At 35.7% G+C, this 144,179-nt stretch overlaps 1 protein-coding gene across 3 annotated transcripts; it reads left to right on the plus strand.

Moving 5' to 3' along the window:
• The first annotated feature begins 1,645 nt into the window (after positions 1-1,645).
• Positions 1,646-93,707, plus strand: CEP128 (centrosomal protein 128). Of its 3 annotated transcripts, none has more exons than XM_083863238.1 (25): positions 1,646-1,678; positions 2,892-2,931; positions 4,378-4,535; positions 5,887-5,973; positions 7,386-7,512; positions 8,432-8,553; positions 11,286-11,377; positions 12,108-12,180; positions 18,965-19,081; positions 26,103-26,189; positions 27,649-27,723; positions 28,943-29,075; positions 30,890-31,050; positions 35,352-35,702; positions 39,191-39,841; positions 43,652-43,816; positions 46,647-46,820; positions 48,369-48,428; positions 49,898-50,090; positions 67,683-67,732; positions 70,432-70,455; positions 80,354-80,431; positions 82,190-82,303; positions 85,945-86,053; positions 90,137-93,707. In XM_083863238.1, the coding sequence occupies exons 3-25, from the start codon at positions 4,392-4,394 to the stop codon at positions 90,241-90,243; spliced, it is 3,294 nt and encodes a 1,097-aa protein (XP_083719364.1). In that variant the 5' UTR covers positions 1,646-1,678; positions 2,892-2,931; positions 4,378-4,391; the 3' UTR covers positions 90,244-93,707. The 3 variants fall into 3 exon arrangements, with proteins under 3 accessions (XP_083719364.1, XP_083719363.1, XP_083719365.1); XM_083863237.1 differs by having other exon boundaries at positions 1,661-1,733; XM_083863239.1 differs by lacking the exon at positions 5,887-5,973 and having other exon boundaries at positions 1,661-1,733.
• Positions 93,708-144,179: the final 50,472 nt, after the last annotated feature.

Raw genomic sequence — 144,179 nt, forward strand, 5'->3', positions numbered from 1 at the left:
TGTAGCTGGGTGCAGACAGCCCTTTGAAGCACTGGAAGCGTCTGCTTCGTCTGCTACAATCTAGCAAGTGCTCTTTGCCAACCAGCTACTTTCTCAGTCGGTGCATGCACGGTTATCCTGCCTGGTCTTTACATACCAGCGGCTGTGCCTCCTAAGTTGGCTTCAGCACTGGAATCAGGTTCCACTGGAACATTGTGTTAGCAGCAAGTCAGATGTGCTTGCATGCAGCAAAGGTATAAACACACTTCTCATATGTTCCAGTCACATCCAGGACATGGTACATACCCCTTCATCCTATCTGTGATGGCTTGAGACACTACTAGGGCAGGAAAAGAAATCTGCTGAAAGATTAATTCTGTGGAGTCTGTGGAGTAATAAGTCCACTGCCAGGTGCAAAACTGAGAGAAAAACCCTCAGAGAATTCAGAGCCTGTCTCCCAGAGATCACCTTAAGCAGAAGACTGAGCAGAAGCCCTGATTCTCACCCTGCATTTAGACCTGCAAATACAACCTGACTCTGGCACAGTTTGCAAAGGAAAGGCCAGGACAATGCACAGGTATTGAAGCTAGGGAAGACTTATTTCTTTACTACTTGTTCACTAATGCTTCAGCTCACCCTGAAAGAAACGATATCCTTACATTCCTGTACTGTGTCTCACCTGCCTTCAGCTCAGATGAGGTTAGTGCCTCCTAAGCACGACCACAAAGGCACAGGAGCCAGAGCCATGGCCTGGACTGCTGGTGAATACTGCCAGTGCGGGAGACCTGACTTATACCTGAAGTGTGCTGTAACCATATGACATTCAATGCCTGCTGCATTGTCCTGCAGGACAGGAATGAAGGTAGGCACTGTGGATCGCCAGCCATGCCCTATTACTGTGCTCAAATGCCAATGGTCACTGCCTGGAGGGGACTCCAGAGGCAATGGACATAATATGTATTTTAAAACCCCAGCTCACTGCATTTATCTTTGGCTGGTGTGCTCACCTATAGGTGATCAAATATTCCGGTGTGTCTGTTGGCCTATTGTAAGCCCTGCCCAAGTTTCAGAGGCCCAGCAGACATTTCCTGTAATCAGTCAACACTCTTTATCCCTTTTCTCTCTTCAAGGCCAGTCAGATTTGGTCGTCTTTACTGCACACAAGGGTAACAACATTTGGGAGCAGGGAGATGCGTGGCTTAAGGAAACAAGAAAAAGCCAAGAAACAGGAAGGGAGATGCCTCCTGGTAAACAACAGCTGCTCTGTAGCTCACACGCCTTTTCCCAGCGTATCGTCTGCTAGGACTCGCCGGCTTTACCAGGGCAACAGCTTTTGTTTCTGCTCTTCGGAATCGTTTTGCTGACATGTTTGTAAACACCAATGTGTATTTTGTACAAATTTAGCGTTTCACAGAACAGCTTTCTCAAACACCAGGTCACTTGCGGCACCTCCCATCTCTGCCACCACCGCTCCCCGCAGGCCCAGCAGCCTCCCAGCAAGGCGGGGCCTGCCCGTCCCTCACCGCGCTGCCGCCGCAAAGCCTCTCGGGAGTTGAAGTCCCGCGCACGGCATTTTCCATGGCTGGCCCGTGGCTTGTGGACTCCCTGTCCCAGGGAGCGCTGCGGGGTGCCCGGTGCCCGGCCCGCGGCCCCGGCAGCTGGCGGCAGGGCGGCTAGTTCAAGTTGCCATAGCGGCGAGGTGAGGCGGCGGGAGGTGCCCGGGCCGGGGCGGCCTCGCCTCGGAGCGCTGTGCGGTGAGGGCCGCGGGCAGGGCGATGTGCGGGGGGCGGCCAGGGCGGTGTGCGGGGGCGGCTGTCCGGCGTGGGGCGCAGCGGGAGGGCGGGCGCGGCTGGAGCGGCGCGGGAGGCGCGGGGCGCGGCGGCCGCGGGGTCCCTGGGACGGTCCGGCGGCGTGCCCGGCGCCCTTCTGTGCTCCGCGGGCCTCTCTGGGCCAGAGAACAGGAGACTCAGAGCTGGAGCCGGGGTTAGTGGAGTTCCTGCGTGCCCTCCGGGAGGAGGGTTTCCAGAGGGCATTGCTTGCTTATGAACGGTGTAAAGGAGCTGTTTTGTGTGCCGTGCTGCTGAAGTGTGCTGGGAGCACGGTGTGACAAATTGGTAATAAAATGTGGTACTGATCCCTGAAGGCACAATGGTGAAAAATTGAAAAATCACCATATGCGATCACCTTCCTGTCTTTTTCCGGGCTTAAATACAAGCACTGAAAGAAAGGGCCTTGGGCCTTTCAGGTTCCTTTCTGGAATAACTGTATAAAAATTATATATATATTTTAAAAAAATAAATATATATATATTTTTTTTTTTTGGTCGTGCTTAGTCTTAGCTATAAGGCTTTAACCATTCCTTTAACACGAAGTTAGTTACCTAGTGATAGATTAGTTTGTATGGAGCTGAACAAATAAAACACTTGAGGAATAATCAAGTTGTGTACACTGACTTTATCTTTTGTTTACTTGAGCTGAAGAACTTGACGTTGTGATGGTCAGCTCTGCTTCTTACCTGGCAGATTTCTTAAAAAGAGTTCTCAGTGAAGTTGAAATGCTCTGCTTCCTGCAGGAAAGGAAAATACTGAGTATTGATGCTTCTCATCAGTTCAATAAAGCTTATGATCTGTTTGGATAGAACTAAAAAACAGTAAGAGCCAAACGAATCTTACTGTCAAGTAGGTCATATGGTCATGTGCTGAAATTAGTGTAGCTTTTTGGAAAAAGTGATAGCTCTCTGTTTGTTTCAGCTGATAGGCAAATGTGCATATGGGACATTTCTACAAATTTCTACTTCTTTGTGATTTTTATTTTTTTTAGTCTAAAATGAAACTTGCACAGTTCCTTTAAAAATGAGGATGTTGGTTTATGTGAAACAACTTCACCTTAAAAGTACTTGTGGTTCCTTTTAGGTTGCTCATGAGAACAAAGAGGAATGCTTAAGCATAAATAGTAAGTTTTCTTCAGATGAAATGTCCTCCTTACCCTGTGCTTTTTTTATGTTTACCTTGATTACTGACCTTTCTTCTGTGCTTTTCCTAGTATATAGCTAATGAGCCTATTTTTGGACAGCTGAAAATAAACCCATTAATTGTTCCTGCTCTAAACCTTTATTTCCCATTTTTTCTCCAGTCTTTGCTTTTCAGTAGTTGGGAATCTTATGGCTGGGTCTACTTGTTTGTTGGGTTTTGTTGAGTTTTTTTACCAGATTACAGTAAAACCAATATTATTCCATGTTATTATTTCTGCCAGTGTTTTATTTATTTTATTTTTCTTTGTCTTTGAAAATATCCCCTAATTCCTGTTTCCTAGTGTTTAGTGTTTATTCTTTTTCAGTCTCATTAAGACTTCATTGCAGCTGATGAGAGTGAGGAACTGGAATAGCAAACTCTGATACTGTTAGTAAAAATGTGCTTTAGTGAGGTAAGAAGAGGAAAGATGATGTAAATTCACCAGTTCAGAAAATATAAGGAATACTGATGTACTCGAGCACAGACTGAGCACGTTGATTTGGTCTTCTTTAATGTTTGAAAGGTTTTTGTCCAAGTTTGAGGGACACAAATTTGCAACCTTTTAAAAATTAAATATAAGGACCTGGAAAAACATCAAATTGCCTCCTTATAAAATCTAATATAAGATTTGAATCCATCCATGGTTTTTTTTTTTTTGGAATCTTTAGCTCTCATGACTAGAAGAATGACATCCTTACTGTGACTTTTTTTATTGTTGACTACAGGGGTTCAGGAGTTTGCTAGTCTATTTCTTCTTTCATCTAGTCATTCCATGACCTTAAAAGCAAACTGCTGCAGTGTGTAATAGTTTAAGAAAAAAATTCAATCTAACCTACTTTTGCAGGATTGTTATTTTAATCAGTTAGTATGTGACTTTACTATACTAGGCACAGCTGTCTTAGTTTTTAAAAATTTCACCCATCTGATGATTGTTGACTTATTTTCCCTCTATCTTGCCGTCCTTGAGATTAACAATCGCCATTCTGAAGACAGCTTAGTGAGTAGTGTGAGGTAAAGGAGAATTGTTCTGCAGACCAGGATGATTGATAAAACATTGATGCCTCCACTCTGTTGTTTTGGAAGGAGAATTTGCTTTGGGCCACAATTTTATCATGGGTACTGAACAGCAAGAGTGCATATTTTGATTTAATTTGCTCCTAAGAGGCTCTGCCTCCTGCATCTTGACCCTGCTTCATAGTGTGAACAAAGGTAATAATTGAGGAGCAGTTGGAAGATCTGCATCAAAAGAACATCCTGCTGACCCAAACCAGAATGGCTAATGTAAACGTAATCTGAGTTTATGTAGTTGCTTTGGGAATATTGTGTAAGACTGTTCAGTTACAAACAGGATTTAACAGATGTTACTTTTTCTGTCTGTCCTGCCCAGGCTTCAAGGTACTGATGGCAGATTCCTCCAGCGATTCAGACAACTTTCTTACCAGTCGAAGTGGAAGGCGGCCTTTGAGAGCATCCCACAACAGAGCTCAGAACTATGGTGCTGAGGAAGTTACAGAGAAGATCCATACTTTAGCAAGCACTTTGCAGGTTGTATACAAAACACAGTTTTAAACTATTTATAGAGCTTGCATTTCTGTAACACAGGGTCAAATTTTCATTTCTAAAATTGTGGAGTGTACTGTACAGAAAACATTGCTTTCTGTGCAAACCAAAAATGGTTTTGGGAAATTGATCATACTGCTTTCGAGCTGAAAGTGTGTGGCTCGTGACACGTTTATACAGCTGCTGTTTCAGGCAGTAATAGAGTGTTGTTAAAAACAACCATGTGTTGGATAATACTATTTTTAAAGTTAGCAAACTGAATAAGGCCAAATCAGCTTTGTTAGATTCTCACAAGAGACATTAAATTTTCTAGCAGAAGGTTTCAGCCTTGTCTTGGTTGTCTTTGTACTGTGTAAAATTTCCAAATTTCTGATAAATATGTAAGCAGTCAATTCCTTCAGGATAGAGCTTACATTTCAAATATTTTCTAGATGTGAAAAAGCACTGTGAGAGGCATTATTTCTAAACTTCTAAGAGATATGTACCTGAGCAAGAAAAAGTGGAGGGTGCAGAGGGAATATCTGATTTTGTTTTGTGAGTGAGAGCAGAGATTTAGCCATCCTGACAACATTAGTGTTTGACAATTTATTCCCATTCTTCTCTAACTGACAGTTCTGAATACCTAGAGTGGGTGGGTGTATGTTTTATTACTTATTGTTTGGCCAACAATATTTTTGTCCTTTTAATATATGAGAAGAGAAAAATCAATATAGAGTGGTAAATTTAAACTTAAAAACTTTGTCTGTGGAAAATAAACCAATTAAAAAAAAAAGATAAAAAGTTAATAAGAATACAGACTGACTATTTTTTAAAAGGGATTCTTTGGTATTCTCTAGCTACTCTTCTGAAATTCTGATTTTAAACTAATTGCTTTTTGTGGGCTGCTTTTCAGCAGATCTTCCATCTGATCCAGGTGTTTCTCTGGTCAGAGAATATTCATGCAGTGACCTTACCTAGTGTGTTCACCTTCAAAAGCTTGTTTTTTCTCCAGTAACTATTCTGTTCCACAAGCAGGTAATGTTAAGGTCTTCGGATTAAAAAGGTTTTTGTGGCTGAAACTTGAAAAAACTTTTTACTTGAAGCTGAGGCCTTAATATTGTTCTAAAATTATAGCATTTGGTTTTGTTTTTTTTTCTTTTTCTTCATTTTCTTCCTTTAGCCATGCTGTACCCCTTTAGGTTCTGGTTACTTGAATAGGACTTTGAATGCTAAGTGCTTTAGAAAGCACTTGTGTTTTCAATTTAATCTTAGAAATCAATAAAAAAATAGAAAATAGTAATGTTTGGTTAGAGGAGATTTCTGTTCTGACTTTTTTCCTAAAACTTTTCTTATTTAGGATACCAACAGAAATCTAAGACATGTTGACCATTTGCTAGGACAATACAGAGAATACAACAAGGAGCAAACCAAAGCAATAACAACTGTGAGCAACTTTCACTTTATCTTAACTTCTTAGGTCTTTTCCATTAGTTGAATTCATAACTTGGTATTAATGGACAGAGTATCTAAGGAGTTAAGTAGCTGTAAACAGAAACTTTTAATATTTATTTGAGCAAATTAAATCATAATACAGTAATATGTAATATAATAAATACAGTAATATGTAATATCATATACAGTTACATAATGAAATTCTGACAGGCTTTGTAGGCTCATTAGATTTCTGGTTTATAAGCACCCAGTAGATTGTGTTATAGTACTATGCCAAGTACAAGATGTGTAGCTGAGAGTATTAGGGAGCACGTTTCTTTTGCATGAAGAAGTGATAAGACAAAAGCTGAATTATAGCAGGGAATGGGATTGTGATTATACTGGTGTAGCTTTTTTTCCTTGTCATTCTGCAACAGTTTCTGGACGTGTTGTCCAGCTTGCTTTAAATTGCAGAAAGGATGAAAATTCCAAAAATGAAACTTCTACAAGTTTAAAAACAGGTGTCTTAAAGAAAGTGAAACAAATTAGCACTGGTAGGGCAAGAGAGGTTTACAATTTGGCAGCAGGTGCTGCCTTGAAACAGATACATGTGAAATGTAGGAACATTTTACATGTGAAGGTAGAGAGAGCAAAGAAGCAAATGTGTAGAAAAGAAGGCTGTTTTCTTCAGAGAGAGATCCAACCCAGTGTATAATTCTGCAGGAGTAAAGCATCAATTTGACCATTGTTTACAAGCTTCTCTTAGAAAAAAGAGAACCTTTAGAAACTGGTGTTCTGTGGATTGTTAAATAAATGTATGACAAAGCAAGTGGTTAAGAACCAAAGTTAAAAAATGCAATTGTAAAAAAAAAGATGTGATTTTGAAAAATTAAGAATTAATTTTTGAATATGGCTAATTCTGTACTCTTAAATTGGGAATGGCTTCCTTTTCCTCCAAGTGAAACTCCTAAAAACGGAGATTTCTATAAAGCTGCTTAGGGAAATTTCATAGCCATATGTATAATTGATTCCAAGTAGGGCTGGTGGAAAAATTCCAGTAAAAAAATCATTTCTTTGAAGTTATTTTCTGGATTTTGCAGGACTGTTAATGAGCATTGCTGGCAAATAGGTCTTATTTTGGTTGTAGGAGACAAACTTCTGTGTTTTCATGGTGATATACCATGTGGTGCACCAGTGTTTTAAGAAACTTGATATTTGAAGCTGCCAATGTTGGAAGCGTGTTTTGGTATAATTACAGGAATGTGATATATGAGATATTCAAGAAAAGCTGTTATTAATTCATAGCTGTACTTGGCTTAAAAATAGCTTTTATTCTCTTAATGACTTTTAAAGAAATAATATTTTCCATGCTTTTAAAAAAACAAGTGTGTATTCATATTTCAGTAAATTGTAACTTTTCTGCAGTTAAAAGAAACACTGGAGCAATCTATAGGTCAATTAAGGAGCCAGCGACTAACACGAAACTCTGGAATGAGAAGTGCATCTCTCTCAAGCTTATATCCCAGTGACCTGGATGGAGAAGGAACATCAGGTAAAATATTTAAAGGGCTTGAGTATGCTTGAATTATGTCATATAGGTGTCTTATGCAAAGAGGAAATTAAGAAAAATGTATAGAGATAGTCTTAAGAAAAGTCATCATTGATTACTTCAAAGAAACTGAGTTTAGAAATTTGGAGGACTTGCATTAAGTTATGCAATTGTTTATGTGGTAAATTTTTCCAGCTTTCTCTTTCTGTTAGTATTTTCTGCTGATATCCCAAGAGATCTAAATGAAACATTGATTCTTTCAGCTGAGAAAATTAATTTGCCACTGCATGAGTTGTATGTGCATATAAGTTAAAGCTAAATCCAAAAGATATTGCAGCTTCTGAATCTTGCTTCGCAGCAAAAAGAGAATTAAAATTTTAAATGCATGGGATTATGGATGTTTGGAAACGGTGGAAAAGAAAAACCAGAAATTATTTATCACTCAAAAGAGTAGGTTTTTTTCCTCATTTGTCTCAGAAAATTAATTTTATTTTGGGAAAAGGTATGCTTGGGAGGAGTATTATTTTGAGAGGTAGTATTTAATATATTTTAGTAGAAAGCTCTAAAATTTTCATTCTTATGTAAAAGCTGTGAAATATAATAGTTTGAAGCTCTGATATATTCACGTGGAGGAAAAAGTGGTTGGTTGGGCAAACAAAATTTGAGGAAAAACTACCTCTTGGAGAAACAATTCCTCTTTCTGGAATACTTGTATGTCATTGGTAAGAAATGTTTAAATTGAAGAAGAATGCTGAGAAGAGCTAAAAGAGTCATATGCATGTTATGTAATTCAGTAGTTGTTTTGTCTGTGATGTGACCTAGAAGGATATTGTCAAGATGAAATATGCATTTTTCATGAAGCAAAATGCAAAGTTTTCCATACAAAATCTTGTCTTCCTACTTATTTTTTTATCTCCTGCAGGCAACCGCCACTTCCTGCCCACTTCTCCTCTCAGGGATTATGGAGACTCACAGGGCAATAGACATCGGAGGTCTCGATCTGCAAATGTTCAATTTGTCCGTGAGGCTGATAATGTGGACCAGGTACAGAGCACTGATGGGAGTTGCTGTTCCAAACAGGCAATATGTGGTCACCAGACTCTTTGCTTTTACATTAAATGAGGTGATTATGAAGGTGCAGCTAAGGATGTTTCAACTATGATTTGTGCTTTCGATGATACCTGTTTTTTTCATTAGGCCTTTCTTCATTAGGCTTTTTTCATTACAAGAGGTGACTATAGAGGAAAAGATGCAGATGGTAGTGATATTGAAAGTAAAATATGAAAATAATTCCCCTACTTTTTAGGCCGTCTAATAACAACAACAACAACAAAAAAATCTCTGAATAGCCTGTTATTCTGGAGAAGACTGAGAGGGGATCTCAGTAATGTGTATTAATGTCTCTAACAGCGGTGTCAAGAGGATACTGTCAGACTGTTCAGTGGTGCCCAGTGACAGGGCAGGGATCAATGGCCATAAACTAAAACACAAGAAGTTCCAACTCGGTGTGAGGAAAAACTTTACAATGAGTGTGGCAGAGCACTGGCACAAGCTGCCCAGGGAGGTTATGGAGTCTCCTTGTCTGGAGACATCAGAACCCACCTGGACAAGTTCCTGTGTCACCTTTTCTAGGTGACCCTGCCTTGGCAGGGGGCTTGGATGGGATGATCTCCAGAGGTCCCTTCCAGCCAATTAACATTTACCTTCGTGCTGAAGTTCAGTTAGGCTGTGAAGGGGATTATTCTGCTTTAGTTAATGGCATGGTGTCTTAGTGCTTTTGCTTTTACTGCAGTGTAGCTTGGATTGATTTTGAAACAGGTAGTTCCTCATCTTAGTTCTTGGTCTGACCTGTGAGTGGGATAATTTGAGCCTGTATTTCAGGCAGATGATGGGAGGAGGAGAGGATGTATGTGCCAGAGATAATTTTCATACCCCTTAACTTGTATCTGCTTGCAGTCTTCAGAAAAAAGAAATTAATTACCTTAATGGATAAGATTATAGTGCTTCTGTTATCCTAGAGGTAGAGATGACATTTCACTACTTGCTTTTGCTTTTTCAGACAGGGTTGCTAGACTTGCTTGAGTGAATCTATGTAGCCTAATACTAAAGAAGCTGATTATAAGGTATTCATATAGACTTTTTAAAATCAGTCTCAGCTTCCATATAATTTTAAACAATTACAACAAGTTTTCTCAGTTGACTTTTTGGGAAATATAGAAATTCTAGACTTTTATTTAACCCTGTTTCATTGTCTTTTCAATCTAGTTCTCCCCTCATTTCTTCCTCCCCCAAGGAAAGTGTGGAAATTAATCCTTGGAAGGAAATAATGTTACATGGAAATCTTTGATCCCAACCATCCAAAATCCTTAGGACTATTTTAGATTATTTCTAGATATTCTATAAATATCTTAGCAATTTTATTCAAGGGAGTTCCTGCAATGCATATAAAGTTCTTTATATTAAGTGGGTAAATAGCTTTTTTTTCCAGTTTTGATGATAACTGCTGGTTTATTCCTTATTCTTGCTTTTCAGTGAGGGAATATGGCTTTTTTCTTTTCATTAACTATTTTGTGAGAAGAGTATAGTGCTTTGAGGAATGGTGAAGCCATTGATCATGATTATAGGTAGAAGTTAGACCAGAGATAAAGCAGTACTGCTTAACTAAAGTTGTGGGTTTTTCTTTTTATTGTAACCACTGTCTCTTTATTCCCATCTTGACTTTTTCTAGATGAAGTAGTTTTTCAGCCAAATGGTCTTTTAACACATTTAAATACCTCTCCTTCCTTTGCACATACATTTTGAAAATATGATGTGTTATTTCAAAGTCTCTCAGGTCAGGTTGAAATTTCTGGTTAATCACACAGGGGAGGTAGTAGTGCCTGTGTCTGAATGTTGAGGGGAGTCAGCTTGGTTGTGGAAGATCCAGGTTTAAATCTAGGGCACAGAACAAAGGAATATTATAAGTTAGGGGTTTTTCATAACGATAATCCTGGCCATGGAATTGTTGACAGCAATAGGTTGCATTAGGATGGATTAACTGTCACTTTCTATATCATGAAGAGTGAATGACCTATTCATTTTTTCATTTGCTCCCTAAAACTTTGATGATAAATCAGGAGCCTGCTGAATGGGGAACATGGGAGGTTTTACAGAGGAAAGTAGACGTGTGGTTTTGTTTATTGGTTTTGGATCTGGAAAAAGAGTGTGTAAAGTCCTGGGCAAGGTAAAATACCTATTCTTGGTAGTTCCTGAATACATTATACTGTTCTGCTTGTTTTGTTTCAAGTTCCTATGTAATCTATTTATAGTAATATATATAGCTGGGCAGAACTTTGTTTTACCAATACTAGTATCTATTAACATGAGATATGTCTCTCCTGAACATTACTTGTTCATATGTTTCAATTTGCTTTGCATTAGGTTAAGGAGGTGGTATAGTGTCTAAGCTCTAGTGTTTATAGTGTCACCATAGTGTCTAACCACAGAAAAAGAACATAGTTAGGGGACTTGGTTTAGCAAATAAAGTACTGAAAGTTAAACTAGCATGAGCAAGTATTGTGAAGGGTGGATTGAAATGGAAGTGCACAAGCCTTATCCAGTCATCCAGGCTCAACTACAGTTCATGGAGGGGTTTTTTTTGTTTGTTTGTTTGTTTGTTTGTTATTTTTATCTGCTTTATTTTTAAAAGTGTGTATATGTGTAGATATGTATTTTTTGAATATCACAGAAAAAAGGGTTCCTAAGCCTTGGCTTAATTTGTGTACTTTTATTTACAGCTGCATTCTTTCCACCAGTCTCTTCGAGATCTCAGCAGTGAACAGGTTCGCCTGGGAGATGACATCAGTCGTGAGCTTTCAAGAAGAAATCGGTATAAACAGAATATAACTTCATGTGAAGAACAGTGTGGAAAAAAATTCTTAAACTCTTTAATTTCAAAAATAATTTTAGGGAGAATGAGGGATTGTGCAACATGTAGATGAAAGCAGGATTATGAACTGCCTGTTTTCTGTCATCCTCTGCAGTATTTGTCATTGTAAATAACACCTACCCATTCCAGTTTTTATAATATACGGGGCTTTCCTCAACTTTTTAAAATATGTGCACAAAATGACAAGGACTAGGGAATTTATTTTATTACAGCTTTGCTTCTAGTTTGTTCTTGTTACTGAGAAGGAGTCCCTTCAGGGCAAGTTCTCCTGCAGGCCATAATGTATATGCTTTCTCAACCTGTGGTGCTTTGTTCAATGGCAATAATACAAATTAGACTGTTAATTCCTAGTAGGAAACTACTGTTCAAAAGGACTCTGTAGATGTGTCCATAATTTTGTACTTGTTGACCTGATAGTTAGCTGATACTTAGATGCTCTGTTTCTTCACTTGAGGAATGGGAATGCTTTTTATCATGAATTTTCCACTTGAGGCTTGTTTCTAATTATGCTATAAATTACTATTAATAGGCTATAATGTATTATGAATAGGCTGTAGAACAAATTGAAGTAGCAAAATATTCTGGGTGGTTGTTGCTGCTTAAAATTATCGTGGGTGTTACTTAGCTTTTGTACTGTAGAATATTTTCTTACTTATATTTTTATATAAAGGACTGATGCTGAATTAAGAAAGACTCTAGAAGAATTGTCTGAAAAGCTCAACGAGTCCCAAAGACAAGAAACAGTGAGTGTGACTAACATTAAAAGAATTATTTATATCTATTATTCTAAGCAAGATGTGGGCTTCTAGTTTAACTGTGTGTTGGTAATTGGTATCACATATTGATATGTATATCTGAACATATTCTTATTTGGGCTACTATAGGTTGTTGAAATGTTACCCTTCGATAATGACATCAGCAAGACAAGTTTTATTCTTCAGGTGCTTGTTTAAAGTACAAATGTTTTACAGGTGTGTATATTGTGAATTTTTCAGAAATTCACAGCTATTTCAAAATTCACAGCCTTGGAGGAAGCTGCTTCTTAACTCTGAACATTGGTTTGAGTGCTATTATAATTGCTAAAGGTACCTTTGGAAAGATACAAGCTTTCTCATGATATGATGATAAATACTATTGTTTCTTCTTCCTCTCTCCATCCCTCTCTCCCTCTCTCCCTGTCCTTGTCAATCCATGTCATCTGTATTGCAAAATAGGAGTCTCTTTGGGCTGCACTCTTCTCTGAAGGCTTCATGACAAAATGTAACAAAGGAGGCAGGACAGCCATGAAAGTCTTTTCTTTTTTGTCTCCTGTATGTGCTGAGAGCAGACTGACTGCAGTCTGTGTTACTTAAATCTGAAAGAGATCTGCTAGAGATTGAAGTCAAACAGCCTATTGCTGTAGGAACAAGAGAAGTTGAGAATCACCCCAGTGTTTAGTAGGTGAGAATCCTGTAGGTAGTTCTTGACACATAAGGCTGGAGTGTATGCTTTATGTAAGGACTTACTGTGATATTAGTAGCAAAGGTGACTTTTCAGAGCAAGTATTATATGTGCATATTTTCCCATAGGTGATTCATCTTGCTCTGAAATCGCATGAATTGGTGCTGAATGGTCTGTCAAGGGCTGTAGTGATGTGTTTGTCACTGAGAACATTATTGTTGGCATGGACCACTTGTTGGTACCAGCAGACATAATAAATGTACTTGTGTAAATTCCTGATTGTAGATTAAGTTGGACAGTGATTCAAGAGACACTATGTGTACCACTTATGTTCTTGATATGATAGAGTTCATCAGGGAAAGAAGACTTGCCTTGTCAAACTTTGTAGAAAAATATGTTGGAGTTGTCTTTGTTAGAATGTTAATTTTGATTTCTCCTAGTAGCCTGGTAGGATAAAGTAAGTTTATCTGATAAAGAATTCTTGATAGTTGCAAAATTCTGTGTTTTTCTTGTTGCAGACTTCATTATACTTATTTCTTTTTCTCTTTCATGAACCAGGAAATTAGCAAACTCAGTTTTAACCAAGGTGGTTCTCAAGAAAAGAACTGCTACAGCGGGCTACATTACAGCTGTTCAGTGCCTTTGCATGGGAGAAACAAACCATTCTGAGTCCTCTGGAACAGAGGGATCCACTGGCTGTTCATTAATGAAAGAAATAACTAGCTCTTTGACCTCCTACATAGGGTTTCAAGATGTGAAATTGGAGGTTACAAATTTTGACCTGAGAGAAGCAAAAAATGAGAGAGGTGAAGTATAACAAGGAAGTCTTCTGTAGTTTGTTAATGGTAAGGGGCAATATCAGAAGAGTAAATGTCTTAGCTGGGAGGGAACATTATCATGCAATAAAGCTATGAAAACTGAAATATTTACTGATATTCTTTTAGTGAAGACACAAATGCTGCAGTAAGCTGCAGTGAGATGCTTTTTATACGTAGGACTAGTAAGAATTCACCTGGAATATTCTACTCATCGCTGATTATTGACTTTATGAAGAACATCAGCCAGATGGAAAGAAGACTGGAAAGAGAAGAGGGAAAAATAAAAAAGGCCACTAATTCAAAGACTTTCTTGAAAAGATAAAAGAATTGCTGGGGTTCAGTTTGCAGAAGAAACAGGTCATTAGGAAAGATCTAGCCATGTACGATGACAGGCCAAAAAGTGGAAGTTTAGTGTACAATATTAGAATGGAAAGTCATCTAATGATAATTCTGTACAATAGAAGTTTCATCACCTGTGAGTTAGGAGCTTCTTGGTCTGAAAGTGATCTGTCTGCTTTCTGTACTGAGTAATAATCCCTCTGTGGATTTCTTTTTTTGGAACTTGTCCAGTCTTTGTGTTTTGATCTTGTCACATAGCAAGGGGTTCTCCAAATAGATTATATATTGTGAGAGGAGCTGCCACATTTTTGGTGATCTGGTTTTTTGGGTTTTTTTTTGTTATTTTGTATATGTGTGTTTCAGTTGATGTGTTTTGGGTTGTTTGTAATGGTTTTTTTTGGTTAGTTGTTGTGGAGTGTTTATTTGTTTGGTTTTTAAATCAAACTACTTTTTCATTCCTAATTTTAGCCTGGGAGGTTGTTCGGTTTCTTCAGAGGCTTTTCAGAGTGTTACTTTTTGGGCCAAAAAAATCTGACATAATGCACCTGTTGTGTCCAACCAATTCCCCACCACTTAAAAAGCCTGGTGGTAGCAACATTGTGCACTGCTGCTTTACCAGTGCTCTGCTATCCCAGGTGGGGATCCCTTGCCCTTGTTCAAAGTCTAGTGATCTCCTATTACCTGATGAGGCTGGCAGAATCAGTGAGATGAGGTAAATGCAAAAGAGAGGAATTTAGTATGGATCTTAAGAGTAAAAATAACACTCATGGTATGCATAGCAAAGTGTGAGGTTAGACTGCATGTAGAAACCAGGGTCTGTTATCATAGATATTTGACATCCTTTAGTATGTGTATGCATTTAGGAATTCTTCTAATAAGATAACTTAATTCAGAATTGATTGTCATTGGTGAAAATGAGTTGGGTAAGAGGAAATATGTTTTTTCTCAAAACTTCCTTAAGCAAAGTTGTGCAGGAACTTTTGTCTTTAGTGCCTTTATGACTTCTCTTGGGAGTGTTTATCACCTTGAGCATTGCCATCCTTGTATTTATATTCTGCTGTATGATTCTTGGCAATAAATTGTCAACTTGAAATCTTGATAATTTCACACAGGGTGAGCTCATGGTAGAAACATTGTTTTCAGTTCAGTATCCTAAGTCTTTATTTTTTTAGAGATGTATATCTAAATTCTTACAGTTTGGTATATTCAGGGCTGTTTGAAAATTGCCTCTATGTGGATGTGTGATGATAAAGATCTAAGTCACTACAGTTCTTCTGAGTCACTAGTTCAGAATTTATTTTTATTAGGGTTTATGATTCTTAGAGCCTTTTTGATGCTGAATTTGAATACTTTAAGATTCACACAACACAATCAAAGCACCCTATTTACCTGTAAAGAGAGCTTTTCTATCCCAGTTTAAAAAACAGATGACATTGAAGGTGGTGACTCACACATAGTTGGATGCCAGGCACTCTCCGTGGCCTTGTACTTGACAATCTATGTGCAGTTTTGCTAAAAAGCCTTTCTGGTTCTACAACTCTCTATATCAAAATCTCTTTCTTAGCTAGACATTTTGTGAGATTCCTTTGTTCTTTTAAAGGGTTTAGATGTTCGGTAGATAGGCATATAAGCAATTGAAAGAATATTTACTCACTTTATGGTTATATAAAATAGCCCTCTTGGATATTTTATTGCAATTGCTTGGATAGAAACACATCCCAAATAGCATCTTTATACATAAAAAGCAACTTCTTTGGAGCACAGTTTAGTTAAGTAGATGCTTAATTGAGATAGTGCTGTTATAAAATTATGATAGACTGTCTCTGGAAAAAGGCAGCAATGTCAAGTTAAATGGAGTCTTACATGGAGTTACTGTGGTTATGATATCTCAGAGGGGCAGGATGATTGTCAGATAATGCACTGTCCCTCAGAAGATCAGGTATAAGGATTTTTGGTACTGCACAGGTGATTTGTAAAAGGTATAGCACATATTATCATTTGCCATGAGGGAAGAATTCAACAATATTTAAAGTTTTGTCTCTGAAAAAAGCTTGCTTTTTTTGTGCTTTTAATACTTCTGTTTCAAGTGTGCATTGATAATAAAATGGGTCGTAAGAAGAACAGCAGCAAAAATCTGTTGAAAGAGATTTCTATTAGCAGGACTTTTGCATTAGAAATAACAGTGGAAAGCTGAAAAACAGGACAGAAATTCAATAAGTAGGGTGGTGTTTTTCGTACAGTAAGCATCCAGCATCTTCCACAAGATTATATTTAGCTGCCTGACTTAAATGTCACCCTAGTTTTAAAAAGGACATTCTGTTCTTTGTGTTTAATTGCAGGAGAAGGGAGGAACTTTTTGATAGCTTAATCTGTTTTCATAGATTGTGCAGCTACCTGAAAGCTGTATATGGAGACACAGCTCTAGTGTCATCATTATTATTCCGATAGTCTATGTTGCTAAAAATGCATGCTTGAAATCACATTCTAATATGTTCTGAATGCAGTAATTTAGTGCTAGTATTTCATGTCATTGCATAGAGCCTCCATATGCTTTTTACTGTCCTTTGCTGAACCACTTGTCTACACTAAGATTTTTGATAACATTCAGAGGTCAGGATACATACTTTCATGGTAAAAATGTTGTCCTGAGTCAGGTCATTTGGGACAAAGGAAGACAAGTATGTTTTTAAGTTTACTCTGCATGTACTAATTAATAAAATAACACTTAACTGTTTCTATTTTTTTATTATTCCCTGTTGTTGTATGCCACAGGCTCTGTGACAGTCTGAGGAAGGTCAGAGAGGCTACAGAAACAGGGAACATAATTCTTGTGGGAGATTAAAGCCTTCCTGAAGTGGCAAGGTGTTACTAATAATGTAGCAATGTACAAAGTATGGGAAACAAATAGGTGTTATAAGTAGCATCAAAATGTTTGGTGGTTTGTGTTAGTTGTGGGGTTTTTTTGTTTGTTAGAGAGGATTATGTCTGCAACTGAAATTTCCATGACAAAATATTATGGTATATAATCCATCTTTTGTAGTACCTTGTTAGAAATAATACAACAATTGTGTTCTGGAGTGAATTGAAAGAAGTCAGAGATAAGGCAAATCACCTCATAAAGTTACTTTCTTACTTGTTCTCAGCTAGTGATAATTTGTAATGAAATCTAAACTCCTTAGGAATCTAAAGCCTGTCTAGTGCTGCCTCCTGTCATGTTATCTGCTCTGCATGCTAGACCCATGACAGTGAAGAAGTTACTGAACTCTCCTTTGGATGTCATCTTTGGGGAGGATGTGACTTTTGAATCTTATGTCAAGTCAAAATTATATGTTTTCTTTCTTAATAGCTTTAGTGCTATTAAGAAAGTGCTTTGTTGAAAAAGGTACATGAGAGTGCTGAGAAAGCTTCTGTCTTCAGAAACACATAGTCAAAACTTTAAAAAAATGTTTAAACATTACTGTTTCATTTCTTTAGGTTAGATATGTAAGGGGAAAAGGATGACAGCTTATTTCCTGGCTTACAGCAAAGGTAGAACAAGTTTAATGACAGTGTTATTTTCTGTTCTTACTACATAGTGTCATTATTTCTATTAGCCAGAGTATTTTATGAATTCTGAGAAGTAAGGCTAAACAGTACTTGTCAAAACAAATATCACAATGTGACCTTCATCTTTTATACATTAGTTTTTAGTAAGTAATTATTCTGATTATGGTTGCAGAGCTTTCATAACTTACTTCATGAAAGCTTATGGTTTGAATGCAGTATCGGGCATCTCCTGATCCTTTTAGGAAAAATACAATGTTCCAGACTGTAAGTTGGCTGTTCATCTAGTGCACAAACAAGAAGTGTTTGCCGAAAGATGTATTCTGTTGTAAAGAAAAACAGTGTTTTGTTCATTAAACCTTGTGAAGTCCGGGAAGTAAATGTAGCCTTAATTGTATTTCTGTTGCTACGTAAGTTGTGTTGCTCATGATAAAATTTTCTATCCATGCATATGCCTGGTGCTAATAGAAGTGTGTTCAACAGAGAAAGATGAGAACTTACCTCCACATAGATCAAAAGCTAATAGTCAAATGATATTTTATTTTTTATCTCCTTTTATCTCCATCTTTCTCTTTTTATCTAAATATCATTTGGTAATGGATATATTACTTTCTAGTGGCTGCTTAAAATTAGTTTTAAAGTATGAGGAAATGATATAAATATTTTTCTTGCTAATCTTTAACAAAATAAATATAATTTGCTGCCTCAAGAGGGTGCTGTCTGCTAGCAGCTTGAATTGCAAAAGTGAAGTAATTCTGGTATTCTAGTCTGATTGAGCCTTTATGTTTATAATCCAAGTTGCTTTAATAAACACCTGTTGTTGTTTGTATTAGTTTGTACCTGGATTCACAAAATATTGGGGAAAAGGCTTACAACACTGTAATTATTTTGTGTTGTTACAGTCATTCTCATGTTCTTAGTTATTGTTTACTACTTTTTACTCACAGATTTTGGATCATGAAAGAGGCAAACATTGATCTGTTTTGCAAGCTGGAGATGTGAAAGAAATGTCCCCCCAGACATTAATCAGGCTTGTGACAGAAAAGCTAAGACTTTGTATTGCAGTTTCACATTAGGCTGCTCTAACCTTGATAATGAGATACTTAACGCTTGAGTAGAACCACCACTGTAGAGAAAAATATGCATACACTTAAAGGAGAATACTGCCAGCAAGATAACAGTTTGGTTCCCTGCTTGAATACTTCTGGAGTACTCACTGCTATAACTAGTTATTTTCTCTACCATTCTCAATCTGCTTTAATAAAATACAAATTATGTTCTCTTTTTTTTTTCGTCCCATACTCTGTTTACATTTTTGCCATTGATATTTTCACATGTGTTAAAAGGCACACTAATTTCCTACAGCATGGGTTTTTCCCTTTTGAAGGTATCAGAACGGGTAGAGAGAAGGCTTCAGGAGATAGAAGAAGAAATGCGTGCTGAGAGACAGCTCGTAGAAAGGCGCCAGGACCAGCTGGGACAAATGTCTCTTCAGTTACAGGAGGTATGCAAATGAAAGCTTCCCTTGTATTTAGGGTTTAGTTAGGAATGTATTGCATTTGTGAGTCTGTACCTGTCAAACTGGCAAAAGTGCTCATATCTTTGGCACATTTTTTTAACTCTTAGTCTAGCTCACGTTGTTTTGATGACCAGATAATACCAAGCACAGTCTCAGTCCTTCATTATATGGTCTTGACTATATTTAGATCTTTTTGGTAACTGCCACAAATCTCCTAAGAACCTATCCCTATGCCCTTCCTGAAAACCCAAGCAAACAAAAGCAAGTCATTACCTAGGTTTTTTCAACTAACATGTTTTATTTTCTAAAATGTAAACTTTGCTTGCTCATGCAAATGAATACTTTAATTTATTTCAACAAACAATCAAAAGCACTGTAGTCCCAGACAACTTTTCATTGCATTTCAGTTTTATTGAACAATACCTGATGAAATATAAAATACTGTTTAGGAGAAAAATAGAAATGTTTAGAATATAAATTAAAATTGGAGACAGCTATTAGCTTTTTTTCTGCTTGTTTTAGAAAATGTATGAAAAATACTTATTTCTTTTTGATTTTCTCCTGCTTGGAAAACCTGAGTCCTAATGTAGTGTGACTTTTTATTTCACTCCACTTAAGATACAATTTGCAATGTTATCTCTGTCTGTGCAATAGTACACTATAATTGAGAAGAAGTATGCAATTCCTTGGTTTACACTTTTAGTGTTTGCAACAGCTTTTGGGAAGATGTTATACTGTGCAGTGATACTGAGGAACCTTGCTCATGATGCTGTGTATTTCATGTAAAGCTAAAGCTGTTCAAAGACATAATATTTTAGAAGATGAGATGCTTTTTTTTGATATAGATAAAAAGTAACATTTATCAAAAGACTTGGAATCCTTCAGAAAGACTTACTGCTTTGTTTTCCCCCCAGTTGATGCCCTACTGGGTGAAAAGAACTAGAGTGCTGAATTTCAGTTTTCATCGCTCTTTATAATGTCTCTGTCCACTTCTAGATTCTTCACTTGTGCCTTCAGGCTGAGAAAGGGATGCCTAATGCCATGTATTGGTGTGATTTGGTAGCATTATCTGCAGAATGGAACAGTCTTATTTTATCCTTTTAAAGGGATGATGGCTTGTAATCTCTGAAGATACATTGACACTGCCATAGTTTGCTTAGAAAGAAAATGAATTCAAGTCAATGAGTTCAAATGTAGTTTAAAGAATTTTCATATGATCTTTCATAGATCAAATGAAGGATCACAGTCTATGTGATCACGAGCCTTCAGGCTGGGTACCTTTATTCTTGGTAGCTCATATTTTGAATTTCATATGAAGAGAATCTGAAATACTAAGTACATCCTTGACGTTCTATTCCCCTAAGATGTCCAACTGTGAATTAAGATGGTTTAATCCTTTCTTCTGTAAATTCTATTTCATTTTTATGAAACTGCTATCAAAGTTATTTTTCCTGAGGAGCCCCTTTCTAAAATACAGTTTAAGTTGCTGTATTTTAGAAAGAGTGTACTTGAATTGCCTGTAGTACTTTTGCATAGCCTAGTGAGAATAAAGTAAATAAATATTTTGCTACAACTGTTATTTGGGTGAAACATGTGTCTGCATAGTTTTGAGCTTGTTGTTTTGTAATTCTGTTTCTTGTCCTTTGTAATTCAATTTGTGAGTTAGATGGACTCTTAAGTCTGTGGCCTCAGTCTTGTGGTAATCATTGCACAGACATAATGTTCTGTTGAAGTCTACTTCTGTTTTCATTTATTTCTCCAAGATGCTTCCCAAGTAACATTACTGGAAAGGAGGGTAGTGTTTGGACTGGGTTTTGAAATCCTGTCATTTAATATGACCTGAATGATTTACAGAGAAATACTGTTTAAAGCATTTGTGGCTGTTTAATGATACAACTTTTTCATTAGTTTGCCTGTTACACATTTCAAACCCAATCAAATTTGACTTTTGTACGTGATCAGTAGTTACTCTAATTAAGAAATCTTGGGAAGTTTGTGAAGATGAAATGCTATTATTTTTTCAGTAAAGTGCAGTGCCTGTAACTGACCACTACTTGTCAGTGTTTTACCGTCTTAAGAGAATCACCTTCCTAAATTGCAATTATTAAATTATATATTTTGAAGATCTAACAGAACACGATGATACATTTATTTTGGCATTTCGCTTGCCTGTCTTTTATTTCTCTCAGTTTTTTGTATAATGTGCAAACTTTTTTGTATTGTAGTAGTACTATAATCATAGATTGATTACGAGCCAAGAAGATATCTAGGTGTATACTGACCATTAAGAAAGCTTGAGGTATAATACTTTGTGTCTTTAAGTTTTAAATTTGCATTTTTACTTGGAATCTTTAGCCTGTCTGTGCTGTGTGTAATTATATAAAAACTGTTTTCTGTATATTTTGTGTATCTTTTATCTTAGTGTGTATTGGTACATTTAAACAGCAATTAGCAAACAAATTAATGCAAATCATGTATCTTAATATATTCCTGATATAAGCATGTTTCCTGATATAAGCATTGGAAAGAGGAACAAATATTCTTTTCTTGCCAGGAATATTGACATGTATATATGAATTCCTTTAACAACTACATTTGTTGTGTAAATGAAAACTATTTGTGATTTCTCATTGCTTCTTTTTCTTTAAATATAAAGACACCATCACCTCTTACTTTTTGTTTGCATTTATACATCTGTTTTCTAAAACAAGTTTAAGTATCATTCTTAAAAATGTTTTCTTTGCATTCTTTTCTGTGTATTGGGTGTCCCGGATGACTTTACAAAATTGTGTACTTAGCTTCCTGCATTTTGGTGAAATGTGTCCATGTGTTCATGGTTGGCATGCTTTAGGTGAACAGAATCATCTTTATTGAACCTTTTGGATCCACTGGCTGTGGTGAGACAGTGACTACAGTTATGTCTTAAGCTAGTAACTTGGGTAGGCCAGGAAGCATTTTTTAACTTTCTCCTTGTGCAGCTGTATACTTAGATTCTGTTTGCCTCCCACTGCAAATACCATGAACTGCAAGAAGCTGGTGGACCGAGAGTGGGGTAAACTGATGGTCAAAAGTGCTACTGAACATTGTTTTTTTGCTTATCTTTATTGCTGATCTTTTTAGACAAACATAAACTTGATCTGTGCTCTGAGCCACCTGGATATTTTAGTGCATTGTTGCTACTTGCTCTTTGGCTCTGTGCTATGCCACCTGTGGCCAATGGTTTCTGTTTTGATTGTAGTTTGAATCTGACTCTTGCTTGGAACATGAGCAAGTTTCATACATATCTGTCACTGAAATAGCTAGGTAGTCTCTTTTTAGCTGCCTGGCTGGTATGTTTTGGTAGCATACTTGGAGCCATGCTAATATCTAATGTAGCAAGTTAGGGAAAGTATTTTCATTCAGATTAGGATGTGGTACATTTGTGCCTTACTTCAAACTATAGCATGAGGCTGTTCTGCTTGTATGTTTGTGATAGTATGAAAAACTCACTGATCAGTCTCACTTGGAAAGAGAAAGTTTCAGTTTGTGGTCTGTACAGATCTTTGAAAAAATCTCATTTTGTTTTAAAAAAAACCCCAACACATTAAAACCAAACAGAGACCAAAACCCAAACTCTGAGAAAAGCTAGTATGCTTAAGTTGCTGTAAAAGTTATCAGAAGTTGGAAAGATTGGGAACTTGAGTTGTTCTGAAATCATCCCCATAGTTTTCCTCATGTATAAGAAAAATTGTTCTATGAAGCAGTAAGTTATGTTTTTGAACTTTTGGAGTTCGACAGATACTCTGTATATGTGGATGAGGTATGCTCATTTGGGGTATACCAGTTACATTTGTATTCTAATGCTGTCTTACGCTAGTGAACTCTTTATAAAGACCTGTAAGAATTGCTCTCCTTGGTCAAATCAAAAGTTCATCTAGCCCAACCACGTGGGCAGGCAGTGGAACATGTCCCAAAGCCGTGCTGTGAAGACCTTTGTACATGGATGTTCTCTGTCTCCTGTGGCCTCCTATAAACCTGCCCCCTCCAAGGCCTCATCAACCTCCTTGTCAGTCTATTCAAGACCAACCTGGACACTAATGCTTTCAAAGGAGGATCTTGGTAGGAGAATCCTGTTGACTGTAGGCGTGTTCCCATTCCTTGGTGCCTCAGCTTCTCTGTGCAGTGTCTGCCTGCTGTTTGGGAGCCATCAGGGAGGAGTGTGTGCTTGAACTGTTGTCTTTAGCGTCCATTTCCTAGTTCCTATTTTTGGCATTTGACTTCCTCAACCCCTTTTTTTGGGACAACAAATGAAATAGAAGAATCTGCTGGACGTTTACATGTTTTGGTGGTGGTTTTTTTTTTTGCATTTTACCCCTCCCAAGAGAAAGCTTATATAGTGATCTTTAGAAGATCAGAAGAAACAAGTGTGGCACAAAACAACAGGAGAGAATTATTTTGAAAGGAGTACAGGAAGGAGGCAAAACACAGAATTAACTATTACTCATACAATTTCTGAATTGTCAGTAACAGTTGACATTTGTCTGGCTGTGGATGACCAGATATTTCCATTTCCTCGTGACATTTTGATTAACTGCTTACCTGGCACCTACTAGTACAATGCATGTTTCACAATCCAAGCAGTGCACGTGTAGAATGTTTCATTTACTGTAACATTTCTTCTTTATTTGCAGTATTTTAACTCTGGGGTATCTATCTATATATAAGCTGTTTTTTTCCTTAAAATGAAATGGCTATGGGCTATTTTTACAATATGCAGAAAATAAAACTGAAGGTTATATTTATAGTATCAGTTATAGTAAAGGATGTATTTTGTTTGAAATTATTCCTATTTAATACCCTGAATATCAGTCAGTGAAGTTGAAATGGCATATTTATTTCCATGTTTTTTTCTGGGAATTAGGATGTGCTACTGATACAGAGATATTTTTTGCTTTCAACAGGAATAATCTTTGAAAATGTTACTAGTATGCCGGAATTCCAGCCCAGCTGTAATATTTTGTTTATTATTCTGACATCTCTAGCCAAATCCGCACATTAAAACATGCCTGTTTGGCCTAAAGTTGCCTGTCTATAACAAAGCTTCTAATTTTATAAAACTGATGGTTGATTGCAGTTAATAGACATCATATATTTCAAGTAGGTAATTCTGAACTGGTACTTCTGATCATTAAAAATAAAAAACGAAAACCAAAACAAAAACCTAGTCAACTTAGGTAATGCAAAAACAGCATTAGCTGAAGAGATGATCTTAGGCTTTTGTTCATGTTCCTTTTTGTGACTTTTCCCAAGAGCCTTTTTGAATAAAATGTGTGCAGTGTTGAGTTTTATAGTTGACTAAAATGATAGATTTAAATCTCCACTGAATACTTAGGAAAATACCTTAAATGTGTTACAGTCTTCTTTTATCTGATTAGGGATCAGTATGACTAAAAGTATAACTCCTTATGTGGCTTAATATTTTCAGTGGCATTGTTATGATTAATGTCTTCCACAGTCTCAGATTTTAATGTAAGCTGTTCAGGCAGAAGGGTAATCCAAACTATACTGAAACCCTTCTGTTTACTGAGGTGAGGTTATATGAGTGAGGTAAGTATATAAAGCCATTTATTTTCTCCAGAAAGCTACTTTTAAAGCGAAAACTTCTGAAGCTGAATGCCTGGCTTCACTGAAGTTGATTAATATCTTGTATTCTGTTTTCATACACTGAAATTGCTCTCCAGTATACAGTGAGAGAAAATGTTCAAAAACTGAATGAAATGGCACAATTTATAGGGAGAAATTTCAGAGTTGTTTGTTAAAGGAGATATTCCTTTAAAATGTAAAATGAAAATGCTGCTTGGAAACAACAGACTGGGAAAAAGACATTTCTTTCTGGAAAGGCTATTTTTTTTGTTGTTCTATTGTTGTTTTATCATGTAATTATGGAAGGAATAGACATACTTACACTTCAAGATATGGGATGAAAATAAAAGATTTGTGCTAAGGTACCTAATTAATAGATTTGTGAAAAATGCTTGGTCATGTTGCACAGATGAAAACTGATTTATAAACAGTTAGAGAAATTCATAGCAAATTATCAGTATATGGCTACTGAGCTCTTTCAGCTGATGTTTCTAAGTGATATTTAAAATGAGCCAATGATTTTGCTATGGCTTGAGATATCTAAACTTGTTTGTTTATGTTGCAAATATTACATGTCATTAATATCTGTCATGTCTAATACTTCCTTTGCCAGAGATTGGCTGTGTTTTGCAAATAGCATTGGTTTGCAGAGAGATAAGATTTTGAAATTGGTATTTAATCCACTTTTATTTTTGTAAGATGGTTTAGGAAGTATGCACATGTGGTTTTAGGTACCTCAGTCTGAGAGGGAATGGGAGAAGTCCCCATGGATTTGTTTTATTTTTTTATTTTTGTTGTCAAGGAAGGGCACATCAATGTTGGTAACTTTTGATCAGGAAAGTTTCAGTTGATTCACTTGTAGTTCTGTAGCTCTAAGCATCTGTCCAGATTCAAAAGAAATAAACTTTCCCTTTCTTTTTTTTTTTTTTTTTCTTTTTGACATATAACACAACCTTATGGTAATGTTTTCTTGACTACAGTTCATTGTATTTCATAACGTGCACACTTTATATTAGAGAATATATTCTTTTTCTCTGATAAGTACATAGCTAATCTGTAGGAGATCTCTTGAGCCTTTTAGACTTTAATCTAAAGGTGTTTGGGGTCAACTTGAGCGTCTGGAGCTCTATACATCGGAAGGATGTTAGTGCTGCTTTAGACTCTGTGTTTGTCCCTGTTCTCTGCATGGGTGTGTTTATGTATGCATGAACTTATATTTGTCTTTTCATAACAATATACATTGGCTCTACGTGGAAATAGTAGATGCAGAAAGAAAGCATTTATCTAGATCTTCTTTCTTAATTGTATCAGCAGATTCTTTAATTTTAACAGCCTTGGAATGATGGCTTCTGTAAATTTTGTGATGAATGTTTCTCCTCTAAAGGTTTTAAGGAAGCAAGATGCTAAAGCAGATGAAACAGAAGAGCTCATGAGAAAAAAACTTGTGAAATATGAAAGTGAAAAACACCAGGTAAGCCCTAATTTTTTCCTTTTTGTTTGGTTTTAATTGACTGTATAGTGTCATCTGTTACAGTATATGCTTCCTTTTTCTGAGAAACCAGCAGAACGAAACTTCCTTTACTCTTTAAGAATACAAGGTGTGGGATTTTTTTTTTCTGCATCAGAGGCACTGTGAATATGCTCAGCTTGTGTCTCTCCTTCAAAGCTCTTCAGTTATAGTCTGTTACTTCTAATGACTCTTCCATCCTGCCAAGCAAACAGATTTAAAACTTGGGCATTATCCTTTATTTCTTTCTCTGTTTTGTCTCTGACTTTGTATGTAGTCTGCTGTTGCTTGTTTGCAGCAGCTCAAAGCAGCTTTTCTTCATCCCTGCAACTAACTCATGCTGGTTATTTTGCACCATAGTTATTATTAATTACTCTTACTGAACTGTTGCTATATTTCACTCTTTCTTTTCATAGAAAACAAAATTTCTTGTATTTCTATTCTAGGAGGATGCTAGGGCTCTATTACACTTTTCCTAGGTTTTTTCCACTTGCATCAAGTTTAGCATTTTTCAGAGTTACACTCCTTTATGCTAAGCCTTTATGTAATGTTTTATGTTATGCTGTTCTCTTCATTCGCTTAATGTTGGTCCTGTTTACTTTGCCCATTTGCCAGGCTCTCAACATCCTCCTTGAGATTGCTATCTCAACAATAACAATTTCTGCTATCAAAACCTGTATTTATTTCCAAGTGGATCTTTGAACTATTTATGGAAGAAGTCAGAAAATATTTTGTAGCTTTTGCTTTTGTTTCTTTTTTTGTTTTCTTTAAATCATCATTAATTTGATGACTACTTCTGATCACACATTTTGAATATCATGTTTTTAGGAAAACTTTCAGTTTTATGAAATTCAGGGCACTTCAATTTTTTAGTCATCTTGTTTCCAGAATAATTCAGATACATCATCTTGCACAACACAGAAACCCCACAGGTTTTACCAATTACAGTTCTACCGATGCATGTCATCTTTAACCCTTCTACAAATAAACTGTTTACCAAGGGTGACTTAAAATATTAAGTCATTATTAATTCGAAGTTTGAAAGTATGTTTCAAATCCAGGGACAATGTTTATGAAACTTATCTTCCATTTTATCGCTTTTAACCCAGTCAAAATTTGCTTTTGTGATTTTTGTTCTGGATAATATAAATGACTTTGTATCTTTGTGATGCAGGATATTGTACAAAAATTATAGACTGCAAGTAAAATTCTCTTTATGTAATTTAAATAAATATTGCAGAGATTTAGTACAAATGAAGGTTTGCTTAAAATTTTGGACAAATAAAAATACTGTGTATATTTTATAGCATTTTAGATAGATGCTTATATGGATGAATTTGTGTCAAAATTAAATGTTAAAATACACTTTTATATTATGATGTCTACATTGCTTTTCTTTCTTAATTATCCTTTGAAATGAAAGCTTGAGCAGGAATTGGAGCAGTCCCAGAAAAAGTTGAGTGAATCTGAAGGCAGTAGAGAAGCTCTTTTGCATCAGGTAACTGCTTTAGTGTGGTAAAAATCCTAAGGTTTTCATATTAGCTTGTGTCTGAGTCTTTTTGTTTAATTTTCCTGTCTCATCCTCTGATAAAATTATTTTATGAAGGAAAAAATGAGATATAGAAAGACAGGTTTAAGTGTGTATCATGTGGACTGAGCTTGTTAGACTTTTTCTGCTTTCCAAACTTTTATGTGTATATGTTCATATATATTAATTATAGTAGTGATAGTAGTGGTATGTTTTCAGTATATAGACACATTATGTGAAATTTCCTTTCATAATATGCTTTAGAACAACTTCTATATTAGTAATCATTGTTTTGCAAAGCATGTGCTGTAATTGGTGAAATCAGATAAATTAATGATATAGAAGTATTTGCTACATTATAACATGCAATAAATGTAAATAAACAAATACTTGGAAAAGTATCTAACATGTGCTTTTAACAATAGCTATTGATGCATATATGATTAAACTTAAAATTTGTAGGAATTTGGATTATAGCTTTAGCAAAAAGTCATTCTCCTAAACATCTTTCTTTTAGTGGGGCTGGATAAAAAGACTGAAATAAGTAGGGAGGGAGCAATTGGAACTCTCATCTTTTAGCATTAGTTGTTTGGCTTGTGTATCTAGCAGAATTTTGAGCTATATTGCTGTTTTGAATTTGAATCATTGCAAATAGAATATAGGGTAATAAGAATTAGAAGTATTTTTCTTCAATTCAACTTTAGGATGTTGGATTTTCTCTATTTTCCTACATGTTGTCATCTTTGTAAGTGCTATACTATATATGATAGGAAGGAAAATGTGAAGAGTCTCTTTGTTTCTTATAAATAAATAAATACATTATATCTTTAAGGAGCACAATTTAAATAAAACATATTGTCTATTAAATTTGTATAGACATTTTAACTAGCTATGTAAAAAGAGAATTACAACATATATTAGATAGCATTTTGTTTGGTCTAGAGAAATTAATATTCATCTGTGGTCAACATAAATTAAAAGATTCCCTCTAATTTTGAATAATCACTTTGTGGCCTGTAGTTGGGAAGTAGTTTATCTTTTTGTTTACCTTCTGCAGTACTCTAAAGATTTATTTATAATTTTTTTTGTGTGTAGTATTTTTTTTTAGTGCTTAATAAAAGTATGGTATTTACTTTTTTGTTCTGTTTTCCATTAAACTTTTGATGCTTGTGCTTGTGTAATCTTTTAGATTGAGGATCTTCATTCCCAGCTTTTGAGAGCAGAAGAAAACCGTGTAGAATTGCAACATCAAATTTCCTATGCTGCTCTGCATCGCCAGAGCTACCAGGATGTACAAGATGATGACAGGAGAATTAGAGCAGGTACAACTAATATTTTGCACTAGAGACCTGCAACCTAGTTAGTAGGCATGGACATTAATTTTATCTTAGAGTTGCAGTCTAATTCTTCTATTGTTTCAACAGAACCAGCCAATTAATTGCTCAGATTTAGGGTAATACATGTTGGCACCTGAATATTAACAGACAAATAGCAATGAGAGTTAATTTATAATAAAGTATTTTGGTTAGCATGGTTAAAACAGATGAGACAATTACAGCAAACTGAATAGTGTTTTTACAGAAGAAAAACATGTATTATGTTTAAGTAATAATTTTTCAGAAAACTTGCATTTCAGTCCATTTGCAGTTTGAATTCTGCCATCTTGAAAATCATAATGAGTAATTGACTATGTAGTTAATAAGACTGACAACCTTCTGGTAGAATTTCCAAGCAACATGTTCCTGAATGGTTAAGAAAATTTTTCTGTATGATGCAGTCAGGGCTTCTGTTTGCACTGTGTTAGAATTTTAGATTGGAATAATTTTATTTAGAAGACAACTACTTTAAACAATTTCAATATAATTGCATATTCAATTACCATTTTAGCAAGGTCTTCAATTAATTGTTAGTTATCTATCTGTATTTAAACTTTTCAAACATAATCAAAAAAAGCATTAGAGGAGGTCTTTATCTTTCTCTTTATTAACATAGAAAAGTATTACTCAAGGTAATAAAGAAATAGTGACTCTATTCTAGAGTCCAGTGTCTATGGGAATGTTTAATTGGTTTGGCTAATGAAATATTTTTGTTTCTTTGTACTTCAGCTTCTAAATTATCTTGGTTTTTAAAATAGGATTCTGACTCCATATTTTACGAATTTCATGCAGAGCACTGGAAATGGGCTATATTTTGTATGTGGCTTAGCTTCAGAAATGTAATGCAAAATAATAATTTCAATAGTTTTTCTCCAATCGTGTTAATGTATCTGCTTAAAAGTTAATTTATTTGAAACAATATGCCTTTCATGTTAATAAAAGCGTATTTTAATTTTCATATTGATCTTATAAATCAAATCAGTTGTAAAAATATGAAGAAAATAAAAATGTACTGTAACTGTTAAAATACATTCCTACATTTCTATATTTTTGCTGTTGTGTTTCACCTTGCTGTATTTCTGTTTCTTCAAAGGTATATAGGAAGAAGAAAAATAGATATTTTTTTTCTTTCGCCTCTAGTAGTTATTTATGGCTAAAGATCTTTGAATTTCTGATTGAGAGAATTTATAGCTTATTCTTATCAAAGCTTTTTGTTGTAGTTAAATGTAGTTGAATTTCTGATTGAGAGAATTTATAGCTTACTCTTATCAAAATTTTTGGTTGTAGTTGCAGGATTCAGACATTAAATTCACAGATAATGTGACTTTCAAATTGGGAAGTATTACTCTGGTGAGATAAAACCTTAGCCTTGAAGGTGATGGCCAAATTGCATTTACATCAGAACTTCCCCACTGTTTCTTCCATCCTATTTTACTTTATTCTATTCAGTTTTGTTGGGACTTTGGTGGTTTTGTTGTTTTGGATTTTTTTTTTTTTTTTTTTTTTGAGGGGAGCAGCTGTGTGCAGGGGGAAAAGTGGAAACCCCTATAAATGACTGAGAAATACTGGTTCATTCAGTAAAATGTTATTAGGTTGTGATACAAGTGTACCATTTTTCACAGATACTTTGGTCAAAATCACTAGCTGTAGAATAGTCTCGAGTGGAGAAGAAAATTGCCAAAAATTAAATGAGATAAAATTAATTTACCATGAGCTGGTATTTCTACTGAGTCTGTTGCTCTGTGCTTGTTGTTTTACAGTAGCTGAAAGATATGAGAGAGAGAAGCAAGATCTAGAGAAACATATTTTGGAACTTAAAGCAAAGCTGAGTCATAATGCTGTAATGTCAGAGGTAGAAGAACTGAAGAGATGTATAGAGCGTAAGGACAAGGAGAAAGCACAGCTTGTAATGCACATACAGGTAAATTGGGTTTTGTTGCTTTTTGCTTGGTGGCAGAGTCTTTTGTTTGTTTTTTTAAATAATTTCTCCTCTGTTTAACATTAAGTGATATGTCAGATTAGGGATTAACCTTTAAAACTAAGAGCAACTGTCGTTATTATGCTTGTTATTATTGTGTAACTTCAAAAAGTGATTTGGGTTTGCCGACTTTTTTCTCTCCCATGTAATACCAAAAAAGGTATTTGCTATTGCCCATGGTTTCATGGTTTGGGTTTATTCTTTTTCCCACGTGCAAAGAGTAGTTGATGTGATTTTATCAGCACTTACCATTAATAATGGTTTTTGGAACTACTTATATAAGATAGTACTTACTTCCTTATTCCCCATTCCACGATTCCTCAGAACTGAAATTCAACTTTAAAACTACGATACCTTGTTCTATGACAGAGTGCAATAGAGTAAAAAAAGTAGGTCGCAGCTTCCCTTTTTTTAGTAATTAGATGCAATATAATAACATAATGATAAGTATTAGTACTCTTCTTTATGGTAAGCACATAATATTTAATGTGATTCTCTATGAAAAGGATAAGAGCAGCCTTTTGTACTGGAATTTTAGGTAGAAGATTTTGACCATAAAATGAGATCTAAGTAGGCAATAGCATACTTATTCAAGATGGGAAATTTCTGTATTTCTTGCTCTTGTCTAGATTTGCCATTGGTAGTAAGTAGTATTCCTGAACAGCAACAGTTTTCTTCTGTCTTCTCTGACTGTCAGGACAAAAGAGTTTGCATGTGTATTATTTCAATAGTCACTTCACTTTTTGTTCTGCTTGTATTTTGGCATTCTGTAAGCAGAGGATTTTGTATTTATTTTCCTAATGAAGGTACTTATCTTTGAAATGATATTGCATCACTGTGGAAATTCAAATGTAGGGATTTATTTTTTTGTCTTTTCATAGATTTACAGGACTATACTGTTCAGTTTACTTCTGCTGCTCCTTTACTTTGTCAGCTTCTCTGCTGACTTAAATCAAACTAATATAGCAAATTTAGTTTGAAAAAGAAGTGGGGAAAAAATGGCCTATTCAAAATAAGTTCCTACATGCTTTATGAAATTCAGTCATTGAATAAGTTTAAAGAGACCTAAAATGTTTCTATAGAGGGTAAGATGAACAGAACTGATTTCCTGGTGTCCACCACCATTTGTATTCTAGCCGGTCAATAAAACCCATAACTAACTGAAAACGTTCTGGATTTTTGTTTTGTTGTGCCTGAGAAACTAATTATTTTGGTGACAGGAATTAATGGGATAAAAACCCACAGAAAAAGCAATTATTTAAAACTTCTGCTTGTAGAACATGCTTTCTTAAGGGTCAGAATGATTTTATAATACTAATTTCCTGCCCTGAAAATACTCATGCAAGAGTGCTCAGTTGGGGTCATTGTCATTTCTCTGAGCTAGAAATCTTTGACTTCCCTCATTTTCTCAACAGAAAATACTTTGTACTTCTTATCTGCTTCCCACTGCCTTTCTTCTAAAGGGGCAGTAACAGGAAAATAGCTAGAAAATAGCTAGTGTGTTTTTCTTTTAATGAGACATCAAGGAATGCAAGGATGTGAATTTCTAAACTTGTGTACTAACAAAGCATTTTGTCAAGCCTGTTCTAACAGCTGCTCCTATCAGATAGTGTGATTCCCAGTTGGAAGTGACCAGTCATGTTTGACTTGGGTGTAATTTATCTTTGTTTAGTGGGGAGGATCTAACTTGCCTCTGATGTACGTGTGATACTAGAAATTTCTTTTGATTTATTCAAATGTCATTGTTTGCAACAATTTGAGTTGTGTGTGTGTTGTACATTTAGCCTCCAACAGTTGCCATAAAATCACAGTGTGATGTAAAATGGAGAGGATGAAAAAGGTTAAAACATATTTTTAAGCTCATGTTTAGAAGTGAGTTCAATCTTAAATTAATTTTTAAATTTAATATTTATGTCTGCTACTGTAGTTTACGTAAGGGTGCGGCTGTGAGATCTTCCAAATATATACAACTATCTTAAAAACATTTTTCTGCATGAAGCCATATAGATATGGCTGCTATGGCTAACTATTAAGATTTAACTATTATTACTAAGAAATAAACAGTGTGCACAACTTACAAAGATGCAATACCCTACTTTCTCCATAACTGCTTTTAGACTCTTGTGCCTGGGAACTTCTTTGATTTACTAATTACTCTTCATTTGAATTTGGTGTTAGTATTCTTGTAGTATTGTCCAGTACAGCAGTCAGTTTGTTAAAATATTTCAGTTTTTCTGAGGGAAAATTATTGATATGTTTATTTAATATTAGAATTCTTCAGCAGTGTAAGTCTTTCACTCTTATAAATATTGATTCATAGTCTCATTAAAATTTCCTTCTACCTTTTCTTCTGAAAATGAAACTGATTCCACCTGATTTCAACTGTTGGGTCTGTGCTGGCCTAACTGTTTAAAGCAAAGTGCAAAGATTTTGCTAAGATTTATCTTATTTACATATTTTGTAAAAATGAAACATTAGAAGTCACATTTATATTGGTACATCCATGTCAAAATTCAATTTTCCTCCTCATGCAAATAATTTGTGTTGATAAATTAGTTACACTTCAAGGTAAATGTCTAAAACAAATGTTCCTCTTTTTTATTGTAGTGTAATTCAGTAAGTTGGAGGTTGATTTACTTCTACATAATAAGAGGAATCTTTACAGTTAATTGAACATTATTTTCTGTATTTAAGCTTAGACCCATATTTCATTAAAAAGTTTTGTTAATGAAGTGTGTATGCTGGGGAAATTATATAAAAATAACTGGTTTAAATGATGCAGCATTGAGTACTACATCAATTTAGTCTGATATCCTCTACGGTGTCTCCAGAAGGACAAAAATGGGAAGTGATAATAGCATGTGTAATCACGTGACTGAAAAAATGACGACCCATTTTAGAAAATCCGTGGAATGGTAAATGTAATATCTGATTGTATTTTATGAGGCTATTTTTAACTTCTGCTATACTCAGTTTGAATCTTTGTCTTTAAAGAAGTATTATAGTATGTTTTCATTGGAAATTAAACTTGTTTTGATTAAAATTTCGCTAGCTGTAGCTTGTGAGCTTGTTTTGATTATCTTTTTAGCACAGCAAATACTATCCTGAAGAGATAGGTACAATTTACTGCCTCCCAGGAGATGTTGGCCTGGTTTGGAAGGGGAAAATCTCCCTCCTTTTCCCAACCTTGTGGAAGTATCTTTGTCTAAATAGTCATTCTATATCCATCTGTAAAGTTGTCTGTTCTTTCATAGATAAAATACTTTTCCCTTGTCCATTCTAAATTGCAGTCAGTTTATTTCAGGCTACACCACAGTTTTTTTCAGTCCTTCTGAAATCTAATCCTCCTCTCTAAAGTATTTCAGTCTCCTGAGGCTTGATAATACATTTGACTGGCTATAGATCAGATCTATGAAATTCGCCTTTCATTAATGAAGAGATTGTATGGTATGAAAGCAGTCTAAATAGGTCCAAAATGCAGAATGCTAATGTGAATTTCTGTGTAATGATCTTAATAAAATACAATTTTGCTAATGTGTCTTCAAAAACTGATTTATGAGCATGTCGTTCCAGAAGATGTATGGACACTATTTTTCCTGAGTTTCTTATGAGACTGTTCAGAAAAATATGATTTGAGAACTGCGGCACCTTTTATTTTTAAAAGATGTGTTTTCAATTTAATTCATTTTTGAAAGGCTTATATATGCCTCCTACATTTTAAAATATCTTTGCATCATGTTCTAGTGCTATATCCTCTTTGTATTCAGTACCATCAGATACACCTTTATTTACCACATTGCTTTCATAAAGGCAGCCAGCATAAAACTGGATAACAACTAGCTTATACTACAAATTTCTGTGGTTGTGGTGAATATTTTTTCCTTTCCAATACTCATTTTCCTCTCTGTTTACATTAATCTCCTTATATCTTTTTATTTGGTTTATTTCTTATTTGTATAGTGTGTAATATATGGCCAATGGTTGATCTCAAATACAGAAAAATAACAAGAATAACCGGAGAGGAACAAATGCAGGAAGAATTGAATAGTATGTGTTTTATGTCTTGTGTTGAAATTCTTTACCGTTGCAGAGGAGTAACACGGTTTTCCTTGATAGTCAAACAGATCTTTTATGCTGGTCGTATTTTAAAGAAAAATGTGATTTAATGTTGCTGTATGTTGTTTGATAAAGTTTCATACTGCATATCTTTAGAGAATGTTTGTATTTTCCTATGATGATTCCAGGTGTTAACATCTGACCTGGAAAACAGGGAGAAGCAGCAGGAAAAAATGCTGGATCAGCTAAAGGAGATACAGAATTGCTACAAGGCTTGTGAGAATGGACGTAGACAAACTGAACTCCAGTCTGCTGAGTTAGCTCAACAGGTTGAAGAGAATGCCAAGGAAGCAGAACGGTATCTCACTGAATTCAAGCATTCAGAGGCACTCAGGCTGGAGATTGAGAAAAAAAGAGAAGATTTGAAGGTGAGAGCCCAGGAAACCATCCGCCAATGGAAACTGAAGTGTAAGAAACTGGATCGTGAGATAGAAAAACAAAATCAAACTATCAGTGAACTGATGGACAAGAACAGTCAGGTAAGACTGGTAGACTTTTTTTTTTGGACCCTTTCCCTTTGTTTTAAAAATGAAGAGGAGTTTATTTATACAAACTCTGACTTAAACTGCATTCTGTCTTAAGTTCTGGACCTCTTTAGTATAATTTTCAAAACTTTTTCTTTGAAAAATCAATTTGAAAATTGATTCTGTAGCATTTCTGGGGTTTTTCATTTGTCTTTGTTCAGTACAGCAGAACACTTATTTCTCTTTTTTCTCCTCTAAAGTTTCTCAGGAAAATACATGGGTTTTTTGGATTTTGACTTAGAAGAATTTGTTTATTTGTTCAGCTGCTGACACTGTTTTAAAGACAAGCACATCAATGCTAATGCTTATCACCCTGTATTGGAATAATGGTATAAAACATCATTCTGTTGGCAATCAGTCTGTGGGTCTATATTTTCCAGTGGCTGGGTCAAAAGTTGCTTGTTCCTATAGTGGCTTAATAGAGTGCTTAACTCTATACTGTGAGCTTTTATCTTGAGTTACATCCTCTGCTGGTGGAGTCTGTCATATCATATGGCTTTTGTTTTATAGTGCTATACTCTCTTTTCATGTATTTTCTCATGGCATCCATCCTGTTTAGGTTAGTGAATATGATGGGCTTGAGATGGCTCCATGTTCATGTCACCCTGATCTTTTTCAGCCTTCTGATGTTTGCATTTTTGTAGTAGAGTTTCTCACAGATTTTCATGTAAACAAAAGTAATGTTATTGTAAACTGTTCTTGTTTATCGTTCCTCTCTTGAGGTGAGACAATTGATGGACTTCTAGTTTGACCAGTGTGATTGGAGAGGTGTCAACCTTAATTGTCCAATCCGTGGTCATTGTCCAAAATCTATATAAACCAAAGTAAGAAAATAAACTTCCCTCTTTTTGCCCTGATGACTGACTGTGTGCGTGTCCTTCATTTCGTGTCCTATAGTGACAACTCCATCCTCTGCTTTGTCTTGCTCTAAGATTGAAATTTTCAAGTATGGGATGTCTATTAATCCTGTGTTGTTTCTGATCCAGTGATCTGTTCTGAGATTGGTACATGAATACGAGCATGGTCAAAGCACAGAAGTCACCATGGGGCTGAGTTGAAGTTAATAAACTCTAGCAAATCTAAGCTCTAATTCCTGGTGTTGCTATCTCTCTCTTGGATTGCCCATCATATTCCTTTCTTTTTATTATTATTTCCTCTATCCATGCTGTAACAGTTCTTTCTATAGTAATCTTGTATTCGCTAGCCCAGGTGCTTGTCTGGGCAAGTAAGAGTCACAAACATTTAAGTTAGTCACTCTTCCCTAAGAAAATTGAGGTTGTAAGCAAAGGAAGACAACCTGAATAATTTCAAAATCATGTGTGTCTATCAAATGGCCAAATAAGAAGCAAAAAGTAGAGGTGAATTGTGAATAAGAAGCAGTAGATCCCAAAAAGGTTCTGAAATCACTGTTCATGTAAACACCATGTAGACTGGTTTTTGTAGAGACACTTGATAACTGTTCGTATTGAAATTTTGTTACATAAGACTCCTTGACAAGGATTTTACCACTTTTTATGTGGCACATATATTCACATGCTAAATGCAGTGCTTAAACTTTGGTTTAAGCTCCATTTAACAAATACTGTCAGTATTACTTTTAAAGTCATGGCTTGTCCTGCCAACAAGTTTGAGGTAATAGTCACTGGTGAAGAAAGTTTCTTTATTTTAAGATATGGAAGATCAAATAAACTGTGTGTCATTGTGAAGGAGAAAGAAGTACAAATGATGTTTCATGTTCTCAATATAAAATTGGAAACAGTTTAATTATAGGGATATAATTGATCTAGATGCAGCATTTAGTATAAACTTTAGGTAGTTAGATGAACATAATTTAACTAACTTTGAAATATAGACAATTAACATCTGAGACAAAATTCTGTAAAAACAGTAAAGAAAACAAGGAAATGACAGTTTGTTGTCTTTGATTTCTGTTAGAAGACTTCAAAGGGTTGATGGAAAATTTTCAAAATTGGGTTGCAAACATAGCTTGCAATTTTGAGGTTTTTGAAATATTGGCAGACAATGGATGGGCTATAAAAAGATTGTTTAGCTTTCATGCTTTTGGAGTTACTGGGCTAATTTGGTTGAAGCTTTGCCCACGTGGTTGTCCTTAATGTTGTTTGATAGTGGAGTTTCTAACATCTTTTGAAATGTATGTTCTTTTAAGTATGTAAAATAAAAAACTTAAAGGTTGCAGTTTGAAATTTTACTGGAATTTTGGTTTTGTTTGTGTTTTGGTGGTGTTTTGGTGTTTGTTCTTTTTTTTTTTTAGCCAAATCCTTCAAGTAGAATTACAGGATGGGTTTAGGAGGGTCTTTTTGTTTGGCAGATTTTTTTTTTCCTCTGAAAAAACCTGTGATAGTCATTAGTCCATGTCCTCAATTTATTATATTTGTATTTTACTTTGCATTGCTTATTCTTGATGTAATTGCAAATTGTTTTATTATTTTTAACTGCACACTTTTAATCCTAATTGCCTTTTTGTTCTGGATTATTTCAAGTAATTTTTCTGTGTCCATAAGAAATGTGCATTGCTATGGAATTGGTGAAAAAGCTCAGTAAAATTTAGTATAAAATTTATTAAGTCAGTTCAAGGAATTTGATATACCCAAACAGATTGCCCAAACAGGTTGCGTAGTCTCCCTCACTGGAGATATTCAAGAACCATCTGGATGCAGTTCTATGCCTGTGTTTTAGGATAAGTCTGCCTGAGCAGGGAGGTTGGACCAGATGACCCACTGTGATCCTTTCAAGCTTACACATTCCGTGATTCTGTGGTAATTTTAACGTGAAATATATCAATATTGGAAAAAACACTCAAACTCTTAAGATTATAGGAAAGCAGTGTACTTTTTGTTACATTTGACTGATTTTTATCTGGGAGATGATGTAGATATTTCTTGGTTTTGATGTGTAAGTGAACCAAGTTTTTAACTGCTACTAATTCATCTACTGTGCATAATTTCAAAAATAAGTTGAAGTTCTTATACTTCATATGTAATGTTTTAGTAAATAAAATAGGTCAGCATATGGAATGGACTGTAGGTACTATATATATATATATATATCCAGTAGTCATCCCTGTATGCTGCTGAATTACTTTATTACGTCATTTTCTCCATCTTCGTATTTGGAGGAACCAATAAAGAAACACTTCTCAGTCTGCAAAGAGAGAGTGCGAGAAGCCGATATTAACCAAAACTATCCCTACTTAGAAGTATAGATAATTTAAGGACAAGTCCAAGTTTGAAACTGCATATGATCTGTGTGTAAATTTAAAGAAAAATTGAGTACATCTGAACTGAGTTCGTAGCAAGCAAAATTTTTATATTTTCGCATACATATGTTAATTGTTCCATAGACGTTCCTGATGTCTAAGGAGATCCTTCCAACAATTCCCTTTAATTATTTCAGATCAGAATGATTTTTTTTTTCTTTCCCAGGCCCTCAAAGAAAAAGATGATCTCAAAAGTCAGCTTCTCTCAGCTATAAACCAAATAGAAAACCTGCGAAAAGAGCTGAATGATGTGCTTACAAAGAGAGCCCAGCAGGAAGAACTCCTCCACTGTAAAGAAGTAAAACTGAATGAAATGGAGTCCCACCGGGTATCTCTTGAGGAAGAGATCAAAGAAGTTCAAGGTACTGTAAAAAAATTGGAGGATGAATTGAAAAAGCAAGTCTTTCTGCAAAACCAAATGCAAGCTGAGAAGGAACACTTGAAGACAGAACTTGCAACTATTAACTCGTTTCATAAAAAAGACCAAGAACGACTCCTAGAAATGCAAGCAGATGTAAAAAATTTAAGTGCCGTACGTGTGGAACTAACAAACAGAATAGCAGAAGAGGAGAAAGCCAAAAAGGAATTACTTAAGAGCCTCTCAGACCTCCAGAAACAGCAGAGATCTAGTCATGAAGAGATGATTTCAGCTAACAGGCAGCTGAAGATGGAAAGAGAAATTCACCAACAGGAGTTGGCAGATCTCAGATCAGAGTTACAAAATGTGAAAATCAAACATGAACAAAATGTTCAAGAACTCAAGAAACTCCTTAAAAAAGAAAAAGATGATGCAGAGGCTCAGATTAGAATGCTAAAGGTATTTATTGTGAAGAATTCCAATGTCAGACTTCCCCCCTCCTCCCACACACTCCCCACACAGCCCCTGCCATTGAATGATGGTTATAAAGCACAGGCTTTAAAGCACTTAACACACGTTATTGCAAACCATTGTAAAAGTTTAAAGTTCGGGGTAAAAAATGTAACAGTACTAGTTTTAGGTCAAAATTTTAGTTCAAAAATAGCAAAATATATATGTCTATGATCAAAATGAAGGGAAATATATGATGCTGTGGTATATGTGGCAGGCAAGTGAAGTCCCAGGTGACTGGAAATGGGAAAGCACGGTACTATACAATCACTCCTTACACTATCTTTTAAAAGGGTAGAAAGGAGGACTGTGGGACTTACTGACTTGTCAGCCTCATGTCTCTTCCTGGGAAGATCATGGAACAAAACCTTTTAGAAGCTATATTAACCATATGGAAGACAGGGAGGTGATTTGGGACTGCCAGCAGAGCTTCACCAAGGGCAAGTCCTGTCTGACCAACCCAGTGGCCTTTTCTGATGGAGTGACAACATCAGGGGACAAGGGAAGGGCTACAGATGTCATTTATCTGGACTTCTGTAAAGCCTTGGGTATAGTGCCCCACTACATCCTTTTCTGTAAACTGGAGAGAGAGGGATTTGATTAGTGGAATGTTAGATAAGAAATTGGCTGAATGGTCACATTTGGAGCATTGTGTTCAATGGCTCAGTGTCCAAATGGAGTCCTGATGTACAGTAGTGATGAGTGGTGTCCTTCTGGGATCTCTGTTGGTGCTAGTGTTTAGCACCAACATTTAATGTTTACATTATTTAATGTATCATTCATGACTTGATAATAATTCTTGAGCAGCTGTAACATAGAAACCTTTAAGTGAAGACAGCAATAAAAAAACCCCTGCGTGGTTGTTAGTGGAAGGATCATTAAAATCCAATATTTTGACCGTAGTGCTTAACATTGGACTTATTTTTACTGTGTATAGCATTACTTAAGTCATCTGTCTAAAAGCGTTTTTTTCTTTGGCAATGACATTGAAATTAAGAGTGTATATTTGATGTCAAGTGAAGAGAAGAAAAATGTATTCTGGATGCTAATAAGAAATTAAGTTGATCCTGTGTTTTCCTATGAAATGGCAAATCCTGCAGTTAGGACCTTTTTATTTTTACTGATTGTTGAATCTAAACAGAGGATTAAAAAAATCCACTTCCATATTTAATTTTTTTCCATATTTCACAATTCCATGACTTCCTCTAAATCTTCATATATTTTTTAATGAACATAAGGTCTGAGGGAGATGAATTTTGTAAGATATTAGGGTAGGCAAATTTTTTAGAAGTATACAAAATGATAATACATAAGATTTTCTTCATTGAGAGACTGTAAATGAAACAAAATAGAAAATCATATGTGTCTCTAGGAAGATCTGATGAGGACATGTCATCCTGCAGGTGATTTGGTTACTTTTTGTCTGAACTCATCATTATATTGCATTTGGATTTCAATTTTATGGATATACTTTTCTTCCAAATTAAGGTAAACTTAGCATACATTTTATCTCTTCCCCCCCCCCTTTTTTTTTTTTTTTTTTAAGTATTTTGATGTTAGAGTAGTGTTTAGGGAAATCCAACAGGAAAAGTTGGGGGTTTTAAACTTATTATTATTAATATTATTTTTCAGGCTGCTAAGATTTTGTCTAGCAACCAGCTGTCTTTTACTGTTACAGTAATAATTGACCTTATTTATGCCTCAGCTGTGTCCAAGCTTTGTAACTATTTTTTGGGAAGGAATAGACATATCCTGTCCAAAGATAGTTAAAGCTTTAAAAATAAAGGTCAGTTGAGAGAGACTTGAGGAGTTAAGGGAAATTTAATATATTTGTAGGATCCAACACCTTAAACTTAAAAGAGGATGCATTTATGGGTTACTTCCAGAAAATCAAGGGTACAGAGCCCTGTGTTTAGATGACTAACTTCTGCATAGATTGTAAAAAGAAGTGACTTTGGATTTTTGTTGTTCTTTCCTCTCTTGCCTCCTCTGTATGGTACTTTCTGTCTCACTTTTGCCTGGTTTTCTGTAGTGTGGCACTGGATTGAAAAATTATTAGGTAGTTAAGGATTTTTTGGGGTAGTAGGGAAGGTACAATAAAAATATTGTATGATACAATAGAACTGGAGAAGAACACAGAGTTTTTTGAGATACCAGTGTTAAGAAAGATTTTACTATTTCATTACTGAGATTCTGATGCTTGAACTTTTAATTTGGTTTCTGCTAGAAAATCCTAAATCATTCCCAACCAATGCCTCTATGATGTCTTATTTGGTATTTACAAGGATAGATACACTAGGCATAGGAATTCAAGTGGTTTGCTTAGTGGTCCCCATTTGGCTATGTGCTCAGAAGCTCGGAACTGTCCCCTAATCTTAATACAAACCCTCATTTGCTTTAAAAGCATGGTTATTTTCTTGGAATGATGAGATACAAAATTTCCTACTGCCTGACAGTATGGAAGTATTTGAAGTATTAATCCTTAATCTAAGGTTATATACAGATATGTATGTATCAATACATATAAAACTGTGTGTATGTGTATATTTTTAAATAGTTTTCTATACATTTTCCAATTGTGTCATTTATTTTTTTCCTGAAGATTATTAAATGTTGAAATTGGGTTCAATAAAGACCAATTAAATTATAGTCATATCTACCTTGTCCATACTGGAAATTAATAAGTATTAACTTTCTCTTCTGTGTCTCAAGGGTAATATAGGTGAGGGATCTTTTTCTTGGATTGTTTCCATCTGCATAGATATTATAATGCAATTACCTTTAGTGGGAACTGAAAAGTTGGTTTTTATAAGCATATTCACAGAAAATACTTTGTGCATTGCAGGCTTGTCTTTGTAGACTATGGATGCCAAAGTTCTCAAATTGTCCTTTGGAAAAGTTTTTGTAATCTGTTTAGTGTCTAAATTAGTGTCTAGATTTAATGTCTAAAGTAATTCATAAAACTTCTCTCCCTACCCTTCTGCCTCATAGAAGTTATGTTTATAGTGTAATTGGGAAATGAAATTTTTGCTTTTCCTCAGAAGGAAATTTACTTTGCAAGTTTATTTTTGTGTTTGACTGCATCCCACACCTCATCTAATTTGAAACTGGTTTTGAGTAATGTGTATGTTAATTTGCTTCTTTGTTTTGTTTTTTTTTTTTAATTTTCGAGGTATTGTAGAGCATTTCTCAAATCTTTCATTTTCAGTCAGTTATTTTTTTCACTGGAAACAAATATACATTATTTACTCATTCTTTTGGGGCTTTCTAGATCCTTATATGTTTTCTTCATTTTTCTCTGCAAAGTTTCATGAGTAGCATTAATAGCACTAAACCCATACAATTCTAGAACTTAAAAATACTCAATCTTTGCTGTTGTTTCCTTTCAGATATAAATTTAGTATTGGTTCCTGAAATTAAATGATAGTTTTAGACTTTCTGATTCCAAATTACTTTAGTAATGGAAAAGCTGCATAAATACTAGGCTTCTCAGGATGATGTAAGCTGATGAGTGTAGCAGAGCTGAAAGGAAGAATCTGAGACTTCTATTTTCTGCTTTTCAAACACCGTATGGTTCTACCACTCTGTGATGCATGTTTTCCATGTTCAGATAAATAATTGCACTTAATAGAACTTCATTTATTTTTTTACAGTTATCATTTGGCAATAGTGTTCCACTGATTTAAAACTTTAGAGTTTGGGTGTGTTTTAAAATAACCCATACAGTGACTTTGTAATCTGTTTTCCCTTTACTATCAGATGGAACTTTTAGAAGAGAAAAACATAGTCAAGACTCAGTGTCAGCAACTGGAAAAAATAAAAATGGAGTGTGATAAATTGGCGGAAGAATTAACCCAAAATGAGGAAGAAAATATAAAACTGAAACGAAAATGTGAGTTTGTAAAACAAGAATTGGAGAAAAAGGTAAAATTAACTGATTTTAAGCATAATTTGTTTCTCTGCTGATAAATACCTAAAATAAATGAAATAGAAATAGATGGTAAATTTAAAACAGCCCTGCATGTATGTATTAAAGATTATACTCAGTCATGCCATAGTACATGGTTTCTATATGAATGAAAGAAGACAAAAATGCTTTGGCTGGATTATGAACTGTATCCCTCCAAAGATTCGCTAATATTATTTAGGACTAGAAATATAAATCCTGTTTCTTGCCTGATCTCTAATATAGGTAACTAACAAATATTTAATCAACCACTTCTAGTTTTCTTCATATTTTTCTTCAAGGTGCAGTGGAGCTATGAATAATTTAGAGGTAGTTTGGAGTAGATATGTAATGTAAGCATAGTAAAATAAATTCTAACTAATGTTGGGGTGGAGGACTTTTGGTTTTTGGGGTTTTCTTTTATAATATAGAGATAGAGAAATGTTAAACCTGGCATTTCTTTAGCTTGCTAAACTATCAGGAAGTGGTTTAAAAGCTCAACTTGTCAGACTAGTAAGAAGTACATGAAATGAAAATTCGAAAATGTGTTTTTTCTACATTGGCATTTTAGTTCTATAATATCTATTATTTAAAAAATGTGTTTATAGGAATGTACATGAGTTTCTGTAGTCTGTTGTGAATTAGCTCCAACCTTACCTAATATTCAGAAGACGCTGTTTTTTTACCAAAATAATCTTTTATCTCTAAATTGGAAATATCAGAGAAGTTTTTAAGCAGGCAATCCTGTGGTCTCAACTTTCGAAGGTAAAGGCAGATGGAGACTTCTATTAGATTGCATAAATGGTTAACTTAAAATAATATTTGCTATTTTGGTTTTGTGGATTGTCAAAAGGGATTTTAGGATGGAGGAAATAATATTACCTCTTGAGAAATCCCATAGTAGCTTACAGAAGCTTATTGTGTTACAGAGTGCTTTCTTTTCTTTTCCATGCTTTCTATACTTTTAATATTCTGTTCTTAATGCAAAGAGGCATAGGTATTATAGCTAGCTTAGATTTTTTTTTTCATGAAAGGTGAAAGAGCAGAGCATAATGAAAAATGATTGGTTCATTTCCTTTTCCTTCTGTGCACTTCTGAGTCATTAGTGACTTTTCTCCTGTAGATTCTGGATGTAGGATGATAAGGAATGATGGCACATTCAGAAAATCAAACAGATAAGAAATAAAAAAATAAAGTTATGTATTCTGTTTTAGTCATGGTCTTTGGAAATGAACTTTGACTTGAGATGGACTGTATTCAATGAGTAGTAAGATAACAGAATAATGATACTGGAAATTTATACGGTGCAATCTTATTACTTTCAGAATACTAATCTAGGTCAAAACTGCTATTTCAACTCCCATCTTTATAGTACAGAAATACTGGAACCTGTCCATCTTAAAAAATCTTATGATTTCTTCAGTTTGAAATAACTGTCTCAAATATTTTTGTATTAAGTGAAAAAAATCAGACTTCTTATCAAGTATGGGTGTTTTACATTTGTAGGCCACCTTTATTAAAAACACCTATTTTGCTTGTAGAAGTAACACCTATACATAAATATGTATACAACCTCCTGAAAGGAGGTCCAAGGTGGATGTTAGTCTTGTCTCCCAGTTAGCAAGTGATAGGACAAGAGCAAATAGCCTTAAGCTGTGTCAGGGGAGATTTAGGTTGGATATTTGGAAAAATTTATTCAGGCATTGGAACAGGCTATTTGGGGAAATGGTTGAGTCACCACCCCTGGAAGTATTCAAAAGACATGTATGTGTTCAGGAATATGGTTTAGTGGTGGACTTGGAGGTATGGTGTTTTCAGTTGGACTGTATGATGACTGAGTTCTTTTCCAAAATCAGTGATTCTGTGATTCCATATATATCCCATTCATGGAACCTGGGTGTTAGACATTATCTAACTTCACATTGGTGTCTCATAAGAGCAGTGCATGAAGATTTCCAACAAATAGACTTCAAACAGTTGTAACTTGTCATTGTGCAGGTCCACAATTAATAAATGTTTGAAGTCCTTGCTCTTCTCACCATTCTTGGTGCAACTTGCACACATTGGAATTTGCCTGTTAAAGTGTTTGCCCTTTGCTGTATCACATCCTCCTTATCCCAGCAGCAGACAGGTGTGTTTCAATTTCGCTTATTCTCTCACAAGATAGGTTTTTCTATATTTATGATGCATAATTCAATATTTGTGTAATCTAGCAGCAGTTTTGGTTTTATGGTGGCTCTCATAGATATAAAAGAAGAAAATCTGAATTTTAAAAACATATGTAACATATTTAATCAACTTTTTGACATTAGATGATCGCATAAAATACTTTCCTCAGTGCCACTCACTCTCCTGTGAGATATTCTTTGAGTAGATTTCCTTTGAGGGCACACTTGACTGCCTGTCAAATTTTTCTTTTGGGAATCTCTTTCTGATGATAGAGATTAGATGCTATAACAGATTCAGGGCAAAAGATAATAATGGGAGTATTTGCTCTGGGCTCTTTTTCTACTCATGAGGAGATTTGTAATAAAACATCTATTTTTTTACTCTGAAAATAGGCTTTATGATTGTTGAGTTTGGATTTGGTAGCAGTTTCTTCATAACTGATTTACAGGATAATTAGGAGAATCAAAGGAGGAACTTACCTGTACTATTAGAAGGTATTATTTTTCCATGGCAAGGAATTGAACTTAGTATGACTGAGTACAGTCTGATTATAGAATTGAAAGATACATGGCTAATGACATATATGATATAATTAATGCAATTATTTATCTTTGCTTTGTTTTTCCTTTTACACTCCAGGAAAAACAGATCAGCAATGAAGATCATTTGAGAAAGATGAGTGAGGCCAGACTGCAGTTTAAAGATCAGCTGCATCGCTTAGAAATGGAGCAGCAATCCATTCTTTCCATGATAGGAAGCGAAATTGATGCTGCTTGTGAAATCTTCTCTCGCGACTCCATGGAGAAATTCAAAGTAATTCTAAGTTTTAAGTATGCTGCAGGTTTTATTTTTTTCTTAATGAAAGCTTTTACTAATAGAATTATGGATGTTTAGCTGGTACAGAGGGACATTACCAGGTATTAGAATGAGATACTATGAAGAACTGTCTATGCATTAATTATTAATTGCATTAATTGGTACTGCTTTCTTTTGCCCTCCCCATCCCTTCTTTTTTTTTGAGTAGTCCTCTTTTTGCTTATGTGAAAGGACCTTTTATTAGCCAAAATTCTGAGGTAGGTTTTCTTAGGCCACATTCCTGGAAGTGGGAAGACCTTAAAAAAGACCTAAAATGCTTTTAAAATTGGGAGAAAATGAAGGAAATGTTTTGTCAAAAAAATCACTTGGATGCTTTGATTTTTATATAGAGAACTGAATACTGAAAATGAAAAGAGTTTGTAATTTCCTCTTTTGAAGAGCATCTCCTTATATCCAGAAAACTCAGACTCAAATTTTCAGGAAACTGGTAGCTTGCTGTAACGGTTTTTTTTTTTTTTTTTTTTTTTTTTTTGTTATTTTACTACTTCTCCTGCGACCCCTATCTCCCTGTAGCTTTTCTTTTGAGCATTCTCATTTGCTCCTCAGGCACAGAAACTCTTCCTCCCTCCATATGATTCTACAGTAACTTAATCCTTTTAAATCAACATTGTACTTCTGAGAATAAAGAATAGACTGTCTGACTCAGCTAGTTGCCACACTTAACAAGTGCTTGACCTAGTGGCTTTTTAGCCTTAGCTGCAACCCAGAGTACACTGAGATTACATCTCTTTTTTTTTTTTTGTCTTACTATTTAAACAGAAAATAGTTTGTAGTTCCTGGTCGTTTGACTGGGCTGGGCTGCTTTTAAAATCGATTTTTTTCACACTTCACACCATTTCTCCTCTTACACATGGAGTTGGGGTGTTGCAGCACAAAACTAGATGAGAATTCGAAGAAAAATGTATTTGACTTTCTCCTCCATATCCTTACACATAGGTCTTTTTTTAAATGAAGTTTTGCAATCTGCTGTAGTTGCCTGTTTTTTGGTCATTGAGCCATGCCTTCTTGGACTTGCTCCTCACCTTGTGCAGAGTTTTTGGTTTCTAGATAAAGTTTTACAGATTCCTGTTTTTACAATTCTCCTTTTTTTTAATCACTGGCAAATTTAAACCAGTTCTGAATGTGAATTTTTGACTAGACAGCTAATGTGAAAAAAAGTTAATTTTGTGGTCCTGGTATGATTTTTTTTTTAAAGGTAATAAGTTTCTTTTATAATATTGTTCCTCTGCCCAGTACTTCAGGTATTGCCAAGGTTTCTAAAAAGTTTCACCCTTTACTTCAAGAAGTTGCCACTGCAACTTGGGTAAGCAGGAGGAATTTGATGGATAAATATTTGTATTGAAAGAAGTCAAGCACTACGCTTAATCTTCCTTTAAAAATATGTATTTCTTTGATGAATTTCCAGTAAGCAGAAAAGACTTTCTTCCTTCTATGTCTAATTCCTGTTTTATGTCTGTTATGTCTTTGTCACCTGCTTTTTCATAGGCAATATCCCTTACACCAACAGTACTGAATGATCCTCATCGCTGGTTAGCAGAAACAAAGGTAATAGTCAAACCTCCTGAAATTTTACTGACTAAGCTAATATTCAACATTTGATGGTGTAGTGGAAAGTGTCCCTACACATGGGAGGGGATTGGAACTAAGATGATCCTTAAGGTCCTTTTTTAGTCCTAACAATTGAGTGAGGGGGTGAGTTTGTAAATGGATGGATCTGTTTTTGTTGAAAGTCCATTTAAAATGGCACTTCAAGGGTAAAAGGAAAAATACAAAAGCATTCCTTTAGCAATTATTCTGATATTTCCAGACTGTTATTTCAACTGATAGAATAATTTTCCAAATATTTCTATCAACAAGAAATAGCCATCTCTATAGCAAAATAAATAGCAATGTTGTTTTCACAAAAAAATGCATTGAAGTAAGAGCAGTGATAGCTGTTAGATCTGGTTCAATTTTTTTCAGACAAGTAAAGCATGAGAATGTAGTCAGTAGGTTAAGTTTCTCTTACAGCATTATCACAAGGCTAGAAATGATGTTAAATAAGGCTGGTATTTATTCAATCTAAAATATATTAGCTTGGATTATTGGAAAATGATTTTCCTTTCCCCATTGAAGTTTTCAAATCCTATAATGTGGGTCACACATGCTTGAAAGCATCTTCAAGGTGATGATTGTAACTCATAAATCTTGCCTTTCGTTTTGCAGCTCACACACAGCACACTTCTTACCCAGTAGCTTTTAAAATAAGTAAATTTCTCATGATCAAAATAGATCACAAACTGTAGAAGACAACTGGTGTTTTTGCTTCATGTAGAAAGGCCAAAGCCATAGGAGAACTGACTTAAAATAAAAAAAAAAATTGCAAATGTGTGCATGTAAGAGAAGTTTATTCATGGTATATGTGGTCTGTGTAAAACTTGTAGACCAAGAAAGACTTCTACGGTAGATAACAGAGAGAAGACTGGGATCAAAGGAGAAACGTTATAGAGAAAAGGTTTTCTTCATTTGAAAAAGTGACACTGGCATATTATTAAAATGAACTTTCAAAGAGCACCTACTAACACTTTGCATACATTTCTCACCTTAATTTGTTTAGCTGCTAGAGGGATGTTTAGAATGAATGACTGCTTAAAATGCCACTTTTATTTTCTTTTGTTTTTCAGTAGGTTGTGTGAAAGTATTCCTTTTGATCACTTCTAGATTTACTATATTGATCAGAACCTTATCAATGAGATTTTTTTCTCCTCTGAGTGAACCTTAAATATTGACTTTTGCTGCCTAGAAAGGATTGATGTCACTTTTTAGAAAGGAGAATTATCAACCAAAATATGTCTTTTGGTCTCTTGAAAATCAACCAATGCTCTTTTAATATATCTGAATGCCCTCTATTATTATTCATCCAGCTACAACTGAGTAATCTGTTACTCCAAAGATAATTTGGTCAGTGAAGATTTATGTCCTCTTATTTTTATTAGAATTCTTTACTTTTTATTGTATCTTTTTCTAAAATGTAGACTAAGCTTCAGTGGCTGTGTGAGGAGGTAAAGGAAAGAGAAAGTAAGGAAAAAAAGCTGCGATGCTACTTGCTGCAAAGCCAAGAACAGCTCAAGCACTTTACACAGATAAAGGAGACTGAACATCAGTCTCTCTTTAAACAGATAAAAAACCAAGAAAAACTTTTGGAAGAAGTTCACAGAGAAAAAAGAGGTATGTTACTGGTTCCATTTTTGTTAATAAAAGGGAGAAAGAATTTATAATTCTATTTATTATAATTTCTGTGGCACATTCATTTTCTCAACTGGTTATTTCAAACTGCAACGGGCTAGTGATAACCAAAAATAAGGTTTGGATTGTGGTTTGTTGTTTTCCCTTGCTGACAAAAAAGGCAACTGCAATCAGCCGTGTTTCAAACCAATACAGTGGCCGAATAACACATGAGTTTACATCATGCACAGTGGGTATAGAAATTATTTCCCAGCTGTACCATCTGGGACATTGCACAACCTGGGCAAAAAGGGTTTATTCAACACTCTGAGGCAGGCTGAGTTAGACTGCTTTTGCACAGCTTGCTGTGTCATGGTATGATCTTTCATTGTACTCTGTTCTCTCAGTTTTGAAGAAAAGGTGTCACCTTTTAGGTTTTCTTCAGAAATCTTGTTCCAGCCTTTATTCAGGACCCCATACTGATATAGCTGGACAGAATAAGTATTCTCTTTCATTATTTTGTTCATTGTCACTTTGTGCTGATTGATGCCTATTCAGATAAGAGTAAACTTTTAGTAAGTGTAGTTATAGCTTCTAGTAGCTGACTTCTTATTGAAAATTTTTTGTGAATTGTAGCAAAACCAAAACTGCCTGGTTTTGGCAAGAACAAAGTTAATTCTCTTCCTAGTAGCTGAAACACGCTGTATTTTGGATTTGATGTGATAGTAATATTGATAACACACTGATGATTTAGTTATTGCGCCCCAAGTCAATGACTTTTCAGTTTTCCATTCTCTGATAGTGAGAAGGTGCACAAATAGCTGCAAGGGAGCATGGTCAGGCCAGGGGAATTGGAAAAGGGATATTCCATATATTTAAACACCATTCCCAGTGTACAAATTCAGGAGAGCTGTCTGGGAGGAGCCAATCACTGGAGAAGCTGGTCCAGCTGGAGAAGAGGTTGGACATTGCTGGGTGGTGAGCCATGATATCGTATATCACTTGGGTTTTTTTTGGTTTTATTTCTATCTTTTTTGACATGCTCATGTCATGACAGTGCATGTGACAGTGTATGCAAGAATAATGGATTTACAATCTCCACGTGAATTCAATGGGTTTGTTTTACAGTCATGTCAACTTAGATTTTTCTTTTTAATTTGAAAATTATGATCTTCATTATACCAAATCGGTTATTTTTTAGAAATTGTAAAAGACAGAGAAATAATAGAATGTAGATCTGTTAGTGTGGGTTTTGAGTACCATCGTTCACTAAGGGATACATTTAAATGTTTTAAAAGAGTTTTTTATTTTAAAAAAAGGTGCAAGACAAATCTGACTGTTTTTATATCTTTAATAGATACTTGTACATACTGAGTTAAAAGCCCAGCCTTGATTATGATGCAAGTAATAGAATGTAAACATGTAAATAGTTTAATGGATAAATTATTTGAACATGAAAATTGGAAAAGCTACTTTCCCAGAAGGAAAAAAGAAGATACAGCTAAAAGCATTAAAAATATGTTAAACCGAAAGGAGAAAGTAATCAATCAAAACAACAAAAGAAAATTAAGGATACAGAATGCTTGATTGGCTTTCCTTATTTAAACATAAAAAAGAAGTACTTACACAGTACTAAGGCACCCAGTAATGAAATTATGGGCAAATCCCAGGTGCAGGAATAAAGGAAATGAAGGCAAAATGTATTTAATTAATAGAAAAAAAGCCTTTCACTTTTTTTAAACACCAAAGTATCCTTTATGGTATTGCTAAATAAAATGCATATTCAGTCAAATTTGATCAAATGGATGAAAATATTTTCCAGTGGAATGATGCAGATTTTAGATGGAGCATTTTATCAGATTCTGTGAATAACCATGAAATATCCATGGATGTGGTTGACTGTCCCCACTGACACAAACCACTTGTCTGAGTACCTGATAATAGTCTGAAAATACTCCATTAATTTAAGTTCATATAAATCAAAATGTGAAAGTGAGACACAGAAATTGTATTCTCAAGAAATTAATTTGTTAATTTCCCTTCTGTGGATCTGTTTACTCATGGGGATTTTGGGAGAAAGAATAAAAATAGAGATTTATGGTGGACATATCAAAAGTAGGTGGCATAAATATTTAAATTGTTTTGTTGATGAGCATGTTTAAGGAATTTTTATAAGCTTAAATTGGTCTACTAAGATTTTTAACTATGTATTTTTTTGTCTTTTCCCTTCACCAGAGCATTTATAAATACCTAGGATATTGTAGGCTTTTGAAACCTCCTTATGAATCTCTGTAAAAGTGTTAATGTTATCACAGTGGTACCTGTGGTGGTATCAACTGGCTGTCCATGTGGTATAATCCTGACCAAAACAAAATTCATGAATGAGAAAATAGAGAATGAAGGAAAATACAGTTGTGAAGCAGAGTTTCAAGATTGTCTACAGAGTAGCAAAAGTTCCATAGTTATCTGGTGATGCTTCAAGATCAGCTACATTTGTCTTCTGCTCTTGATAAGAGTATCATGATGGAGAGTTTAGAAATTCAGAAGTCTAGCAATATTTATAAATACTGAAGAACTGAAGAGGATGTGAGTTCTGATTTCAGGTTTGGAGATTGTATTTTGGATAGAGTTCGCTACTTAAGGAGGTATTTATCTAGCATGCTGCACAATGGGATATTTCAGTAAGTAACAACTTGGAATGCAGTTTTCCTCTTAATGTGATTTTGGTCTTACAATCAAATTTATTTCACTAGCATTGAACTAGGTATTCAATATGTTAACAAAATGGACAAAGATCTGAGGAAATAAAATGCCTAAGTTCTAGTTTCTAAACTAAGAATTTAATTTGCATTCTAGAATCACTGAGCATGCCATGGTGTTCTTAAGATCAATTAAAAATTAGTTTAGGTAACAAGAATTTTATTTTTATTTTTTAATGCCATTGTCAGCAATTGTAGACAAGATCTGGCACAAATTTCTTTCATTTATTGCATTTCTCTATGATCTAGCCAGACTGTGTAGTCTGAAAAGCTCATCATTCAAATCAGTGAAAATCTGTATTTGATCCTGGGTGGACCCATTGGTTTTATAAACTCAGATTTACTTTAATTGCCTTTCCAAGAATATCTTGGAGTATATTGACATGTATATAAGCTAGACATAATGTGTTATGTAGTGTTGAACATGAAGTCTTCACAGTTCTTTTGTTTCAGGATAATATCCTGCTACTTCATAGAAGACACGGATAGTCAACAAATAAGTGTTGAGCAAAATAAGACCTGACATATTTGGCAAGGCCCATATCTGTTCTTTTTTATAATGAAACAATGTTAGTATGGCTGTAGTGATCTAAGAAGAGGAGGTGCATTGCTCCTATTTACAGACTGATTTAATTAATCTTAAAATATTCTGCAAATACTGTTTTACACAAAGTCCTGGGTGATGCAGGACATATTCTGTACCAGTTCTTGGTGTCTACTGAGATAATGCTCTATAATAACATTTGAATTATTACATACTTAGAATTTCTCTTATGTAGGTTTAATATATACACACTTATACTGCTATATATACACTTATACTGCTAAGTAAAGCTTAAGAAAGAAACAGTTGTATTCCCGAGCTTTGATACACTAATGTTAGATGCTTTTGTCACAAGCACAAAACTGTACTGGTCAAGTGTGTGGTGTTTTTCTTTATGTATTAAGTTTATCACTCGTGCATTTATTGTTGTGCATTCTCTTAGATTTGAGGATACAAAGATCAAAATTTGAAGGACTTATATTTTAGCTGGTTTTAGTGATGGTGTCAACTTTATGAATCATATAGTTCCTCTAGTTTCATCATTTTAAACAAGTAACATTTATAAAGATTTTGGTAAGTGATTCATGAGGCAAGGCATCAGTTTATTGTAATTCCTTTTTCTTCTGTTAGGTTCAGTCAGGATTATCTGTTATTTAATTGTTGTGGATAGCATAAACTCAAAAGGGCCTGTTATATTAAAGTAGATTAAAAATGTAGGTAAAACTTTGCTTTGACAAAATCTAGTCTTTCAAATTATATTCTTGGTTTTTTCTATTTTAAAGTCAATAAGTCCAATTTTTGTTTGAGTCAGGAACACTAAAGCAGAAAGAGTAAAAATTTTAAATAAGAAACAGTGTAGTACATTGAGTATAAATATAGTGACAGTGAGCAATCTCTTATTAAACTGAGGAAAAGTACAAGATTGGAAACCAGTGAAAATCAGAATAGTGTAAAATCTTTCTATTGCAACCTATTATGTTTAATTTAATAGTAAAGTACACATGTTGTTTTGAAGACAACTTTCAGCCTGATTCTGCCATTTCAGCTTTGTTTCTTTCTTTTTTATTACATTTCTTTTTCTCATAAATTGCATGATATTGCCCTTGTCTGAACAAGAGTCCTTTCTGTGGCAACAAGAAACATCACAAGGTATTTTGAGGTCATCTTTCATTGAACAGTGGATGGGAGCATCAACTAGAGAGAACACTCTTTTAAGCATACATACAGGAAGGAATCTGAAGGATTTCAGAGAAACTCTTCATAGTACTTGGTTTTCATAGTGTGCTTCAAAATGCATAGAGTTGAAATATCATTACTATTAAAATGATTTATTTCTTCTTAATAGTGTTCTTGCCCTTTAAATAATGCTTGGTTTTTTTAATGTGATGGGGGAAGGAGGAGGGAGGACCTCTAAGTTATTTTAAACTTTGCCAAAATGAACCTGCGTTCAGAGTCTTAGAAGAATGGAAATAAACCCAAATCATTTAGAAATCTTGTCCTGTGGAATTTTTTTAATTGGAAAACTGGAAATATCTGGACATGTATTCCTGTAATGTGGTATTTTTCTGGAGCCATTTTCATTTGACATTATCTTTTTGTGCACTCATAAAAAATATGGCTGCCATTGTAAAAAAGAGAAGGTAAGAGATGGGATCAAACTATAGCTAAGATTTTTTAAGACTTCCTTTGATTTCTTTTTTCTTTCTGAATAAAATGCTGTAGATGATTACCTGAAACTTATGTACAGTTTTTTGATTTGGAAAGCATGATTAGTCCTTTAAATTACTGAGTTTGTACTGCTCATTAACAGTAAGAGACTAAATTTATTAGTTTTATTTCTTGGTTTACCTGCACATACTGGAAACTATATCAAAATTAACAAAAGTAACATGAGGGATGGGGATTCAGTGTATATTAAATAATTAAAATGTATTATTTCATTTTATCTTTCTTTTGTGAATTATGACTTTTTTCTTTAAACCAAGCTAAAATAGCTGATGTTCTATGAACTAGGGTTTTTTTTGGGGTTTTTTTACAGCTGTTGAAATGATGGCATTGGACTCTTTATAAACATAATTACAGCTTAGCAGTGATTTAACACTGTATAATAAAGAGAATCTTGTAATCAACTGTACAACTTTATCAGGACTCCTTGAATTAATGTGAAAGGTGCTGTCATGCTTTCAGGTTATGTACTAGTATGATTCTATACCAAATTGATATCACCATTTTACAGCAATTAAATTTAAAAACACCCAACCAAAAAAGCCCTACCCCAAGCAACACAGGCACTTCCACACTTATCTTGAATTCAGTATTTTTCTGAGAAGTAAACATTTTCTGACAGAAACATGCTATCTGTCATTTATTCTTCTTTAGGTAACAATGATATCCTTAAGAAACTGTTTAATATTTAAAAATATGTCAGTTTATTTAAATAATATACTGTCTTATACAAAATAAAACTGAACCAAGGGCTCTGTGTTGCTCTCTTGTGCCTATTCCCTTGGCCAAAGCCATCTTAGTCTAAAATACAGATATGAATCATGTTAGAAATTTGAACAGAAATGGAAAAAATGCTATCTAAGATTTAGTATAGTAAAGTTTTTGAAATTAAAAGAGTATTTAAAATCTTGCATTTTGCTATATCATACATTCAATACCTTTCAAAATTAGAGCTTGTTGTAATGGTTTTGCCTAGAATTTTTCAGGCTGTAATAGAGTATGTTTTTCAGTGTAGTTCATTGCTATGCTAATAGCTTTTATATCCTTTCAGCTGATTTGCTATTCAAAAATTCTTTTTTTTTTCTCTAAAGTGAGTCCTAATGATACTGTGTATTTGGAGAATTGAAGTTTAAATCCTTTGTCAGTACCAAAAAATTCCTCACTTTGAGAAGATCTTCAGTCATTAGTAAAACCAATTCTTAATGTTGACCGAGTACAACAAAGTAATTTTAATTACAGAATATACATTTTAAGTGAATTCTTGAAAAAAAGGAAATCTATGTGGTTTTGGATTTGTCTATAAAAAGATTAAATAAGTGATATTTAATCTGTTTGCACATTTTTTCCTTCTGGTGGGTTAAATATGACAAATTCCTAGGTTGAATTTTTACTCTGATCAGCATGTTCAAAGTAACAACTGTCTGTATCTTACATCTTTTTTTCCTTCTTGGTTTTGGTTTAAGAAAATGGGAACTGTGATTGGTAGCTTTAAATGCTTTACATATTTTGTAGTTAAATGGGAAAATCCTTAAAAATGTTTTAAAGCCAAGCAAGACAAGCAAATTAACTATACAGTTCATACAGTATGAGTGATTAAAACAATAAGCTACTAATTATTTTTATTAAATAAGAAGTTCTTCTATGTAGTTTTTTAAAAATTCACAAGTAATAATGGACATATATATCTGAATCTTCTTTAGAGTGGGCAGAGAGAGTCACAGTATTTTTCTTGTCAGCATCTATTATGTCTCTAGGATAAAAGGTCATAATAGAGTCAAGGGCATGATTTGGATACTTCTGCCTATTTTAATGAACTTGACTGGCAGGCTATTAAGCACTGCTAGTAAACATTGTTGCTGTAAAGTTTTATTTTTTGCTTAAACAGATACAGTATCTTAGTCAAAAAGAATGTGCTTGCTCCTGGTTATGTATTATTAAAAAAAAAGAGAGAACTGAAGGTAAAACTTGGTCTCCTGTTCCTTAGTTGGATTTCTTAATTCTACACCACCTTTCTACTCTGAGAATTATTTTTTAAAATTCACATGTTCATATTGCAGTACTTATTTTCGAGTATTTGAGCAGTACCTTTGTGTAACATTATATATTGCTAATATGTAAATCTCTGTTTAGTGGAAAACATTTTAACATAAAATTTATCACCTTAATTTTTGTTTTACGATTCTATCGCTTAGATTTTATTGTGGATATTTTGTTTGTTTGTTAGTTTGTTTTAGTATACCTGGTGAATTGAGATGCCTGCCACTAGAGAAAGAAGCCAAGTGCAAACCCAAGAAAACAGATTAAAATATATATGTATGTACTTCATGCATATGTACATACTACATCAATATTGTATGTATGTCAGCTGTCAGGACAAAACCTTCCTAGTTTTAATTATATTTCATGACTCAGTGGTAGAACATTACTTTCTTGACTGGATTGAAATTCTAGGAGCAGCATTTTCTGAAAATAAGGCTTGATGCTGTCTGTATGGAAAATTGCTTCTACTTTCAAAGTCAAATGATCAGATAGTATACTATTTCTTGTAAGACACTATATAAAATTAAGAAATCTTAGTGAAATAATTCTTGTTTAATGCAATGTGTTTTAAATCCATGGAACACATTTTTATTAAAGAAGAGCTGAAAGCACAGAATTAAGTTAGGACACTCTTGAATATAATGCAATGATCTTATAGCTATTTGGCAATTTACAGTTTCCTTATCAAGTTCTTAATGCCTGTTACAAACCAGTTTATTTTTTAGCAGAAGCATATTTAAATTAGCAGAGAACTGAGTTTTTCAGATGCCTTACTTCTGTCAAGCCATGAGACATGTCATGGAACTTGGGAGGAAGTTTGCTGTGCATAGCTCCATGTCATCCTTGTGCCTGAGGAAGAAAGGGCTTTCTTCTCCAAGCTGTTGGGAATGTTGAGCTGATGTTTCTCAAGTGTATTAAAGGGATTATAAGTATGTTGGGCTATGCTTTATTAAAATAGCTTCTAAAGTAAGAGTGGAATGTGAATATTCTCCTATATACATGCTTATTCTTGTAAAAGCTAGAGAAATATTAATACCTCGTTCTTGGTCAGTTGGACTTATCTACACAGACTGGTTTAATGAGTTTGTACCATGGACTATTCATATATTACAGTGAAACAGAGCAAATTGCAAAGAGTAGGATAAGATCTGAACTTTACAGTTGGTGGAATGTTTCTAACATGTTGGAAAAACATTTCAAATTTGAAAATACCAAAATATTCTATTCTTTCCGATATATGAATCTTACATACAATACATATATAGTATAACATCTTCAGGCTGGCATCTATTATTGTGGAAAGATTACATTGTGAGGGGAATAAAAACTGCAAGCCTTTTAAGATTTCTTTTTTGACAGTTTCAAAAATGATTGTATTTTAAAATCTAGTGTGTTTACAGGACACTGCAACTCCTGTTTTGATCTGATCTTAAAACACTTCAGTGTGTGACTTCTAAAAAAACATGATTAGAGTAAGTATTTTGTGGTCTTGCTGTAAGCAACAGATTTTGCTCATTATTTGGAAGTAATTTTGATTTCCAAAGAATTATTTACAATAAAGACAGTGTTATTACTACAAATTATGAAAATTTCCATCCTTACTGTAATTGAGAATCAATGGTATGATTGTGGGCCATTCAGCTGCATGATTATGCATTTTTCATGTGTTAATCTGTTGTTACTATAAGAATGGCAACATAAAATGCTTTTCGTTCACAAAATTAGCATTTTGTATTTCCTTAAGTGGTAATGTACAAATATAGTGTGACTGAATTTGAGCATTCTATTTGTTGCTACTAATAAGGTTTTTTAATTTTTTTTTAAATTGAGAATTTTGTTGATGATGATTCACTAATTTGTAATAATCTAAGTTACTTGAGTAGCAGCATAACATTATTGGACAGATCCAGGAACCATGCTGCATCAGGTTAGGAAGAAATGACAGTACTCATAGTGTCCATTTACTAGGATAGATGCCAGCTGTAAATCAGGGCATTTTTATAGAGCTGTATATGCTCTGTAAACGGGTCTGGTCATCAGAAGCTGGGTAGTTTCTTTCTGCATCTGAATCACCAATATGTATAATATTTTATGATGCCAGGTCAAGAAAAAGAACGACACGTTTTTGTTTTATCACTTCAAGGTTAGCGTTTTTATTTGTCTGTGTCACTAACTGTTTCTTAATGAAACTTACTAGAACTTACTAAAGCATCAAGGAAGTGATGCTTGTTTTGAGAAGTTGTTCTTTAGTCTTTTTTTTTTTTTTTTAATTAGAAACCCTAAGGTCCCTCAGGAGCTTTTGGAATCCTCTACAGCATGTCTGCTGGTACATAAGTGTCATTCAAAGGAAAACAACAGAATGTTTATAGCTGTGCTTCAAGATGTGTTAACTGCATGTATATTCACAACCCTCCCTCATACTCCCCCTACAGTAGTTTCAGTTGAGAATCAGTATGGTCCTAAACAAATATAATAGACATAATCTCTCTACCAGCTCATACCTTAGGCAGTTGCTAAGACAGTGAAGTTTTGGGCTGTCGTCATCTTTTGTATTCATAAGGAAGTTTGTAGGAATATTTTGCATGGATTTCAGTGCACTTTGAGCTTCACATCAGAAGATAGAGAAATATTTTCTTTAGCCATGTTGAAATAAAGCACAGAAAATTTCCCAGGAATAGAGGGGAGCCAGGAATAGAACTAAAAGATCTCATGTAAGTTTTGGGAAAAAAAAAATCTTTCTTTTGATAAAGGCCTCTTAAAGAGCAGCACATTGAGTCCTATAATTTTTTGATTGGTAACCTTATAGTTTAGGTTTTTGAATATATTATATCTCATATTCAGACAAACTACTCCAGTGCAATCATATTTGGACTGTAGAAGAGGTTACAGCAACTTGGCCAAGTATCTTGTGTACTTCAGCTGTGTATTTGAATATATATATATGTATCCACTCTTGAATTTTGAATTCACTGTAAGGCAAACACTGTAATAGTTCAGGTAATGACAGGTGCAAAGAGGTTATAAAACTGCTGAAGAGAATTTTGGACTGTTTCTTGGGACAAGTGAAAAGTTAGAAGAGGTTTTCTAAATGAAGTGTGGAAGATATATTTGATATCTACATCAAATACCATTTGAAGTGAAAAGGAAATAAAGAGAAATATCAGGATGAAACACAAGGAAGACTTATTGAAGGAAGCAAATTAGAAGCAATAACTATACATATAAAAAAGTCTTGACAGTCCAGACATCATGTTAGAAACAAAAGGAAACCTTTTGTTTTACCCGGTACATGCTTCAATTATAGAAGCTCATTGTCCCAAAATGTTCTGGTACCTGAAACAATAAATAGGTTCAATGAATCACAGAATATGCTGAGTTGGAAGGGACCCACAAGAATCACTGAGTCCAACACTGGGCCCTGCACGGAAGGCCCCCAAGAATCATACTGTGTGCCTGAGAGTGTTGTCTAAACACTGCTTGAACTCTATCAGGCTGGTGCTGTGACTGCTTCTCTGGAGAGCCTGTCCCAGTGCCCAACCACCCTCTGGGTGAAGAACCTTTTTCTAATATGCAACCTCAACCTCCCCTGACACAACTTCAGGTTATTCCATCAGGCCCTGCCACTGTCACCACAGAGAATAGATCAGGACCTGTGCCCTCCCCTGATGAGGAAGCTGTAACTGCAATGTGGTCTCCCCTCAGTCTCTTCCAGGCTGAGCAAACCAATTGACCTCAGCCACTTCTCATGTGGTTTCCCCTCAAGGCACTTCATCCACTGTCTTTGTAGCCCTCCTGTCTTTTTTACATTGTGGTGCCCAAGGCTGCACGCAGTATTCAGGGTGAGGCTGCCCCAGTGCAGAGCAGAGGGGACAGTCCCCTCCCTTGCCCAGCTGGCCATGCTGTGCCTGATGCCCCCCAGGACAGGGTTGACCCTCCTGACTGCCAGAGCACTGCTGGCTCATGTTCAGCTTTCCATCAACCAGGACCCTCAGGTCCTTTTCCATGGATGCTGTGGTCATCCTCTTGCCCTCCTTGAAAATCAGGATGACATTTGCCAGCTTCCAGTCAACTAAGACCTCTGCAGATTCCCGAGACTGGTCAAAAACATTGAGAGATGCATCTCAAAGACATGAGCCAGCTCTTTATTCTTGAAAGAATTCCATCAGGCCCTATGGACTTCAAGAGATCCAGGAGTAGCAAATCTCACACAAATTCAGGATTGGCTGGGAGTTTTATTGGTCTCACAGCCATGGTTCTCCTGCTCAGAGCACTGGGACCCCAGCTCGTCATTGGTGTTGAAGATGGGTAGAGAAGCCACTAAACACCTCTGTCTTGTCTTCCTGCTTGTGAGGACACATCCTGTAATAGACATGTTATTTGTGCACTGCTTTTTGCCATTAACGTATTTCTAAAAGCTTCTTTTTAAGAAATAGTCAAGTTTATGGAGGCTAGCTAGGTAATGGATGGTCTAGGTGTGGTCCTGTTTCTCTCTGATGCTTAGGTGTTCTTTCAGATGCTTAATTCTGGAAGCTGCCATTAGAGTAAATAATATTACTTTTTTTATCCTGCCTGTTCATGCTTTACTTTCGGAGTGAGGTACAGACTGCACAAATTTAGGCCTAACCCAGTAATGTATCATTCATTCCTAGAAGTCTTCTAAAAGACATGAGTATAACTTGAATAGAAATTATCTGAGAATACTAAATTGCACTTCTCTCTTGTTCCTCACAGCCCCTAAATAATTACATTTCCCTTCTATAAGCTCTCCTTTTTTTTTTTTTTTTTTTTTTTTTTTTTTTTTTTTTTTTCTTCCCAATAGTAATTAGCTTCTTTGCAAATAAAGAAATATAGACCAGGCCAGACTGAAGATGGGAATGTTTAAAAGTTTTGCTACAAAATATCAGATCTGTATAAGCCTCAGGGAATAAAAAGAAAACGGTATGTTCTGTTTCCTGTATAGTAGTAACTCTCTTAGGGAATCTGAATGGTGAATTGTTTCCTTCTCTATTAGCTTCTGACATGTTTCTTCTGTTTCTTCTGTTATGATTAGGGGTGCTGCTTCAGGTTAGCAAATGAAAGGTAAGCAAATGCATCACTGTAGGTTGAAGAATCTGCTTTGAATTTACACAGTAAAAATGCGAGTGTGTACCTAAAAGTTTCCAAAAGAATGAATTTAATAAAAAAAGTTCAGATTTTGTGTGAAGTATATTCTTTTGAAATCTTGACTGTTACTTGCTAACAACTACAGTAGTTAATAAAATGCTAGGAGCTAAAAAGGCAAAGAATATTGCAAAAGGAACTCCCTTTTAAAAAATGGTATTCTTTTATGTCTGGAGCTCTTTTTAAATATGGATGAGAAAACTATTGATTTAGATACATATAAACATCTGTTTTTTGTCTTAGTGATCATGATTATTGTGTTGCTTGCAATGGTGGAAACCGAACTAAAATCTTTATAGACAGTGGAATGTTCTCAATGTTAATACAACAGTTTTCTAATGAACTAGAAAAGCTCTAATCGGTATTAAAAATCACTTGAGAGTTACTTTTTTGGGATTTTTTTTTAAATCTTGATTGGGATTACACATTCGGAAAAACAAATAATATATGAACCTTATTCCACTCTAGTAAAAACTAATATTCTAAGAAATACGTATTTCTCTAAAGTTGTTTTTATGATAATAATATGGTTATGTAGAAATTGCCTTAATGGCTTGCATTTGTGGCAAGTACTGTTTCAATTAAAATAGTGCAAAGCACGTGCCAGTACTGTTTTACATCTCAGTTGTTTTAGTGCCAGGGTGATTTGTGGTTTCTGGACTGACAGTAGGAAGGTTCAGCCTCATTGAAACATCCTTTAGTATTGAGTGTTTCTGGACTGTAATAGTTGTGACAGTGCTGTGAAGCCATTCCTCACAACCTAACACAGATATAGGGCAAAACTGCAGTTGCTCTGCCTCTACTAGCCATGAATATATATATATATATATATATATATATATCTTGTGAAACACCTTGGTTCGAGAGGTTCAGCTAGAAACATTTTAAACCCCCAAAATAGGGCCTTCGTGTCAGATTCATTGTGTGAAGGGAAGAACTTGCAAGTGGTATAATATGTGATTACACTTGGCTGTGTAGACGTGAGCAAGATAAGTAATTTCTAGCTGAGAGAAACTGACTTAATCAGCTGCTTGAAAATTCCTTCATACTTGATGGAAATCTGCTTGCCTGCCTTGTGCATCTACAGGAATGCTGCACTATCTGTTCAGCAGTTTTGTGGGAAACATATCCAAATGATGACTGAAAGCTGTAGGATGTGTATTTGAAGTGAGAATGATGGGAAATAGTTGAAATATAATAGCCTTATAATTTTTTATCAAAGCAAATTTAAAGATAATATAATCAGGATGTCTAATTAAGTGATTTCTCAAGAGCTTGGTACATACTTGTATAAGTTAATACTTCAATGTCTAGGGTTACAAACTTTGGGGAAATCCCAAAGAGTTTTACTAATATATAACCCTGACTTGTATTTTGGAGAAGAGCTTTTCTTAGCTTGATGATACAAAAATTATGCTGGCATTTTTTTCCAAGCTGCCATTCTTTTCTGGTAATAACCTGGATTTCTTGCTTTAATGCCACGTAGTAGCTGTATTTTTTGTATTATGTGAGTTGTTCTGTATTTTCCTGTGCGATCTGCAACTGCTTCAGAGCAGTGGGAGTATTCTGTCAGATCTACCAGCCTGAAGATACCTAGGAGAGTTTGCAATGTATTACCTGTGAATGCAAAACTGAATTATTGTGTGAATGTCAGCTTCAGAGCATTCTGAATCACATTTTAGGATTTTTCACTGTATGAGTAGGTATCTATGGCTGTAAGAATTGATTCTGTGTGCACTTCTGTATTTGTGCATTCTCCTTGGCTAGAACAAGGTAAACATAAAAATGTGGTATTGGTCCAATTTGTAGATTTTTCTCTTCAGTTTCTAAAATGGGAGGTCATGCAGTGTTTGAAATTGAGAAATTGATGCTCCAGTTAATATAGAGGCAATGTCCTGTTTCCCACCTTTGTTACACTCAGCACAGATAAAGGAGTTGAACATTTTAGTTCATGGAGGAGTTTTAGCCTTCTAGTTAGTTACTGGCATATTAATGGATCAGCTAAGATAAATAAGATAGTACTGTTGCATTTTACTCATTTCCATCAATAAATATCTGCTCCTAAATCTGTTTTCTGATACTTTTCACCAGCAGTAAAAATTACAACTGGGGGGTGGGTGTTTCAAAAATCTGTTTGAATAACCCTTTTTTCCTCACTTATCTGTATGGTATGATAGAATATATAATCTTAATCTCCAGTTTAGTATTTGCAGTGTTTTGCAACATACTGAGGTGGTTCAGTGTCAGGCAAACTGTAAGAGATAATGATTCTGACAGAATGTTTTAAATCATAACCTATATTTTTTCTGTAAGTTTGATTAGTCAAATCTAAGTCACTGTAGTGTAACTTCAAGGATACTCATTTGGTGTTTACTGATGCATAGCTCAGTGAGATACAGTCTTTAAATGATTTGGAATTTAAGCACTGTAAATAAATTGGTTTTGTATAACTGCACAAAAGTATGATCCTTAATTTTGCAGACAATATCTTGAGCTTGCTGTTATTTTGAGTGGTTTTAAACATCTGAAATATATCTGTTTTTTTAATAGCTTTAGTTTATAGTTCCTTATTGGATTGCAAGCTTCATATTTAGCTAGAAATAAAAAGGGAATATGTTGATGAATATCTTTATTTCTCCATCCCATTTCTCTTGTTGTCTTTTTCCATGTATTATTCATCTTTTGAGAAGAGCCACAAATGCCTAAAGGTGCCTTTTTCAATAATGCTATTTCTTCTAGTAAATTTATAAATTGATGTGTTCTGTGCCTTGTGAGAATAATGATGTATTGCTTTGAAAAATCCCCAAGTACCCTGTGGTTACATTAGGCCATGAAAGAAGATGATAGCAAGATTGTTGTAACAACTCATGCCACTCTGAAACTTCATTTATGAACAAAATCTTAATTGGAAATCTCAGAGGTTGTTCACAGGATGAATGAAAGGAGCCTTCACTAGGGCCAGTGACCATCTTTGCTCTGCTGCAGACACAATGCACTCTCTGTCTTTATTGCAACAGTATTTTCTGGCACATGATATAAAACATATTTAAGTTTGCACAAGAACTTAAATATCGGAAGTGTTGTCCAAATGATAAAATAAATCAACAGAGCTTTTCAGATCAAGTAGGCAAAGTTATTCTGTCATGGTAAGTGATGTCCAGAGGAATGATATAATATGCTATATATGACTTTTTGTATAGCTGTTTAATATATATTACTTTAATTTTTATTTTTTTACTTCAGCTTTGGACAAAACATGCCATTATTTTCCATGGAATAATAAATGGAATAGTCAGTTGAAATACAGAACTTGATTTTTAAATATGTGTTCATAAAGGATGACTCTGCACAGGTGTATATTTTGTTAGTTAACACCATTTCAACACCTATTTACCCTTCCAGGGACAGAGTTTTGTGAAGTGCGGGATAACCGATTTAGCGGGGGTAGAATAAAGTAAATGGATTCTAGATAACCCTAATCTGAGATGCAGAGTTTTCAAACCTAGATACTGTTAGCAGAAATCAGTTCAACTTATTTTACATTTGTAGAAGATTTTTAAAGGAACCTTGTAATAGCAACTTTTTCACTTGGAACAATCATGTCTGCACAATAGAATCTTAATTACTACATTAGAATGAAAATAAAGCCAAGTCAAGTATAATCATTGAAGGGTTTTGGTCAGATGGAACATGGGGATGAATTTTTCATTTCCCACCCTTTTCTCATAGACTTATTCCTTGCTCCTAATTTTTTTTAAAGCTAGTATTACAACACAAATTTTTATCAGCTTACATATAATACTGGAATATACCCAGAGAAAACATAGAGGGCAGCTACTTTTCAACCAAAAATTCTTGTACTAATGTTGACGGTAGTGCACTTGTCTACAGTAATTTATGTGGCTGTTAGATCACTGGACTGAAAAGCATACTAAAGAATAATCAGAAAAACATAAGTGCACCAAAACAAAGTGAAGAAATGGTAATTTTAGTGATTTTAAGAAAGAATTTGGAAAAAGTGGCATAGAAGCTAAGAAGAAAGAATAGCAAGTCAATTTCTCAGCTTGTGAAAGAATTAACTAAAATGAATGTAATTTTTTTACATGTTATCTACATCTCTTTTAAGAGACTGGTGCTTGGAAATAAGTCTCAACCCACATGCAATCAGAAATAAGCTATGAAAAAGGAGGGTTCAGGTGCTCCCTAGGAGGTTTCATAACGAGAAGGAGAAAAGTAAAAGATTAGAGATAGAAAGGAAAGATGACAAATTAATGTCAGTAGAATATTTTACGTAGTTACTATTGTAAGTCATTGGAACATATCTTTATGACTGTGTAAGTATCAGTAAACTCTATTTCTTAAGGAAGTAAACAGAAGTACTTGTTTAGCTGTTTTGTACTTGGATGCTGAGGGAATTGACAATCAGAATTCAGTCCTTTGACGTTGTCAAGGCAGTTTCATAATCTCTTAACTCTCCTAATTTCTAGCAATCTGGAGCATATCTGAATTCAGAGTCAGTCTCTGGCTTAAATAAAGCAATGTTCTTCTCATGCAAAGCTCATGGGTGAACTTCTGATACTTAAAATAGCAAAAGCCTGCAGCATGTTTTTTGATTTTTTTCTGCTCTTTATGAGGTTATAACTTCAAGATTTCTGAGAATTCTAAATATGTTGCAATTTATCAAAACCATGATTTTAATCATAAAACCATATGAATGAAATAAAAGGGAAAAGCAACTCATGATATAAGCCACAGAATTCCAACAAAAGTAATTTCTAATGTGAAATGTTACATAAGTGCATATATGTGCCAATGTCTATAATTGTCTCACATGACAATACAAGATACTAAAATTTTATCTTGTAAAGACTATAAGAAACTTTTCTAATATTTTGTCACTGTGAATTATTTTTCTTAGCAAAATTGTTCCATTTTAGTGAGAGGAGGTAATTATTGTCAGTCAAAATGATCTGCAGTATTCTACAGTAACTTCATATATAATTACATAGCTTTGGCAATCAATTTTAGTCAATTTTTAGAGAGAATCTCTTTGATTTGTTTCATTCAATTCTAAAAATATACCAGAAGATTTATTCCAGTATAGAAAAGTTTATCTGTGAATCTTAAAGCTTTTTTTTCCCTCAGTCAAACTGTCTTTCTGTGTTCTTGAGGCTGTTTTTTAGTCCCCTCAACAGCACATGCTTGGAAACAATCATATGACTGAAACATTTCATCTATTATTTAATCAGCTGAAAAGGGATGTTGTGTAATCTGTAAAATTAAAAACTCAGTGTTTTACACAGTACATTTTCTATCAGGCTGTGAGACAGGAAGTTGAATTTACAAGTTCCATTTTTCATTTTGCAGAGCTACTAGAGAAGACACACAGAAGAGAGGAAGAAATGGGAGCTCTCCAGGTATATTTTCTGCTCAATTAATTAGCTACATTTTTGTTAAATTCCTTAAAACTACCATATTGTATTACAGCATTGTGATTTTCTGAACTGCCTTATAGCTCATTGGAAATATATACAGACAAATACAGACCCAATAGCTAGTAATACTCACTGCTGAGTTTTTTTGCACTGGTTGGGTTAAATTCTCTGGACAGTGTTACTTACTTTTGTAAAACTGAATAAAACTGAAAGTAAAGTATTCTAAGTAAGTTTTTAAAGCCTCTGAAGCACTAAATTTTCATAGTTGCCTTTCTGAGGAAGAATAGACCAGTCTGTATTTGCTAGGACCTGATACAATATTATAAATCCTTATTGTATGTCATCTAGCAGTAAAGCTGTTTGTGCTAAGCACTTTAAATTTGCACTTAAACCATCAGATTTACGCTAAACTCAGCTTTGGAAGAGTATTTAAGCATTACAGTCAAAGAAAACATACTCCTTTCAAATTGAAATGGCTAAGAAAGCAAAAACAGGCTGGAATGTCTGAATGGTGAGGCTCAGGAGGCTATGAGGGAGGGTAATGTGTGTATTCTTCAGAATATAGAAAGAAAAAAAGATTTTTAACAACAAATTGCTGCAAACAATACCCGATATGAATATTATAAAAGTTTACATACAACATAAGGAATATCAATGATCAATGACTCAGCATTCTGTAAGTGTACTGAAATCAGGACATTTGTGAGGGAATTGATGAAGATAAGGCTCATAAGGAAAATGACATTATTGACCTGAGTTTTGACCATAGGAGTTTGTTTGAAGTTAAGCCTTCTCTTCTCATACAATAAATAGAAGGCATTTTGAGGGCTAGAGTTATCAAAGAAGTTAGTGTACAAACAGTTTGATCCAGTAAGAAAAGACAAGTTGCAAGACCCAAAAGTTACACAACACACCAATCCAGCTGTTTCCTGTTCAAACAAAAATCTTGGCCTGGCTTTCTGGCAGCTCAAGTTCAACAAGGCTGGGAGCTTGTCTGCGCAAGCAGTTTACACAGGTGCATATCTAGTTACATCAATGTAAAAAGATCTTTCATGTGAAGCAATTCCGCATCTGCTTTCATGTGAAGCTTCATGGTTGACAAATTGTTCTAATGATATTACTTCTGATTGAATGAGGAGTAATTTTAGACTGCAGGAAGTTGCATCATAGCAGTGTCTTGCATGGCTATGTGTGCCTGCCTGACTGTCATGTTCCTGATTAAATTGCTTTATTCCTTTCCCTAACTGGCACTTCTGGTTAAGTGTGTAAATTGTAGTGCTCTGGCTGATGTTCTTATATTCAAATGCTTGATAGCAGTTTATTCTCCTTTCAGATACCCATGCTTTCACATGCTTTAAAATATCAATTTTAAATTTCCTAATACATTAGATACTATTCTTCAGAAAGTTATCAGCTGAGATTTTAAGATTTTATTGTATTTTTAAAATTTGGCAGCTATATAATGCACTTTATTTAATGCATGAGTCATTTTGAAAACACTCTTTATTCTATCATTGGAACCATCCTCACTCATTCTAATGATTTTTTTTTTCAAAGTAGTCCTCTTTAACTGAAAAAAAATATATCTGAATTGCTGTTCATTATCACCAGAAATTTATGAGATCTGTAAATGCCATCTTTTTTATGGTAATGAGTATGTGTTTTGTTGCAGAATCTTTAAATTAATATGAGTGTTTTCCACTACAATATTGTGGAGGAACAAACATCTCAGAATAAAAATTTCTGGATTTTCAATATAGTATTTTTTATGATACGTTTGTTCTGATGTGTGGAAATAGTCTGTATCTCTAACCTGCTTCTAAGGAAGAATATAGACTTTAGCATGTGATACACTACCTTGCCTGAGAAAAAACTGAGTAATATTTGAGTAAGGTTAGAGTTCCTGTAATGTCTTAATGGTCATGTACTCTAAATGTGGACTCACCTAAACACTTGAATAAATGTTTTATCAATTTACTTAAAATACCATACCTTATCAGGATATAGTGCCAGAGTACACTATCTTGATTTTACTAACTTCATATTTTTCTTAAAAATACTTCGGAACAGGAAAGGAATGTTAAAATACATGCAGTAAATTAGCTAATTCTGGGTTCTCTGTATTTTGTGCTGGATTAAAACTGACACAAGTTTGTTTTATTTGTTTGACTAATGTCATCCTGTTATTAATAAAACATTATTCAGAGCTATTTCTGGATGAAAGAATAATGATATAGAATTTACTTTTTAGTTTTCTAAGGAAATGCGTAAAAGAAAACTAAGCCTGATGCTAAGATTACATGAATTCCAAAACATGCTAGATTTACAAGCAGAGATGATCAAAAAAAGAAATCATCCTTTGAGATATGTAAGAGTAAAATCAGCAATATTGAAAACCTAATGCACTAACTGAAAAAAATATATTGTGGCGCAATTTTTTTCAAATCCTTTCTCACCTTGTTTTTGGGTGGTTTCTTATTTTTGGGGCAGATTCCCAAGGTGGGGATAGTGTGATAAGGGCATCCAATTAAGTACAACCGTTCCTACTCAGTGAGTTTTTTACAAAAAACTGTACATATGAGACCACCAAAACCCCGAAATGAATCTTATTAATCATTCTTTGACTTACACTTTGTTTATATTCTTTGCTTTCTAATGGCATCTTGTATTTTTGCTTTTAGGAACGTATTATGGCCTTAGAAATGGTAAGTTTCTTAAATTAATTTCCAAACCAATCCCAATTACATTGCTGATAACTTGTCTAAATTATGAAAATATTATTTATATATGTATTTTTAAAAGTTGCAGTTCTGGGTTTTTTAACTGTCATTTTACTTTTAAGAGAAGATGTGATAATTTTGTACTTGTGTACTTGTTATATGAAACACAGTGTATTTCAATGTTGTAATTTTTCTGTACTGTTCAGTCCTCATCCCATCCCTGGGAAGAGAAATGTTGTAGATTTTATCCATACAAAAGATGTTATTTTTCTAATACTTCTAGTGGTTGAGGTCCATGTGATAGATCTAATTATTTCAGTGACTACTCGGTGTTCTTACTTGTTTGGTCTGGGAGGTGCAGGACAGAATCAGTTTATCTGCCTGTATCAACACTGCAACTAAAAGAGTCAAGGAATGTAATTTTAAACACTAATTAATATAATTTAATATGATATTACATTGGAAGAACAAAACTTTATGCCTGTGCATGCTGTGAATGCATTTTCTAGATGTCCCAAGGTAGTAAGTCTGTCAGGTGGAATAGCTGGAGTGAGTTTCAGCTTGCCCTGTAATTTCTGAACCATTCTTTCCCTTCATGTAGAAGTGTCCAATAAGATATCACACAGTGTGTATATCAGGCTCAGAGTTTCTTTTCATGAGAAATACAGAAAATTTCATCTAATGAAACCACTACTGAGACAATATCGATGCCACGAGTATGAACTTCTGAAATTTGTGCAAATTATTTTTTTATTCTTTTAGTCTCTGCATCTCTGAAAACAGTTTCTGATTTCAAATATATTTTAAATATATTCAATCTGTTAAAAAAGTCATTCATTCAGGCATGAAAGGCCCTTTGGAAATCAGTGCTGTGCTGCAACACCTGCCTTGTGGAAGCAGGAAGCTAATGCTGACATTCAGTGTCCTGGCACTTTGCGTGGTGCTGTGTGACTGTCAGGTGTTGACAGGACATTAATTCTGTTCAGGAACTTCTCTTATTCATGGTTTGCTTACATGACAACCAGTCAGGCATTTATCCATTGCCATCTATTTCTCACAAACCATGAGTTAAACTGCCTGCAAATTCCTCGTCCTTTCTGCTGCCAGAGCTATTTTGACATGTGCAGAGGATAGTTGCTTGCAAATATCCCAATGGCATGTAAATTCAGTCCGTATTTTGTGACAAATGTTTCTTTCCATTTTTTCTGGAGCTTTTCTCCTTTTTGTACTTCCAGTGTCTCCTACTTCTAAAAGGAAGATTTGTAAGTTATTGTTCAGACAGAAGAAAAGGATAGCCTATTTATCATACTAGCCCTTTCTCTACAATCTAGTAATTTCTAACTTCTGCTCTTGCTAGTAAAATTGTTGTAGTGCCATGTGATGAACTTGCCAACTTAGATAATAAAAAAAAAGTTGGGAAAGAAATGTAGCATCAACCTTTCAAATTCCATTCAGACCTCTGGGTAAATTAACCTTCCAGGCCTAGCTTAATCTAACTCAGTGATTTTGTGAGTTGCTGAAAACAGGGAGGTCCCTTGCCTCTCTCTGAGCCCTCTCAACTCCTTCTCCTCTCAGCAGTCTGTTTGTGCTGGAAGCTCCATCTCCTCTCCACGGTACCATGGTCTTCTATTTCCTTAGCCAGCTCCTGTTTCCAGAGGAAAATGCTATTATTATGAACCTCCTTCAATATATTACACATGATCTGATCACTTCCTTAAGGAGCTTGAGAACAAATAGTACCCATTTAGGAGAAGCTTTTCGATATTTTGGCTCTTTTTTTTTTCAATCAGATCAATTTTGCTGTATTATTCAATAGACAGGTACACCACTTCTTGCTCCAGCAAGTTATGCAGGTCAGGAGCAGAAGCTGGAAGGTAAGGAAGAACAAGGTTTGTTAGACTTACTAGTGGATATAAAAGGAGCTGAAGAACCTAGATGTTTTCTGGAATAATCCTTCAACTCTTGAGAAGTGCCAGAGGAGTAACAAGTATAGGCAAAGCTGAGATTTTTGATTATCTAGAGATTATGTGTTTTGTTTGATTTTTTATTTGATTTAATGCTGTTAATTAAAGTGAATTTAATTATTTCATAGCTATTAACAAGTAAATATCCTAATTCTTTTAATAATTATTTAGTCTGACATTTTGAGAGAATGAATATGATTTATCTTTAAATAAAATTAGTTTATATTCTTGAGTATACTTTAGTTGTTACATACAAGATTTGGCTCTGTATTTATAGAGAAAGGAGTATGATTTTTTGGGAAAAAAATCTGCATTGTATTCTCAGATGAGGCTACAATGGAAAGTGTATTTATTTGTCATAAAGAGGTCAGGATGCATTTTGTAGGTGCACACTGCTACTATGCTGCGCTTAGGATTTTAGTGCGTTTCTATAAACTGCATACTGTTTTTTGTGAGCATAAGCTGCAAGTCATGTTCCTCTGCCTTACTAGTACTAGTCTGACATAGAAGATTGCAAAATTTAATTTGAAATCAACCACATCCTGAAGTTATTCCAGTGAAAATATGCATTCTGTATCCTTTGATCAATAAAACAGCTTTTTGCTTTCAGTAGAGAACCCAGAAGTGAGGTTATCACTTTCTTAGAATACTTGGATCAGATTTTTCTGGACACAATTCAGCTTTTTGTTATTATGTCCATAAATCTAGGTTAACTCCAGTGATGCTGTAAGTATTCAGCAAAATTGTTATTTAATATGAATTTTCTGTTCACTATGAACATTTATGCATTTTGTTGTAATGCATTTTTATGTTCAAGAAAGTGAGGTTTTGAATAACAGTAAAATAAATTTCTGTCTGCATCCACTCAGCAATGTAAAAGCTATTAGATTATTCTCCTATAGTAGCAGGCTCAAATTTGCATCAGTTTTCTGGTTTATCATCCAATTTAAAAGAAGAATTGGAAGGATAACAATACCAAATGCATTTCACAGACAAATTATGTGTCTGCCTGACACTATCCATTTTTGTCCTTGTTCTCCCTCTCTGTCTCTCTGTGTGCCTTCCATCAATAAGTAAGTCTTGCTATTAGCTCTTGAGATTATTTAATGATTTTCATACTTTACTTGTATGAATGTTGCGCAAATACTGAATCAAAGGGTTAATATTTTCTTTTCCTCTTGCTTTGATTCTGTGGTGTCCTGCTAAAACTACCATTACATCAAAGACTTTCTGGTCCTCCCAGAACACAGCCATTCTTTGATCTTATAAAAATGACCAGGAGCAGTTTGAGATCCTCTGTCCTGCCTGCCTCGCCCTTTCCTTTCCTTTCATCAGCGAGCCAGTGTGTCACTTCCCTTCCTTGGGCTTCCCAGAGTCTTTCCTCTGCTCATTACTACCAAGTAACTTCTGCTTTCTGAGGGTGCTGGCAGCCCACTATTTGTTTTCTCCTAATGTTCAGCTTTTTCTTCCTTTCTTCCTTGATGTTGTCTTCTCACTCTATGTATTCATTGCTCTTGTTTAATACCCCGTTACTCATCCATCCTCTGCCCCCACTACACTCGTTCTTTCAGTTTTTTTCTAATACAATCACCTCTACTTTTCTAGCCCTCAGAATGAAAAGGCATTTCCTGTGTTTAGATGGAACCTCCTGTGTTTCAGTTTGTGCCCACTGCTTGTCACTGGGCAACCCTGAAAAGAGCCTGGCTCCCTCTTCTTTATACCTTCTCTTCAGGTACTTGTGCATCTTGAGGAGACCTCCCAGAGCCGCCTTTTCTCCACATTAAACAATCCCAGCTTTCTCAGCTTGTCTTCACTGGAGAGATGCTCCAGTCTCTTAAAAAATTTGTTGTCCTTTGCTGGACTGGTTCCTGTATATCCCTTTTGTACAGGAGAGCCCTGAACTGGACCCAGCACTCCAAATGTGGGCTGCCTAGAGGAGAGGGATCACCTCACTTGACATGCTGGCAGTGCTCCTAGTGGAACCCCTACATGCTCTATCTACATTCCTTTCAAAATTATGAAAATATGTTCCACATGTTACAAATATTGAACATTTTTGCCAAGGTTTAATAAACCAAAATCCTTCAGTTTTTAATTGGAGAAAGCAAAAATCTCAGAAAAAATCCTTACTGCAAAATACTTAAGTTATCTAAAATTAGTTATTTCAGTTGAACTAGGAGTAGTAATATACGGTGTTCTCATTTTTTTTAACATGGTAGATATATCCATATAAATGTAATTTTAAAGAGAGATCTTATGACTTCCATCCACAGGATTCTCATGAGAAATCAGAGAATCATAGAATCACTGAGGTTGGAAAAGACCTCTGAAACCATAATGTCCAACCTTTGACTAAACACCACCTTGTCAATTAAACTGTAGCACCAAGTGCCACGTCCAGTTGTTTCTTGAATACTTCCTGGGATGGTGATTCCACCTCCTCCCTGGACAGCCCATTCCAATGCCCTTTCAGTGAAGAAATTCTTCCTAATGTCCATCTTGAACCTTCTCTGGAGCAGCTTGAGACCATTTCTTCTTGTCCTGTCACTTGCCTGGGAAAAGACACCGACCCCCACCTGGCTGCAGCCTCCTTTCAGTCAGTTGTAGAGAGTGATAAGGTCGCCCCTGAGCCTCCTTTTTCTCCGTGATAAACAACCCCTGCTCCCTCAGCTGCTTCTTATATGAATTATGTTGGCCTTTCATCTGTGGAATATGTATCTGACTTCTTCCACAGAACTTGATAAGGTACAGATACGTGCTTTCTTTATTTTTCTTGGTTTGGTTTATATATCACAAAATAAGTTAATTTTTGTTTGACAGCAGAGTAGGTGTTTCTGATGTGCTTCTAGGACTTTCATTTTAGATTTAAATGCTTTATATTTGATCTAGTTATAACCGTAGGAGCACAGGATCAGTTACACCTGTTGATGCCACCACAGATATCTTTTTTTCTGTCATTATTGTTCAGCTTTTTATTAAAATAGGGAAATCCATAAGGAAAACTCCTAATTATTTTCCTACTCTGACACTGATTTGCTGTGAATCCTTGTTTAAATCACTTCTCTTTGTATTTTAATTTTTCTTGCCTGAAAAACTGAATGCTATTTCTTCTTTCCCATGAAGGCTGTGTTAATTGAATTTTTTGCAATCCTTTCTGGAAGGTTTGATGAAATACTGTTAGTATACAAAACCTTAACGTAAATTACATGTAAAGACTTTTAGACTGCAATGCTTCATAATGTTAAAGATGAGCAACAAGGAAGACTTTACACCTTTTGAGAATGTATTCCCACTAACACTGCATTACTTTACACACTCTACTTCTTGTGTTATAATTCCTGGAAATTAAAAGAAATATATCTGGATGTCTCTGATCAAAATCTTAGTAAATGATATAGATTCTCAAAAACTAGTCCTATGGACCCCCAGAGTACTTGGGGCACTGACTGATGATTCACAGAAAGCTGGCTTGCCAAAAGGCAAGTTTCCTCCATGTTTCCAGCTGCTGGTATGCATCAAACAACTGCAAATTCGTAAAATACTTTCCTAATATTTTCCCATGTAAACAATTCCCCTAGTTACCACAGGGATGTCATGTGCTCATGAATGAGAGAAAAGACAGTCCATGTCATTGCAAACAGGAAAGAGAGCATCCATGAGGTTCCTTTAATTAAAATGTGGTCCACCCCATGCAGAAACATCTGGAATGTAAATTAAATGTTCAAGTAATTTGACATTGGCAATGCTTTGTTAGCAAAGGTCATTTGTTTTTCATTAGTGCATTTTTTGGTTAAAAAATTCTTACGTGTTAAAACTCTCATGAAACAATGTAATACAGAAAAAAAAGCCAATTGAGTGTTGAAGTTGCAATTTGATAAAATTACATGCATTGCCTACTTTTGTATAGATAATTTGACTTCTTGATGTGCTGAAATCATCAAAGCAGTGGTATAATTGGAGTCATGATATACATGGAATATAAAAATACAAAATACATTTTTTTGTTTTCTCTGAAAATTCCCTCTCTACATATGACGTACTATTCACAGAATGTCCCAGCTATCATGGAGTTTTCCTGGCATATAAGTCAGCAGAGCACCTCAGGACACTTGAGCAGTTTTCTTAAAAGAAAAGCATATGATTTATCAGTGGAGAGCCAGAGATTGAAGATGATAGTGCATAGTTTTACAGATCTGAAAGGATACTCTTAAACATGCTACGTGCATCCTATTCTTGCTATTTAGATATTATATACACTAAGGTAATTTAAAAATAAGTAATTTTAGGTCACCTCTAACATTGTATCTTTCTTTTGAATTGTAACTACCTGCTGATATGCATTGCAGCCAGTTAAAATGATGTTGCATTTAATCTTTTTATGGTTATTCTTTGGGGATTAGCTAACTGGTAGTTAAATCAACTCTCATAAAAAAAATAAATCTGTGCAATACAGATAGCCATTTGTTTTTACCTAGCTCAGAAAAGAAAGGAGTACTGTACTTGAAAGTCAATGAAGTTTGGTTTCTGGTTTATGTTTATGTGTTTTCAATATATCGACTATAAAGGCAAACTTCAGGAGTAGTATATACAAACCTGCTTTGATTTATTTGCATTTAGCATTGCAGCTTTGAGACTAAAAATAAAATGTGTCTGATTTTGATTTAGATCTTCCCCTTGAGACAATGTGAAGCCATCTATTACCAAGAACACATCAGTATAGGAGGATTAACTGTTCACATGCAGTTTAAACATCAAAGTGTTTGTATGAAGTCATGGAAAACAAGTAATTTGTTTTGTCATTCTCTGTGAAAACATAGAATGCCCCTTTTAAAAGTAAATAGTCTATTTTAAAAGCAGAAAGATTAGTAGTATTCAGTCTATCAAAGAGAACTGATGTTAAGTAAAATGCCATTAATACTGCCTCAGCCAGTACAATGGGTGCTTTTTCCTCTTATCGGTACCATCGGTGCACTGGGTCAGTACTTGCTGTTGCTTGTTATACATAAGCAGACAGATGTGATTGCTGTTTAGGATTATTTGTATGCATTATGGCATACAGCTTTCTGATTTCTGGGAAAAAAATTAACAGTACTTAATTGCCCTCTATGTCAGGTGCTTCTAACATCCTTTTTCACATTTTATCTGTGTGGCTAAATCTATCTTTTTAATAGAATAGAGTGTAGTTATTAATGATACAAGTATGGCATTTGAGCCATCTTGAGGATGTTGCTGTGATTTTCATTAATTACCAGACCAGTTCCATGGGTCAACTAAAAGCTCTTTCATCATCTTTCCCTCACATTCTTCAATTTATTCTTTCATTACCACCTTCCTTATTGAACCTCCCCTAAAAACAAACTTGGCTTTTTTCTGTTTTATTTGCACATCACTACAATTCTTTTCATTTGTTTTACAAAAAAGACACACATTTCTGTCTCTGAAAATGTTAGTGTGTGAGTTATCCTATTCAAGTTCCTCAAACTGCTCAGAAGACTGTGGGAATTTTAGAATATAAAAAGAACCATTCTGGTGAAGACCAAAGGTCAACCTAGCCCAGCTATAGACATTGCAACAAAGGCCAAAGAAGAATGCTTAGGGAAGACTGTATGAACAGGACTGACATGTATTTTGTTTCCCGCTCTTCATTCTGATTCCAGGCATTCAAAGCTCAAAAGCTTCCAGGCTTAGATGTAGTTTCTGTGAATTTAGAACCATTCTATGGTCTTTCTCATTCATGAATTCGTCCAGTTTTCTGTTTAAAGCCATATAAAATTTTCTATCTTTATATGACTTCTTATTTTATCCAAATTGGTCATTAGTCCCCTCAGGCCTCTCTCTTCCTGGCTGAAGAGTCCTTTTCTTTAGAGTATTGTGTTTATCATTTCTCACTTGGAAACAACACTCCATAGCTTTGAAAATTCTCGTTCAACTTCTCTGACCTTTAAAGATCCACATCTGCACTCAGCAGTAAAGATGCAATTGGATAAATGATCTGGGACAGTTATGTTCTCTGGCTTTTTTATCCTTTCCTGATTATACTGAGTATTGATTTTGCTTTTCTGTTTGATACTGAGCACTGTCTTAGCAGATTCTTGGTAATATGTATCGCTGCCCCATGATCTTCCTGAGCAGCAATGGTTACCTTAGAGCTCATCATTTTGAATGTGAAGTTAGATTTAAACTTTAGGAGTTTAAAACACCTTTCAGAAATCTAAGTAGCCTATACCATTCTTTATCCACGTGATCCTCAACAAAACCAAAAAACCAAGGACTGAATAGGCATCTAACCCAAAGGCTGGTCTCTTCTGCTTTTCTGCTTTCAGGATTGTATTTAATAATGTAACTAATAAGGACTAGCAGAGAAACAGATAATTTTTTTTTCTGCTACAAAACGTGCATGAAATAGAGGGGATACGTTTAGGAGACACTTTGGAAGAACAGATGATTAACATCTTCCTTAAATCCATTTACAGACAGTGTTGACATGAGGTCTTGGCATTGAAATTAGAGAAGGAATTGAAAAATGGGATGGCTTAAGGCATAAGCTAACACCTAGGGCCTGAGTTCCTTTTTTGATGAGAACAGATCACAGGTCATCTGTATTAGAACAGGGTAGGTAAATAGATAGAGAAATATATCTATATGCATAATATTTTTTGCATACATATGATTGCAGAAACAGAAGAACAAGTCTCATATCCTCTACCTAATTTCGTTTATTGGTACTGAATATTGACTACAAGTTCAGTCTAAGTTAGCTGCACATGAATCCCATTGTTTATGAAATTTGACCTTTGTTTGTTATTGCTTAAAACCTTAAAACCAGAATGTCTGGAACTAACAAGGCAGACATAATTGCTTTTAAACAGATGGTGTGTCTTCATTTAGGTTACCTTGTTCATTTCTGATTTTCCACTCCTCACTCCTAGTCTCCAGCTTTTTGAAGTTGATGCCCTTTGTGCAGAGAGGTTCCCATTGATTTTTCTTCTCCTGTTGTGACTGAAACTTTTAGTCTCTTCAAGTCTTAAGTCTGGGATCTAAATGGAATGTTTTTCATGGTGATCAGGTTGACATTTTCCAGAACTAGTAACAGAGCTTTTGTAGTTAAGGGCAAGTTAACTTGGTTTGCACAGGCTTTACAATGTAATATTTAATTTCAGAATTGATGGATTTTATTTGTTTTAAGAGTTTGCTTTAAAGTACCAAGGCAGTAATATGGTTAATTAAGCCCATTATTGGTAGATTGAATACCAGACTAGCAGAACTTTATCAAAGAAGCGTGATTTTTAGAATTGTGGAGGAAATACTAACTGTTGTTAAGAAAGTACAAACAGTTCTGGTTTTACTTGCTCTTCAGCAAATAATAGAAGGGCAGTCTTTGTGAAGCTGCAGAGGCATCTGGCCTGTGGGACATGAATGTTCTTTGTGCGTGATCAACCAGCTTCATCTGCACACAAAACCAAAACCATTTTATTTATTTTCTTCAGTTCTTTGCAGTTTGCAATAGACTCCATTTTTTTGCCTGATGGGTGTGAATGTGAAATCTTATTGTTGAGTCCAGCCTCAACACTCCCTAGAGTGGTAATTCATTCTTCAGTAGCACGTACCATATGACTAATCTGAAAATAGGAAATTTGATTGTTCTAAATTTAGCTAAGTGCTCACTGCATATATTTTTATTAAAAAAAAAAAATCATAGAATCACAGAATCTCCCATCAGCAGGCCTGGCTGGCTGGAGCCTCTGACATGGCTGCTTCAGTGAGTCCCACAGCTACATGTGATTGAGCTTTAGGGCAAGTGAACACCCTGGCTGAGGAAGCTTGAACTAGTAGGTTCATAAGACTGGGGTTTTTAATGTGTGAGATGGCTGAAAGAATGGGTTAGTTTTTAATGTTTTAACTTGTGTTCTATTCTTTAGAGTACCCGTGTAGCTTTAAACCACCTGGAATCTGTGCCTGAGAAACTGAGCCTGTTAGAAGATTGCAAAGATACTGCAGTGAGAAAGATTTTATTTGACTCTCTCAGTACTTCTAAAAGATTTTGGTTAATTAATATTCTCTATGAATGTACAGATAAGTTGTTCAATAAGATATTTATGGTTGCATATTTACATATTATATAGACAGAAATATACTGAAATTTATTTTCATGTTTATATGGAAATTATAAATTTAGTTCTAATTATTAACACTGTTCCATAATGTAAGCAAACATAGGTCATGTGTTAATTACTGTTTCAGAATATTATTAGTTGGTAAATTCTGATATTACATGTTAAAAAATGGAAGTTTTATAATTAAATAAATTATGCCAGTTGTTTCAATATTTAACTTAATGAATGAAGATAGATGATCTTCAAACTTTTTGTTTTGTTTTTGACATAATGACGATACTTGTCACTTATTTTCTCAGCACCACTATCCAATCAAGATGTGTTTGGACACAGTAGGACATATTGACAGTACCGGTGACATACTATCAAGAGTGATAAGGCTCAGATTACCTTTTCCGTGGCTAAATGGCTAAACCCCTGTACCATAGTTACTTTCCATTTATGAAATGGGTGGTTTAATAAAAAAGAATTTGTAACTTCCTTGCACAATATAAATTCTAAATCAGTATTAAACCACAGATCAACACATACATAATGATTTGTATTTTATTTGATATGTAACATTTCTTAATCTGTGGTTTTCATAAATATTTCACAATGTACTTGTTTGGAGCAATGTTTATTTTTTGTTCCTGCGTGAGGTCATCAGTTAATAATTCTACACCATTTTATTGCTGTCATCATCAACAGATTTGGTCATGCAAGTACTGGTTAAAATGTTTGAGTTTTTTATGAACAATACTGTTGAGATGTATCGTTTTAATTTCACATTCCAGATGAGCTTTTTTGCTCTGACAGAGGTTTGTGTTTACCTTCTGTTTCTACTAAAAGAAAAATTTTGTTCTCAGCAGACATCTGCAATTATAATTTAGCCAAATAATTATAATTTATTTGTGAGATTGGAATGCAAGATCTTTGGTTTCAGTTGGGCTCTGCCCTTCTTCATCATTCTTAAAGATGATTTTCTGAAGATGAGTCCCTGTCAACACAGTGTTTTGTTTAAGAAATAATTTATTATTCAGGAGAGCTAAGCTTTATGCCTTAGCTTTGAGAAGGATGTCAGTTTGGAGCTTCATTATTGTTTCTACTTACAAATAACAGATTGGGGTTTTTTTGTACAATAGCTAGCAAGTTCTTCCTCAATGTTTTCATAGGAAGGGAGAAGGAAAGAGGAAGTAAGTTTTGATAAACCTCTCAGGTTGTCTAGGAGGTTGTTAATTCAAGTGAATCATTAGCTAGTTCAGTGAGAAGCATTATGTTTCCTTATTGAAAATACTGTTTTTTCCATTTCCTTAGAACTTTATTTTCTTCAAGTGCTTGTTTCTGTAGTGTTGTAATTAATTTTTCACCATCACGGAATTTTTATTAGAAGGTATGATATTGCTGAAGTTTGGAAAGGGTTACAAGAAGTCATTCACCAGTTAAAGATAAGGCCATTTCTATTTTAATCTACATGCATTTTAACATTATTTTTCTGTACAGAACATTGTGCTTTTGTATGGCCCCTGTAGTTCAGTCTCTGAAAGTTAATTGGTTCTTGCTGTGGTGAAAATCCTTGATGATACCTGTGTTTACAGAAGTCAGAATTTCTAGCTACTTTTCATGTTATGAAATCATCTAAATCTTTAAATGCATTTCTAGGAGTCCCATTGCCGAAGGGAGATGATTGAGGAGAGGTATTTGAAGTATAAAGACATAGTGAGTTCTTTGCAGCAACAGCTGGAAGATTCGAAACAAAGAGTCAGGCAAGTCAAGGTACGTGTGTGTACTCCACTTTTGTGTCCCAATTACTTTCAATCAGCAATATAACCTTACCTTCTTAACTCCTAGTACAAACACAGACAGAAATCATGCATGAATGTCTCTGTTTCAGATAGCTGCCATGGCTATCTGCATGGCAGATATATTGACATGGCAGGAAATTTGATCAGTTAAGGATTGCCTTCATTGTAAGTGCCATGGATACTTTCCAAAAATCTTTCAACTTTCACAGAAAGGTATCCTACTGTGTCTTACTACTCTGGGGTGTTTACCTGCTTTGTCAAATTGCTGTCTAGAGCAATTTTTAATTGTTTTGTTCAATATTCTTTTGTCCTTTCAAGTAAAAGATATCGAAACCTGTTTCCTCTATAAAAAGGTCACACATTTTTCAGTAATTTTTTAGTAGTAGATATTTGCATTCTTTGCAAATGATTCTGTATGATGTCTCTTTCATACATAAATGAAATCCAGGCAAACAGAAGGGAAGTGATTTGCTAAAGGTCAATCACTGGACTTATAGCAGTGCTAAGCATGAATAACTAACTCCCTACAATACAAATCCAGTGCTCTTCTTTAGAAACTTTGCCTGTAATGAGTTCAACTTTCCAATTATTAACATGCTTTCTTTTCCTTATTAGCTTGTTCATTGTCGTATCACTGTCATTGTGATAGCAGCTTACTTCAGCAGAACTACAATTTCTAATGGAAGTGATTAAGATAAGTTATCAGACCTGAAGAATCATACTAGTATTTCTGCTGCATATCTCAATCAAATCAGTTTCTTTGGCAATGAATCATACCTGTGTCTCTAAGCAATTGAGCTCAAATCAAAGATCACACACTATCAAAAACTTGTTTGTGTTCCCCAACTTATCTGTAACTGTCTTCCTTCTTTAAAAATGTGGATGTACTTACAGTATGTCTTTTAAAAAGTGGAAAAGGTAAAATAAATACAGGATATTTTAGCTTAGTCAGTTGCTATTGTAAGATATATTGGTATGCATATACCAATATATATGGTATTAAGTTACTTGAAAAAGCCATCTTGATCTTCTGTAAGAAAAAATTGAAAGGAGGAAACAGGTGCAATCAGTCTTTTGCTGATGATGATAATATTCAGTCTCTTGAATTTCTCTTCCCTCCACACAAGCATTACTAAATCACTAGCTACTGAAATTTGGAAAACATTGAAAAGCTAAGTGGAATGCAATCAGCTGACAGTAGAACATAACATTGCACTAAGCTGACTGAACTTATTGAGCTTGTGTGATTTGAACTCAATAATCAGAATTCAGTACAAAGCTCATTCCAAAACAATTCTCTTTCTTTAGACAACCGAGAGCATTTAATGGCTTCCATTTAGTCAGGCCTAATTGGGTTTTTGCATGACATACAGTACACTTCGCTGTCACGGCTGTTGCAAATAGAACAGAATGTTCAAAAGCAAGTAACAGACGGGTGCTAATCTGATTTCAGTGATCAGGCTAGCTTAGACTAAAAAAAAAAACCTTTTTAATGCTTGCCTTTCTTACCCGCCTTTGAAACTAACTCAAATGCCTTTTTAATTTTATTTTTCTTTTTTATTTCACTGTTGGTCAGTTGGGAGTCTCTAAAATTGATTGCTGGAAGAGTGTAAGTTTGAGGACATCAGAGTTGATTCTTTCTGATATTTTTGGTTCATGCTGTGTACATAGTGCCCCTGCTATACAAAGTAGACAGATATTGGATAGGTGATAAAAAAATCCATGTTTCCTATAAAATTTTTACATTGATCATTTTATGTGAAATTACTTCTGAAATTAATCTTTCTCCTCTGTTATGTTTTTCTTTCTAGCCTTTCTTATAATACACTTGTTTCAGCTTGCTTGCCAACATTGATCTCACACAGGCATTATCTAATCTTGTGTCTCAGCTTTTTTTCATTTTAAGGAGGAAAAATTAAACCAAAGTTGAATGTTCCTCTAAAAGCAGTTTTTTTTCTTTCTTTCTTTCTTATGATTTCTTTTGCCACGAGTCAGTCTTCTCACTCTTTTGTAGTTTCATCAGATGGCTTTAAAATGCCTGTTGCTTAGAAGCTCAGAAAAATCATAATTTCTATTTGTATGTGTTAAAATCGAAGATTTCCAGTAATAAAGGTAGGCCATAGGCTGGCAGAATACCATCAGGCACAACAGTCTTGATTTTACAACTAAGAAAGGGACAAATAATAGTTGATAAAGATGAAACTAGGGGAAAACCCCCATAAATATAAGGTATTAAAAGAAAATAGCAACAGAAGCAAAATCAAAACAGAAAACTAGACATAAATATTTTGATGTAGGAAAGAAATATTTTAGGAATGCTTCCCTGCCACGGACAATTGACCATCTACTCAAACACAACATACAGAGGTAATTGTCAATGAAGCACATGACAAAAGGCACATTTTATGCATTAATATTTCTGTAAAGAGAAAGCCATTTTGTATTGCAGATACTGGTAGAAGCACCTTTCTTGTTTAAAAGCTCTTCTTTTAAAGCATTTCTGGAAGCAGAATGGAAAGACAAAAACTTTTTTTATTCTTTAAAAATTGTTATTGTGCTATGAACATGTTGGGTATTAAGTCTCTCATCAGCACATAAGGGGATTAATATGTATAATTCCCATTAGTCTTAACAGGAGTAAATCCTTCTTCAATGATGGAACAAAAGCTCATTGTATCTCTACGTTAATGTAGAATTTTATTTTTTTTCTGTTTACTTTTCAAATCTTAGTATCAGCTTGAATGATAAATTACAAGATGTTTTAAAAAAATCCCCTGAGGCTGTTTATGATAAAAATTAAGCAGTAAAATTGTGTGTTTTATGAACTGATGCATTTATTCATTACCTCTTCTCATTTCAAGAAACTGAGTAATTTGGATACCAAGCCAAGCTTCTTGTCTTATTTTGGATGGTGTTGTAATTGGGGACTACTTGCTGCAGAGCTAATAGAGATTTTTCAGGATTTTTGTTTAAATGACCTTTTAAAATTTATCTTCTCTTTTTTACCTTATAGACCAAAGGACTTTCTTGACCAGGAAGCTATGCTGTATGGGTTTAGCCATAAATAGTAAAATTGTATTTCAGGCTTTATTTAATGGTTTAACAAAAAAGTTCAAAAGCACCTTTAGGTATTTTGATATGAGAAATCAATGAACTTTAAGTTTCCTCAGTGGCAGAGAAAATAGATTTATATTTATTACTACCTGTGGAACTTCAGTGGATTAATATGAACCATTCATTGATGAGAAAGTCATCATTCACTGATGTCTGCCCTGCTGATATGGTATGTCCTGAACTGTGTACGTGATGTGAACAGGAAAGAGCATTTTTAAATCTTGCTGTAGTGACAAAGACTTGCAATGCTGCCAGCGCTTTTTTCAAGGCAAAGCAGATTTTGCAGATGTTTTATAGTGGTGAAATGGGGATAAAATTTGTAAGCAAATTAATTTGAACCTAACTGCAATACTGAGAATTCAGAGAATTCAAATTAGTCTTTTCCAGTGTGTGTGAAATCACAGCGTGTGCCTGTATGTGTGCTACTGTGTGCTTTTTGTTAAAGTTTTCAGCTGCTTGACAGTAACAGATAAAACTATTTTTATTTGGTTCCCATAGGATGTGAAAAGGAATGCTGAAATTTCTGATATAGAAGTGGCTGCTCACTCTTCTAGCTGGCGAACTCAAAACAGTTTTTTGCGCAGCTCAGTGCTTTCAAGTTCAGGTTGTAAGTATTATATCACAGAAAAAAAATCTACAGGTAACATATCTTTTTCTTCTAAAATCTTTTTTGTACTTGGAAGGTTGAGACATTACTTTTTAAAAAAGAAGTGCTAGAACTATCTTAAGTATTCTTCTGTGTTTTAGTTTTAGGTGCTGGATGTCTTTGCCTAGGAAGTACTTAATTACATCCCACTGATAGTTATTTGGATTTTTTTGACTGGGACATATGATATATTTTGTTTGTTACCCAAACCTATGCCAAAGAAAAGGGCTGCCCTTGAATTGTGAATCTCTGCATAACGAGTCATACTTGTGTAAGCTGTGTATCTTCTGAGGGACCAGAGAGATATCCTCAAACATGGATTCTTTCCAAGATCTTACATGTGCATCAGTTAGTCTTATGCATATGTAGCATTTTCACAGTGAAAGCTGAATTCACTAATTCTACTTCAACAGTGTTTTTAACTTTTTTTTATCTATCCCCTTGTGTGTATACAATTTGTGTTCACGTGAAGTCATGGGATCTCCCATACAGGTGGGAAATAAAGCATAGGACATATTAGATTTTGATTGGGCACGTAGGCACACCTTTGCATGAGTGTCAAAAATAGGTTTTTAAGGTTTTTTTTTTTTTTTTTTGAGCCTATCAATGCATGGGTATCAAAGTACTTCTCTTCAGAAGGGTATCACCTTCCATTTCTTTTCAATATAGCCAGTTTCTGTTCTGGGAACCTATTTAGAAAGTTGCATTCTGTGTGGTGGTAAGTCCTATTTCAGGCTTCATTGCATTGAAAGCATTGCATCTTAGAACGAGTGCTGTGGTACATTACTGCTCACCAGTAAGTCCTGAGCTGATCTGATGAGGTTAAAGGTAGTTGGTTTATCTTCCTTTCAGAATGTATGGGTTGGGGTTAGTATCTTTTTGCAGAGCATACTGAATAACAATAGTGGGAATAAAGCATAGGACCAAATATCTCTGTATCATCTGTACTTCAGCAACATTTTACCTTGACTCAGAGTTGGTTTTTCTGTTTTCCCAAACCTCATTCCTGTCAAAGTCTTGCAAATCAAAGTACAGCTGAGCTTGTTTTGGGTATAGAAAAGAAGAAACTAATGCCTCACATCATGTTCAGATAAAAAGCCCCCAGCAATCCCTTCCAATCTCAAGAATTCCATAAGTGATTCACTGCAAAAATTTACTGAAATATAAAAATACAGCAAAAATGTTCCTAAAATATTACAGTGTCTTTATACTACTGAACCCAAATTAAACAGCTAGGACTTTGTTGCTTTAGAACTTTTTAATAAATTTTAGGCATTTTTAAGAGAAATAGGATCCATGTGATCTGAATACCAATCTGATGAAACAGTTCTGCATATTTATTCTCTGATTCAACTGTTTTTTACCAGCACTCAGTACTAAATTCTCTGAAGATAAAGAAATAAGTGATTAACAAAAGACAGTGGTAATTCAATTCACTACTTAGTGCTTATGGCACTAAAATATGTGGATTACTACACAGACTTGTTTTGTGACTGATTGTCATTTTATGCTGAAACAGATTTCCACCAGTCAAATATGTATTTTGAAGTTGTTGGTATAGTTCTTGAGGACAATGAAAATTCTGCAGTGGTATTAGCATTAAGGAGATTTTTCAGTGAGTGGCAAATGAAAAGTCAGCTACTTCAGTCATGATAGTCACAAAAACATCATGAACTTTTAATTTCAGTAATGATATTAATTAATTATCATTTGAGACTTTGACAGTGAAGTATAATTTGACATCTTTGCTCCCAAACCTACTGTGGCTTTTAATAAATCTTCCTATACATGTCATCATCTATTTTCTGTGATTAATTGTCTCCTTCTTCAGAAACAGAAGGATGGAATGTTTTTTCTTTCATTTACATTTTGGAGCTTTTTGCAAGCCTTTGTGATTTATGTTTCCCCATTCCATTCATGAAGCCTTACAGACTATAAAGTCAATCACTAGTACTAGAAACTTCCTTCCCGATGTGGGTCTTCTATGACTTGTAGAGAGCACTTGGAAGGAGAGCAGACTCATTTGATATAATTTAACTTTTCTTTGGGAGAGGTCGTGGGATTTAAGTTTAAAATTGGTTAGAGAAAAAATTACAAATAGTATGAGAAAATAAAGAAGAGAACAACAATCTGTTTCCATATATGTATATTTACTAAAAACAACACAGCAAGCAGTTAAAAGGAAAGTAATTAACATCAACATTGTGTTTTGTTTCTGGTATAATTTCTGCAATTATAACAGCTTTTCCATTGCAAACATATTTTAAAATATGTTGAGGAAACGTGTTTTTATTTCTGTACCCATTTTCTTGGAAATGGAGACGTTTAAGTGAGAAAATAATTTATTCAAGGAAACATTCACTAGATGTGGTTTGCAGTCTATAGTATTATTAGACCAAAATGATTGGTCCAGTCACTACTAGTTGTTATCTAAAGAATAATCCTCAGAAACTGTTTTTATGGCCACTGTATTTTCCTTAAATGTTGAGTATTAAAGTCCCTAGAGTTACACATGCTTTGCATTAACTTTGTGAATTGAGTCCTCCCCTTCTCTTTGCACATTTTATCACTTTGAGGTTTTAATCTGGATGGTTTCCCAGAAACCATATGTCTTAGAGGCTTTCTATTGTTGTTGGGAATTTATGCTCCAGGGCTTCATAAGCCATGATAGACAACACTCTTGTGTCAACATGGTATGTAGTATGACTGATACCACAGCTGAATAAAACCAGGTTGTCCTGAATGTAGGTTTTATTGTGGTAACAATTAACTCTTGCCCTGTATTGCTGATGCCTGTCTTTATCCCTCTCTGTACACTTTTTCATAAATTTTTGAGACTATTTTTATTGACATTTATAAATAATGTAATGTACTTAAAAGTAAAAAGACATTGCAACATCACTATGCCGTGGACACCCTTCTAGAACAAATCCTAAGGCTGCTTAAGCATAAGAACTTGGAATGACTGAAAACTTGACATCCTTGCTTAGAAAAATGCAAATTGAATTAGTTAAGCAATGAACTTTGATTTTTCAGCTTGCTTTGAATACTGAATACTGTCAGGAGGTACCACTGACATAGCATACAGTAGCAGAGCTTTGGATCAATTCTGAAAACTTTATGCTGAGAACTTAAAACTCAGTGTTATACCAATGTCCCAAATGTAGTGATTTCATTCTTCTGAAAGTGAAAACATCTCACCCTTCCTAACCAAACTGTGAAGTCTTGCTCCTTATTGAATAACTTTTGGTTATGTACTGCTACAGTTTTACTGGATTGTTAAAAATTATGCTCTGGATATTCAGTAGGACCACTCTTCTTACATGCTTGTGCTATAGAGAACACCATTAGAAGGGTGTGCTGTATGAGCTGATAACCACTTTCCTTCCCTTAATTTCTACCTTCTGCTAAATGTTTAGATATTTGATTTCTTTTTCTTCAGCATGTTTTTATAAGACATTTTGTCAATTTATATGGCCTGGATTTTGATGCAATATAATATATTTAGAAATAAGCACTATACGTCTACCCTGCTGTGAAGGTGTATGAACAATATGACATTATGTGAGTGCCTGTTCAGTGTCACTTGGTGACTTAAGTTCATGCTGTTGGTAAAGTTATTCCTTCACAAATTTTTGAGAGGTTTGTCTTATTTTAACAAAAAAATCTGGAAAAATAAATGGAAAACATATCTTAGTGAAATAATCAATTTTTTAAAACATAGTCTACATTTCTTGTGTATAAGAAAGCTCTTGGCTATGCCTGTATTATAGAGTATTAAAATCTATTTCTCTAGAAAAATAAGTTAGTCTCTCAATTCATAGCCTTATGAATATTGAATATTTATTAACACCATATTACTTGCTGAATAAATTATAATATCATATAATGAAATACATGTTTTAAATAAAAAATAATGGTCAGTTAATTAGCCAAATCTGAGAATGATAGGTTTTAAAAGACCTCTAAGATCACTGAGTCTAACTGACTTAATGTGTGACTCTGAAGATGCTTAATCACCTTTTTTGTGTGACTTATTTCTAGCACTTATGAAAGAAATGGTTCCTTTGAATACAACTGCCACCAAGGAAGATTCTACTAATGTTGCTGTTAGTGAAATGAAGCTGCAAGCAGAAGGAGGAAAACGGTAGAATATTTTACAAAAACCACACCAGTTTTCTCTGTGGTAAATTTCACTCCACTTTTTTTTGGTTTTGAACAGTAGTAGTTCCATCTGCTGTAGGAGTGAGCACCCTTAATGATTCAGCAATTGCCAAACACTCAAAGAGCAACAAGAGTTGATGAACACTTGTGATAATGTAGGTGACTTGTACACCAAAGACTTTCTGGGATTTTGCTATTTGCTTGTATTTGTTTCTGCAGTCCTCCTAGACTAAATTTACTGTATTCCTGAAATACTGTGAAGTGAAATACCTGTGACATTGATTTTGCTATGAGCTTATTTACCCCTATACAGGAATTGTTCCAACACTTGGTTTTTATTATGTTTAATAACATTATTAATAATGAAAAAATATTCAGAAATTGCCTATTATTGAGACAGTCATTATAAAGTGTTGTACAGACACGTTTGTGATTTTGGGTCCCTCAGTTTGAAAACAATCATTTAAGGAAGAAGTGATGAAACAAAATTTTCTCAAAGCAAGTGAAAATTCACATCTTGGTTTCAGGTTCAGTATATATGTATTATAAGTTGTCTAGAATTATTCTTTTGGCCAGAACAGTTTTATCAGATGGCCTCAATTAGGCACTTTAAAGAATCTGAATCTCACCCATCTGTGTCCAGAGTGTTGAAAAGCACTTCTGTGTGGCTGTGAAAATTTTAAAAGCAGTGTTTAATGTTCATTTATTTATTCTGTTTTATTGTCTATTAGAGAAGATTTGTCGTATTGGTTGTAAAATACAATGGAAATGCAGTATTGGACATTTGTATTTGTTCAGATATCACTATTCTAAACAAATTGGACACAATTTTCCATTACAGTGGTCTCAAAGAGCAAATCACAGGAGAATTTTCTGTTGTCTAAAAGAAATGCATTTCCGATGGCTCTTATTTTATTCTTGTCTCAGCTACTTCTGACTGGATCCCTGCTATAGTGCCTAAAATGATTTGCCAAAGCTATCAGAGTACTGTAGCAACATTAACACCATTCAAACAATATTGTTTTTCAGACTTCTGTCATGTTTAGGAAGCCTCTTTCTTCTCTGAAGTACTGTCATCTTTTAGCACTGTAGGTATAATTCACAGGCTGTGATGTGCCATCTCAAATGAGGACTTTTTTAATACTCTGGTGAAGTGTTCTATAGTCCCAGTGGGTGCTCTAGACAGTGCACTTCCTTGACAGTCACCTTGTGTTCAACCTGTTTAAAACAGAACAACATCCTAAGAACATCAAAATCAGACACAGAAATGAGAAAAAGATTGAGTTTATTCTCCGTTCATTTTCCATGAACTTAAATTGCTTAATTTTTTTTTTTTTTTAATCTGATTTGGTTAAAAAGTTTTCTTTACCTTTTGTTGTATATTATGCTGTGCATGGTTGTGCTGGCATTGGCTTTTTGCAGACTTTTGGCACATCTGCTCATTCAGAGGGTCAAGAAAACAAAACAGGCACATCCATCTGTTCTGGTCTCAAAGACCATGACAGGGAGAAGAAAAAAATCAACAAATAAACTTCTGCTCTCTACAAAGAGTGTGGATGTCATGAAACAGGGTTTAGCTCAAGCCACAGCTACTATAAACTAAACTTACTTTAGGTGGATCCAACATTTGTAATTTTTTTAAATTATTATTATTATTAGATCAGAGCAGAGGTGGAAATATGCCATTTAAAATATTGTTAACTGGTTTGGTCTGCTGAAACTTAAAAAATTGTAAAATGAAATATCACCAGCTTGCAGACTTTATGATACCTTACAAATTGTGGCCAAAACATAGAAAAGCCACTTTAAAATATATTATGAAGCAGTAAATCATGCTGTCATAATACCTTATATGGTAACAAGGTCTGGTGCATGGATTGCTGATGGATAAATGTATACCCTAACCGTTTTAATAAGTTTAAATGGTTTTTTGACATCAAAGTGCCTGTAGGTAAATAAACAGGGCTTTAAGAGTCTTCGCTGAGAAGCTATACCAGAAATACAATATCCTCTCTTTTCCCTAATGAATTTGTAAAAATCTTACCATTTTATGTATTTATACATTTTTTTCCTGACTTGTGACTTAGAAATCTGAAGTATGTGTTCTTAAAATGGGAGCACTACTGCTTTATATTGTTAGAAAACTAAGGATAAGCGGTCTGCTCTCCCTCACTATTACATCAAGTATTGAATCGACTTTTGCACTATACAGGACAGAAATTACTACTGGGTGAATAATTTTGGCTTTAAAACTTTAAGTATGTTCAGTGCTTAGTATATTTGCCTTTGCCCATGTGACTGGGTTTTCATCAGTTTTATATCCTTTTATAAAATTTTCTAAAGGACCTGGAAGAACAGGAGAGGTCAAACCACAAACACAGAAAAAAAAGAAAAAATAAAAGATTTTACTGAGTAGACTTATGGACTCCAAAACCAGGAAATTCTTTCTTAAATTTGCCCTCTTGGCATGGCAGTCTAGATAGCATGTAATATTTGTCTCTCTTCCACCTTTGATAGAGGTTCATATTACAATGTGAATTTTGTTTCCTTTTTACTGAAGGCTGAAGTTCCGTTCATGACATTATGTGCAACTGTCCCTTTGCGGTTTAAATAATACTTTTTCCATATTGGTCTGAAATAATACTCTTCTGCACAGCTTCAGTTTTTAAAGTAGAAAAGCAGATAATTTTTAAATAAAACTTTTGTGTATTTCACATCTTAAAAATTGATGTCCCTTCTGGTAGCCAGATTTTTTTATACTTTAACCCTTTAGTGACCTGTTACTCAATTCTTGCCCAAAGTAATGGTTTTCAGTAATCAGAAATATGGTATCACACACACACAAAAATGATGGTTTAAATCTTTGTTCTGTATAGCATTTAGTAAATCAGGCAGTTTTTAATGTATGTACTAAGTACATACAGATTTATAAACTAGTATCAGGCATTCTTTTTTTTTAATGCTGTACTGAAATACAGTGCTTCAATATTGTGCTTTCAAGAATGCATTGGCCCTCTATTGAGCATCAAGTAGTTGTCACATGAATAAGCTATAAATATTATGCCCTTCAGTTCCTAATGTTTTACAGCAGACTTGAGAGTACTTAATTACTTTTGAGATTATATTTACTAAATAGACAAAATAATTTATTTTTATTGTATAATTATGTCATCCTAAGAAGAAATGTCAAAATAAAATTTTACAGTGGAAAACAAAGCAATTTTCTTACATTTACTTCTCAAATTTTTGATGGAAGCCAGTCTTCAGTGATGGTGAAAGTACTTGTATATTCAAAGCTCAGCCACGTTTTTACTATTACAGCAAAGTAAATAAAGAAAATATATGAAAGACCCATGCAACAAAGAAACTACTATTCTAAAATTCATTTCTGAGCTAAGGATTCTACATATCAGTTAGTCTCTGGCTTGCAAGGTATAGTCTCTGCACTAGGTAGCACTGAATGGTTTTTCATGAATGAAAATGCCAATATTACTCTGAAAGGAAATTATTAGGTATTTTTGTAAGACTGCTATAACTTCTATGGCTAAAAATGAGAAGTCTGCAACCTGGATGTGTTTTCGTATCTATAAGATGCAGAAAATTTTTTTTCATAAATTTTTGTGGTGCTGCTTGTTACAGTGGAATTTTACAGTACCACTGTTAAACTCCTTGTGTCTGCAGTGTGCTAGTAACAAATTTATCTTTCTCTAAGCCCTTGTCACCCTGCAGAAATAATTGATATCGAAGCCAATGTGAGCTGCAGGTCAATATTTGATGATACAACCTTGTCAAAAATGCAGGAGGACATCAGGTAAAGTCCTGTGATTTTGATGTAATTGGAGAATTTAGAAGCAGGTTTGAGGAAAACTAGTAGTAGAAGGCATGGAAAGCAATTCATTATTAAATTAAAATTACAGAACACTTTTATTCTTGATGCCTTAGCTTAAAAACTGCCTTATAGCTAGTATTTATAGCTGAATAAAGATGATCCCTAAATAAAATTTGATCTTCAATATTTTATTTTTTTTATGCTTAAGCACTTTCTAGTCTAGCACAACTCAACTCTTTACTGTAAGCATGTCTAGACTGCTGTGAATATGAACTTATCTCCTTTTCTGTGTAAATAACTAAATTAGATTTCAAATCTGAAGAATATTTTAATGCTCTGTACAAGAGTACAGCACAGCAAAATCCAATAACCAACTTATTCAAAAATCTGCAATGCTTCTGAAAATGTTGACAGCAAAAAGGAAGGAGATTGCTGTGGTTAAAATCCAGCAACATCCAACATTTATCATTTGTGCTAACAATAGGTCTCCTGTTTCTAAAGCTGAAGTTGCACATCTATCATTTCTCTGGCTGAGATAATGAGATTTTTTTTTTCTCTTTCCCTCATAATGACAAAATCTGTAGTGTGAGAATATGCAGTGATGATATTTTTAAATTTCTAGTAATTTTATTTAGGAATCTACCGGCTGCTATTTGGAACTAAATATTTTTGGAACATGATCATTAACATGTTTTTGTTAAATTATTACATTTAAAAACAAGAACTGCATAGAGACATCTCTTTTAGAATAATTTTGCTGTCTTTTTTTAGGAACATGCCTCCTTGACAGGTGTTTTGTTTGAGTAAGTACAACACTTGTTCTTGAGTAGTTTGTTATTTTCATCTCTCTTCAGACCAGAGTTGTTTTGATCTTAAACTGCTTTTCTCATCTGCCATCAACAGTGCACTACTAAGTGTGTCAGAAGACATACCATCTCTTCACCCACCCTCCATCAATAATTTTGGTAGTTTATATTCCCATGGAATTACATTAGTGTTGATGGTGGTTGTTTCTTATAAGTTCTTTTCATATGAACTCTGACACTCTTATTTGCTCACTAAAATAAAAGCTGCTTAATAAATGGGCTAACATCAGGTCACATACTGTCTAATTTCAGAGAGTATTCCACAGGCCAAAGTAAATGTCTCTTACTACGTTTGTTTACTGATGATAGCATTGTCTTACTATCAGTAGATTTTCTGATTGCTAGCATTGATTCTACTATCAGTTTGTAGAAGGAAATGGTAAAGGATAGACCTTGCTGCAATAACTCTGAAATATTATTGATTCGAGGCAAAAAATGAGACTATAATGAATTTAGGATTTCTGTCTAAGTGCTTAGTCTAGAACCTAAAAATATTCATATTACAAAGTGTGTTTCTTCAGTGTGTTAGTATCAAACCATCTTCCTTATAAACAGTTGCTAACACCTAAATATTTTTGTAAAGCAATACTAAAATTTGCTAAAAATGATCAAAAGGATTTCTGTGTCTCTCCCACTATTAAACAAGCATGGAACTGGGAAATAGTCCAATTTATGTTTCTGGCATGAGGCATTTCACAGAAACCACCAGTGATACAGTTTTGAACTTAGTGTGGAAAATGATGAAGACGAGCTGTGTTTTGCTGCTGGTCAAGAGAACTGTTTGCATCTGTGGCTGTTTGGTGTATGGAGCTCAATGTGTTCACCATTTTTACTTAGGCTTTCACTGCTGGGTGCAGCACTGACAGCACCATTTCACTCAAACAGCTGCAACCATGAAGACATCATGGAGCTGGCAGAACTTTTGTTACATGTTTTGACTAACAGAATGTCAACAAGTCCATCAGAAACCTTGGAGTTGTTTGTTTTGTCTTCACTGGAGCAGTCTCCAGTGCAGTCATAAAGCTAGAAAATGGATAATCCTTTGTTCAGTGTGAGCTACATCAGCAGGGAGGCTCACTAGCCATGGAGTGTGAATCCTTTTGTATGTTGTCCATTGATTGATTAGAGGTCTATAAATTAACAGAAAACTAATCTAAAAAGTTTTAAAAAGTGAGACAAATTATTCTGATTTGATAGTCAAAAAATCTCTATTTTTGGAATATGGAAAAATGAAGTATCAAAATCAAAAACCACTTCATTTTTCCAGAATGCGAGTAATTTCTTAAATTTACGTAGAGTGACAGACTAAAATGAAGCTCCTGAATATGTTAATCAACAGACATCAATCCCACTTTGTGTCATCTCTTAACATGTGAGACTTATTCACTTTGATTTAGACTTAACTATGTTCCATACTTAGGGAAAGTCTGTTATGTGTGCTGTGCACTCCATAGCAAAGTTGAAATAATTCCACTGGAAGCCGTTGATATGCTACAGAAGGAATACTGGCTCTTGCAGTGTATTTTAACAAGTAGCTCAAATGTTCAAATTTTTGCTGCGGTATTAAATTACCAGAAGAAAGCAACTAATAGAAAAATATTTAGATTATAGAGGAGGGCATCAATACAATAACAGTGTATTACTGAGGCTTTGAAGGTGTATCACTTTTAAGAATGACATTTCTATATGTGCTTATTAGCAAATATTCTATTCTATTTTTTTTCCCTTGGAGCATATGAGAAGAAAATAGGTTATTCACTTTTGATTTCCGCAACATGTTTCACCAATTCATGCTGCCAGTTTCTATTTAATTTGGGGTTAGCTAAAAAAACCAGCCATCTAATCCTGATACTTCATTACAAGCACTCCTAATTAAGTTAGTTGATATGTGAGTCACTTTCCTCCAGATCTTTTGTTTTCATTTCATTTGAATGAAATACAGTGGTTTTTTTACAGTTAGTGTCCTTAAACTGGAACAAAATTATTCTTATGAACTAGCATTTTGCTTGGGACATTGCAAAACGAAGATTTGCCCAGGCACTTCATACATGTGACACTGAATACATTACATCATATTTCCCAGTCAACTATTGTCACTGCAGTATAGTATAAAGTAACAAAAAAGAATCTGAAGGATTTCAACAAATAATATGGACATGAAACGTTTTCTGTGCTGGTATGAAGTCAGAAAGTTCTGTTTAATACTTCTAAAACTTATTGTATTGGTTAATATGATAGAAATAGGCATAGTGGAATAAAATTTCTCAACACTGAATTATTTCTTGAGATAAAGTCCTTGAATGTTTAGCAGGGAGTCCAGGTCTTCATACATGTTGAAGTTCATATTACTGTAGTAACCAGAACTATTGCAGTTCCCTTGAGACTTGATTTTTGAAATGTAAAGGTGTGTTCAGACTTCTGATACCTGTGTACGCACCAGGTATATCCTGTCCACATTATTATGTCTCTTTCTTATTTCTTATAGACATCGATATGTATAAACATGGTCATACAGTGTAAAATTTTACTACTCAAAAAGAAAGAATTCCTTTTATGCTTGGAAATCCTGACTGCAGTAAAGCTAGCAGAGCCTTGTCTGTAATATCAGCGGAGTTACAATTTTGTGCTGAGTTTTAGAAAAGCGGGGAGAAATATTTTCTTTGTCTATTTTTTCATTGCATTCTAGAGGTCTGCAAGTCTGCCATATGTGTTGGTCTGATGAACAACAAATGCTTGCTGAAAAATACATGATCTTATAAAAATCATATAGTAGCAAACTCCAAAACACTTGGAATCATTTGACACTATGTCATTTTTATATTTTAAATTTTTTCAGTATCTGGGAAATGAGATTTCGAGTTTAGTTAGGTTCCTTTATTTTTTTCAAGACTAAATCAAAGTTAGTTATATAACAAAAACCATAGTACTTCTAAATAACATCAATCCAAGCTTATGAAATTTGAAAAATTCTGAAATATTGCAACTCTTTGTTCCACTTTAATGTGGTCTACTAGAGCTTTGTCAAAATAATGAAGCCATCTCCATGAAGAGATGGTTCATCTGTTAATATGTATCAACTGTATTTCACAGTCATTACTAAATGCTTTGTTTCATATCAGTTTTTCAACTGATCTAGTAATTCAATGAGTACCCAAAATAGGGATTTTTATGTGTGTAGGGAGAAGCTGATTATATCTTACATCTAAATTCCAGCACTATTGGTATTCTTTTTTAACAAAAGACTCATGAAATAAAACCAGTTTTGACTTTTTTGTCCTATGATATTTTTGTTCCAAGATGGCTTCACAAGGTATTTGCAGTCTATTTTTTCCATTATCTGCCATCTTCAAGGAGGAGAAAAATCCAAATTGACTATCTTGAGAAGTATGTAGTAATGAATTAAAAAAAAAAAAAAATCTAGAATCATAGAATCATTTAGGTTGGAAAAGACCCTTTAGATCAAATTCAGGCAAACTATTGCTTGACTATTACTTCATGTAAATCACATGGATGCACATAAAATAAGCGTACAAGTTGGATTTTCAGAATACCTCATGCAGGTTTAGGAACAATGCATTGTAGAAGTTTAAAAGGAGGAGGTGTTACCATGTTGGTTCGATGCAGAAGTCTTTACCAACCTGTGAAGTTTGAGGTAGTTGGTTACACACAAAGTGTAACTCATGTCACACCAGAACACCAATTTTATTGTTGAGTTGCTGCTCTGACTTCTGAATGCCTGTGCCTAATTTATACCAATATGAAGCCAGAATAAAATCTCATGTGTAAAGCCTAAATACCAATCAAAGTACTAAATAGTGAGATGTTGTCAAGTGATTGCAGTATGAAGTATATGAAAGCTGTCTTTTGTGCTCTGAGTATGTTGCTGCAAGATGAAAGTTTGGCATAGTCTGCAGGTATGTTTAAGTTTGGTTAAAGCTCTACTAGGAAAGTTCATATGTTAATTTAACATCAACATTTGTAGTTTATGCAATTAGACTATAAAATGTTAGCCAATGAGGCAGTAAGAAAAATACCATAATACTTTTGCTGACTTGGGACTTACTTCAAGCAATTCCTGAAGGCAGGGTTACAAGTCCTCATTGCATCTCAGGAGATAGTTGGTACCTTTGCAGGATCGAAGTTGCTAGCTGTACTTGTAATTTAAAGTATAACATAAAAACTTGTCATTTTTGTAAGCTAACATAATAAATTATTTTTCCAAGCAATGCATAGCATCTGTATTCATTTACCTAATATTGCCAAACTTTTGTAAAGGCCTGTTTTATGTAATTGATCTTTTTTAGTCTTATGAAATGTAGATGCGTGATATGGAATTATGTTGCCCAGTTTTCTTCTTGTCTCTAGGAGCAATTGGTGTTTCTTCTACTATAATATTTGTTTAAAAACTAAGATGATAGTTTTATTATGAGAATAGATTGTTTTCTTCCAAAGTGTGTATTCAAAATACTTGTTTAGGTCAAAGATTTGTATACCATTAAGGACCCAAAAATCTGGGAACGTATTATGGTGTTACAACCAGAGTGGGTCTTTACCTTGGCCATTATTGACAGTGTTTCCAGAGGTGCCCTTAATTAGGACAGGTTGTTGTGCCTATAGTCTCTTAGAGAGTGTGAACAAGATTCATCTGATTGAACTTGAGTGTGGACAGAACACATGCCTCCATCTAAATGAACCTGCCTTTGTAGTCAACAGGATCTGTAGCATCCTTCATCTCAGCCCCAGGTAAGCAGTCAGGGTTTGATCAAATTGCAGTGAACTGCTCTCACTATATCATTTAGATCTCCATTTAGTAAAAAGGAGAATCCGGCATCTGCCTGGATTATAGGCACCATGTCCACCTACAGAGTGGGGTCTATCCATGTGTGCTTTATCTGGATTCCAGGTAAATTCTTTATTACCTTAAATAAGAGACACCCCTGGAGGCAGTGAAATGGGATGCAGTTAAACAAGCAAAGAGATTGTGCCATCACAGTATTTAATGAAACGAAAATCATTTTTGCTAGGGAGTTACACACAGCTACATTTCTATGGAAGCATTTAATGGAAAACAAAGCTTTGCGCTATATTTTGAAATACAGTAAAATTGTAAAACAAAACCAAAACAAACCAAAAGGTATTGCATAATTCCATATAATGAAGTTTTTATTCTGGTTTCTCACAACAAGCTGACCAAAATACAGTTTCTTTATATACTGAGAAATCAGTTATTGAAAGCCTGTAATTATTTTACTAATTTCATTCTCCTCAATTACATATTCCCTTGCCTTTTGAAATTAAGAGGTTTTGCATGTATTTTACATAGTTTTGTGATCTGCAGTTGTTTTATGACAAACTTACTTTTCTTTGGACCTTTTTTTTCACTGATGATAGCAGAATTGTTTCTTTCACACATGCTTATTCCTCTCTTACAGCAGCTGTTGCACAAGACTTTTCCCTCCTTCCTAAATCTGCTCTCCCACCAGAGAGGCTCTACCACCATTGCTGAAGGGCTCAGCCTTGGCCCTGACAATTGAGCTCTTGTGATGTAGACAAATACCCTAGAGGCTCCTTTACAAGTGAAAACAAGTAGTTTATTCCAGTTTCCTTTTGGATACCTTTCAAATGTGATCCTTAGGTAGAATTTCAAAAGCAGCACATACTACTGTCTGGAAAACTCCTGCCTGAAAACTACTGCTGGAAGCATCAATGGTTCTACAGGAGACAGGATGCTTATGAGGACAGGTCAGTCAACATCTCTAATGCTCTTGGCAATGGACACCACTACAGCTCAAACAACACTTCTCAATAGGTAAGGAAAGTAGGTTAATAAAAAGAGTGGACAAACTGGTTTCATAGGAATTCTAGTTGTAGTCTCAGAAAAGTGCATTTCTTGTGACCTCAGATAAAAGCCCCAGCTGGCCCTCGGTTAGTAGTGTAGACCTTAACTTATGCTTGTTCTATAAGCCAGGAACACATTGAGCTATCAAGTGATAGTTCTTCCTGGTCTGACCCTGTGTACTTCCTGGTACCTCAAATTCAGATAGGAACTAAACCAGAGTACAGGATTGGGTCTAAAAAAGATTCTCCAAAATGTGTGAATAAGAGCAATAGACAATGCTGAAAATTACAATTTGGATTTTATCTCAGGAGCTGAGAATTTTGAAATAGTCTATGTGCAAAAGTGCAAGCCACAGTCAATTTTGTTAATTTTATACAGTAATTTTCAATAGTCAGTGTTGTGACAAAACTTCCAAACAGGAAATGATATATCTAACACTAAATCTAGCATAGACCCACAACCAACAACAGTGATAGAGGGCAGCTTATGATTTCCTTACAGTCCCTTGGAATAAACTATACTATGACTTTACTAAGAGATGGTCCCAAAAATTCTCCCACATATATTCCATGTAGAAATGCAGTGTTATTTTTCTTAGTTTATTATAAACTCTGTTTTGTGGTATAAATAGAATAAACTCAACTTCTAAGACATCCACCAAATACAGGTGGGTACAGACATACACCAAAATAGCTAGCATACATTTGCTAGCATAATGCAGGCTAAGAGAATATATTTTCCAGTTTTGTAGCTAGGATTTTAATAATTTTATCAGAGTTCCTGAGAGTTGTTCTCCTGACATCCCTTCTGTTGATCTTACCCTCAGGGCATGTGCAACCTCCCATTTCCCAAATCCTTTTGTATTGTAATCCCCATGCAATGAATCACATTTGCTTTATTTGTTTGAGACTGATGGGGTCAGGAACCTTTGAAAGAAGGCAGGAAGATTACTTCTCCCCGAGGAGTAACTGAATGTGCTTAGGCAGAAAAGTTTTCAATATGTGGGGCACTTGGACAGGAAGAACTCAGCATTAGGTGAAAATAGGACATTGCGGAGATGAGAGAATAGATACACAGCTATACCTGAGCAGTGATGGAAGTAGTAATTCCTGGGGACCTAGGAGACACTGTGCATCATTGGCTCCATCTCAGAAAACCATCATGTTGATCTAAGACCAAGCCTGAAAGAAAGGACTCATTTGTGAGCAGGAGAAAATTTTTTTAGATACTTTTAATCTTCCTCTCTCTTGCTTAAGCATTTGTTAGGACCTACCCTTGAGGCAAGGTTCTTTTGTTAATAGGTCCGTTGGGGTGCATTGGGGTGAAACAACACTGAATGACCTGTGTATGTGTGTGCATATATCTATATATCTGTATCTATATATTTTGGGACTATTTGGTTGCAGTGGAAAGGACGTATGTAGCCATTTTGCTTATTGTCTATAGTAAATATAACAACATAGAAGTATAAATATAGCACATAAGGGAAAGAGAAAAGCAGAAAGAAAGGACAAGAGTAGACAGTCAGAGGAACCCCTGGGTACACAAACAATATTTGGTTGATGCAATTTAGATGTCTGTAGGTCGAAGTAATGGTCACTGTCTTGACCCATTGGGACTGGGAGGGGCTGTAAAACAAGAAGTTCAATGGGTTCAAAAGTTCAGTACATTCATGTTCAGGTAGGAACACCCAGGTACCTGCCTTGCTTGGGGAGTTTTACACTGTCTGATGCAACACTATGGATCATGCTTAATTCTCTGTTGGAAGGCCCTGGAAATGAGTTGGGGGCGCTTCAGGGGTCTTTGATGGTTGATGATCCCTTTTAAGACATGATGGCTGTTTCTCACACCTGCATAGTTCAGGCAGTTGTGCCTTATCTGAAGGCAGGCATGAACACCTTTAGACTTAAATGAAGATGTCCCAGTGCCTCCCGTGGGGGTGGAGGGAGGGAAATTTTACACCTGAGCCCCATGGGGAGGAAAGTTTTACACCTGAGCCTCATGGGGAAGGAAGACATTGGCATGATGGCAAGAAGCATTTTCCCACCTCGAAGGATCTGCTGCTTATCAACCTTTTCATTTACCTGGCTCAAATCCCAGCTTGTTGCTAAACAAAGGCTCGTTTGTTATGATCATCCTCTGGTGGTGGGAGTACACCCCATCTGCACCTGTGCGGTTCTTATGCAGATCAGAGGTTTTGCACAACACACAAAAACTCTCCTCCTCCCGTTTGGTTGAGGGGTGCAAACCTGGCCTTAGCAAAGCACCTGCTGCTTTTGCAAGCGTCCAGTTGTTTAAGTCTTTTAACCTTTAACATTTCTCTCCCAGTTACAGAAGCCTTCTGCTCAGCAGGACTATTTACATGCACCTGTCCACTTTTTTTTTTTTGTCCCTGGTAGTTTCCTGACAGTGATTCTAGTCTGTCCCCTAATTCTCCTTCGTGTTTTGTGTTTGTAGCTCCAGCATCTGTCCTTGGAGGAGACAGCTACTCTGATCTTTTACTAGAGGGCTGTTAATTAGTCACAAGTTGACTGGAGATTTTTCTTCTTCTTGATATCACATCCTTACTTAACGTGCATATAATTGTCCAGTAAGGAAGCTTCTTCCTGGTCCTTCCTAGGGCAAATTATATATTCCAGCTCCTTTGGGATCTTTCCAGTTAGACTCATGAAGGAATCCTTTCTTGCTCGTTTCCAGCCATTACACATATTCCATTACTGCCAAGTTGAAGTATCTTGAGGCTATGGCTGCAGATGTCACTGGCTGGCAGTAACCCCTGATTCAGCCAACTTTCCCCATACTTTATTGGCAAGAACAGAGCTCAGAGGATTCTACCTAATATGCAAATCCTCTGTTAAAAAGGAAAAGTACCTGAATGCAAATGAGGCATTATTTTTGGGGGTATGTAAACCCAAGAACAAGGGAACCATTTCAACAAAATTTCATCTAATCTAGAATTCTGTCTCCAGATATCAAGAAAGTATTGAGAATTTTTGAAAATGATGCGGGTTTTTAAAGGTATGTTTCCGACATGTAACAATTTTTGTTTCATGGAATTCCTCAACTTGGGGTGATAGTCTCCTAGTTTCATTTCGCTTCCATGAATTTGTGCTGATACTTTTAGAACTTGTATGAGTTTTATCATCTGTAAGATTCTTTAGCAGAGTTCTGTGACATAATCATGCAGTGTGGATGTGGTCAGTTTTCTGAGTATGCCTCCTGCAAGTTTCCAATTTAAGTGACCTAATTCTTAGTGCAATAAATGAATTCTACCTTCTGAAGACCCTTCTTTTATCATGAAAACTGCTCTTCTAAAAATAATGTGGAAAATCAGAGATTCAAGTTGTTTCTTTCCTGGTTAGTTTCTGTTGTGGCTGCCTGGTATGTAGCAATTGCTTTAGCAGCAAGGATCCCATCTGGATGGGATTTTTTTAACAAGGAAGAAAGAGCTGTTGGAGTTGTTAGCTACTCAACAGAGGTTGGAATCTTCTGGTTTTATTCTGCAGCATTTTGCAGACAACTTGTGAGTTCTGTGACCTTTGATGGAGGATATGTCCCTTAGGCACAGCCTAGTTTCAAGAGAACACCTTTTTTTTTTCTGAGAAACCAAGGCTGTTCTTCTGAACAGATAAGACTGGCTAATAAAATAAATGAGACTAGCTCATTTTGATGTTCAAAGGGAAAGGATGAACAGAAGATGTCTGGGACATAGCAAAACTGCTTTCTTCAAAGTAGAGTTTCTGAATGAAGTTGGGAAGATTGATGTACCCTGTTCCCTCACTCAGCCTAGACTAATCAGGTATAGACTAATAACTGTAACTGTGTCTTTTTGTCTCACAGGAGAAGATGAGTGTTTCATATTGGATTGGTTTTTTATACTGAAATTCAAGCCCATGTAATCTTTTGTTGGATCTCAACAGACTGCTCTAACACAGGATCATTAAGTATCATAGAATTATTAAAGTTGGAAAAGATCTCCAAGATCATCAAGTCCAACCTTGTTAAATCCAATTCAGAATGCCATGTTACAAGGTGTTTCTACAGTCTCCTAGACAGTTAATTTCATATTTACTATTATTTAAAACAGAAAGCTTAATTCATAGCTTTTGTCTCCATGCTAATTTCATTGCTGGGAGCAAGTGTATGTTACTCCATATTGCTCTATATCAGAGGGCTGTCTAGCTCAGTGTCCTGTCTCCAACATGTGTAAGGAATAAATTTCTATGCAAGAGTTTAGGCAAGTATCTTGCACTGTCTCCTCAAACTATTCTCCCAGCTTCTGGCAAACTGTTTCTCAGAAACCTCCTAAACCAAAACTTGCAATTTTGTTCTGTTTTTCTGGTTAGATGTATGAGGTGGCTGCTATTTTTCTGCAGCTAGGAAGGAAACTTCTTCCCTATTAGATGCATGAAAGAAATTACCCTTTGTGAGATAGTACAGAGTGCACGCAAACCTAAAATTTTTTTTCAGGCACACACAAAATCTAATCTGCAGAATAGCAGCCACTGCTGCACACAGCCAGGCTCTTAAATCAGTTCTCATCTTTGCCTATCTGGAAGTGTTTTCTGGAAGGACACATTTTTTCAAACTTAATGATTCTGGGGAAGTCCATTGTTTTGTGGAATATAGGAGTGTTTCTCCTTAACAATTCCTCTAACTGCTGGAGTCTTGACCTACTTCTAGCCATGTGTGTGCTACGGACAGTAGAGAGGTTATTGCAGGGAGGAGCTGTTCTTCAGTGAAGTCGGGGCTGACAGTGGTATCTGCCACGGTGCCAGAAGGACTGATGTGGGTGACTCAACAGGGGTTGTTCTTTCATTTGTTTCAGTACTGAAACAATGCCACAGCAGGATGCTGAAAGCTACACGGGGGATGAGATGTAAAAGCCTACTTTTCAATGCTCCATTACTCTATTTAGTGTTTGCTTGCCTTCTCTATTGTGTATTTGATGAAGTTTTAATTATTATTTATTATATTGTTAATGCTGCATGCCAAACACTGTGGATGCAATGGCGATGGTCGGTAAATTAAATAATTAGTATTATACTTGAGAATAATGGCCCCTTGCACATGAATGGCATGAATGAGCTGGTATTTTTGCAAGATGTTTTATTATTCATAGTCTGTCTGTACCTTTTCTTCCTACATGCCCTCTTGATTCTCATGGTAGATAAGGACTTATATCTACTTTGAATTTTCATTTTAGTTTCCAGATATGTAGAGTATCTTGGCCAAAGCTGCAAACTTGTGGCTAAACCAGAAAGAATTCTGGTTCCGAGTCTCCTTGCTTTATCTGAAAGACTCCACTGTAATGTATTTAGGTATTTATGGGTAAAGGTCTTTATCTGCACTAAAAATGGCATTAAATAATCTAACAAGTTGCCTTTGTTAGTAGGCTAAACAGAAAATGAGAACAGTGGCACTTTTTTCATCACAAAATATAATATATCATTCTACTCTCCAGTTTTGATTTTTTTAAAACTGGCAGGATCCTTGAATTATGTCCATAGATATTGCTTTGCTAAGTTTGTGTAAGTGAGCAATTGAGGGTAACAGCCATGCCAAGCACAGAGGAGAGTTAGATATCAGTTGGGGGAATTGGGAATAAATCAACACAGGAAGACCTTGAAAGCAAATGCACAGAAGGAAAAAAAAAACCACTTGAAAAGGCAGGAGCCTGTGATTGTTTACAGCTGTCAGGAAACATCGATCCTGCTGCCAACCTTCTTTGTTATTTAAGGAAAGAAAAGAAATATGAAGAATTTAATTTTAATTATAAATAATAACATACTAGGGAAGTAGGCCATGCCAGGGCCTCCTCTGTATCTAACATTTCATATAATTTGCTTGCTGCCCTGGCTGAGAGCTGCTATTCGTGCCTGTCATGTGAACTGCAGTTCCCCAAGGCTTTGGGATTATTCAGGTTTGTCCGTAGCACTCTGTTGCTATTGCTTTAAACCTGATTAATGAATTGGAAGTTGAGTTGATTTAGTACTTCAGGTACCAGCATAAAATTAATGGTTGCAGAAACTTGTTCAGGTTGTTTTGGGGTTTTTTTCTGTAAATATTGCCTTATTCCCTTTGTTGCCTTTGAAAAAAGGCAGAGAAGAACAGTAGGTTAAAGTTCAATATAACTGTTTCATTAAGCTCTGGAAACTCAAATGTGAATGAGGGGGACAGAAATTGAGTGTAAATTATCCCTCCCAAAAAAATCTCCAGGCAGTGTTGGAACAGGTACTTTAGCTGCAGACATGCAAAACTGCTTCTCTTTTGTTCACCTTCCAGCTAGGAAAACGTTCTCTCCCCACTTAACAACAACAGCAGCAGCAAAATACAAACAAACAAAAAAATCAAGGGAATGATCAAGGTCTGCCCACGTAAGAGCAAATACCTTTCCTGTCCTCCTTGGCGCTGCCTGGCATGACAGTAGTGAGTGTCCTGCTACCCTGGAGGGAGTTCAGAGTATAATTTGTAGTACAGCCTGAGAACAGGAAGGGTGCCTGAGGAGGCAGCACACCCCTGCTTCTATGCTAAAGTGTCACAGAGCACTACTGTGTTTGCTGTGCCCCCAGCTCAGAGAGGAGGTTTTGTTTCATCTGTTCCGGCAACTTCTCAGTTTCCCTTTTAAACCCCTGAAACTGAGCTGTGGTTGTGTCACATGAGATGCAAAGGGCAGGAGAAACTGGGTTGGGATCAACAGCACAAAAATCTGAAAACACAAGTGAGTCTAAGGCATTATCAAGCATTTAAATCACAGAATCATGAAGACTGGAAAAAATCCTGCCCTTTGCATACGTGGAGCAGATAAAAATCAGCAGTCAGAAAAGAAAAGCCGCTCCAAGAGCACCAAAAGTGTGCCATTGGGATAAACTACCAAGAAGCCCATTGGCCTCCTCCATGGGAAAGCTGTCCATGCCTAAACCTACCCAACAATGATGGAGGCAAGGACAAGAAAGTACAAAGCTACTGGCTCTGGAAAACATACCATTTTTTAACCCTTTCCACCCTTGCCTCTCTCTGTTGATGAAAGGAAAAGGCAACAGAGTGTGTGTAAAGTTCTTTGTGGTCCAAATTGATAGAAAGGCTACCTGACTGGGTCAGACTCTATTTTGGTTTTCAAGAATAGTGGTTTGGATTTTAGAGCCTTGGGTTACTGATAGCACAATATTAATATGTTCTAAATCTTGGATTCATCATACAGATTTAGCACATCTAGTGAACTGAACTAAACAAACCCAAATAATCCCATGGGTTTATGTAGGATGATGTCTCAGCTTCAGATATTTCAAACTATGAGTGTTCATTTCCTTTAAGATGGTCTCCAAAGGTCCGCAGTTCAAAGGCAAAAAGCCCTGAGCATTTGTAGTTAAATAACACTTTGTAATGTTTATTCTGTTGGTGATGCAGGTGTTTGTATCATTCTTTCTGTCAGTTGACACTTGTATGTCTGCTGTTGGATTGGCTGATGGTTACAGAAGGCTATTGCTTCAGTCTGTTGCTTGAAACACTGGAATGAAGCCTGGCCTTCTTGGGCATTTTAAGTAGCTGGTTTATTTGTCTTTCCAAAGCAATTTATCTAAATAGGCCAACACAATCAAATTACATGGGATTCTAAATACATTCCACTGCCCAGTCTGACATCTTAATTAGAACTTTTAAAAGTAATGATTACCTTTTGAGTCCCAAAATTTCACTAACCTTTCTTAAAAATTGGCCAGTGAATATCACTAGCAGCCACACAAAACTATTTGTTCTTTAAAGTTGTTCAGACTTTCCATTGGCACATATCCTGGCAAAAAAAAAAAAAAAAAAAAAAAAAAAAAAAAAAAAAAAAAAAAAAAAAAAATATGCTGTGAGAAGAAACACAATTTCTGCTGGTTCAAAAACACAAAAGCAGATAGGGAATCTTGATCATGCATAAGCCCTTTTTATCCACCTTTGTTTAAAATACTGCCTTATAAAACCATTTATTTTCTAATATAGTGTAGCATGCTTGTGTTGCACAATATTGTGAGTAATTTAAAATACCACAATGATTGCATTGGCTTTCTCTTGCTGCTTCCAAATTTTTTTGCCGCAGGGATTGTGTAAGTGGAGCTATTGCTGTTTAGTGTCATTTTGAGTTTTTCTGTATTCATTTCTAAATTACCTCATGTGCCTCAAAGTGGACTATCATCTGCAAATGAAGGAGGATAAATATCTACTTAGACAGAGACTTTGCATGAAAGACAAACAGCATCAGAGCTCAGAGATGAGGATTTAACAAGATGCTAGCTAGCATTACTACTTCTTTTAATTCTCTGTGGATTATTAAAGTGAAATAAATTTTAGACATTTTATGAACTTCTTGAATGCAGAGTCAACTAATTTACACCAATCTTTCAAATGAATAGTGCTGTGCTGGACCAGGAGTTTTACTCAATGATCCTTGTGCATCCCTTCCAACTCAGAATATTCAGTGATCCTGTGACAATAATGAGCTTCAGAAATTTGACACTGTGTGTGTAGAGACCATAATACAAGTCAGTTACTGTATTCCTTATCTGCTTGTTGCAATTCTGTGGACATACTACTTTTATTGCACTGAAGAGTCATACTGTGTTTCCATTATCACAGCTAGCATTATGTGTAGTATTTTCCTTTAAATTTTCAGATCATTCTGCAGCGTAAGGCAGTACATTTTGAATTTTATGATAGATTATACAACATACAGAAGAAAAAAGGTCAGTACCACCTATTTCTGTGACTTCTGTCTTGTAGAGCCAGCTTCTTAAGCAGAGCACTCACTGATTTGGCCTGGAATGGGTTCTCATCCTGCCTTATTCAACAGAGTCAGTCTTTTTACTTTGCTCTCTCTGTATGAGGAGAGTAGAGGAATGCAGTCAAAACCATGGGAATCTGCCATCCTGAAGCCATTGCTAGTAAAACATGAGCAAAAATTGACAAGGGGATGGATGGTTGGATGGATGGACTCCAACAAACAGAATAAAGCTATCAAACAGTGAGGAATGCATATAGGAACCTGCATGAAACAGCGAGGAAAGAATTAAGAGCATCAGAGACTTCTGAAGAGCAGAACTGTTGGCAAGATGGCTGCAAAAGGCTAGTTAGGGTGACAGTGAAATGATCCATCAAATGCAAAGTGAGAAAATGATGCTAAATCAGAGAAGACAGAGGATGTGTGAGGACAGAAATTCAGTTTGATAACCTAAGAATGTCTGCTCTGCATACATACATCGTCGTTTGTTTGTGTGGTACTTCTAGAAGCTATACTTCTTGCTGAGGAATTTGTAGCCTTAGTTGGGAGTTCTAGGAGGAAAATTTAGAGATGAAAACAATGATACCAAAGTGAGAAGTGCTTGCTAATGCCAAAAAATATATGTGAGACAACAAGTAGAAAAAACTTCACGTTAACAGTGATAGAAAAAGAAGTAAGAGTAACAGAGCTAAAAAAAATATGACTGAAAACTGAAGTTGAGTAAGATGCAGAGAAAAGAGAAGGAAGAGGTTTAAGATCTAGTATATAATACATGACCCAATGCAGTATTTCATTCAAAAACCAAAAGCATGCTGAAATCAATGAGATTACTTAAGGAAGAAAAATTGATTTTATTAGGAAGAGGAAAAAGAACAATTAGATTCTTATTTATCTTGCTAGAAGAGTGAAAAATCAAGTATGCTGAGATTTAAAAAAACCACTGCAAACATGATTTTGTTTCTTGGCAAATAGGTAAGTGATAATGCAAGATTATGATTAATAGATCAAAACAGTTTGCAGGCTGTTTATGGAAAGCTTTGTGAGAAACAAATACCAGATTTGTCCTGGAAATGAAAACTTAACTGTTTCGCACACTAAAATACCTTTTTTCATGTTCCTGAATGAGCCAACCTTCTTCAGAAGCATTCTAAATAAAGCAAAATGCTTTGCTAGCCTGCATGACAGGATTTTCAACTCATCCAGCATATATAATCTGTACTTCTGCAGCAGGACTTCCTCCCAAGCAAGGTAGCTGAAAGCTTGTCTTAGTTTCCTTTCTGAGTAGAATAGCCTTGCCCACAGCTGTTGAGTTGCTGGTAAAAGAAGAGCAGCATTTATTAACTGGATTTTTCATCTTTGATGGCATACTTTAAAGAAAAATAGGATCAGGTCAAAATTTTTCTGACAATAGAAGCACAACCAATTTTCACAGCAGAGAATGTGGAAGAGGAGAAAACAGTATCCTTCCAAGCATTAAAGATTTTTTTAACATTTTCTTTGGGAATTCCAAATACCTTGGGAATTTTGTCAGCTTAATCTAACCAAGCAGTGGATGCATGCAATGGTACTGAATAAACACTGCGCTGGAGATAAGTGCACATTTTTAGCACCAGTAGGCACAAAGAATTAGAGATTCCAAGCTGAGCAAATGTTAGTTTTCCAATTGAGTGAGTAAAACCTGATGTGCTTAATCCAAACTGATTAGGCAGTGCTTGAGCTTGTACTTTATGTAACTTCTTTATTAAGGTGTTTCTGTTGGCAAATGTTTTAAATACTCACTAGTCTGTTTCTGAGATGCTGGATAATAATTGGCATTTGAAAATAAGGGAGTGGGGTCTAGAAAATCTAGGTACGAAGCAGAACTTCCACTCTTCAACAAAATTAATTAGAAATTAACTTAGTTAAAAACTTAAACTCCCTGTAATCAAAAGGAAAGCAAGATAGGCATCAAAATTCAGTTTCTGGATATCACATTAGGGTGAAATCTCAGCACAGTAAAGTATATTCCAAAACTAGCATCAATTTCAGGAAGGACAAGCAACTAGGATTCTCTATCTTGACTCTACCCACTTGAGACATTGAGAGCCTTTCAATCTCAGTCTTTTGATTTATGTAAGTCAATTAGAATGGAACCCTGACACTTCTTATGTGCAGCATCTAGTAGACCAGGCTCCACCTATGACCATACAGGCAGGATTTTGGAAATCTCACAAAATAACATAAAAATCAGTTTTTAGTGCTGCAACCTAGAAGCTATTGTCAAATCACGGGATTTTCTTCTCTTCAAATTTTTGCTGTCTTAAAAATGTCACTATTCTTGACCCTGAAACCTTCTAAAATTCTAAATATCACTGTTCATTCTTGCAGATCACTCTATGATATTAGTATACAACTTGTTTTTATGTTTTTTAAAAAGCCCTATAAAAAATTCACAGTTCTAAGTAACTAATATCTATAGTGGAATGGTCAGTCCTTTAGGACAAGTGGCTCAGTTTGCAGAATTCGTATAGTTGACTTTAGATGCCTTCACATAGTATTAGTAAAACTTTAATTCATTATTCATAGCTTGAGGTATTCTGAATATTGTTATCACTTTTGCTTTACATTTGTACTGCAGTATAAGTGGCAGGGTTTTTTTGTGTTATGGAGTTAGGTTAGTTTTGAGAAAGACCCTGAAGATGTTTGGGAAAATGGCAGCATATGGTTTGAATCAGAAACAGCCATCTGAAGGGAGAAGTAATAAGCAAATCAGCCAGCCAGCTAAACAACAGAATATAATTCCTGCTAAATCTTTGGCACAGAAGTGCCCTCCCAGTGCCCCAAAGCATCTGGGAAATGAGTATGAGATTCAAAGCCTGACAGATGGTGAGAGCATCCTGCATGTACTTAGACCATGCCAACTGAGGATACCTGATCTTTCATGGTCCGAATTACACTTGAATGCAAAAAAAAAAATCAATCTTAAAATTGAGACCATCTAGATGAAAACAGTGTCTGGTAAATCTAGTTTTGCTGGATTTTGATGAGAAACAGAACAGGTTAGATATTGGAAAAGAACACTAGAGGCTTCAGAGTGAAAATTGAAAGCTTCTCTTTGTGAACTGGAATGTTTTCTGATCCATACTTTTCCTTAAACAATCTCAGGTTAGCAATGGTGTATTAGTGAGTTATTAACTCTTTTGGAGACAGACTTTTAATGGAGAATTCTCCAAGTTGTATTTCTCCTAGGGAGCAAAATGAGGTCTCTTGGGGCAGGAAACAAATTTAAGTGGTGTTCCAAGAAGTTTGGCTTCCTAGAGCATATTGTCCAAGCAGACAATACATGTCTGCACTGAGCAGCTAAGCAGCCTTTCAGATGGCTGGCACTTCCACAAGGTGGGCAGTCTCCACAGGAATATTAGTTTAAAATTGGCATAAAACATGTCACCTTTCTATTCATAGAGACAAAGCTCATACTAAACAAGAGGCTACACTACATATGTAGCTATTTTGCTCCAAGTTTTTTTAGTTTTTTGAAAATTGTTTCCAACATTGTTGTCTTCGGCATGGCGGTTTTCATGGTAATTTTGAATATATATCAGTTAATGATTTTTCTTGGTTGGTTGGGGTTTTTGGCTAACATTTAATTTTTCTGAATTTACTAATTATGTGTATCAGCTTTCTACTTGTCCATGTTGGCATAATTTTGTTCGGTCATATGGCTTCCTAATAGTCAGTGTGCGTTCACCATGTGCCTCTTTAGGTACCTTTGGATAGACACTGTACTGCTGGAAAGGTTTTAACTCTCTTAGATGTTCCTTTCAGCTGTTTTAAAAAGAAACATTTTCAGTTTTATATGTTTTTTTACTTTTGAAAGAGAATGCGATTTTGAAGATTTTTGAAATTATTTTATTGTTTTTTCATTGGTGGGTGGTTTTTTCCAGTCGTTTGGGTTTGGTATTTTTTCCCTATTTCATGGATACTGAATCCAAGCATGTTAAGGCTGATGCTACAATTCTTTAATTATAAAGATTTTAAATGTGGTTATGAACACTACTCAGCAACAACTCAAGGGCATCTTCTGTTGTGGGATCCTTAATCACTCCCCCATTAACCATTTGTTGATTGTATGTCAGAACATAGGACCAGTGTCAGAGGTGTGATATCCATTCTGTAGACATGGAGTGTGTTCAAGTCTAGAGTTGGCCCTTGCCAACATGGTCAGTTGTTACTGTTGAGGCAGCAACTGACAGTTCTTTCAAAGAGCTGAACTGTCATAAGTGATGAACTTCATATTTATAGGAAACAAAGAGCTTTTCTTCAAGCTATAGATACAGGAGAGAAAGACATAAAATATTTCTTTAACCTTGAAAAAATCATTAGTGAACACTTCTGATTTCTATTCCCAACCCACTTTTGAAAGCTTGAGTACTTTACCAGCTCTGCCATCAAAATCCTTGGTATGGATTGCTGTTGAAATCAGGCCACCTTCTGAACATTACAAAGTCAACACTAAACATGAAAAGGTTGTAAGTTAGGAAGCGAATGCTCCTTTCTCATTATTATAATTTCTTATTGATTATAATCTGAAAATATGCTACATTTCCCTTCTGGTATGTGTATGTACCTTTTTTCTAAATTGCATTTACTTTCTTTACCAGAAAGTTTATGGAACTTACAGCTTCTATCTAGCTCTGATTAAAGACATGTTTCCTCTGTGCATATGTACTTTTCAGCACAAATTTGGGAACTAGAGGTGTCATCATGGCCAATGGCCTTGCCTGAGCAAGTTATACTCGACATCCCCAGGTTTGCATCAATAGAGCTACTAAAAAATTTGAGATTTGGCTGATTCTGCCACAATCAAGATTGTAGGCTGAATAGGACAATTAAATAGAATGAAAAATCATAGCTGATAACTCTCAACTAAGATGAAGAGTTATTGGTAGGATGCACAGATATTTGTTGTTTTATATTCCATACAGAACATGTCCTAAGTAATTTAGGTAGTACTTTCCTGCTTTTTCTTCTTTTAAGATCGGAAAAAATTTACTTCATTAATTTCGTAATGAAAAATGTGAAAACTCAGAGTCAAGGAGACTAATATTAGTATGGTAGAATCTGGATAGTTTTGCTTGCATTCTACAGAAGAATTTGGTATTACAGCTTTTGCTATCCAGATGAATTTCTAATGAACAAGTCTAGTCTCTCCTCTTCATTTTCTTTGGGTGGAGAAGGTTTAAATGAAATTACAGCCTGCTTTCTGTAACTTGTAGGCCAACCTCCATTAGCTTATATACTACCTGAGCTCAAGGCTGAAATAATCATTGAAACTCGGAAGCTGAAAATAACTTTTACTGTGCAGCTGGTAGAACATATCCTGCTTATGAGCATTGCCTTTAATGCATTGTTTCATACTCTGTAATGGAAAGGAGTCCATAAGATCCTGGAATCTGGACCACAGTGTCTGCTTCCATTGTTGTAGAATTCAGTCCTGTGGAGACAAATGGAGTTGTCCTCTTTGCTTTAGTATTAAACAGTACTCCATAATGACATTTTAGAGCTCCAAGCACAGTTTTGAGCTATGACTGCAAATTGTTACTTGGCTGGTAAAAATCAGTAGGGAGGTGTTAGAGCCATTGTCTGAAGTTTATTTTTGAATGCCTTCCAACTAAAAGGCAAGATGCCAATTTCCTTTGGGTCCTTTTTTTCTGGGTTTCCCTTGGCTTTCCTAATGGATAACTGTTTTCTGATGCTAACAAAAATCTTCAGCGTGTCTCTGTTTTGAAGTTTTCACTCTCGTTTAAGACATGGTGTAGGGCCTCCAACAACACATGAGTTTCACATACACAATTATATATTCTGTAGGAAGGGATCTGATTGTGCTCACTGATGGATTTGTGTTGAAGGAAGAAGAACTTATGCTAAATATCTCAGATTTAGCATATGCCTTTAATGTCACATACCTGCAGCTGCTATTGATATTTATCCAGACCTTGACATGACTGATCACAGTTCATTTTTGAATATCACTATTCATTTCTTCCTGAATATTCACAGGGAGCAATAGTGCACAGCTGCCCCAGTGGGAGTAATTGACTTTAAATATGAAGTTCACAAAAATATTTTGTCTGGCTGCTTCTCTGTCTTCTCATCTTCTATGCAGTATGTGCCTTCTTAGGCTAGAACTTTTGTAGTGCAATACTTCCCTAGCAAAGATCTGTGTCATGTTGTGAATACAGTCAGTCTTGGTGCTGGCAGACACCTCAGAAGGATGTTACAGTCCATATGCTAAATACTAATATAACAATATGTTGATAGCTAGGAATTTCCCCTACTATTTAGCCTAAATTTGTTCATAAAGGAACAAGAAGTTTAGTGTGTTTTGTCCACTTTAGGTAATGAAATACAGATATGTCCTGATTTGGAACTTTTATCTCTTTTAAGTAGGAAACACCTTTTCTTACTAATGCAGTCAGATTGTTTGATAAAGTAATCCTAGCTTCCTTGCTTTCACTTGCACCCTGCAGATATTATTAGCTTCAGTATCAATCTGTCAGTTGAACTGCTGTGTGCTACTAGTGCCCAGTCTGATAAAACGTTAATGACCGACATTTATAATGGCATCCAAGGATTTCAAACTGTCTTCTGCCAAAGGTTACTTTACTAGTCAATCCATCCTTCATCTCCTTTAACACTTGACAAGGAGTTAAAGACATCAATCAATTACAGAAATTATAGTGTAAGAACATGTGAACAGCCATTCCTTGTCTGACCAGTGATCAGTGTAATTTATCAGCCTGTCTGTGACACTGCCCAGCAGAAAAGGCCTAGAGAGGAATGTATTGAGCCAACTCTGTATTCAGTCTCCCTTAAGCAGTGGTTTAGAAACTGCATTCAGAGCACTTTCAGCAATGATAATGCTTCCCATTATTCTGATTTCCAAACCCTTTTTATTTATTTATTTAGTGTTCAATTCATATTGTAATGGTTTCCCCACTGTAATGATTTGTCGAGTGAAAAGTGGTTTCTTGTTTCTTTGTGTTAAAACTTTCTGCCAGATCACCCATTTTACTTCCCCAGCCTGGAAAGCTATGAAGAGCAGCAGAACAGGATCTGAAGAATCCAATCCAGATCCCACTAGTAGAGGGACAGAAGGTGAAGATACCAAGAATGGCCATGACTACCAGACTTCATGTATTGCAACATCACTTGCAAGTGTCAAGGCTCCTTTGTGCTAGCAGTGGTACAGACTTCGAAGAGTACAATGCAAGGAATTGATACTCTAAAGAGAAGAAGTTGTCAAAGTGGAATAATGAGAAAAACAGGATTCTTGTTCTTTCTGTCTGGTTTGGAAAGAGCTAGAAAGTCACGATTATTGCTGCTGCTACATAGACAGTAGGCTGGGATATATCCTTGTTCATCATCCTCCCACTTTTACTCAACTTTCTTCAGCTACTTTAGGCCTTTCCTTCTTGGACTCATATCAGGAAAGGAAGCAGAAGTTATACAAAAGCATCAAAATGGGAATGGTCAGCAGAGAATTGGTTCCCTCATATGTCCTTAATTTTATGGCACCAGGATCTCTGAGACTGGGATGTTCAGAAACCACCTGCTGCTCCCTGCGAAGGACCACAATTAGTGCAGAACATTGACTCCAAGATGACAAGTATTGATTGCTACTCAGGGAAGCAAGCAGCTGCAATGGGTAGGAGAAAGTTCCAGATGAAGTATTCTATTAAGATTTGTAAATATAACAACCTTATGCCCACACCTGTCTTTCTTATTGTTTTTTATTTTCACTGGAACTTTCTCATGCTTGTGACAAAAACAAAGACTGATATTTTATAAACAACACATTCCTTCCAGGGGGAAGGACAAATTGATGAGCTGCTGATTTGACCAGTGGGGTCTGAAGGGTGTCAACCTCGTCCCCCCAATCACTGGTTAAAGTCCAAACTCTATTTAAACCCTGAATCCAAAAATAAAGTTCTTTTTTTTTCTCGCTCTCAACTTGCCAAGTGAGTGTAGTTCTTTTTGTGTCCTCTTACAACACACACCTATTTTGTTGATGCTCCCTTGTATAACTCTGCTGTCAATAAAGGTGCATTTAGACATTGCATACTAATTTGTGATGCCAAGTATGAAGCTGAGGTAAAATTTGAGAAAATGTAAGAACAAGCAGTTATCCCAGAATGTGCAGTTCTAAATTTTTAGCATGACTGCAGCAATGAATGTCTTCAAACCAAACCAGAAATATTACATGTAGACAGTGACAAGAGAGGGTAAGTACAGGCAATTGCATACTGATATTTCCCCGGAATATTCTCTCAGCAACCAGGAGTCTAATCATCCCTCTAAAACTTTGATGATTTTTTTTTTTTTTTTTTTTTTCTGTGGGTTGTCCATTCCCTTTTTGAACCTACATGACCTTTGTCTTCTATGGCCATAGGTTCAATAGCACAGTGATGAAGAAGTGCTTCCTTCTGATACTTTTGAATCTAGCCCTTATCATCTTGCTGTTCTCTAGTTATTATATTGAAAGGTATACTAAAAATTCTTCCACATTTTGCTTTTTATTTTTTAAACTACTACTATATTTCAGATTAAATGGTCTCAGTTTCAGATTGTGGAACCTTAGTTAATTAGTGTTTTTCTGGTTTGGGCTCCTTACAATACTCCTACATGTCCTTTTGGATATCTCTTCCAATTCTCCTTTTGGGTAAGAGAGGTCAGACCTACTCACAATTTTCGCAATACCAATGAGTCAGGGAGTTATATAGTGGAATAATCCTGTTCTTATGACTGCTGGTGTTCTACAGGCCTTTTCTGACTGTTACAAATTATTCAGATTATGTTTTCATCAAACTACTTAGTAAATCCTCAAGATTTTCATCCTGCCTTGAATTAGTCAGCCTGGAGCAACAGTTTATATGTGATATTCAGGTTGTTTTTCCCCATATGCATTTATCTAAGCTGAATTTCAACTGTCATTTCTTTGCCAAGCCACTCATTATCATGAGGCTTTTCTGAAACTGTCTCTCTTCTTTGTTGCCTTAAATAGTTTAGTGTCAGCACCATTCTTTGTCACCTCAGTATTCTTCCCCCTTTAATTCATTTATGAATACACTGAGGGCCTTAGGTCCCAGCACAAAACCCTGTGGGACTCCACTGGCTTTTTGTTCTTTGGCTCTGTTTCTGATCTAAACAGTTCTTTATCCATCCAAGGACATTCCCATGTTGTTTAGATTATTTAAGAACCTTTGGGTGAGGAACATTACTGAATGCCTTTTGAAAATACAAGCCGACCATATCAAAGGGATACTCCTTGTGCACATTCTTAATTGCTTCTTCAGAGAAATTAAATAAATTCACGAGGCACAAATTTTCTATAAAAAAACTTACAAGAAACAAATAGTGCTAACTATTCTCTATTCATATTCATCCATATGTCCATTAATTTTAATATGTAGGAAAATTCCACTAACATTTCAGAGGGCTGGGAGGCTCATTTGTGAAGTCTTACTTGGGTCTCTCTGAAACTTCTGGAAAAGAATCAGTGTCATGTTGGTCATCTTCTAGTACCAAAGCAGTTTTAGGTACAAGATGCAATAGTGCCTCACTACTTCATCTTGAGTTACCTTACAGCTTTACAGTGAACAGAAATTGATGATAGCTTATAATTAATTTCTTATGTCTTTTGCAAGCATTTTCTCATGATTTTTTTTTCTTCTTCTTTTTGACTCGCATTACTGTGTTATTTTTTTCATTTAGCATGCCAGCACTGAAATTTTCTGAGGGGGTGCTTTCACACTTTAAAAGCTGATTTTGTTCTGCTCTCTTCTGGTGCTTTCTGAGACTTAATGTGCAGTACTGCTTTGTCCTGAGAACCCAATAAATGGTACCTATTCCTAGCTGTGGTTGGAAGCTGCTGATAGGAGGAGCGGCTGTAGAACAAAACAAAGTAAAAAGAAAGAAGCCATGAAGGGGAAGGGAGTATATTTCTAGTGACTGAGCATCTTGGTGTGGCTCTATAGGAGAGCAGGAAAATGTTACCTATGCTCCACCAATGGAGTTTGAATAGACTCATGATATTTTGCTAAAAGGTATAGCGGATGTTTACTGTAGACTGGAAAACTGAACTCAGATCTTTAGGGTCCAGGACTGTCACACAGCCAAAGCACCAGATGGATCTCTCTTGCTCTTATAATAAGTGCCATTGCTAGAATGATCTTAGTCCTATTAGCAAGTCAGCATTTTTACTAGAACAGTGGCTTGAATAATATTACAAATTAACTATAAAGAAAGGAAAATAAAAGCAGAGAGATCAGGGCCAGTGGCTTTCAAGAAGCATGCTTCTTTTCTTAAACATTTGGCTAAATACTTCTAAAGGCAGTTGTGAGAAAAGAGGATTAAATAGGGGAAATACAAGAGATGCAGCTGGAATGTCTACAGCTTCTCTTGAGAAAGAAAACTGAAAAAATGTGTGGAAGCATGTGTGGATGAAAAAGTGCTTTATTCTGCTAGCTTACAATGTCAAACAAAAAAGGCCCATGTCAGTATTTTTGTTTATTCTGAGGATTTAATTTTGCTAGGTGCATATAATAGAAAAACAGACATAGAACGAAGAGAACAAAATGTCAACACACTCACCTAGTGAATTGTTTTTATTTCAATGGAATTAGGAATACTACTTCTATATGTGAAATTATGGAACATTATGAACAGTCAGCTAATGAAAAATGTTTACTGGGAGACGTATTTGTTCTTACCTATGGTTCTTACCTATGGTTATGCTACTTGCTGATTAAAAAGTGGGGTGCAGAATTAGATACTTGTCTTCTGCTCCTGGTTCAGACACTGGTCAGTTTGTAACCCCTGGCATGTTACTTTGTATGTCCCAGCTGAAGAAATAATTGGAAACTATAATACAACATGAAATATTTTTACCGTATGTGTTTGTAACCATCTTACCTTTAGATGATTGGTATCATAAGTCCTCAGCATGTTCAGATTTCAGTATATGTTGTGTATTTTTAGTTTCCTCTTTTTCAGTAGTAAGTCTTTATATGAAGACAAGCTATCTGGACCCACTTTGACTTTCGTGGTCTATTTCCCCGGGAACTGGAAACTACCAATTACCAATTGCTATTTTGTATTCAAAGCAGCTTCTTATATACATTTCTGTTCATTCTGGCTTAAATGCTATGGGTCGTATGCTTACTTTTTAAAGCATTTAATTAAAAGTAAATAAAAGACTTTAGAATCATCTGCTATTATAAGTGTTCTGAAGTTATACACATAAAGCACTTAGTTTTAATATGAGACATTTAAAAAGGCCTCATATCCATTGTTCAATTTTGTATCTACAGTGCCTTGGGCCCCACTGAAGGACAACGTAGAAATGGATAGGAAGTTTAGATACAACTCTCTGATATACAGAACTGTCTTTAAACCCTTGCTTCTTGTGCTATCTGTGCCTCTGCACAAGATTCTTTAGAGGGGAAAGGAAGATGAAAGACAAAAAAAAGAAGGTACTTCCGGTAATTATATATATATGAACTTTTGCACTACAAATATGAATACCACTTTTAGTTGTTGCAGTAACTTGGAAATGATTAGTCAGTTGTGAAATAATATTTATTTTGTATTGAAGACAGCTGAGCTTGATCTTTTTCTTTACAACTCAGAAGCACCTTTTTAAAATGAGTTTATTTCTGTTTCTGTAAATTTATTGTGACGTTTTATGTACTACAAACTTTAGTGTTGTGAATTTGTAGTTACAATCCTCCTAAAAAGTTGCCCATCCTCAAGCCATCAGAAACAAAGAAAATATTTTTACAGTACCTGGAAACATAATGTATTCTGTTTAGCTTCCATAATTTTCTTGCCCTTAAACTTTTAAACATGAAACATTTGTTAAATATGCCCCTGGCTTGATCAAAGTGATAAGGTAATACTGTGAAATGTTGGGACCTTCCAGGTTTTCCCAGATAAAATATAGGACTTTCACCTCTTTCAATGTTCAGAATAGGACTCTCTTGAATCTGTTCCAGAAATGTAAAAATAAATAAAAAATCAATACTTCCTGGAACATAGTACAAAGTTTGGAAAAGCAGCAGAGATAAGATAAGCTTCCCATGTGTGAAATCCTTTCACTTTTGTAAAGGCTTTCCTGTGTCATGAATTTCCAGTGAAGATAGTATCAGGAATTGATATAACTTCCTGAATGAAATGGAGTAGATCTCTTTTCCTCTCCTCATTTCACAAGTCCCTCTAATGGACTGTGCTATTCTGCACACTGAAACCACTGACAATATGGGAGTTGGAAGCAGGAGAAGCAGAGATATGCAGCCTTGAAGCTCTCTGAGGGTGCCTACTGCTTCTGATGGACAAAGAACACAAGCATGTTATTTTTTCTTCAAAGCTCTGGACACCAGTCTCTTGGATTAGACAGACAGTGGACCTACTATAACATAGAAACTTTTAAATGGAGTAAAAGTGGTGCTGTTGAGACAAATTATGATATAGAATAAAACATCTAACATAAAGGCCATGAGTTTAAAGGTATTTTGCTGCTTGCTTTTTGGATGAGCTCCCAACGGAAAAAAAAAAAGCCAAAACAACCCCAACCTAATATTTAGTCTTTTCTTTATCTATGTAACAGGAGAATGGGTTGCATCATTTGTCCGCTGCTTCCAGGTGCTTAAAAAAGCTCAGTGGTTGCTCTCACTGGAACTTGAGTGCTGTCCAAATGTTAAAACCAGTTTCTAAAAAGCTTAGTTCATTCTAGAAGGCCATGCCCTGTGGGGCAAAAACCAAAGGACCCACTGCCCTACTTTGTCGCTATCACTGGCACTTCCCACTCAGTTTTGTTGGCACAAATCTTTCTGACACCGTGTAATAAAGTGGATCAAGGGCTGAAAAAAACCCTTTCTTTTCTGATGGGTTATTTTGAAGCATGATCATTTCCCTTTTTCAGTTTAAAAGGATGGCACAACAAACAGTTGTGCCATTGGTGGTGAAGGGATATTACACCTCTTTTTAGCAGTGAGTGGTGGAGATGGAATATGCCAAACTTCATTGATTCTGGATGGAAAATTTATTTTGATCTAGGCCACCTGATCACTGGTTAGATAAAGCTGTTTGATAAAGCTACTTAAAGACCACAGAGAGCATATAGGCCCCAATATCCTTCATGCATTGAGTTCAAAGCCTAGGAAATCTCCATAGGGAAAGGACGTTATGATGTCTTCAGAAAAGCTGTGCATATTTGTTAATTAAAAAAAAAAAACAAAAACATGAAAGACATGTAAATAATGGCCTCCTCTAGGGACTTCACAGTACAATTTAGAAGAAGCCAAAATGAATGCAATAATTAGAAAGACAAGTACAGATATAATACAATTTTGAGATCAGATCCTGGTAAATTGTATCAGGCTGTTGTATTTATAATCCATCGAAGAAGTCTGTTGTGGTTTAGGAATGGTACTTCCCCATTTAGTGCTTCCACAGAGATTCTCCAAACCAAGCTGTTGCTCACTTGCTCTCTCCCCCTTTTCCCCTCTTCCTCTCCCCTTCAGGAGGCTGGAAAGAAGGATTGGAGACACAAAAGGTAAAGATCACAGGTTAGGATAAGGACAATTTACTGGAAACAGCAATGAGATAAAAAAAATTAACAGTAGGAGCAAAAAAAGTAATAACAAAGTGTACAAGACAGACAAACGATTCACATTTTGATTGCTTGGAATGGGTGTTACCCCCCCCCTGCCCCCAGCAGTGATGTGTGAGAAAGTGAACAATACCAGTGCTCTGAAAAGAAGGTGTGAACACCAATCCAGGCTGTATGTTGATGACTCTTGCTCAGTTTTGAGAGGCGGTGGTGAATATATATGCTGAAAAATCTATGTATTCTTCATATTTCTAATTGTGTTTGTTCTTATTTATGAAAATACCCAGCATTCTTCCAGGGCAGGGAGCAGCCCATTGGCAAGGAGCCGTGGAGTAAGCTTTCAATGCAGCTTCCTGCACTGTACATGTTCTATGAATAAATAAGGCTTCACTGGTTTAGGCTGACAACTTTCATTGAGTCAATTTGAGACTGGTCCTAGCGTTTGGATTTTGGGTCTTTTAAGATCTGTAGAACAGGTGATGTTGGAGGGAAGTGTTACGAAACAGCACCTGAGTTTGTCTTTTGAGGCTTGGTCTTTCCCTCCTGATCTTCACTTCAATTAGCACAGCTGGGATGTGGCACAAAGCAGATAATCCCCTCTTCAGCAGCACAGCTGAATGCTGTTCATCTTTCAAATTGTCTTTAACACTCTTGTTGGTTAGCTTTCCCTGTGCTTCATTAGTAACCAAGTATATCACTAGTGGAAGAAAAGAATAGTTTTGTTTCCTCAGCTGCGAGAATTAATCCTTGAAAAAAATGTGAAACTGTGATGATGCTGATACATGTACTAACTAAGGTATGAAATGCAAGTAACTTGCTGGAAGATTGGGGTTTTTTTTTTCATCTTTCCAAGGCCTTTGAAAAACATTAGTATCTAACTCAAATGACTGGTGTCTTAAGAATACTGAATGGGGTAAATTTTTAATCTTTCTAGGTTTCATTAATGGTTTGGCTGTTGCTGCATGTGCAGCAGCAGGAACTAGTCTGGTGTACTCATGTGTACCAGGAAAGTTCTTTTTGCTTGCAAGCACACGTGCAGCTGGAAAATGGCTCTGAACAATAAGCACAGAGTAGCTGTAGTTAAGTACAAACTGCTCTGTAGTATTTGTTCCTTCTCATTCACCTTTGTCCTTTTCTTCTTTTTCCTTTTCATATGTAGTATAGTATTTGAGCCAAATTTCAAGTACAGTAAGTACTATGATGTATATCAGTGCTGATAATATGCTAAAAATTATGAATTATGTCTGTAAATACATCCTGCTTGAATGTGTAAGGCAGTGTTTGGTGTTCAGTTCTGACAGGTTTCTGGATGTACTCTGAGGACTAGTTATTCTTAAAGAATAGTTCATTACAGTCTGATTTTCCTCTGGGTTTTTGTTTGTTTTCTTTATTGTACTGAAGCTCATCTGCTGAGGCAGGGTCAAAGAAGCAGACTTGTCCAATGTTATAAAAGGACTTTTAAGATGAAAGGTTCTTAGTCAGAAATTTCCCAGATCTGAGGTCTTTACCACAGCTGTTCTGCAAAACTTGAGTCTGATTTCCTTGCACTATAAAACATTTTTTCCCTTCATCTTTTAAAAAATATTCTCAATATGAGCAAACAAAATTTCTCTCCGTGGTCTCTTACTTGCTTGAGTGGCGTCATTTGCCTTAGACTCCACGACAGCCTAAACCTGTTTATTTGATAGTTTAGACTAAGAGGACTATAGTATTATATTAAAATTTTCACCAAAAATGGAAGCAAGAACAGAAAATAATACAGATGCAAATGTAGCTAACCTTTCCATTGGAATTTCCTGATTTTGAAAGTGGTTTACCAGACTTGGATCAGATTTTGAAACATTTATGCCTCTGTATAACTTTGTATATACACGGATACCATTAGTCATTAGATAAATGTCTGCAAGAGCGTAACAGTCCGTTCACTTTTTTTTTTTTTAATTTAATTTTCTAGATTTTCCTTAAGAAAAATGAAATGCTTGAAACTTCTCATAAAAGTAGTCCAAGTAGGATTGCCAAGGCTGAGGGAGGTCAGTGGATGGGAACTTGGCTGAGTCTCATTAATCACTAAGAGACAGAATAATACCACGGACATATGGCACATGACTGTTCTGCTGTTCTTTTGCCCCTCACTTATTTCTTGCCAAGCACTAAGTAGTGGGATATGGGAGACTAAAAGTCTGCAGAACAATGCTGTGAGAGGAGAGGAGGACTTGGGGCATTGAGAGTGTTAATTGGAAATAGATTATTCCACAGGTTGGTGATTGTATAGCATGGGAAGATGGAAAGTTCATTTTAGTGAACTTTCAGAGACCTGGATTGCTATAGGAAAGGTTACTTTTTGCTCTTGTGAGGACAACAAAATTCAGCCATCTTCTCTCAAATGAACTGATCAATTTTTATCTTTTTTGCTTAGAAATTTTGGGAATTTCTCTTGTCTCCAAAAAGGAATCTCTCTTGTAAAGAGATCACTGGATCACTTGAACAAGCTGACTAAAACTGAAAGGTTTTAAAATTATTTTCATTATGTGAAGCAAAACATATATCACAGACCTGACTTTCCAAGTACCGCAAAACGTATTTTATGACTTTCCCTTGTCTCAAGGCTTCCTTTAACCCAGTTCTTCCAAACACTAGAGGATCTCTCCCCTCTCACAGCAAGAATTGTGTAGTAAGGTCCAGTCCCCTTTTCTTTACAGCTGCTGAAGCTGTTCTTTGCTCTGAGATCCTCAGATGTCAGAATGATCCTTTGGGACCAATAGTAGCAGGTGTTAATTGGAACAATCTTTTGGCTGCCATAATGCACTCCAGGGACAAACTGGGGCTTAAAAGCCATATGTATGCATGCCAGATCTGAATAGTTAAACAGAAAGTTTGATGTTTCGCATTTCTGGATTTGTCCCTTGTACTGATTTTTAAATGAACAAATGGAATTTGTTTTAACAGGGATCCTGGGCAGGAGCCATGGTGTTCATTCACTTTAGAGTATTGCAGATAACAATAGGAATAAGAAATAGTTCATTTTTCTCCTTTATTAAAGCTTATTAAAAAATTAGTCATCCTTATGCATTTAGAATCAATCTGCTTTTTTGTCTTTTCAGCATAGTTTGGATAAAATGGGGTTCACTTGGGCACTTTTTCAAGGATATGACTTATTCTTCACTTAATATGGTTACATTGGTAGTTAGTACACAGCCACTTAGAAAAGAAAATCTGAGTATATTTCACCATACTCCCAGTATCTCCCTACTTGATTGCACTTTCTGTCCCTGATTAATGAGAACATGGTACTTGAGTTTGGCCATCCAGCATTTTTGCTTTCTCACAGAGATACAAAGGGATGTGTCTTGCATTCAATCCAATAAAGATTGGATTTTGGCTTATTTTTGGATGCTGGCAGGAGATCTTCTGATGGAATGAACTGTGTTTAAATATGGAAGTCTGGACTTGCCTCTTCTACCTCTAAGCAAAACCTTTTAGACTAAATGGCACTGTAGAGCCTAATCTTTGAGGTAGGCAATGACATGACCAGTGCTGGAGACTTATACCCACAGGATTTCTATCAGCCTAGGAATCTGATAAGAATCTATTTTTACTCTATGGAACAACTACATACACAAAGTAATAGTGAATTTATTAATTTTCTATTAAAAAGGTTTTTAACAACTAAACTAAATAAGTCAGAAAAGTAAAGCTTGAATTTAAAAAGCATTTTGTCAAATTTTTAGAGGTTTGATATTCAACAAACTTTTACGAGAAAGCTTTATGAAAATTTTAATGTTTGTTTTATTCTGGGCATCTTTGGAGTTTTTTTGAGCAAAACACAGAAAATATTGATGCAAAAGACTAGATTTTGTGGAAATTTAATTTCAGTGGCGATTCTTTTTTTATGTTGTCATTTCTCTTCCTGCACTTACTGTAAGCATAAATTCATCACTTTGGATGTTTTGTTTTGTTTCATTTTGTTCCCCCACAGATATAAATGACCAAATAAGAACAAGAACTGTTTTCTTCTACCATATAGCATTTGTGTTTTTCCTGCTTTTTGAAAAGGCAGCATTTCCTTTTTGCATAGTTCAAGACAGGAATATCAGGCTTTACTGGAGACCAACAGCACATTCAATACAGCAGCAGAAAACAAAAGAAAGAAGTTAATCCGCACAGTTTTAAATTTGCTTCAATCTTAACCCTCCCCACCTTTTAAAATTTCTGTTCTGTCTGTTTACCACATGTGCTAACTTTTCTGGTGGAGTTTATATGGTTGAGTACTCTAAAGAAGATCTCACAATGAGCTTGTAAGCCTTTTTTTAAGCCTTTGCAATGTTCATAACTTTTGATCGTGTCTTAGAAGAAGCAGTTGTGACCATTTGATGATAAATAATTTACTGGCATGCAAGGGTCCACTGGGCTTTGCTCCCACTCTTTTATCATCAGAAACTTTCTGCACTGAAATATTTTTTTCTCACTAGAAGTTTAGTGCTTTTGGTGGCGTTTTAATTTTATTCTTGTTCCCCACTCCCCCACCCCGGTAATAAATATGTTGCTGAGTTGATGTAGATTGCAGGAACAGAGAGTTAAAAATCCTTAATGCTGTGTGGATTTGCAGGTTCTGATCTGTTAAGCAGGCAGCAATGACTTTGCTGTCACTGGGTTTACAAAATCTTGGCATCAGGCTACCAGAGAGACTTTGTCCATCCCACCCTGTCCCCTATTTCCAAGGTGAACTTTGGTTTGCAGAATTGGATTACCTCATAATTGCAGAACAAAACCAGCCTTTCAATCATTGCACCATTTATATTTGCTAAATTGTGCTAAATTAGCACTTTTTAAAAAAATTTTGCTTTTAATGCATACTATGAACTCATGATTCTCATAAATCTTGAGATATTCAGAAAGTAAAATCCCCAGGGGACAATGGTAGCCTCTGATTTATGAAAACTTATCATGGGTCATGTTCTTGTTAGTCTTGAGGAGGTAATTTCTGCAGATTTGTGTTGAAGACCACTGTGAGCTGGGGCCATGGGTAAGATTAGCAGATTTGATAGGCACAAAGACAGGGACTAGTCTCCCTTTCATTCCCTTTTCACTGCTACTGAATTAAGAGGAGTCAGGGAAGTCAGGTTTCTCTGGCATAGTGATGTTTTCTGTGCACACCTCCCATGTTGGATATTTTCCTGCCTTATACCAACCTTTTACTTGGAGATTGCAGCAGGGGAGAAGGGAACCTGACCTTGGTGTGTTGCAGCAAGCCCTGACCAACTTGGGGCTTTGGTGAAGCAGCTGGTATAGATTAGAAGAGCCCTTGGGTTGCTTTCATCTATGGAAGGGCAGGGCTGGTGAAAAACTGCCCCCAGGATAGGAGAAATGCATTGGTTTTTCATGGATCTCATCCTCAGCCTCCTCCTTAGTTACATCTAATGAACAATGGTACAGCTGGGAATGTGGCCACACACAGTTTGGAGAATTTCTTTTTGTAACTAGATCTTGGGAAAGATTTCCCTTCAATACAGAATTTCATGGATTTCTTTTGTGTGAGTTGTGAAAATAAACAAATAAACCATGTCCTGCAGTTGGAATGTTTCGGACACCATGAAATGAATTTGATTTCCCTGTCTGATGGTATACCAGGGGCACTGCTTGTAACAGATACCCTAATGGAATCTGAGTACATTTAGGTGTGGTTCTTCCAGTCAAGTGTCAAGTATCTGGAATGAAAGTATATACTAAAGATGGGATGGTATTTCTGTATTTTTTAATGTATTTTTTAATTTTTATGATTATGTGTATATATTTAAAACATTTCTTAAATTAATAGGAATTTGGCCACCAGGGCTAATTTAGTGGCTCATGGCACCTGTTTTTAGGAGATTACCAGCTGTTTACCATTTATTGTCCACAGTAACTTCAACTGCTCATACCTCAGAGTATTTCCCTCAGCTTTCCTGAACTGGCTGAGCCAGTTCTGCAATACTGAAGTGGCACTGACAAACGTTGTTACTTGATTATTACACCTCGTTCAGGCATAGCAGGTTTGCATATTTGTATTTCTTTTACTGGATTAGCAAGAATTTATTTATAACTATTTAATTTGGTGTCCATCCCTTAAGTTTCTTTCTTTAGAATTACTTTGCCAGCTGGTCTGGTAATATAAATGTAGTATTTTCTTTAGCATGTATAGTATACAATTGCATGCTCCCACTCCTAAGTGTGAAAAAATACTTATGCCCACAGAAGATGCACAAAAGAACACATACAGTGTTTTGAATATTTACTAAATATGAATATTTCCAAATATTGCTCCATCTTTTGCAGTCATGAAGGTTGTTCTAGTCTAATAAAATGCCTCTAGTAAATAAGAAAGGAAAAGGAGGAAGACAGAGATATGAGTATGTGTAGAGAAGTGTAAAAATCCATGGGGTTAACTCAGTTTTGCCCCAAGGCCTTTCAGCTTTTTATATTACTTTTTTCCCTCTGTCAAACTGGCACACAGGGGTTTTATGTAACCTGTCAATAACCAGCAGTGTAGGGCTATGGAGCAGAAAGCCTTAAAGAAAGTCACATGATGGATGTATTTGAAAAGAGGAAGGACACAAAGAGGATGAGGTTTCATGAGAAGGACCACAAGCCAAAAGGGGGTACAGTGAACATGTACTTATTTTTGAAGCCACAGAACAGAACATCTCTGCAAAGCATCAGAAAGGTTCCAGAGACAAGAGACTGGGTATCACCATGCAGGTGATAGTAGGGAGTAAAATGTAGTATCACTTATTTCAGCATCTATATCCCATTGCATCAGCTTAAATAAATAGTATAATTTCAAGTAAGGGCATACTAGCTCATCACAGATGGCTGAAGGCCAGTGCAGAGCTGCATTACCTGTTCCTGTTCATGTATACCAAGGTCTGGCCACATCTCTTTCCAGAGTGAAAAAAACAGCCAGAAACCACATTGTGACATATGGCCTCTACAGGATGTCTGAAAGAATTTCCAAATATGATTTGACCTTCATCTCTTTTCCATGGCTTGGTATAAAGCATGATTTTCCAATGCTTTCTCATTTTAATTTGTGGTCAGGCCAGTGAAAAGATTACCCCTTCAACTTCCTGCTTTAAAATTATTATTTTTAGTATTTGGAAGGTGAGGTAATGTGGAGAACTGACAGTGAGAACTTTCCTCAGAAACTTGCAAATCATACTGGATACCAAGATCACAATGTGTAAATGAAATACTGGCTTCAGGAGTGACTAGGGAGTACCAGACAACATAAAAGGATTAGGCTGTTCATTTGCAAACACGTGCATATACACTAGCACTAAGCATGAACTTCAGTGACACAAGTAATTTTAGACCCTAACTTACTTCTACTGTGGTTTACTGTTATCTAGTCTTAAAGGTGTTGCTGGGAAAATCTGATGTTTAAAATTCTCATACACATAGTAAAAACTAATCCTGTATCTACAGCTAGCCACAAATAAATCATATGTGCTGCAATGCATTCTTTTGCTGACATCCTAGTTTTCTGACTGCTTTTAAATGGCTAAGGAGTCCCTTTCTAATGTTTTAAGATTACAGGATAGAGAGGGTAGTCTCCCCCTGACAATTCCACTGTTCTCTACAACCATGTTAGAGCTGTTTTAAAGTAGCTGGTCTCCAAATGATGCCTAAACCAAGGCCTTTAATAAAGACTAAGTGTGTCTGCACTGATGTTTTAGAAGTTAATGTCACACCTGAAATAAAAGCTGAAAGGGGAAGACCCTTAGGGAGGTGGTCTACTCTTGCTGTTCTTAATACTTTCAGCCACACAAATGCCCTGAAGTACTAAGTATGTCTCTTTCACGGTTCTTACTGAGACAAGCACTAAGCACTGCTTCCTAAACGATGTCCAGGTTGCAGCCACTCCCCTGTTTTCTCCTCCTGTGGACCTTGTGGACTGCATCTATTTCTCCAACTTGAGAGTTGAGGCAAAACCCTTTAAAATCAGAGTGAGTCGTTCTTCTGGCTCTTATCAGGCTTTCTGTTCTTTGGTGTTATGGTAACGTATGACCCTCAGTTGACTTGTAATTATACACTTGAGGAACAAAGAGATGACAGAATGAAGCGGATGTTTCATTCCAGTAATAAGCTGACTGAACTGGGGAGGCTTTACTGCAGCTGGCCAGAGCTAATGGCTGTGAGTATTGTGGTGGCTGAGAGTATCCTCTCATGTGCGTGGAAATTATGAGGAAAACCTGACTCCACCAAGATCAAAATATATTTACTAGTGAGAATTAAAGGAAGCATGTGATCCAAGGATGTCTGTCTCTGGGCTGGGAATGCTTTCAGACAAGAGATGAGGAGCCAATTTATTGGAAGCTTGGATCAGCATACACAAGCTGCTGCTGAAAGGGCCTGTCTACCGTTATCTTCTGCACATCTAAACAGGGGATGTCATCTCAGAGGGAGAGGGCTTTTTTCCCCACTACATTTTCCCATTGCTGGTGTTCCAATTTTTTGATTAAGTGAGCAAAATGGGGACCTACTTACATACAATGATCAGTTTAACCCTTTCTGAAATGGACTTGGTGCTGGGAATTCCCACTGAAAACTCCCTGCAGTGTGAATGCTGTGTCCTTCCTCTTCCAGCATGCTGTGATCTCTTTATTTGTACAGAAGGTTGGAGTAACTTAAAAGCTGCCTTGAAACTTAATAAAACAACATTAAATGCATAAGCCTCTGGTCTTCACCTTCATCCACTATATGTTCTCTATAATCAACAGTGATTATATAGCAGTGCCTTTTTTTTCCCTACAGGTGAAAATATTAACTATGCTGAGGCTGTAGACTTTCCTTGTAGATTTTGAGGTAAATTAATGTGTTTGACCTGTATGTCCATGTATATTTATGTTGCAGTATCACCTAGTAGTGACAAATCTTGTTGTCTGAGATATACAAAAGAGAAAGCCTGAGTGCGTACACATTTACAAGTTCTACAATTATTTTTGTGTTTATTGTAGCTTTGCTTTTGTTCTGTCTGAGATCAAAAAGTAGTGTATTAAAATTGAAGCATCATCCTATCTGTTTCTTTTGTGAAGGGTGGAGGAGTAAGAGACAAAAAGGCACATGAGTGAACCTATATAAGCATATAGGGATGAATATCCACGTACCTTGACAGACAGATACATTGGATGTGTGAGAATTTAAGAACATCAAATATTCTATAAAGCATGTTTTCTTCATGTAATACTACATCTAGGAGGCACATGAATACTTGAAGTATAGAAATCTCCTTTAGGTGGCTTGTTGCTCCTCTGGTACTTCTACATACACAAATATCCCTGGTAGTTGTGGGTGTGCTTCATTAATGAATAGACATAGTTTTCTTCCCTGCCTTAATCTGAGATAAATGAATATTTGGATGAGGACATCTTGCATGATTCAGGTAACATTCTGAAATTCCACTTTGGTTTTTGAATGTTAGGTTTCATTGAAAATGGTACTGTGTTATAGTTCTTTCCTATCATGAGAATTTCCCATAAACAAGAATCTTGCTTAAAGCCAAATTCAACTCTCATAAACTCTAGAGATTAATTTGGCTCATTATGCTATGGCCAGTTACTGTTATATGGGTTTTTAATCTGGCTTCTTCCTCTACAGATTTTTCTGGTTAGACTTTGCTCTTAGACACACTCTATTTAGTAGTCTATTGTTATAATTCAGCTGTAGTTAACCTCTGCTGCTTTTGATTCTAATGGATTAATTTCAGAAAAAAAACCCCAACAACTTGGTATAATATGATGAATTTTGTCACTAGACCTACTACATGTAAACTCATATATGCCAATAATGTGAAGTAATTTTTTGAAATTGCTACATGCAATATAAAAATTAACTTCAGAGCTAAGTAGAAAACAAATCTCTATAGTTGCATAACCCTGGATACGTTTTCTTTTAGAAAGCTCAGTAAGAAATCTGACTTATGCCTCTATTTAGAGCTCATTAATGGTTCATATTTAGTTCTACTATGTGGTTCTTCCTTATTTTTATATTTAACATTAATACTTTAATTGAAAGTAGCTGAACAACGAAGAGCTACTACAGTCTGAGTATTCTCATTGGAATGTCTCTTCTGTGCAGTAATCTATTAATTTTAAACTTGAAAGAAGGAAACAAATTAGTGTAGGGAAGTAGCACACTTCTTTGATTCCAGTAAGGTAATTCTTTCCTTTTCACAGAAAATCTTCTGACTGGTAGACGTACTAAACAAACAAATGCCTCTATCAAAGTCATCCTTAGGATTCCCTGCTTTCCTCAGTTGTTACCATCAGTTGTGAGGAAAAATCATTTAGACCAATAGAGCTGGCACTTGTTCTATCAGGGCAGAATTTGGATTTTAATTTTGGACAAAGACCCTCTATCTCTACTTGGAAATTCCAATTATATTTTGTTTCCCATTTTGCTGCTAGTGGCTGCAGAATTGATATGCACTATGCTTTTTCACAGAACTGTTTACTTTTGTTTTGTCATTGACCTGGTCCTTAAAAAAATTATTTTTACACTGAGAATGGATAGAAGGTTTGACAGCTTAGAGAAAACCAGCATTTCCTTTTCTGTTTGATACTTTTTGCTTAGTCCATTCTATGTAATTTTGTTTCTCCACATCCTCAGCAAATACACAGCATATCTTCTACACAGGAGCATTTCCTTGAGACCTGTCTTGTATGTTTTGTTTTTTTTTCTTGGGTTTTTTTTTTTTCCCTCCCTATTGTTCACTCCCCACTGAGCAGGGACATTTATGGTACAGAGGTAGTGAGTACAGGAGGGCAAAGTCTGCCTCCTGAAATATCAGTGACCTGGGAGTAGCATGGTCTAAGTATATTTTTATGGCTTTAACTTTCCTCTAAAGATAAACATTTTCTCTATCAGTTGGAGAGACTGAATAGCTGCATCTGCTCCTAATCATGCAGGTGGTAATGGCCATGCCATTGCACAGCATTTTCCCCTTTCCTTTGCTTTCATTTTCTAATTCTGGTTGCTACTGCTTGAAGCAAAAGGCATTTAATGATTTGATGCAACTTGAGGTAGGCAAGGGACACCTCTGTCTTGTTTAATCTCCCTGCAGTACTTTATAATGGAAGACATAGGCAGTTCATTACAAAATCTAAATTAATGGTTTATCTGTAAATATGCTGGGAGGATATATGAAGCTGAACAAGGAAATGAGAATCTTTAGGAAATAGCATCTAAAGAGTTCTGGTCTCTTCCTAGCATTCTCTGAATGCTATGTAAGCACCATCATTTGCAGACCAGCAAATGGTTTGAGCTCAGTGTATGGATACTAGCTCACAGGAGTAAGTAGGCCAGTCTGTTGATGCTCCTGAGCATTCAGATGGGCTTTGTTTGGTTTGCAACTGCTAGGTCAGCAATGTGTGCCTATTTAGGGGATGTATACTGTGCTAGATATACTGAGGAGAATAAAGAGAAAACATACCTCAATTTACATCAGTCTAGAATCCACTGGAACTGCTTCTGGAATTGAACTGTGGCACTAAATATGAGAAGACAAATTCAGATTTTCAGCAAAGACTATGTAACCACAGTGAAAACAATTGCACTAGATTTGCAAGAAAGGACTCAAGTAAAAATCTGGGTTGTTATAATGTAAAAATATTCAGAGTGGGTCTACAACATCACTTATCTACCATGCTCAAACAGTAGCACTAAAGAGAATTTTTTTTTATTGCTGAAATATGATAATTCTTTCATGATTTATTCTCTGAACTTGGCTCATTATGTTTGTGCCTAGTATGTTTTTCAGTGTAACAGAGAAAGTTAAACTTGGCCTGAAGTGCTTACAGAAGACCAAAAAGTGAAAATAAATAACAGAAATGGTGGTTTTATAATTCTTTATATTTAGGGGTTTTTTGAACTAACATAAGTGTTGGAGATCAGATTCAGTGGCTGTTTAATGCAGTCTGATACTTTTAAATTCAGTATTTGTCAAAGTCATGCTGCAGAATTGTTTCATAATTTCACTTTTTTCATAATTAAAATAAATTGGTTCTGAAACCTTTTAACATCAAATACAGTCCTGCTGTTTATCCTCATCTTCAAAAGAAAAGCATTATGGTACTCCCTTCCTCCCTCACCTATGTGCTAGGGAAGATGTGGGCATCAGTGCTGGAAGGCATCCTATAGCAAACAGAGTTGCTGTTATCTTTTCAGAGTCCACCTAAGGAGGTGGTTAAGTTTGCAGCAGTGAGAGTTAGGTGTCAGGAAGGTTTGCCTAAAACAATCAGTGAAAATCTCCAAAGTTAAAGCTGGGGAAATTCTCACTTGTCAGGGCACTTAGTCTACCCTAGTTTTCTTTACCTTCAGAGAGCAAACCTGGGAAAGGTTTAGTATGACAACAAAACATCCCAAAGAGCTATTTGGTTTTCTTTAGTCACCACAAGAAAAGAAGACAAGAGTCTGAGGAGGTCCCACCCTTAAACAAGATTGAGAGCCAGACCTCATTTTAAAGATTATTTGGCAAAAGAAACACAGACAAGAAAGTTCCCTGCAGCTAGTTCGTTTCAATGGTGGCCTTTATCTTTCTCCAAATGAAAATGAAAACTCTTCCTACGCTGCATGACCTCCAGTGAGGTTAGTCAGTTGCATCATGATGAGATGATGTTATATATCAACATCTGTTTCTACTGTGTCCTTTTCCCATATGTGTGTTCCATGTAAAAGGCTTTCTTCTTTATCTCTCTCCCATTTTTCCTCCTTAATACCTTTTTTTTTTTTTTTTAAATTATACCTCATCTGTCCTCTCACTACCTGGAAGTATGACAGTGAGAAGAAAGCTATAGGCATAAGAAAGAAATGAAGGTGGTTTTGGACTAGTTTCATAATCTTTTGCAGTTTAATGAGTTACCTCTGCTGCAAGGGACCTCTGCAATAACTTTGCCAAACTGCAATGGTTATAATGGACCCCAATTTAAACTAACTTCAAAATCGGCACAGAAAGCATAGTTTTACATGTGCTCCTCCTAGGAATGGGTCGGAGAAGGATTTTTTAGTTGCAGTTGGTTAGAATGTTGGCTAGGAAAACATTAACTGTCCACTAAGAATGAATAAACTTTTAGTATGAAGTAGTGTGCCAAATTCAAGTCAGAAATGTGATCTTTTTCCTGCATTCTCTCTCTTAATCTAGATTTTTAGATAATTCTTATTTCCAGTAGCTGTTTCCCTTGGAAAACATTGTGCTTGCAAAAGCTCTATTTGTGTAAAGAGCTCTGATTTCAGCTTTTATTTCTGATAGTTGACTGGGATATAAAATTCTCAAAGTTAAACATGCCATGTAGAAGACAAGAACAGCATATATAATTTGAAAACAAGTCTTAAAAGATAACTTATGGGAAATATTGAAACTGATACTTAACGGTAATATCATTGTTATTAACCCTTTGTTATAGCCTTTGTGATCCCTCTTAAAGGGATCTTAAGAGAGTAAGGACCTTTGCTGCACACTGGCTCTTCTTTACAGACAAAACTTCTTTCTGTGCAAGTGATTTTTTTCCTTAATTGTCATTTTGATATTTGTTGCAGATCAGGTCCTTTTTTGCTCATCATGTGAAGGCCTATACATCCTCTGCCTTTGCAACAACAACTGTCTTAGAATATGCCCTCTAGTCTTGACAATTTTCTGAATCTAGTTCTGGGAAGATGGGGGATTTCTTACCTGAATCAATAATGCTTTTCACTAGTATTGACACAAGAAAGACCAGGATAGTAAGTAAGCACACTTCCTTTGTTACCCTTCCTGGACAAGGGCTGTCCATCTGCTTGCATAGTGCACAGCCCTGTAAAGCCCAATTCCAAAAGAGATGTTTTGGCACTGGTTATGAGTGGTTGGTAGTAAGCCTGCCATAGAGCATGACACAGCCTTGGTAGGGAGACAAACAAATGGAAAAGGTCTCTTCAGTCTCAGGTTTATATATGCTGCCAATTTAAGCTGAATTCAACCCTGAACCATGATGTCCAAGCACGAATATTGCACCAGATCTAATGATTGGTGTGAGTCAAAAACAAGCCATGTGGAACTGAAATTAGTGCACAGAAAAATTATTTTCTAAGGATTGGAAAGAATCCTGCAAAACTTTGAGGTATACAGGGAGATTTTAATTATAGCTAAGGTAACAGCAAAAAAACTGGTTTCATGATTTCTTGGGTGAAGAAGTTTGTGTCTGCTAGGGTCCTTCAAAATGTTTGATGTCCAAGAACACAAGGAGTACTATGCATCATGATGAGATTTACAGGAAAATGGGATCTCGTGCAGGTGCCAGCTGGAAAAACCTGAAGAGCTCTGAAGAACTGCTGTTGTGGCTGGTGCAGGTGGTTAGGAGTGCCGTGACTTCCTTGGAGGCGTCCTGAGAAGGACATCCTGGGGGGCAGAGGCACATCCAAACTGCTGGAGTGGTTTAGCTCTTTCGTGAAAACTGTGGGATTTGGGCAGCACAGAAAAAAGGGACAGAGCCTTCTGGTGGAGTTCTCCATGAGCCTTATTCCTCAAGGGGATCCAGGAACAGAAGACCTGAGAGTCCAGGAAAGCAGGGACTTTATATAGGGGAGGCAGGGGGCAGGATTACACAACTTGGCCAATCGGGTTAGGTGTTGGAAAATGGACCAATCAGGGGAAGGATTGAAATCAGGCTAATTAACTGGGGTAAGTGGGAAGAAGGAGGGAAAGAACCAATGGGGTACAAGCAATTAACCTGATACTGATAAAAGCTTTATGGGGCAATTAACCTGGTACTGATAAAAGCTTTATGGGGCAATTAACCTGGTACTGATAAAGCTTTCTGGGAGGGGAATACACCTTTTCACTACTGGGGAGAGCAGTGTCCTAAGGTTTCTTCCCTAGGGGGCTTGCCACAACCCTGCAGTCTGGGGGCTGCTTTCTCTCCGGGGCAGAGTGTCATCACCATGATTAGGCTTCAAAGCCTCCCAAGGCTTAACTAGCTCCACAAACTGCCGTCACAATTACCCTTAAAATGCAAGGTGAACTCATTGACTAGAGGCTTCTGGTTGCCTTTAGATTGGCTCTTCTGGGTGCCATATGAATTTGTTATAACAACTTTAGAAAAGAAGGTGTGTGAAAGCTGTTTCTCCTGCGAAAATATTTGATCACTTCCAAGGCTATGCAGTAGACAGCAGAAATGGGTGGAAGCCCCCAGAATGTGCTGGGATCCCTCTTTCTACCATACTTTGTGGAGAGAAGAGGAGAACTATCTCAGAGACTGATTTCATCCTTTTTATATCTTTCTGTCCCTCAGGAATACGCTAATGTCCACAGAGAAGAGCTGAGCACAGAGCTCTAATAGGACATGTTTGTTTCAAGACACAGTAATCAAAAACCTATATAAGGGAATACATTTTGACCTTTTTCATATGCATTTCCGAGATTGCGTCTCTTCTGATGAGCAGTGGTGCTAATGTTTCTTATGCTATTTTGCTGTTTTTTCAGGAAATGCTCTTACCCCAAGTGCAAGTATTTATAGTGGAGCAGCAAAGAGGTAGCAGCCTCAGTGTGACACAGCTTTACTCTCACAAAGGCAGAAATGCTGAGTCTTGCTATTCAAAAGACTGTAAAATGAAAATTACTTAATGTAGAAGTAGCAGTGCTAGCAACCTTAGCTGTACATTTATTAATATATGTGCACCTCCTTTTGGCAGAGATTACACCACATTTAAAAACTGCTGCAGATGCTTTTTGGGGGATCTAAGCCTATCCATGTGGGTGGTTTTCTTTTTTTTAAACAACAGCAGGAGATTTCAATCATGCTGCAGATTTCACACTTGAAAGAATTCACAAAAGGTCGCATCCTTAGTCTGCTGAAAAGCTATAAAAAGTTAGGCTTAACTAGTCTGGTGTTGGGAATCTATGAAAAGATTTCCATCTAGCAAGCAAACAAAGATATATCAGAATGAAGAGAAAATTCACATCTAAGGAAGACCTGGAAAAAATTGTAGTTTTCATCTCTTTAAATTAGGCCTTGGATGAGAGCCTCATCCAAATTGAGTCTCTAGAAGGATTAGGAAGTAAACATCTTCCCTTTTCAGTCTATTACATGATTATATCAGAGCTCATGATGAGTTGTTAAGGTGATGAAATACCTAAAGTTCAAGGCGCCAAACTTCTGCTGATGACTGTATTTGGTAGCTGTTAATCTAGCTTCTTATTGCAGATTTAGAAAAATGAAGTGTTCTGACTTAATCCTCTCCCCTTGGAATCACCAGAGGTTCAGAGATTTATATAGTTTACATCTCTGAATAGCTCAGTATCACCTTTCCATCTTCATGTGTCCACTTGTCTGTGACAAATACATGAGTAAAGAACTAATGCTCTCTCTCTTCACCCGCCCCACTCAGTGCAGTTTTCATCTTACTCAATAACAACAATTGTGAAATTTCAAACAATGATCCGTCAAGTTCATTCTGAATGCCTGGGGCTTCACAAAATGGCAGGAGCCATGTCACATCTCTGTGCCTTTAGTCCACAGTTCAGTATTGTGGCTTTGGAATGCAGAACTAGTCTTTGGTGATCTGCTGAAATAATAATGCATAAATGTTGTTAACCCTCTAGTAATGGGTAGAATTATAGAAGCTGAATGCATGAGTGTTTTCTTCCCTGACTTCAGAGCAATCCATCTCAGATATTTTCCAGTATGTGCTTGAAAAGACATTGAAAAATGGGATGTGTCATCTGTTGGGAAAAGTTTCTCCTTTGCACTCCCTCAGTATTTCATACTTTTCAGTAAGGATGTTTATAAATTAACAGTTTCACAGAAAGAAAGGAGTAAAACATGCAGCAAGATAAGAGTTATTTTCATTTAGATTTCTTAATAGACACCTCGGGAAACTCATATTTCTCATACAATACTACTGCTGTCCAGTTCATGTCCATGTGCCTCAGATTTTGGGTAGGAAGAGGCAAAGATGGACCATAAGAAGTTCTTGTACACACTGATACTTCCAGTGACTGGGCAGAAGAGTGGATAGGAGACAAGACATGACAAAATGACCTTCAGTTCTCTATCTGAATTCTCACTTCAAGAACTTATTCCATCAGGCACTCAATCTGAACACCAACCTTGTGACCTGTTCAGACTGCCTATGGAGGTCTAGTAGACCCTTTGACCCTCTTTCACATGAAGGCTCTTCCAGTTTTATACCCTTCTTGAATATTTTTGTTTCTAATTTGTTAATCAGAATGCCTTCATTATTCATAGGTGTTCTTCATCTGGTTCTAAATCCTAAAAATCTCATGATACATTATAGCCCTAAACCCCATAGATACTAGGCTGAGACAATTCGTCACTCAATTCTTTCCAGCTCTTGGTGAGACCTGGAATTGCTAGCTTCTGAAAAAGCTGGCAAATCAGAACCACAGAATATTCTGATGTGGAAAGGACCCACAAGGATCACTGTGTCCAACACCTGTCCATGCACAGAGTACCCCAAAGATCACACTATGTGCCTGAAAACATTGTTCTGACGTATCTTGAGCTCTGTCAGGCTGGTGCTGTGACCACTCCCCTGGGGAGCCGGTTCCAGTGCCCAAACACCCTCTGGGTGAAGAACCATTTCCTAACATCCAACCTAAATCTCCCCTGACTCAACTTCAGGCCATTCCCTCAAGTCCTGTCACTGGTGACCACAGAGAAGAGATCAGTGTCTGCCCTCCTCCTCCCCTCATGAGGAAGCTGCGGACTGCAATAAGGTTTCCCCTCAGTCTCATCTTCTCCACCCCAAACAAGAGGATAGAAGGGAACTGCCTTTTCACTGTGTTAAATTTCTTGAACTCTGTTCCCTTAATGCAAATTTTTTAAAAGTCACAGCAGCGCAGGATTGAGAATCAATATACTTTACCTTTATCCTTAGTGACCTTACTGGTACTAGAGTTAGATGTTGGAAAGACTTCCTGGAAATTTCTGTCCCTCAGATTCTTCCTCTCTCTGCCAGTTTGCCAAATCCAGCCTCAACATTAAAAAGTGTGACTGGAGATGATACTGTTTTCCTTTTGGCTTCTTATGTGGCAATATGACTCAGCAAGAGGTGAACTTCAGATAAATGATACTAACACACATTTAGAAATGTGCATGGGTAGCTGAAACTGAATCAACATTTTTAGCACTTTCTGTGACTTTCCTGATTTTCTCTTGCTTACAGGAAAGCACTATGGGAGAAAAGAAAGCTGGTGAGAGTTGGAATAAAAGAGCTGTGACACCTGTTTCATGTTGAAGCAGCAGCAATAGCATGCTTTATGCAGCTGCTTCATCTTTTCCTTATGCACTTTTGCTCCTTTCTTCACATCGTCCTATCCCATAAAAACACACTTTTATAGGAAAATTTGTTTTGTTTCTCTTTTTCAATTATTTTGTTAATTATATTTAGGGAAATTGTTCAAATCACACATTCTCTGTAGGCTTCTCCTTTATGTGTCCAGCCAAATGTGAGATGAAATTAACCTTCGTGGATTGTAAAGCACTTTTAGAGCTAAATATGGGGCTGGGAAAGAGTGTGGTATTTATGCAATGTAAACAAGCAATAGAAGTCAGCAAGGCAGAAAGGATGATTGGGAAGTTGGACACATCTAAACTGGCAGCCTAGGAGACCATTTAGGGTAAGAGTGAAGTATGCAATGGCTGCTGGTTGTGGCAAAGGAAGCTTGGATGTATATAGCTTATAGCTCTGTGAGGGATGCACTCAAAAACCACATTAGATCTAGTCAGAGACAAAAACCTAGTATAAAAGAAGTATAGTTACAGTGTCATTACAATTTTATCGTGAGGTCTATCATCACTTCAGATGTGAAGTTGATTTTTTTTAGATCAAGCTAATCTTCCCTAGGCTACTTTTCCATGAAGGAGGTGGTAGCTTATGTCCTCCTCACTTTAAAAATGCTTTGAAACTAACAGTAGTGAGGCAAAAAAAATGCTAGCAATAATTTCAGTAGAGATTTGTTGAACTGCGGTAAAGGAGAAAATATTTTCAAAGTATCTGAAGAAATGGACCACCCTGTTCTCACATGGTGTGAACTGGAAAGGATCCCGCTTGTGTCAGTTGGTCTGTCCTAATCTGTGCATCAGCTGACAGTCTGGCTCACTCTTTGTGAAAACCATTTCATAAATGAGTGGAAAAGTAACACACAAGATCTCTGCCTCATCACAAACTCTCCCTGCTAGAAGCATACAGTGCTCTAGGCAACAAATGGGATGCTAAAATCAGAAAAACTGGCACAATCAGAGCTCTGGCATTTGAGAAGCTGTACTTTTGCAGAATTTTCAGCTGGTTTATCTAATAGTGTTTCAGGACTGGCACACTAACAGGTTTAAATATGTTTTAATCCGCTTATGTAATTTAAGCACTTCTGGGAGTGGTGAGCATTCATTAAATTATTTATTATCGTGGGAGTTCTATCATATTGAGCCAGATGCTGCTTTCCATGAGATATGCTATTGTGTCTGGCCCAAACTAAGCTGAATAACTCCATCAAATTCGATTAGGCTATAAAATAGGTCTATGCTATGTATTAAAATGCATCAGAGCACATCCTTGGCTCGTCTAAGCACCTGAAAAGTAACTTTATCAGCCATGCTACAGCTGACAGTTTTTCCCCTTCCTTTGATATTATTTTTGACTCTTTCTACATCATTACCCATCCTACAAACAAATGTTCATAACAGCTGATTTAGCTGAGAAGGAGAAATTCAGTGGTGTGAAATGGCTCAGAGGTCTCCTTTATTACTATTGAAGGACGTTATCCAAATTAGAACAAACTTGATTTTGTAGGGAACAAAGAAAAATTGTTAAAGTCCATGTTCTGTATTATTTATTCTCCCTCCATTTTGTGGATTAATATGCTTAAGGGAACATAGCCCTGCATAGCAGAGATCCAGTCCCGTGTTTCTCCCATGCCCACATCGCCCTTGATCTGAAGAGGAGTTTGGAATTTGCGAGGAATATGAAAGCAAACAATCACACAAGGCGTACGCTCTCTTGGCATGGGTTATGACTGAAGTCAGACCAAACCAGAAATCTCATACATGTAAATAATGTACACAAGTGCAGTAAAATTTCTTTTTACTTCCTTTCTGAAACATTTTCTCTGATAGCTCTACTTCATTTATTTATAGTTGAAAGTATCAACAACTACTAGCTAGACCTGAACTTTATTTTCTGTCTTAAATTCTCTGTTAGCACCCAAGGAAGGATAGTTGTATCTGTTTGCAAAGCACCAAGCACTGCTCCTTTGTGACTTTCTACTCTGTAATTTGTGCTTGAACCAGTTCAATTTGACTCTCTTGAACTGACTGTTTAGATTGAGGCAGTATCCAAAATCTCTGTTATAACCTGTTCTCCAGTGTAGCCTTTTCTTTACATTTTACTTCTCTGTATTCCAGGACCACAGCCTGGCATTCTGCTTCCTGCCATTCTGCCCAAGTTCTGTATCACCTGTTACAGTCTCTGGGCAGATGGAACCTCATTTGTCACACTCTGCCCACCTGATCTGGGACATTGATATCTTTGTCTCCTTGTTCTTGAAGGTTCTGGATCCTATTCACATCTCTACAGCTGCTTCCCACAGTCCCTACACTTTCATTTATTTAGACAGTAAAAGATACAAAGGACAGTGTGCCAAGTCAGAAATCATAAAACAAAATAACTGCTAAATAATGTACTCTACAAGAGCTATGTGTAGGTTTCTGTAGGTGTCAGCAGCTGCAAAATGTGTTGGGTTTGAGTCCTATAAATCCTTCCTTGAGAGAAACATTTATGGTTTGAGCAAAAGCCAGGGATATTTTTTTTATGAGTTAAATAAATAGAAGCATAAGTTCTTATGTCACATTTTGAAGATTACTCTTCTCAACTTGCAAACATTCAGGCATCTTTTGGAATAAATATAAAATATTTTTATGGAGTGTGGAGGAAAACAAAAACCCACAAGAAACACGAT

Source organism: Zosterops lateralis, assembly GCF_965231275.1.
Source record: "Zosterops lateralis genome assembly, chromosome: 6".
Lineage (NCBI taxonomy): Eukaryota > Metazoa > Chordata > Aves > Passeriformes > Zosteropidae > Zosterops > Zosterops lateralis.

Bases quoted from the DNA above. Each gene is read 5' to 3' on its own strand.
- CEP128 (XM_083863238.1), top strand. From the start codon at position 4,392: ATGGCAGATTCCTCCAGCGATTCAGACAACTTTCTTACCAGTCGAAGT. The intron at 4,536-5,886 runs GTTGTATACAAA...TTTCTTATTTAG, and splicing joins CTTTAGCAAGCACTTTGCAG to GATACCAACAGAAATCTAAG. The intron at 27,724-28,942 runs GTAACTGCTTTA...GTAATCTTTTAG, and splicing joins GAGAAGCTCTTTTGCATCAG to ATTGAGGATCTTCATTCCCA.